A 144,179-nucleotide genomic window follows, 5' to 3' on the forward strand; every position below is an offset into this window, starting at 1 on the left:
ATATATATATATATATATATATATATAAACTAAAAACATGCTTAAAGCACTCATTGTTTAGCACATTGCTTTCGAATATTTACTGAAAAGCACTTGTAAACTTAAAAAGCACTATTAATGGTATATAAAATTTACTATAAAACATTATAGTCCTATTTATCCTGTTTTAATTTTTTTTATTTTTTTTCATATTTTTGGGAAACCTTGGCATAACAAATCCCTGACCTAGAGCACCATATGAGTCAGGACTGTCAAAAAATAAATAACCTAGAAGCCCTGGTTACAGCTTTTTTTTTTTTTTTTTGCCTTGGAAAGTTGCTCTCAGTTCCATTTCATATTTTTTAGTATTTTTAATGAACAACTAATATGGAAAACATGGCAAGCATTTGTATATTCCAAGCTAAACTTTCATGGCGAGGCTCTTTTATGCTCAGCCGTCCTATTTTACATATTTGACTTTTCTGACATAGGTCAAGACTTTGAAAAGAGAGAAACTAAAGCGGGTTAATTTAACTTGGCAACAGGTTAAATCAAGCTATTCAATAACAGCCAACTTCACGTTGGTGAGCAGGGCCAGCCAGCAGTGTCATGGAATGTTTTTAAGTGGCCAGCTTTGATGTCTGGTGTGCGGGAGAGACTGCGCCCTCTATGTGCCCTAACATTTGTGCTTCTAACTCCCTTGCTCCGAGGCCTCTGTGATAGTCATCGTATGAAAGGGAGAGCGATAAATACAAAGAGAAAGGAATAGAGAGCGAGTGAGAAGGAAAGAGAAAGGACTGTAGAGCATTGTAATTAGTTGCACCTGTTTCCTTTAACGCGGCTCCGGTTTCTCTGTACAAACGCATGTAGATTAGGCATCAAAGTGCCTCTCTTCAATACCCCCTTTGTTGGCAGTTGTCAGGGAAGCAGCCTCCAGAAATGTGTGACCCGAGCAAAGCTCTGGAACTCAAGCACAGAGAACCCGCAGCCATGTGTCCTCTCCACAGCAGGAGAGCGAGCTTCTGCTGGGTCACCGTTAGACTTCGCTCACTTCTGTAATGACATGTGGATACAGTCCTGCTTTGTTGAGGATCCGAGTGAGTGAAATTTTAATAAGTTGTCCTGCGGGCCCGAACTTACTAGTAGTTACTTTCTGGTTAAAAAAGGTCAATAAATGCTATCACTGCATGGTATTTCATGGGATGGGATGGTATATTTGCCTCACGTGGAATATTCATGCCACACAAGGCATAATGCAGTATTTGCACAATTTGTACATTAATATATGTATCTGTTCATCTATTTTTCTCTTTAATTGCTCTATTTACGAGTGAGTTCTAATTTCTTTGGAGCTTGCAGAAAGAATATGCCATTGCCAGCAATTACTTCAGCATACTGTATTGTTGTGCGCTTGATAAATAAACTTTGGATGCGTCCCAATTCATATACTATCCATCTTCTATTATGCAAGATTATAATTAGTGGGTCTCCAATTATAGCATGGTGAAAATAGTACTATAAAGATTTCCAAATGGTATACTATTTTCAGTGCATCATGCTTTTTCAACTAGAAGTGCAGATTGTGATATATATATATATATATATATATATATATATATATATATATATATATATATATATATAATATTTTTTTTTTTTTTTTTTTTTTTCCCAATAAGTTTTGTTCGAGTAGATCAAATTACTTAATCCTAACTACACTACATACTAAAAGATACTGTTACTTTTATTATATATATATATATATATATATATATGTATATTTATTTATTTATTCTGAAATTGCATTTAATTGCTTTCTTCTACCTTGCATCTTTGCCACTATTATGCAACTAAAAGGTTAAAATGAAAGCATAACAATCTGCACTTCTAGTTGAAAAAGCATGATGCACTGAAAATAGTATACCATATATATATATATATATATATATATATATATATAATTTTTAGTCCAACATCGGAAGGGTTTGGTCTGTTTAATTGCTTTACAAATGATAAACAAATAAACAAACAAGTAAATAAATAAATAAATAAAACAGTAAAGCAATAAAAAAAGACATGAATAGCCTATAGCTATTTATAAATACTGATAACTCTACACTCAATACAATATTGCGTATTTCAGTAATACGTGGGGAGAGGGGGATATCAAGTATGTACACAATTAGAAAAAACAAACACGTGAGATGTTTCGCTTTAGAAATCTTGCAGATTCAACAAGGAAGCAGTGACACCTAGCGGCTAACAAACGCAAGTACTAGAGAAGCTCATTATTCATCTTCCAAGGAGGTCATTTCATACTTTCATCTTTCAAAAGTAAGAGTGTGAGGAATTAGAGGATTTAGAGATTCAGATTTTGTCTTAATGAATATACAAAAAAAAAAAAAAAAAAAGTAGGCCTACTTGGCTTATCATGCAAGTTTAATCAGCATGATTAGGTTTAATTTCTCTTCTCCCCCACTAGTTTTCATTGATTAAGAGAAGCCATCATTTGTATGGGTCATAGTTTAGTTGATGGCTGATTGTGTTCTAACTCACACAGTGTGAACAAATCAACCTATCGTTCTTAAGAAACAAATATGTGCTCAACATAAAGTACACACTCTTAATTTAGTAATTTCACATGAAGCCATTTGCTAACTAGCCTACCGAAAACCAAGGGAAATCATCTACCTTTAGACAGGGATTTGAAATTGTCTGTTGTCTTGTGATGGTCATCATTCCTTATACTGTAGTGTGAAGTTGCAAAAGCATGAAAATATTTTGTGGCAGCTGAAGTTTTTTCTCTTGGACAGCATGAGGTTTTTGTGGAACTGAATAGTAGCAAAGGGGAATAATGGGAGTGATTCAAAGCAGCTAAATGAAATGATGCAAAAGAGGGGCTCAGGGCTACTGAAACCAATTTGCATGAAGGTTATTTACCTCTAACCGAGGCAGACTGGGGAAAAGTACTGTGCGTCCAGCAGAGATTGTAATGGCCGGCGGCGTGTAAAATAGTGACTGTTTGTCTGTGTTCGTTTCTGCTTTTTCTTCCTACTACACAGCTACACAGGTCACAGACTCCACGCTTTAGGATCCCTTCATAAATGCAATGAAATATGTTTGAAAGAACAAAGGGTCTCTCAGTACTTGTGTGGTACGCCTGTTCCATTTGACACAAAAGGGTTCATCTTTGAAATAAGCACTTTACCACCATTCAGCCTGAATGTTGCTGCTGGAACGCATATGTGGTGATTGTTTTCAAGTGTAATATTTTCTACACTAGCTACTTTTTGTCAGCATTAAGCTAACTAGCTCATTAAAACTCATATAATATATCAATATTAGTCATAGCCTATATATTATGTATATAGTCATATATTACACGTTTATGTCAATAGCTAGTCTGGAAACTTTTACCTTTTGTATAACACCTTTTTTTTTAGCTTTTGATATCATCATCCTCCGTCATAGCATGCTTGCTCCAATGTTTAGCCAAGATATCACGCTGTGGTCAACTGCGTCACCGAGGAGAATGTAAGGCTACATTCCAAAATCCTGATTTTGTAGCATCACAGTGGAAAAAGAAACCGTAGGAGCCATTCGCAAAGAATGTGTTTTTCCTCTGCACTACTTGTTTTTCTGTGTAAACACGAGCTATGAATGCGTTTGACTTTAGCATTCGTCTTTGTCAGTGCCTCGCGCATTGACACTACGTTCGAAAAATGCGACACTTAAGTTTAAAGAAATTTTCCTCTAAAATGAGCATTTTCTCAGGCTCCTGTGTTTGTTCAGTTAATTCACTTTAATGGCAATGAAAAGAACCTATTCGTTGCCATTAATGTGAAATTACACAGCCTGAGAAAAATGCTCATTTTAGAAGAAAATTTCAAACAGCACTTAGAGGCGTTTGCATTGAACTCTTCAATTATTTATTTAGGCCTATTGATTTGAATAAATGTGCCTCTCTTACATGACCTTTAACCGCAAAAGCACGTTCCGTTTGAATAGCACCCCAACAGGGTGGCAAAAAGTCTATGACACCCCGAATGAAAACCCCTCTATTAAATAGGTACTTTGTTGACAGGGTTGACATAATCTGGATACAAGTATTTTTAATAATGAAGTATGTATATCAAAATGTGCAGTTTTTTTTTTATGTCTATTAAAGTCAGCATCAGCTATTCATTGTTAAAAATGGCCTATGAGGGATCCAAATGGCATCTGTTTTGTAGACCCTTAAGAACAGAAAAGGAGATAAGAAAACAAAAGGAAAAGCCAAATACCATTTAAAAAATGCTGACAGTTGAGCAAGATCTGATGCAGGCCTTCAACCTGTAACCATACAGCTCTGCAGAGGTACACTGACAGCACTGACAACAATAAGGAGTCACAAAAGAAGAGAGAGCAGAGAGGTAAATAATTTACTCCATTATCTGCACTGCAAAGCTCATCAGTAAGCCTGAACAATAGGCACGATTGAATTGCTGATTGCATCTCTCTTTGCCTGCTAGGTCCTTTACCTCCCTGAATTCTGCATTAAAGAGAAAGAGGGGCACAGAGAAAGAATCTTTTCCAATGTCAAACAGCCATAATGTACAGGTACCAATCTAATTAGGAGTCAAAGGTCACATCCAGCGTCAGACTTCAGGCTGTTTCTGCAGTAGGCTAATGGAAGGAGATGGTTATGGACAATTTTTCTGAATGACTTTACGAGCGTTATTTCCATGTATTAGTAGAAATGACCTAAAATCTAAAAAGCAATTGGATAAAAACAAATTGGTAAGACCAAAGCCTTATAATCACAGACGTCAAACAAATTACCCATCATGATGTTTATATTGAAATGTCTCTATGCGGTTTACTTCAGTTTCTTTCCTAGTGAGCAATCAGATTTTTCCAGTACCTGTGTCATTCGCCTCAAAATTCAAACCACATCCTACATGTTTAGCTTTTCCGAATTGTCTTTCCACATCATGCGAACAACTCCCTTAATTATTATTTTTAGCTTGCATAGTCAAACAAGCCTAAATGGCCCAACATCGGAAATAATGTGCTAGTTTCCTTGGTTCTCCATTGACTTTGAACTTTTTATCCCCCCACCTTCCAATTTAGATCACCATGTTTCCATCAGATGAAGGCGTTTTCATAGCAAGCATAATAAATCCCTTTAGCCAAGTGCTCAGAGGTCCTGCCTTCTGTCCTGGAGAGTAGGGGGTCAGTGTCTCTCCTCCTCTCTGCTCTGTTTGTTTTATGGAGCACCAATTTCAAAACACCGTGGCCAGTTTTACTCCACAGCTCAGCAAACTCCTCTGATCTACCCAGAAAAAAAAACAGCCATTTTGTCAGAAGTCCAGAGGGTTATGGTTGTCAAACCCAGCCAGCCTTCATTAGTTGAATGAGGTCATTATTTTGACTCTGATTTAGAGGTTATTTCAGCACAGAGACTCACAGTACTCGACTAATGGTGGTGAGCTTTACTTTTTGACCTTAAGTAGGCCTGCATCATATCCTTCAAATATAAAGAGAGCAAACTCGTTCTTCCTATTATTAAAAATACAGCCAATCATGTCACACTCATCTCCCTGTAATTTTACAAATAGGGAAGTTAAATACACCAGTTAGTGTATTTAGACCTGTAAATCGCTCATTTTGCTAAAAGCTTCTTGAAGACATCATGACAAAAATGTCTTCCTAGAAATGCTAAACTTATTCTCTGGAAAGGCTGCATCGCTAGCCCACCATTTGCACACAGTGACTTAAAACTTAGTGTGTCATTTATGCAAGAGAACAGAGAGAGGGGCACAAATTGCTGGGTCTAAAGTAAAGAGCTTTATTTATAGCTACCACCTAAGCTGAAAGCCAGTGTAGCTCTAATAGAGCAATCTGTATTCTTAATGGTAATGCCCCATTCGTTTGGTCCATTTGGCTCAGTACAGGTGCATTAATGGGGCTTGTTGAACAGTTCCAGCTGAGCTGATTCGAGGAGAAGGACGGGTAAGTGAACACAATACTCCCTCTGGTGGAAGAAGAAAGAATTAAGCATATTCTGCATTTAATACAAGACAGTATATATTAGATCAAAAGTGAAAGCAAGCATAAAAAAATAAAAAAATAAATAAAAATTAAGGTTTCTTCATAATTCAATTAGATTATGACAGTAGTATTTTCAGGGCTTAAAGTTTATTTAAATGCCAGTATCACAATTTCAATATCACACATACAGTGCCGTGAAAAGGTTTTTGCCCCCTTCCTGTGTTTATTTTTTTAATTTTTTTTTTTTTTAGCATATTTGTCTCACTTAAAAGATTCAGATCACCAAACTAATTTTAATATTACACAAAGATAATGCAAGTAAATACAAAATGCAGTTTTTAAATGATGATTTCATTTTTTAAGGGAAAAAAGCTGTACAATCTACCTGGCCCTACGTGAAAAATTAATTGCCCCCTCCTGTTAAATCATGAAAGAACTGTGATTAACCACATTATTTTAGAAAGCGGAGTTAAATTTCACTAGCCAAACCCAGGCCTGATTACTGCCAGACCTGTTGAATCAAGAAATCACTTAAATAGAACCTGTCTGACAAAGTGAAGCATGTTTAAAGAGCAACACATCATTCCGCGATCTTAAGAAATTCAAGAACAGATGAGAAACAAAGTGATTGACATGTATCAGTCTGGAAAGGGGTATAAAGCCATTTCTAAGGCTTTGGGACTCCAGCAAGCCATGGTCAGAGCCATTATCCACAAATGGAGAAAACTTGGAACAGTGGTGAACCTTCCCAGGAGTGGCCGGCCTACCAAAATTACTCCAAGAGCGCAACGATAACTCATCCAGAAGGTCATAAAAGAACCCAGAACAACATCTAAAGAACTGCAGGCCTCACTTGCCTCAATTAAGGTAAGTGTTCAAGATTCAACAATAAGAAAGAGACTGGGCAATAACAGCATCCATGGGAGAGTTCCAAGGCAAAAGCCACTGCTGACCAAAAAGAACACAAAGGCTCGTCTCACATTTGCCAAAAATATCTTGATTATCCCCAAGACTTTTGGGCAAATATTCTGTGGACTGATGCGACAAAAGTAGAACTTTTTGGAAGGTGTGTGTGTCCTGTTACATATGGCGTAAAACCAACACAGCATTTCATAAAAAGCAACAGTCAAATATGGTGGTGGTAGTGTGATGGTCTGGAGCTGCTTTGCAGCTTCAGGACCTGGACAACTTGCCATAATTGATGGAACCATTCTGCACTCTATCAGAAAATCCTGAAGGAGAATGTCCGGCCATCAGTTTGTGACCTCAAGTTCAAGTGCACTTGGGTTATGCAGCAGGACAGTGATCCCAAACACACCAGCAAGTCCACCTCTGAAAGGCTCAAGAAAAACAAAATTAAGGTTTTGGAGTGGCCAAATCAAAGTCCGGACTTAAATCCGATTGAGATGCTGTGGCATGACCTTAAACAGTCCTTTCATGCTTGAAAACCCTCAAATGTTATCGCAAATGCTAGATTGCAGTTGTTGCTGCAAAGAGTGGCACAACCAGTTATTAGATTTAGGGGCAATTACTTTTTCATGTAGGGCCAGGCAGGTTTGGACAGCTTTTTTCCCTTAATAAATGAAATCATAATTTCAAAACTGAATTTTGTATTTACTCGGGTTATCTTTGTGTAATATTAAAATTGGTTTGATCTGAATCTTTTATGTGTGACAAATATGCAAAAAATAAAAAACAGCAAGGGGGCAAAAACCTTTTCACGGCACTGTATCTGGATCATTATATATAATGATGTCTTTTCCAGTTTCATATTGGTAAATATGGTAAGATTTTAAACATTCTTTGAAACAACTGAATTATTTAATTGAAGAGTTTATAAATTGCACTGTGTCAAGTTAAATTGATATATTTTAAAATAGTTTGGGCTGTAATTATACCTCAGGAAAGGTTGATAGTGCTTAATAACTTTCCCTGGAAGAATTTGCTTTTTGAAATATCATGATAATATTGTTATTACAAAGAATGGTGCCTGGGACAGGGCATGTTCTGTTCACTTACCTTTGTCATGGCCACAACATAGCAACTTGTGGGTATGTCATATGTATGTGTGTGTCTTAAAGCTGCACAGTCTTTGTCATTCTTAATTCAAAATAAATTAAGCAGAATGGCATCAGGGTTGATGCATAATCTGAATACAAGGACAAAGTGTTTGTCAAAACCTAGCACAATATAAAAACAAGGGCAAAATATATGTTACACTTTGATACTAACATTCTACTAATTATAAGTAACTTGACACAAATAGTTAGTAGAATGTCTAAAGTGGACTATCAAAGTAAAGTTTCCAATAGCCTATAATACACACAGACATGGAAATAAATCTAATATTTGATCTTCCTTAATATATTTTTACGTTGTATTTGCTAACACAGCAAAGGCAAGTTAGATAAAACTGACTGGGAACTAGGCCGGAAAAGGCATCTTCATGAAGAAAGAATAAGATTTACTGCAAATAGTACTATTAATGTTATTGATTTTACATTAATAACATTTATTTATTTATTTGATGTAGGGGACACAAAGGCCATTTAAATACTTAGAAAGACCCATCTGGTCACGTTTGAAAACATGCAATAATTTTAAGCTCCCAGACTGTTATATCTCCTGTGCATGATAATTTACCCCTCAGTGATCCTTCAAGAGATACTGTCATTAAACTTAAAAGTATTCTAAATAATCAATAACGATAAAATCATGTTTCGTACTAGGATACTCACTGGCATGGAAACAAACAAATGATAGCAACGCTACATCAACAGAACACAGAGAACTTCAGTGCTCCTAATTAACCTTCTCCCTTGCAAATCAATACATGGTACAGGCTCTTTTTAATTGAGGAGTAATTATCAGCTTGTATGCATCTGCCTAATGAAACAATGCTTTGTTACGCCTGCAGCTAAAAAAAAAAAAAGTTAATTGAGTTCTCTTTTGTGAAGCAGACGTTCTCTCCTGGTCATGTGACATGTCTGGTTTTGGCCTGTATAATGTCTGTCTGTCTGTGGAGATGAACGCAGATGTTTTGTTGTCCACTGATCACATTGAACGCTCTCACTCTCTCTCGTCCCACTTTAGAATGAGATTTTATTTTTCCTAGTCACCATGACACCACCCTTGTTTAATGGTGAAACTAAAACTGAGACAGAACAACTGATAAGAAATGACCCTTACCAAAAACACGCTTGCCAAGAAGTTTTTCGTAATCTTGAAGCATTTGATTAACTCATTTAGGTGTGTTTGATTAGGATTGGAGCTAAAAATCTGCTGGATAGTGACCTTCCAAGGTTGTACACCTCTGCTGTAAACCATTTTCTGTAATGTGACACATTTCTGAGTGAAATATATTATTTGACAAGAAAATAAATAATGTAGGGCGGGGCTTGATAATGGAAGATTAATAAAAACTGCGTAGTAACAATTTGGGATCAGTAAGATCAGTTGGTTGTTTTTTATTTATTTATTTTTTAAATCTATACTTTTGCTCGAGAGGGATGCATTAAGATGCACAAGTAACAGTAAATGAGTGTCATAATATTACTGGTCTGTGTATTTATGAACAAACAAATGCAGCCTTGGTGAGCATAGCACTATATGCTTTTGTACTATATATGATCAACTAATATGATCACTGATAAATTAATAAGTGAAAAAAAAAATACATATTTAATTTATGTCTTCATTTAACAAGTCAACTTTGACAGTCCTAAAAAAAACTCTCCTCTCAAAATGTACACAACTTTAAGCATATCCCCAAAGCCCAGTTTGAAGAAAAACTAAGAATACTGGAAAAAAAACATGGTCTCACAGACAGTAAAGTTTATTTGAAATGCTTTGAGAATTTATACAAAAAAAAAAAAAACAATGCAAATATAAAAGGAAAACTGGCAGTTTTAAAAACAATTTAATACACAGATATTATTTAAATGATCTGAACAACTGCTGAAACCAGGGTGGAGTGAATGATTCATGAAGGCACTATTGAGTGTAACTAATGTCGGTTTGAGCCACTTTCTTTTTTTTTTTCTTCTGGTAAAATGCAATATTACGACATATGAGAGGGTAGTAGTCTGTTGAGATCAAGTTACCTTAAGCCAATACTGCGCTACAAGATGATACTTGCAGTTATCGTTCAAGGAACCTGTTCTGGACAAATAAGGCCTCACACAGTAGCATGTATAGAAACAGGAACACGGAGGCCAGATCTAATGGTCTTTAACCTGTCCAAAACAGTCTCTGTACTGGAACAATGAAAGATGAAAGTTCGTCTTAGAGGTCAGTTTCTGTTTCATTATTTTAGAGTCTTCAGGAGATGCAATGAGGGAAAAAAAGAGAGAGGAATAGAAAAGAAAAAAAGCAAGCACCAGTGGGGTCCACAAAGAGATGTCTTTCTAAATAACTAGTTTTAAACTCTACAACTTTGAATTTCTTACAACCATTTGGTCCAATTACATAAAATATACATGTAAATACAATTTGTACAGATATGAAATCTGTTTTACCACATTCTAAACTCTGGCTACAATACCTTTTACTAAAGTCTGTAAACACTGTTCATGGCATTCTATTAAAAATGAATATACACAATGCAAGAAAGTGTTAAGAATTCACAAAACCACAGTTAGTAGTAAAATAAGGAGGTGCTATAATGTACCAAACGTCTGGTACAAAAAGCAGTACCCTTTTGACCCTGTTCAAAATTGATTTTTCACAACAGTGACTGATGGCCAAAGAGGTTCTGTCACTTTCTTTTGGAAGGCATGATGAATTATGTGAAAATGTGAAAAGTGTTTTCGCTGCTGTTTAAGTCCATAAAAAGATACCGGGCTCAAACTGGCTAGACTAGGAGCATCACGGTCAGCACTGTGTGAAGTCTCTCAAACACATTCTCAACCTTCGGCTTCTAGTCTAGGACTTTCAGGTGTTTGTGTCCACAATGTAGAAGTCCTTTTCTTCTCTTTCCAGTGAATGTGACAGAACAGTACATGAACAGGCCAAACGACACTTGGACCATGCTAATGTCAACTCTAGTTTACTTTCGGATAGATTTTCTCATAAAAGAAGTTCTGAGCCAGCAGGTAAAGCTCTCCGTCTTTTTCCCTGACGCTGTGAGCGCGCACAAACTGAAACTGTTCCAGCGCAAACTCGTAGAACTCGTTCTCCATCTTCCATATATTGGACTGCTGCAGCTTTGAGATGGACTCTTTAGTGGGAGGTTTCTTCTCGCTCGTTTTCCTCAGGTGAGACTTCTTGCCTGCAGTTCAAGTCAAAGACAAAATAAAATGCAATCACTCAGGAGGTTTCACTGGTGTGTGTAATTGAAAAATTATTCAATGCTGAATACCTGAATAAGACTGAAACACATTAGGGGATTTTTCCAAAGCTAATAAACTGAGTTTTAAATGAATTGGCTAAATAGGAGTTCAAAAATTTGTGACCCTGGACCACAAAACCAGTCATAAGGGTAAATTTTTCGAAGATTTATACATCATCTGAAAGCTGAATAAATAAGCTTTCCATTGACGCATGGTTTGTTAGGATAGGACAATATTTGGCTGAAAATGCAACTATTTGAAAATCTGCAATCTGAGGGTGTAAAAAAAAATCTAAATACTGAGAAAATCGCCTTTAAAGTCGTCCAAATGAAGTTCTTAGCAATGCATATTACTAATCAAAAATTACGTTTTGATGTATTTACAGCAGGAAATTTACAAAATATCTTCATGGAATATTCATGGATCTTTACTTGGCATAAAGGAAAAATCAATCATTTTGACCCATACAATGTATTTTTGGCTATTGCTACAAATATATCTCAGCGACTTAAGACTGGTTTTGTGGTCCAGGGTCACATTTGATGTTTTGAAGTGATTTTGCTTTAAAAAAATAGCAATTTCATATTTCTGTTTTCATTTCCAGACTAAAACAGGAAGCTTTTCATTGTTAGTACAATAAAAGAGCAATAAGTCGCTGTTGTTGTTTTTTGTTATTAAGTTTAATGAATAGACATTTATGTTACAAATTGATAATGTTTCAATTATTTCTGAAAGATCATGTGACATTGAAGACCAAAAATGGCCACAATACTAACAACAGCCAACAGAAAAAAATAATGGCTGCTGAAAATTCAGTTTTCCACTGCTTAAATACAATCAATTCTAACATGGAGGAAGCAACACTTACAGTATTGGGCCCTTATGAATATCTTTCTTCCACTGAACACAAAAGGAGAATTATGGTTTTTAATAATGTTCTAATCATTATTTTCCATGCAGTTACAATGAATAGGGGACTGGAGCTTTCAAGCTTCATAAAAGATGCAAAAGAACCATAAGTATATCATAAAGTAAGTCCATGTGACTTCTTCTGAACCTATACAATACCTTTGTGTGACAAACAGACCAAATCCAGTAGCTGCAACTGAATTATTGAATTATATCAGTCTGGTTCATGAACAAAAATATTCGAAAGATTTTCTAAATGATTTCATTTCGACCAATGAATTGAAAAGAACCGATTAAGAATCTACAAAACACACATTGTTAATGTACTTCTTCCATGGGCTGTCATAAATGTGCCATGAATTTGACCTCAAGGCTGTTTCTCACACAAAGCTATTGTATTTAGCTTTTGTGTTACACGTGGGGAAAAAAAGAAGCTTGGGTTTGGAACGATGAAGGCAAGTAGAGAGCAGAATTTTCTTTTTTTGTTGTTGTTGTTGAACTATTCCTTTAATTCTTAAATATTGACAAAGTACCTGTGCGGTAGAGCTCAGTCGCTCCTCTGAAGAAGCGTGGCAGCGCTGCCTCGAGCATCATGATAAAATCCTCCAACTCCTCAGTCACTCCCACGAGCAGATACTCATTCACCAAATTATACTTGGCCTGTTCGAGAGCCCACCTACTGCCAACATTCCTGCACAAACAGACACACAAGATCATTTCCAGCTCCTACATAGTTTCGAGAACAAATCAGCAAAGAGTAAATCAATCAATCTGTCTAATGCGAAAGAGCATTTAGTGACAAACAGAGTAACAGGCTGATCATGTTACCCACCAGCACTCGGAGTAATGGCCACAGAAGAACGGGATCTGTAACCAAAGCTTCTCAGGAGCGCAATCAGAACCTCCTGATGACACACACTCATCAAAGGTCTGAAACGCAGTTGCACATATTGCATCTTAGCATCCACACGGTGAGAAAATTAATAGTTCCTTAGAATGAATTGTTTCAAAAGATAATACCTTTTTGTCCCCCTGCTTTCTCCGTCTGAGACCTGGCCGATAATCATCTCCAAATCGGAGAAAATAGTAATAAGACACCAACCTCTCGATGGGGTCCCGTACAATGTTGATGTAAACCGGCTTCCCCTTGACTCCAAACCTATTTAGGAAAATATAGTATATTATATTATATATTATAATGTTATATCATGTTCTGTTCTATTCTATTATTATTATAGGGTACAACCAGTGGCGGTTTTAGGCATGGGCGAACCGGGCAGCATTTTTTCATGACACGTGGGGGGCGGCACAAGCACTTGAAAATAAAAAAATAAAAATAAAAATCATCTATCATATAACTGTGTGGGGAATTGGCAAATTGGCGCCCCTGCTTGCTGAGAAGGTACCGTGCACAGAAGCTGTGTGAGAAGTGGCAAGGGGAGGGGTGCGCGGCCGCGGGGGACAGTTCACCTCTCCCAAATGGAGCGGACAATAGCCGTGTGTCCACTGTCGGGCCAAAAGCGGGCGTGCTAGTGTGTGCCAGGGCCAGTTGCGTTTCCACTGTCACTTCCGGGGCTTGATCGTGCCTCGTCGGTGCTTCCTCAGGGCCAACGGCCGGGGTTTTCTGGCCCGACGAAAATCTGGCCCAACTGGGGCTAGAGGAGTGGTTATGAACAAAGGTGGAGTTTCTCCGCGACTTGAGAGCGTCAGCGCTGCAGATCATTTCATAAAGTTAACAGCTATAACACCAGCATTAAAGACTTTTAAAACAATTTTAGCTCAAAACTCTGTTTTGATTATGATAAAGAGATTTGATTTTATTTTGACTCACTTTCAGACAGCAGCCAGTGTTTGAAATAACTTGATCTGATGTGGATTATGATCACCATACAAGGCAGAAATATTTATAAGAGATGCAAAAGACTATGCATGCTAGCCATTAACATTACCATACTAAACATGGTAAATACCACCGCTTGAAGAATCAGACGTCAGCTTCTCATTCTCTATAACAATCGTGTATTTATTTAGTAATATATTTTATCTGTCATAAGTCTCGTCTGGAGACTAGCTCTGTGTGTGTCATAAAAATATATAATGGTTTTTGTTCGGGAGCTCCCTCTGCTACTCAGGTCGTATTTTTGATGGAAAAATATATAAATGATCATTCTTACTTAACGTGATGTAGCCTATACTGTGACTACAAATAAACAGAAACAGACTCTACTGAATAAGTAGGGTATAGGCCTATTTGTCCTCTTTCTTTTGTGAAATAGTGGTTCACATTGCTTTATTTCTGTGTGACTAATTTTCAATCCTGATAAATTAATTCATTATGATCAATGTATCACTTAATAGGCTATTGTAAAACATCGATGCTTTTGGATTTAAATATTAACAAAACATGAAAACAAACAGCCGCTTTTATCATGTTCGTTTTGTGATCGCGCTATATTTCCAGTGACTTATTTCTGATTAGTTTTCTGATAACTTCTCTTTGTTGATGAAATGATGGGGTTGCGTGACGTTTTCCAGAGAGGCGTGTAAAGGGCGGGTTTTAGTGAAGCACAGCGGAGCTTCTGGCCCGACGGTGGATTTTGACCCCCAGAGTAATTCAATGTAGAACCGCCACTGGGTACAACTGGGCTAAAGGCGCCCTTGATATTTTTCAACTCTAGACCACTAGATGGCACAAAAACATGGCTTAGCACTTTCCAAAACATCTGCTTTTCAAGATGCAATTGAATATTTGTCTGATCCTTAACGCAATCGTGGGCAGCAGCGCAAAGTTGATTCAGTTCTTACTTGAGCTAATATTTTATGTTTTAAAAAATGTTGTAGATTTAAGTAGCAAATGAGAATCGCTAAAAGTAATGAATATATATTTTGAGACAAAGGTATTCTAAACGATTTTCAGTTTTGTTTAAGATAATTAAAGCAACAGTTTTATGTAACGAAAGAATATGTAAAAGTATGGTATTTGGGGTAAAAAGCATCCCTGCTGTTGGGGCTAAAGGTGCACAGTAATTAACATGATAATTAATAGATGGCTGACTTTTCCATTGTTGATATGACATGGTTAGATTCAGATGGTAAATATCATATTATGTTGGGTGTCCATATTAGAATGCAACCATCATATTTAAAAACATGGTATTAATTATATCATATAATAAAATATCATTTGTTGCTACTACTGTAAATCTATATTCAATTATTATGGAATCTCCTTCAATGCTTTCAGAATATTTACTTTTTAAAATGCTTTTGTTTCTGTATTTTAAAATATATTTCCTATATTTACATATTTTAATGACAGTATATTTACTGAACAAAAATGAATTATTTTAGTTTTCAAAATAAGCAGAAAATAGTACAAACTTTGCTAAAGTGATTGTTTTAACAAGTATTAACTTAGACATTATTTTAAAAAAAATGTTATTTTAGCTGAAGTATTTGTGTCGATATCGAGTGCCTTTTACCCCGTGTGTGGGGTAACCTCATACATTTATACGATTTTTAAACAAAATAAACGACTTTTCTTTTTTTCACGCAAAATCTGTTGCTCCATTAAATGTTCAATACAAGCATATATATTTTTCTGCAATTATGTATTTTAGGTGCAGGGAATAGCACATTTTCTCTACATTTTTCTAATAAATTGTTTTAATACACATTTTCTTTGTTACAATTATTTTAACACCACAACAATCTGTGAAGAGTTAAAAATTTAATACAAATTTCAGAATTTCAATGTGATGTGTTCCTTTTGCTTTAATAACAGCAGCGTACAAGCTCCACAAATTTGTGCAAAAATGATTATGATGATCATGTTGTTGACCCAAAAAGCAGACTTCAAATCCACAGAGAAAAAAAAAAAAGAAATAATAATAAAAAACATGTTCCACTTTCAACCACTAGAGTGCAGCACTTACATGTATCTTCTCACATCAGTGAATTAAGTAGCTGGCTGATGGATGTCCCATTTGTCAGGAACAGACAACAATAAATGTACTGCTAGATAAGGTCTTGTGTGCCTTAAGTACACATATAACCAGATTAACTACAGTGAAGTGTAGTGCAATTGCTTCCAGTGATTGTTATGATGGTTTTATATTAATACAGCAAAACTCACTTGGTGAAGTCCAGATAGGCGACATGGCCGTGGTAGAAACCTGGTTTCATTTCTCGCCAGGATGTCACATTCCTTACAAACCTCATCTGTAAGCACAAGATAACACATTTGATTTGTCCCTGTACACAGTTTATAAACCTCTAAATTTATTTTACTGCATGTGTGATATGCCCCCATCATTCAAGCATCAGCGATATCCAAATCTCAAATAACAATCTCGTACAGACGCACTGCATCTGTCACGGGCTGCTAAACAAACCAGCCAAGTGACTACTTAATGCAAACACATTTCAGCAATGTTTTCTCCAAACATCCTCCCCATAGTCCCACAGCTGTACTCCGCTGGGAGGGAAAGGTTGTACCATCTGCACCGTCGAAAGGCTTTGTTGAAAGCTAGACTGGATATTACCTCTGCAAAAATCACCCACAAATAACACCTTCTCCCTCCCCCTGCTCAGAGGCATATTATTTTGCGGATGACAATGACGTGAATACAAATGTAAACATACGCTCATGATCGCAGACCAACAAAGCCTCACGCCGTGTTGAATAATGCTGACACGTGTGAGGTCAAAATGATGCGGGAATGCTTTTTTTTTTTTTTTTTAAGGAACACCTTCAGCTCTGCAAATAAAACTCGTTAAAGATTGATTTCTGTGAGCTGACATATAACAATACATATGATGAATAGAGAATTGTCTTTCTTTGCTGCTGTCAACAAGATCTGCGCTTCATTCTTTTCCCCCTTGTTCTTTTTTTTTTATCTATCGGTTCAGCTTGTTCAGTGCTGCTTGTCACACAAAGGCACATCGGCAGTGTGGATATTGACAGTAGGTTATGAATTATGGAGGTGGAGCCAGAGACGAGGCTGCTTGTTAGAGGCAGTGTGCGACAGAAACACAGGGCCGCTGCGTTTAACATCACCTGGACTGTCAGAGTGAGAATTGGGCAAAAGACCAATCACAATGTCAGCAGTACAAGCACACTACACCTCTGCACTTGGTCCGAACTGCATAAGTTGAGTGTGTTTCAAATGTATTTCAAATTGTGTTTTTTTCCAAAGATTATGTATTCATCATAAAATGTTGAAACCAATGCATCAGTTTCCAAAGGTATTAAGCAACAACCATTTTCAACTTCAATAATAAATGTTTATTGAGCACATATAAGCATAATAGAATGATTTCTGAAGGATCATGTGACACTGAAAACTTGAGTAATGGCTGCTGAAAATTCAGCTTTGCAATCATAGGATTAAATTACTTAAAAATATATTAAAATAGACAACAGTTATTTTAAATTGTAATAATATTTCAAAGTATTACTGTTTTACAGTACTTTTGATTAGATAATTGCATCCCACAATGCATTACCCCTAAGAATCTATTTCCATTGTGGCTAATAAACTGCTATATTTCAATGGCATTTAAAGTGGTTTCACATATAATACGGTTTAAATGAACAAAAACTTGCAAAAGGATATTGGCTCCTTTTAGGGTGGTCTGAGTTCATCTAAGGTGTTCAGATACAGTTATATTGACACTTGGACCATTTGGAGTGCTCAAAATCAACCAGTGTGAAAATGACCTTAATCTCTTTTGATGACACATATGAGTGAACTTGCAAAGCTTAAAGGGATAGTTCACCCAAAAATGAAAATTCTGTCATTATTTACTCACCCTCATGTCATTCCAAACCTGTAATACCTTCATTCATCTTCGGAACACAAATTAAGATCCGACAGCTTTCTGACCCTCCATAGACAGCAAGGGTCCTACCACGGTCAAGGCCCAGAAAGGTAGTTGTTAAAATGGTCCATGTGACAGTGGTTCAATTGTAATGTTATGAAGCTACGAGAAAACCTTTTGTGTGCAAAGAATACAAAAATAAAGACTTTATTTAACAATTCTTCTCCTCCGTGTCACCGTAGGTGCCATTAACGAGAGTATCACGATGCATGTGTGCATTCCTCTGCTTGTAAACAAGGCACAGCGCATGCATGTTCTACATCAGCAGCACCACAAGCATGCATCATGGTACTCTCGATAATAGACGGAAGACGGTAACTCCGGGGAGAAGAACTGTTGAATAAATTCATTATTTTTAAATGAAGTCGTTGCAATTTTCTTTGTGCACAAAAATTATTCTCGTAGCTTCAAAAAATTAAGGTTGAACCACTGAAGTCACATGGACTATTTTAATGATGTCCTTACTACCTTTCCGTGTCTTGACTGTGGTAGGACCTTTACTGTCTATAGAGGGTCGGAAAGCTCTCAGATTTCATTAAAAATATCTTCATTTTTGTGCTCTGAAGATGAACGAACTTACAGGTGTGGAACGACATGAGGGCGAGTAATTAATGACAGAATTTTCATTTTTGGGTGAACTATCCCTTTAAGAACTCTGTGCACATAATTGGACTATAATGTTAAATAATCTCATACATTAATGTATTATAAATTGAATGTAATGTAATGGACATATTACCTGGTCCTGCAGAGACATGACCGGATTATTCTTGGTGGTGTTGATGTGGAGAACATGGAAGCGGTTCTTTCCACACAGGTCATATGCAATGTTGGTAAAGGAGGTGCTGGCAGTCTTGGGCACGCGGTTATAGATTATAATCAGATCCTCAATCTCAGGCAATGCCGGAGAGTCCCGCAGGCTGTCCCGTGTCTGTCTCTGCTCCACCTCTCGCACCTCATGTCTGGCCATGGTGCGCTCTGCAGGAGAGAGGACATGATCATGTTTACATCTACAAACATGCATTGTATCTTTTATTTGCATAGACCCTAAAATTCTACAGTTAATACAATAATTCTACTGTACACTTAAAATACTCTTATAGAATTTCTACAGCTTTAAAGGGATAGATAATTCACCCAAAAATGAAAATTCTATCATCATCTACTTAATCTCATGTTGTTCGAAACCTTTAAGACTCTTGTGGTACTATGTTGCTAACTAAACAGTTGACTGTTTTGACTCTCACTGTATGGTTACCAACATTCTCAAAATCTTCTTTTATGTTCCACTGAAGAATGATGATATGAAAATGATAACAGAAACAGATTAGCCCTTTAAATAATGTTGAACTATGATGACGTACTGTATATGCATATAGATCTTGAATATGTCATGGCAGACAAAACCAAAACATTGTTTGGGTCATACTTGTATACATTTATTTAAAGTATCTCAAACATCTCATTATGCCATGTTACGCCTGACATTTAGAAATAAATTGAGTTCATCTGACCTTAGATTGTATTAAACATGGCATTATAACTGCAGAATGCATTTTCTAGTTTAAAATACTCCTATAATCATGATGATCAAAGTTTAATTGTAGGGAGAACTGTCTGCAATTCGAAAGTACATGAAGAACATAAGAAGATTATGCAAATTCATACATCCATCTTCAAATTTAATGCAAGTAGCTGGTGGGAAAAGTAGTTAGAGAGCAAAGTTTGAGTATTTTCAGAGAGTAAGAGAGAGACGCTTCAGCCAATAAATCTAAGGCATCTAAAGATCTGTAAAGGTTCCCAACAGGCCCTTCAGCCACCTGTTGATTTAGGCGACAGAAAACAGAAGCAGGATGAAAAAGCCTGAATAATGGAGCAAGAGGAGAAAACAAAGCAACCAGTTTCAGCAGCAGTGTTCTGCTTTATGTACATGCATACACACACACACACACACACACTCAACACAATAACTTCACCACCGGTAGTGAGATGTCAAGAGAATTCTGCACCATAAAATCCCCCAGTTTTCAGTTTCAATGTACTTTACTGGCATGACAAATAATTGTACATTTATATTGCCAAAGAATATGCAGCTCAGCTGCTTCCAATGAAAATAGTGCAAAGAGAGTCTAAGTAACATACACCAGTAGAGAGAAAAAAAATATCATAAAAACAAAAAAACATAGTATAAATATAGTAATACTAGTATAAATATATTAATAACCTTATATATTTTGAATAACATCAGAAAAATCTGCAACTGTGAGAAGAGAACCACTTGTCTATGAGAGAGAATGGCTTAAAAATTCCACTTTTGAGCTGATCATGTATTATTTCTTAGGTTTGATTTATATTCTGGGAACTGCAGAAATTGACAGTGGAGACAATCACAGAGACTCTTACACAGCTCAAATCAAAGTAAGATGCAAAACCTGCATATAGAATATAGTATCCATTTCAAAATCAGCTTCACAAATATATTTAAAAAAAAAAAAAAAAAAAAAGCTAATAAATAAATAAACAAACAAATTTCAATTTAAATAATTATCAGTTAATTGTACTGGCCAAAATTTACACACAGTATATCCCTAATAATAATTGAGGTATCTTCCTTTACACATATTCATAACTGAATATTTTTCACTAAAATTTATTCATATTCATATGAAATTAAATATTTAGTTTTGGCAGCTGCTTCCAATCTTCAATCAAAATCTGCCATTGAAGGTAACCACTGAATCTCAATGTGTGTTTTGAGTGAAGAACAGCGGGCGACCAATGAGATTCCATGTGCACAGTCATTCAGACCTATCAAACTGTTAGCAGATCACCCTGGTCACCCTTTACTGTCTAAAGCAAGCACTGCTCACAATTTATCAGTGTCTTCAAGGTGCTTTTAAAAGACACCAGTGTCTCATGAGGGACCAACACTCAACAAAACAAGATTTCCCTCGCGGTTCATGTGGAGCCAAGAGAGTTCAGGATGAAAACACCAAATGGTACAGATAAAATATACACAACAATAACACCAATAATTTATTTCTTTACAATACAATTTCCAAATTTAATAAACGAATATCACAATGTTACCATCTGATGCATCACTGTATAGTTATACCACAGTAGTTTTTAGTATGAAAGGACAACAACAAAAAGGAAATGAACTGTGGGCATTCCTGTGATTGTGCATTGTAGTAAATTTGCAATTTTACACAATGATAAACAATAGAATTTAATTACACAAAGCCACTTAAATTTGACTAAACTAGTATAATGTCTTCTGAAGTGTAAACAAACTAAATAACAGTGCAGAATGTTACGCTCCGTGCACTAATAATGGAAATGCATAGCAATCCTGAAAACAAAAGCCAAGCTAAAAATTAATGAAATCTCTCCCCAGTCATCATGCTGTATCATATGCTCATTTTCCACACAGCAATTACACAAAACTCAGCTTGCTAATAGACTCATCAGTCTTCAACAGTGCACGCCTACCAGTGCATAAAATAAGCCACTTAAAATATTGATCAACTTTTAACAAGCTTCCATGCATCAGCTCCACCGCAGAGGACCCTAACCACACTCAGCCTGACATCTCATCTACTCAGTCTGACATCCCATCTAACTAGAACACTATCCCAAATCAACATAGCCGTCTACACTGTGATTGACACGAAGCCCCAAAACTAGAATGCCTTTTTCCTCACCAGCAATGACACTATATTTTGTTGGTTGCTTGCTTGCTTTTTATTTCTGAGTGTTATACCACAGCTCCAGAAAGGTAGTAAGGACATTGTTAAAATAGTTAAAATGTGACATCTATGGTTATGAAGTTATAACAAAAATATTCTCGTAGCTTCGTAAAATTAAGGTTGAACCACTGATGTCACATGGGCTATTTTAATGATGTCCTTACTGCGTTTCTGGGCCTTGAATGTGTCAGTTGCGTTACTGTCTATGCAGGGTCAGAAAGCTCTCGGATTTCAGTGTTTCCCATTCATTAACTAGACTGTGGCGGTTTCGTAATAAACCGAAAATATATTTATACTCTTCATTATAACATGAAAGGTCTTTTGCAAAGTGTCCGTCAAACGAACTAAACGTAATATGGCTTTCTCTCTTCATCAAGCCTGTGTGCGCTGTGTGTTTCAAAGCCAAGCGCGCACTTTGCACACACGATTAGCTCGTGATCCGGTGTTTTCCACGTCTCAGAGCGGCTCCTTTCACAGCAAGTCTGTTTTTGAATGTGCTGTGAGTTTAGCGCGCATCTGAGAACGCAACGGGCACCAGTTACGCTTTGTTTTCATATCAGCATAATTTTCAACATTTTAATGGGCAAATGCTGACAGTATTTCGCTAGATTTGAAATGAGACTCGTTTGTAAACCTCTTTGGAGGAGTTTTTGGCCAAAATAAATCTCAACTACAGTTTCCGCCAAAATAAAAGTTCATAGGTTTATCTCTTGCAAGCAAGGACTAAAATTAACAGACGCGAACAAAGAAAATATTGTACAGGCAGAGCAAGCTCACCGTTTATTGGATGAAAATTATAAATATTGCGGTGGGTGTTTATATGAATATATTTCTGAAGGGAACTGACTTAAGAGAAGTTTCGATGGCATTTTTTCCCTCTTATCACTGCTCTTCCATAAAAATGGAAGATTAAAAATATCTCAATTTGTGTTCCAAAGATGAACAAAGTTTTTTACGGGTTTGGAACGACATGAGGGTGAGTAATTAATGACAGAATTTCCATTGTTGGGTGAACTATCCCTTTAACAACAAATACTTACTATAGGGTAAGTTGCACATTATGCATAATTTCCATTATTACTGTAGTGAGTATGTGTTATGAGTAACAAGGACACTGTAAAATAAAGTGTTACACCCCAATGACAATACTGTCTACTGGACAAAGCAACAGTTTACACAAAGTATAAAAGTATATTTAATAAGATTATAATAGAAACGTTCAGCCATTTCATAGAGCACAGAGTTCAGCCATACAACAGTGGAAAAGGCATCATAGATAAAGGTTGGGAGTGTAATATGGGAGAAGTGATGAAGCCTGAAACCCGAGCTGTGGTGTTTGTCCTCTGCAGACACTAACAGTAGGCTGAAACTGCACATAATATGGAGAGGGATGGGGATGGCTCAGTTGTGTCATTGCACTAGGCGTCCATTACAGCTCCACAGCCTTCTATCTCCCCCCAGCTTCTTTACATAATCACAACAGGAATGCATTTCTCACACTCATGCATCTTAGTATTCATCTATCTGATGGAGGGGAAATGCTCAACTCTTCCTTCAACAATAGAAGAAAGGGAGAGGCCAGCAGGCATGACTGCATTGCTCATCTTAATTAGTAAAACATCCTGCTCTTTCCTGACACACAAACGCATTTCCAGGTGATTAAGCCTTTGATGATGTTAAGAGGAGGATGCATAATTACAAGCGAAGCTGTTTGAGGTGTTTTTGCTTTTGTCTGATGGGAGCTCATTAAAGTCTACGAGCATCTCTTATTCTCTCTGGTTTCTGTTCTGCACAGTAGAGGGCAGCATCCTGCTGCCAGGTCGTCATATTGGCAGGGGTTCTGGGAGGGGTTTCCCTCATGGGAAGGCTCAGCATGGTTTCCTGGAGGTGTTTCATCCACAAATTAGATGCTACACGGAACTGATTGACTGTCAGAATTGATCAACTGCTGCCCACATCTCTATATCAGTACTTCATCTGATGGGAAGACAGAAACCAACTGGAATTTTGTATTAAATCTTGTTCTACTGAATGATCATGTGATTAGTGTAAATTATTAATGTAAACCACCGCTAGTGTAGCTTACATCTCCTTAACATAGTATGTAATGTGTGCAGAATTTTAGGAGGAAGTGTGGCCTAGAGGTTTAAGATCTAGACAAGAACCCAACCCTGCAAGCTTCAAGATACGTAAACAATCATAATGTGCTATTGTGCAACACTTAAAATGAAAGGTCACACCAAAAAAAGAATATTCTGTCATTTACTTGCTTTCATGACATGCCGTTCCATTCCTATGCAATTCTTTTTTTCTTTAGGCGTTTCATGACATGCAACATGACTGTGACTATATGATGACAGAACTTTTGGACGAACTATTCCTTATACAGTAGAAGCCTTTATGCTCTTGTAATAACTGTATAAAAATATAAATATATTTATATTATATATTTGGAAAAAATATTTCTGAAGAAAAATGAAATTATCACTTACTCTCAGGTTGTTACAAACCTATAGGAATTAGTTTTTAGAACTCAAAATTACACATTTAGAAAAATGTTCAGGCTGCTCTTTTTCTTATAAGTTCATATTTTCTCTGCCAAGTTTGAATATGCAGATATGATAAATATATATGGCAAGCCTAACAGTAAATAAAACAACTTACATTTTAGTGTGTTTTTTCACACAAAATTGTATTGATTGAGAAGGGTCAGAATATAATATTAATTATGAACATCTTCAAAATTTATATTATTGTAGTCAAAAGAAAAGACTTGAAAGGGTGTGTAAGTTAGGACAATTTTCTTTTTCAGTGTTTAAATAAACAGTCGAGCAACGATGGGACTAAAGGAGGCTTTAAGATTACTTTATTTACAAGTTCATGATCTCCAGCAGGTGGCGCTTATCTTGAATGAACCGCCAGTCAGAGATTCAATGCTATGTGGGTGTTTTTTTGTATGTACACATTTCAGATACAGAAGATACATCACTACAGCATCTAATCTTCAAGGAATGAAGAGATGTTAAGAAAGGGGTCAGGGCGGTCATGCTCTGTAAAAGACAGGAAGAGAGATCTGTCAACTTAATAATTTAATATCTACCCTTTCTCCAATATCTGTACGCCCTTTCACTCTAATAGTGGCTGAAGTTCTTTTCTATCTTCCTGCCAGCTATGCCCCATTCCATACCTTTATTTAGTATCCTAATCCAGTACCTTTCCTCTGAAGGAAAAGCTCCAGAGGAGTCATATGCTTATATGTAGTTAAAAGGTGCAGTTGAAAAGGTGCCACTATCAGGAGTTTAGCTGCTGGAATTTAAGCCTTTGTTGTTATTCTCATGAGGCAGTACCGAACCGCAGCGCTGAAGTTCATCTCAGTACCACAAGCAGCAGGAAGAGCACTCGTGTGCTTGGAATAAGAGGTATGTGATCAGCAGAGCAGATCTCTCATCTCTGAGCTATGACAGCAGTCTTTAAATGTGTATAAGCACGTCTGCACATGTGAGGATAGTCTCTCTGTCGGGTCTGAAGCTCATTCAAACATGACAAAAGACATTTACTGCTTGAAACTGGAAAACAGACCTATATTATTTTACTGTACTAAATCAGCTCTAATTAGATCGACCTAACAGAGTCAAGAAATATGGAGGATTACTATAGGAGTGTGACTTGTAGGTACTGTACGTAATATTAACAGCTAGGGGATGAAATGGGCACTACAGTCCAAATTTAAAATAATGGAGGGAGACGTTTCTACCACTCTCTCCTCCTCAGACGAAAAGTTTACATGGGATTGGAACGAGCACAACTGACAATGAAAGTCGACGAGCCTTACACTGTAAATTGATGTGTTGATTTATTTCCTTTTTAATATGCCTGTGGTCATAGAGCTTTTTAGATGGATACAATTTTAAGGTTTGCTGGCTTCCATGGCTGCAATATGCTGTGTTTTCTGCCAAGTGGCAACCTGGGGTGTCAAAATACTATTGGGTAAATTGGCAGTGGGCGGAATCACAAAGACCAAAACAAAAACAGACATTTCAACATTGGGCTCGTTCTTCGTACGTTGCTTAATACATCTGAGATTATTTGAAAGACACCGGATCTTCTAATCCTGATAACTGATCTCTGGCTAATTTGGTTCTTCAAACGAATTTGCGGATTTGATTAAAATAGCTGGATTAAGTTGGTTTAAGATTACTGTGTGTTCTCGTGTTCCTCTGAAAAGGGCAGATGTATCGATTACTCAAAACCACAATCAGCAATGCAGCGATTGGCTGGCGGCAAGAGATCATATAATTAAAAAAAAAGACACCTGATGAAAAAGTTGACAAATTTCTGGACCTGTATAAGGAATCAGCCAAGCGAATAAAACTACATAAATGTTATAATAGATGCATGAAATGTGCACTGTTTTTAATTTATTTGTAATTTTTTTTACATGATTCCCAATTATTTATATTCATGAATTATAGTATTTGTACAGGTTTTACATTTTTATTTCAAAGCTGTAATTAGCAATTCATTTAATTTTATCTTTGAAGCAGATTCGTTACGTAACAGAGGTTTCTTACGAGTCAAGATCGTTTCTGCATATCCTGCGCTCCATCAAGCCACTCCCATAATAGCTGCCACCACTCAAATTAATGCACGATTCAGATTAACTGTATAGCATGTGTGTAAGACTCCAATACAATTATAAAGTAATTATTTCATCACTAATAAATATTTCAATGAGTAAAACTGGCTGTGTCTATAGTATTATAGACTACACAACATTATTATATTATTTTCAAATCGATCTTTAAATTATTATTTATTTAAATTATTGTCCCTGGACCAGTAGGGTACTATTGTAATAAAGTAGCAGTGGCTGGGGCAGATTTTAAATATCAATTCTGCTTAAAAAGATGCAATCTAATCCTGTTTACATGAAATTAGCCTGCTCCCGAGCAGTTTTAAGCTTGTTACAGACCTGTTGCTATGACAGCAAGTCCAGGATGAGCTTTGAAGTACCAAATGATCCAAGATCAAAACCAAGATCGTCAACAATCAAATCCAGTTAACCGAGTTAGCGACAACGGGCCCATGGAACGCACATTTCAAAGTAGAATAACTGGCTGTAACATTGTTTTCTTTTATGTGTTTATTTATTTATTTATTTTGGAGAAACAAGTATGTGAACTTATATAAATATCTGCAAACATGTGGTATTTTTATGCTTTAGTACAGTCAAAAAATTACATACAGCACCTTTAAAAATAAAATTAAGAAAATGTATTTATTAATATAACCCTCATAACATATTCAGGTCCATTTTAACCCGGAAGAGATCCATAAAAAAGTAAAACCTACAAACTAAAACTTATACCATTTAAACCTAAAAACATTTTAAGACCCTCAAACAATTTAAGATTTCTTTACAAATATTTTAAGAGATATAACCATTTATAACAATGTTACACGTTTTGTGTTTGGGTCATTTTGCACTCACGCATGTACGGAGTACCATTAGGTGTTAAAAAAACATTTTGTAAAATTATCTATTAAGTAATATTAGTGTAAAAAAAAAAAAAAACCTTTTGTAAATTATATTTTAGCCCTACCTCACCCACTTTTGGGACTTAATTTTGCTGATAAACATGAATATTGACGAACCATTGCAGCATGAAAAACTGATCACTTTTTTCATCTAAAAGTGAAAGTGTTTTTAAGTAAAAATAATTGTTAGGGATGCACGATATTATCGGACCAATATCGGAATCAACCGATAATGGCTTTAAATGTACATATCGGCATCGGCCTGATATGAAAAAAATAGGCCGATATGTCTTGCCGATAAGAGTAATACATTAACTCACGTGTGCTAGCGATTAGATCACGTCAGCAGTGTGGCTCATTCTTGAAACAAAGTTTTGCCTGATTGATGATTAGATTCACTGTTTTGGATCGCTGCATTTAAACCAAACAGTATTGTTTAAACTGAGAATGCACGTACAGAATGACGCGTTCGGTGTATGATAGAGTAAACTGTAATAGCACGTGCACCTCCCCTGGGTCCTAACGCCCGTTCTCTAAGGAGTTTTAATTCCATAGGGGGCGCTGTTGGCCTACTTCTAATAAAATGAAAATACACAAATAACATTTAGACTGTGTTACTGATTAAATAAAGTAGTAATTGATGTCATAAAATCATAAATTGTCAAATTAAATAATTTTATATATACTGGTTTATTCTTTAGTGTAATGTTATATTTTTTAAACAAATTATGAGCTCTAAATTTTTCAGAATTTTTACAACTCTTTGCTTTACAACTGTTTGCTTTAGACCATATGTGTAATGTTATATATTTTTTAAACAAATTATGATCTTAAGATTTTCAGAATTTTTACAACTCTTTGCTTTAGACCAGGGGTGCCCAATCCTGCTCCTGGCGATTGACTGTCCTGCAAAGTTCAGCTCCAACTCTAATCAAACACACCTGCCTTTAATTTTCAAGCGATCCTGAAGACCTTAATTAGTTGCTTCAGGAGTGTTTGATTAGAGTTGGAGCTGAACTTTCAAGGACAGTCGATTGCACCCCTGCTTTAGACCATCTACAAATATTAAAACTTAAAATAAAATGTTTACTACTGCATCTTTTTGAAAAATAAAAATAAAAAATGCAGCGATTGATATAAAGTTAACAGTTATTTTCAAAGCTTGTACTGTCATTATAAAAGAACTTCATTATTGTTTATTTAATTCAACAAATAAGTTCTTGTTAAAAACTAACCAAAATTAAAAATAATTTGCTTATAATTTCCACACAGGAGAGACATGGTGTTGTTTCCAAACAAAAGGAAAAATATCGGTATCGGCCAAAATGAGTTGAAAAATATCGGCATATTGGATATTGGCCAAAATCCAATATCGTGCATCCCTACATACAATGATATATTTAAATAAATTATCATCGATACGGAAAAATAAATGATTTAATTAGCTAAAAAAATTGTTGAATGTAACATAAAAATAAAGTTTGCCTATGCGCAAATTATTCTTGACTGGCAAATCAATTGAAAACAAAAAAGCAACTGATAATTGAAAATGATGTAAATACTGCATTTAAAATGATCAGTATATGGTTAATGGAATACGCATTCCTGATCGATTGGAATCAATTTAGATGAAACCTCATAAACATGAAGGGAAGGGTTCTTGGAAGTTTGCTACAGAAACTGTACCAGAGACATCTATTGATATGATTTGAGTTGAGCAACAAATGATGCAACTACAAACAGGAATCTGGAAACCCTACAGTGGTGCCCACCGATGTATACCTCCACTGAAAGGTGTCACAGCAATCTAACTACCTCAAAACCTGGAGAAGCAGAGCATTTCGCAGGAAGTCAGAGTCAAACGGAACAGAAGTTTTACAGGAAACATATGTCGCAGGTGAAGCCTTCACAGGCTAATTTTTTAACCTTTTAACCAACCAAACAACAGGGTGCCAGCTGGTAGTATCTCAGTGGTAATCAAGCTGATGTAATTCAAGGCAGGCAGGAGCGTCGACATTATTGGAACATAAAACAAAGCTGAGATTAATGGCTGATAGGACGCTAGGATGGGGGCAGATGGGGAGAGGAAGGTGAGATGGATTGATCCCAATAACCTCTGCTGATTTAATTAGATACAAGCATATTTATCACCCATCTGTCATAGAGGAGGAGCATGGAGGACAGGAGCCGAGAGGCAGTACATTATCTCAGCGCACCTGGCTCCGTAAACACTCGCCTGTCTCATGGGCCAATATCATTGACAGGCGGCTCACCCTCTCCTGATTAAAGCGCCAAATTTATTGTACGACACTTCACCGTCTCAGCTCTAACACGCAGTCCTCCTTTCTCTCTTGCGCTTTCTTTGTGTTCCCTTACCTCTAACAACTTTTTAGTGAATGCTGAAAAATATAGACAAAACATTCCAATTAGTGGGTTTTTATTTAAGCAGGCAGCATTTTACAGCTGGCCTGAAAAGAATCTTCAATTTAAAAACAGCTGTCTGCTGTGATTGTTTAGTCGTAATGAAAAAGACATCTTATTTTTTTTTCAGCCCTCTAAAAGGAAACTGTTCAGTAAAAAGGCAGCTATGAGGACAATAATGCACATGGGAAAGAAATGTAAAATACTGAGTGCAAACACAATATGGATGCAGGGTGGCTTTTTGATATAAAAATTTTGACTTTGGTACAATATAAGTCTCTGGTACACTTCAGGCATCAAATAAAAGGACAAAAAAGGCCTACAATAAGCTACAGCAGTACACAACGGAAACAAGCCGCAACAACAAAATTAGCACAACACAATGGTAACAAGCCACAACGCAACGAAGTTAGCGCAATACAATGGAAACAAGCCGCAACACAGTGAAATTAGCACAACACATTAAAAAAAGACAAAAAAACAGCATAATCGGACACAAGCCACAACAAAACAAAATTATCGCAACACAACAGAAACAAGCCACAGCACAATCGGAAACAAGCAGCAACACAACAGAATTAGTACAACACACTGAAATTAGCACAACACAACAGAAACTAGCCGCAACACAACAAAAACAAGCCACAACACAACGGAAACATGTCGCAACACATTGAAAACAAGCCGCAACACAACGCAATTAGCACAACACAATGAAATTAGTCCTATGCGTTGTTGTGATTTCATTGCATTGTGAAGATTTTGTTGTGTCGTGACTATTTTGTTGTGTTTGGGCCAACGTAATGAGCAAATTCACTGCATCCTTTGTATAACATAAAAGCCAATAATACGCATAGAAAATAAATTAATATAGTTCCAATCAATAACATATTTAAATGGATAAAATACATATTTCTGGTTTGGTATTACTTATTACAGTTAATAATAATGGCATTATTTATTCATTAAAAATGTTGATAAATTACTAAAATTAATTAATTAAATAAATAAATAGTTATACGTAGTAAAAAACAATGTATGGTAACATGGTAAACAATAATAACTTCTAAATATTACAAATACATATTTCTGGAACCAAGATACTTTTTCTTTCTGCATGCTGAAAAGTCCTAAACTAAATTTGAAAGTTATTATTGGCTCTGCATGGCAGTTAAATTTCCATCACATTCAATTAGTGTAATGACCTGAAACCATGGTTTGGCTCAGACAAAGTCCTTGTCCTCTAAGTTTTGGCCTATAATCTTCAACACGCCACACACCCTTTCTCTTGTCCAAGGTGAGCTTTAACTTGCGTTTTCATGGTCCTATCCATAACTGTAACTGCAGCAGAGCTTGATGGCATCATTTAATCTTGGGACTAACTAATAATCAAGATGTGATTGAAAACCATGACAAAATTCTTTAAAATGCCCATTAAACAAGAAACGAGCACTCGCCAATCCCTCACTTTCATTACAGCCCAATGCCTTTACAACGATTCCCTAAGTACAGACGATAAACATTGCAGATGACACCCATAATGACAGCCACTGCCCGCACAGGAGACTTTACATCCACCGCAGATGACACAAAGTGAGAAACAAGGCAGTTATCTGAGGGATGAGAGAGTCTGTGAAGGTCAGAGTCAGTTGAGTGGTGTTAAACTGACTGGAGACCAGTTCTGACATCATGACAGCTCGGCTTAGCTGAAAAAAATCATAATAATAAGGTGCCTGTGGACCCTTAACCGTACAACCTTTGATTCCTTGTGGCACGAGGGCAAAACTGACTTGTGCCTCGTGGCAGTGACTCAGAGCTTTTAAAAATATAACTCTGACCTTAAACTTCACACAAGTACACGGAGCTGCAGTGATCCCAAGATTTGTGTTTCCTAAGGCAATTAGGGTATGTCTTGTACATAGAAAATATCCGCCTGTCATGTCACTTTATAGTAGTGCATAAAGCATTTCTTTGTAAAATATGTAAATATGTAAATATAATAAATATAGTAATTGATAAAATAAATGTAACTTAAATTTACAAAATCTAAGTACATTTTGATTTTGCAGTGGAAATCAATTGAATAAATGAAAATTGCAGTTCAGTAAGTCATTCAGATGTTGATTCCGTAACAGTGCTATAGTTTGTTTCCATAAACATCGGTAACCAACAAGTTCTGACATTTCCCAAGACCATAGTACCAATGAACATTCGCAAACATCACAAATTTATTAGCAAATTTGTGTAAGAAGCATATTTTCCTGTTATTACGATGTGGACCAACACATACTGTAGATTGCGCTATAAATTCTTTATCTTCCATTCTATTTAAAAATATACATTTCATATAAAATATACAATCCAAGCTATTTTTGAATAGTGCATATGAGAACCCGGAGTACAACATAAGTGGGAACTCACAAAGAAACAGACATCAAGTAAAGCAAAACAATAGGGATCAAAAAGAGTCAAGTAGACACATAGTTCATTACATTTCTGAAAAAAAATACATTGTGGAAAATTCATGACTGAACGGGACTAAGACATTTACACACATTTAAAAGAAAGAAAGAAAGAAAGAAAACTAATAATCTGACATTAATTTCAATCTTGAATTGATTTAAATAGCAAACAGTTATTATATGCGTTACGTTGGTACTGACAATCCTAGATTGTTTAATCAACTTGATTCAAACAATGGATGCATGACCATGTTTCTACAGTTTCGTGAAACAGTCACAACTAGCTAGCTAATTTCTCCAGTTACGTATATCACGGTAGTTATTCAGTGAATTAGTTGTTGAAAGATGTATTTGCTTGCCATTATTATTGCATGCTCATGATTTGGGGAAAATATAATTCTTCTCCCATGCCCCTGTATTCAGCAGCTCTGAGTGGCAGCAAACAGTGTCACTGTGACCAACAATAAAACGCTTACTGTAGAGATATGCTAGAACAACCCCAGAACTGTGGCATTTTTGCATGGACAAGTACACAATCATACAGTATATTCTTAAATACCGTTTAAGATAAGACTTGGTGTAAGCTTCCCTTTAAAACCCTGTGAAAGGTAAAAAATAGGCAAAGCTTTGTTTGAGGAGTGGGAGGTATAATAAGGTTGCATCCTCATTTCATCATTCAGTCAACAGAAGACGATTTAACAGAAAAAAGACGACATAGCGAGAAGACAGAATCCTCAAGACACCATAAAAAGAAAAAACTTAAAGCTTTCAGCAAGTGAACTGCTGTTGAACCTATTTAATGTTAATGCAATACTGTTTCTCTGTCTTTATGAAAACTGTTTATTTATTCAAGATGGAACACTGGAAAAGTTTGACCCACAACTGAAAAGCTTTTTCATTTCTGAGTGTTCCCCTGACGTTTAGCGGACAAACAAATGGCAGACATCACAAAGCAGAGCTCATCCTCTGTGAAGTTCTGCTAGCTTATAACAGGAATTTAAAGCCTCTGTCTTTGATTTTGCCTCTGGAAACAGAATGAAGCGAACAGTCATAACACTAAGAGCAGTGAATATCCTCATGATGCATGTGAAAGGTAAAGATAAGAGGCTTTATTGTGTTGGCTTAATAAAATACTGCTACTGTACAAACTCGGGTTATAATGTTTTTCAAAATCACTAACCACTATCCACTTACTGGCAAAAAAATAAAAAAAGGATACAAGGACAAATTATTACTGGATGTGTAATGCAGTAACAAATGCTTGTGTCATACATGTCATACATGCAAGCATACACTAAAATAAAAATATAATAATAACAACAACAACAACTAAGAAAAATAACATTGGTAATAATGCTGATAGATTAAATGCAAAAAATAAGAGAGATAAAGCACATGATCCTGAGCAGTGATGGGAATAACGGCGTTATAAATAAACGGCGTTACTAACAGCGTTATTTTTTTCAGTAACGATTAATCAAACAAATTACTGTTTCCCCCATTACAACGCCGTTACCGTTACTGGCAATAAAATGTGGCGTTACTATATTATATTATTAGAATTAATTTTTCAGTTCATCTGAATGGATGCGCAGTGTTGCTGTATTTGACGTACCATAAACTCTAGTGTGAAGGCGCACGACTCGCCGTCGCTTTCTCTCACATACACGCACGCAAACAAAGATACAGAGCAAGAGAGTCTTTCATAACATGCAGAATTGACGCGCTACATGTAAACGATATTCTTTGTTGTATTTTCCTGTCAAAATAATGGCGTTCCTTTGGAATTCTTCAGCTTTTAAGAACTGCCGGGTTCTCTGGTAGTGGGCGGAACTAATGCGCAAACGACAATCTCATTGGCTGGCGCTCACCTATTATCGTCCCTGTTTTAATTTCAGCAAATCAATTCGAGCGAATGCAGACAACGTGATTAATATTCATGAACCCAGCAGCTCATTAATCCTTAGTGCTTTTTATATTGATGACAAATATGCATTCATCCTTGGTTATTCTAATTACTAAAGTTCTATCATCATATAATATTAAATTATCATAATAGTATATTATAATGCTTGACTGACTGATACTAAGTGTCAGTAGATAAATAGTGTAGATTAATGTACAATGTTTTATAATAATAATTTATTCTTTTTAGTGTCCATTCCATTTTCATTTTTTAAAAAAAAGTAACGCAATAGTTACTTTCCCTGGTAATTAGTTAATTTTATAATGATGTAACTCAGTTACTAACTCAGTTACTATTTGTGAGAAGTAACTAGTAACTATAACTAATTACTTTTTTAAAGTAACGTGCCCAACACTGATCCTGAGTATTGTAAGCCATAGATAAGAATGCATTACGACCTTATTTTTAAATGTTACCACTTTCTCTATTACTGACAAAAAGAATGACAGTCTAAATGTATGGAAGCATATGGGTAGCAAAATTCATTTTGAAATCTAATATACAAAATGGCAATGCAATATGTAAAATGGCAATGTATTTCTGTATTTAAATTTACATTTCCCCATACGTGTGTGCAATATTTAGTGCAAAATAAAAATGAAAATTCAATTATATAATTTACATTTGCCATTTCCTACACTAGTTTTAATATGTAAATTAAAAACATATTTTAATGCTTTATAAATTGCAAAATTAAAATGAAATTGTATTACCCAAATTGATTAGAGATGTTTAACATGTCCAAGCAAAAACTGTAGCAAAATTATAATTTAAATGCCATTTTTCCTAAATGCATTTAGACTTAAGGGTAGGACACATGGGACTGCATTTTCATTGTGATACCGTGTGATAACTGTAGCACAATGCAGTGTGAATTTCAAAATGCATTCTGAGCCAAATATGCAGCAAAATCAAAAATGGTGATTTAAAAGTGCTGTATGTAAGTTTTTAACTCTTCTAAAGCCAAAAAATAACATAACATGTTTCCTAAATATCTACAAACATATTATGTTTACATAGCTGTTTCTCTGAAAAAAATAATGCTATAGCCAGTAATTCTATTCTGAAATGTGCATTTCGGGAGATTCCGGGCCGGAATTGCAGTACCCATTTCGACTGCTTGCTGGCAATATTACATACTGCACCTTTAATCTGTATGATCCTGCCCACTTCCAGTTGTTGGAAAACACAACATATTGCTGTCAAGGAATCATGTTATGTTTACATAGCTGTTTCTCTAAAAAATAATGCTATAGCCAAGTAATTCTACTCTGAAATGTGCGTTCCGGGGCAGAATGCCTTTGTTTTTGCAGTACCCATTTCAACCGCTAGCTGTCAATCTTACATACTGCATCTTTAAATGTCTTTTATTTTTCTTAAATGCATTGACACTTACACTTAAGACGTTTGAATTGCATTTTCATTAAATACCCTGCGATCAGAGTAGACTACTCAATGTGGATTTGAAAATGCATTCAGAGCCAATCACGCCCCCAACCTGTCAATCATTATATCAAAGCAGGGCTCGGCAACAAGACACACAATAGGTCATTATTCCCCATTAACCAAATGCTTTTCACCTGCCTCAACATCTCTCACTGTTTTACACTCCGATTGATGCACACAAGCAAACAGACAGTGCAATTCTCAACCCTCTACATTGCGACTAAATCTTCACTCTGGGCGACTAAATGATGTCAGATATTAGCCAATGGCTAATAAATTCTCAGATTTTACTCGCCAGTGTGTGAGTTGGAGACTAACTATAAGTTTAGGCGCATGACTCGCCGTCGCTTTGTCTCACACACGCAGAGAGAGAGAGAGAGACCCAGACCAGACCAGACCAGCACTGCTTCTCACCCAAACATCAAAATAAATCAAATTATCAAACAATCTAAAAATATACAGTGGGGCAAAAAAGTATTTAGTCAGCCACCAATTGTGCAAGTTCTCCCACTTAAAAAGATGAGAGAGGCCTGTAATTTTCATCATAGGTATACCTCAACTATGAGAGACAAAATGAGAAGAAAAAAATCCAGAAAATCACATTGTAGGATTTTTAAAGAATTTATTTGCAAATTATGGTGGAAAATAAGTATTTGGTCAATAACAATTTCATCTCAATACTTTGTTATATACCCTTTGTTGGCAATGACAGAGGTCAAACGTTTTCTGTAAGTCTTCACAAGGTTTTCACACACTGTTGCTGGTATTTTGGCCCATTCCTCCATGCAGATCTCCTCTAGAGCAGTAATGTTTTGGGGCTGTCGCTGGGCAACACAGACTTTCAACTCCCTCCAAAGATTTTCGATGGGGTTGAGATCTGGAGACTGGCTAGGCCACTCCAGGACCTTGAAATGCTTCTTCTGAAGCCACTCCTTCGTTGCCAGGCGGAGTGTTTGGGATCATTGTCATGCTGAAAGACCCAGCCACGTTTCATCTTCAATGCCCTTGCTGATGGAAGGAGGTTTTCATTCAAAATCTCATGATACATAGCCCCATTCATTCTTTCGTTTACACGGATCAGCCGTCCTGGTCCCTTTGCAGAAAAACAGCCCTAAAGCATGATGTTTCCACCCCCATGCTTCACAGTAGGTATGGTGTTCTTTGGATGCAACTCAGCATTCTTTCTCCTCCAAACACAAGTTGAGTTTTTACCAAAAAGTTCTATTTTGGTTTCATCTGATTCTCCCAATTCTCTTCTGGATCATCCAAATGCTCTCTAGCAAACTTCAGACGGGCCCGGACATGTACTGGCTTAAGCAGGGGGACACGTCTGGCACTGCAGGATTTGAGGCCTTTGTTACTTTGGTCCCAGCTCTCTGCAGGTCATTCACTAGGTCCCCCCGTGTGGTTCTGGGATTTTTGCTCACAGTTCTTGTGATCATTTTGACCCCACGAGGTGAGATCTTGCGTGGAGCCCCAGATCGAGGGAGATTATCAGTGGTCTTGTATGTCTTCCATTTTCTAATAATTGCTCCCACAGTTGATTTCTTCACACCAAGCTGCTTACCTATTGCAGATTCAGTCTTCCCAGCCTGGTGCAGGTCTACAATTTTGTTTCTGGTGTCCTTTGACAGCTCTTTGGTCTTGGCCATGGTGGAGTTTGGAGTTGGACTGTTTGAGGTTGTGGACAGGTGTCTTTTATACTGATAACGAGTTCAAACAGATGCCATTAATACAGGTAACGAGTGGAGGACAGAGGAGCCTCTTAAAGAAGTTGTTACAGGTCTGTGAGAGCCAGAAATCTTGCTTGTTTGTAGGTGACCAAATACTTATTTTACCGAGGGATTTACCAATTAATTATTTGAAAATCCTACAATGTGATTTTCTGGATTTTTTTTTCTCATTTTGTCTCTCATAGTTGAGGTATACCTATGATGAAAATTACAGGCCTCTCTCATCTTTTTAAGTGGGAGAACTTGCACAATTGGTGGCTGACTAAATATTTTTTTGCCCCACTGTATATCTGGAACACTGGGATCAAGAAACCAAAACACAAAGTAAATTACAACTCTATCGAACTATAAAATCAAAATATGAATTAGAAGAATATCTCCAGAGTGTCAAAGACACAAAGCAGAGACGGATCCTGACCAAGTACAGGCTCAGTGAGCACAAACTAGCCATCGAGACCGGCAGACACAAAAAGAGCTGGTTACCCAGAGAGCAAAGAGTGTGTGCTCACTGTGAGACAGGAGAGATCGAGACAGAGACACACTTCCTACTTCACTGTTACCAATTTAAATCAAACAATTCACAAACATTATAAAGAACTTTACAACCATGACTGAAGAGGAACAAATAAAGATAATACTAGGAGAGGGACAGACAGCAGCACTGGCTGCGAGATACGTGCGGACGTGCCACAGCCTGAGAGACAGCAGGTGAATGTACATAATGTGTGTAATGTGTATTATGTCTGACCTCAGTGTGTTTCCCTACTGTCTACCACAGTGACCCTCAGCCTGTGTGTGTTTATACGTTAAACACTGTGGTATGAAATGTTCACAAGTTCTTATTTGTTACACTGTTTATTTAAGTCTATATTGTAAAATGTTTTTATTCTATTATTTTGATCTTTTCATTATTATATTTCTCCACATATATTTCAAGCTTTGGCAATATTGTATTTTTTACAGTCATGCCAACAAAGCAATTTTGAATTGAATTGAATTGAATTGAATTGAGAGAGAGAGAGAGAGAGAGAGAGAGAGAATTAACACGTTACATGTAAACAATACTCTTTGCTGTATTTAGTTCCTTTGGAATTCTTCAGCTTTTAAGAACTGACGCTTTCTCCGGTAGTGGGCGGAATTAATGCGCAAACGGCAATCTCATTGGCTGACACTCATCTATTATTGTCCCTGTTTTGATTTCAGCAAATCAGTTTGAGCGAATGCACACACCCTGATTATTATTCATGAACCCAGCAGCTCGTTAATCTTTAGTGTGTTTTATACTGTTCTTATTAGTAGAATTCGTATCGTTATTACATTATCAGTATTTTTGTTAGTTCCCCTTTTTTTTTTTTTTTTAAGTCTGGCGAGCAAACTAAGAAATTTACTGGCATTATAATGGGTTCAATACTGTCGTTTGTCACGCTGCTCGTGTCTGGTGAATACATGGCGTTGCCTTCCTCTCTTCTAACCCATAATAGAGCACACGTCCTGTGGCACCCAAGCGTTGCGCATGCCTTAAAATCTCTCAGTCTCATTAACACTCCGGTTGATGCCCGTGACCAGACAGAAAACACTGCTACTCCTGCCTGCCCCAGATGACACTTCACCAGTCCGACCTAGACGCAGTTGTCACAGGACATGACACAGCCAAAGAGAGATAACTCAATATTAAAAATCACGGGCATCAATCGCGGTGTCCTGTGGCTGTAAAAAGTGAGAGCTCTTGTGGCAGGCACATGGCATTTAGGTGCCACAGAACACGCGCTATGTTACGGATTAAGGGGCAGTCGTGGCCTAATGGTTAAAGAGTCGAACTTGTAACCCGAAGGTCGCGGGTTTGAGTCTCAGGTCCGGCAGGGATTGTAGGTGGGGGGTGTGAATGTCCAACGCTCTCTCCACATCAATACCATGACCGAGGTGAGACCCTTGAGCAAGGCACCGAACCCCCAACTGCTCCCCGGGCGCCGCAGCATTGGCTGCCCACTGCTCCGGGTGTGTGTTCACAGTGTGTGTGTGTTTGTTCACTTCTCACTGCTGTGTGTGTGCACTTGGATGGGTTAAATGCAGAGCACAAATTCCAAGCATGGGACATGTCATGTCCTTTCCTTTCCTTTTCCTTCCTAAAAGAGAGGAATAAAATATAATGTAAGGTGGTAAATAAGACATCTGTAGAATTTGCTTATGTGCTCGGGGACACGCAATCCTTTATAGGAGAAGAATAAAGTATGGTAGCAAATAGGTAAAAGTGTATAATTACACTGTCTGTTTGCTTATGTGCATCAATCGGAGTGTAAAACAGTGAGAGATGTTGTGGCAGGTGAAAAGTGTTTGGTTAATGGGGAATATTGACCTATTGTGCGTCTTGTTGCCGAGCCCGTCTTGATATAATGATTGACAGGTTGGGGGCGTGATCGGCTCGAAATGCATTTTCAAATCCACATTGACTTAAACTACATTATTGCGGGGTAATGAAAATGCAATTGAAACGTCTTAAGTGTAAGTGTCAATGCATTTAAGAAAAATAAAAGACATTTAAATCACCATTTTGTTACCCCATTTTGAAATTCACACTACATTTTGCTACAATTATCACATGATATCACAATGAAATGCAATCTCAAGTGTCCTACCCGCAAGTCTAAATGCATTTAGGAAAAATGGCATTTAAATGATCATTTTGCTACAGTTTTTGCTTGGACATGTTAAACGTATCTAATCAATTTGGGTAATACAATTTCATTTTAATTTTGCAACTTATAAAGCGTTAAAATATGCTTTTAATTTACATATTACAATTAGTGTAGAAAATGGCAAATGTAAATTATATAATTGAATTTTCATTTTGCACTAAATGTTGCACATATGTATGGGAAAATGTAAATTTAAATACAGAAATACATTTTCATTTTACATATTGCATTGTCATTTTGCACATTACATTTCAAAATGAATTTTGCTACCCATATGCTTCCATATAAATGGTGCAGAAAACCTCAGAAAAGGATGCAGCACTGGCAGGTGCTACCTGTGATACAACACAACCCACCTGCTTCAGAGACCTCACAAAGCCTTTCAGACAAAACAAGCTAAAAGTGTTCTGTATGTGGTTACAGAAAAGAAAGAAACAAAAAAACTTGGAGTTTAAAACTATAACACAAACACTACATGACATTTCCGGCATTCAATTGTTTGATGCTGAACATGAAATTGTTGCTCGTCCTGACAGCCAATCAAAATACTACAGTTATATTACAGTTATGAGAAACAGGGTTGTAGACCAATGAGAGTGTACTAAGACTAGGCCTACCCGGTTTCATAGCACAGAAATAGAAACCAAGTGATCTGTTAAATGTCCCACCACAGTCACGGAAGGTTAGAAAATTTTCTAAAAATAGTTTCAAGAAATGAAACTATTTAGTTTTCCTGGTTTTACTTTGGCATCTATTTTCGGTTTTGAGCAGCATTTTGCCCTAATGTGTCAAGAATATCTGATGAAATGTGCTTATTTGTGATTGGCCTGCAGACATGCCTTAAAGCTGTTGTTAGCAATCTCTCCCATCATCCCATTCATCTTGCTAGAAGCTGGCTTCAGTAAATCCTCTTGTCCCAATTAAAGCACACTCAGTGCTTTGATGCCACTTGATCTCACTGCCCCCTTAACCCCAGGGGTTTTCAGCACTAGGGGGCGATCACTGTCTCTTCCCTTTCAAATCAGCAGATGAGACAAGCTTTGGCTAATGCTTGTTCCCAATTAGCAAGCGTTACACTTCCCAATGTATGGTGAGGGCTCACAGTTTAATGAAATTACAGCAGTCAGATGAGACTCTGCAGGGAGTGGAGTGAGACAGTGAGGCAGACCGGCCAAATCCTCAGCCCATTGTGCAGTGGCCTAGATTTTACCTCCCTCGAACCATCTTTCAGAACCCCAACCATAAAACCATTCCGATTCCTGCAATTGAATCACACCATGCATTAATGTTATCTGCCACTAACCATACAACAGCAGAGCATTATTCTGACCAAAAAACACCTACTTATGCAAAAAGAGACTGACATGTAAAGTGACCAACTGCAGTTTTTCATTTTAATATGCAGTTTAGGGGCAGGTCTAGCTGAAATACAATACCGTTCAAATGTTTGGGATCAGTATGATGTTTTTAAAGTTAAAATAGGATTTAAAACATTGAACCTGTGATACTTTTTTTCATGATTCTTAGATGAATAAAAAAAACAGGATTTATTTAAATTAGAAATCCTCTGTAACAACACTAAAGTATATTACACAAGCAAAGATATGTTTATAAGCTATTGGATACTGGTTGACCAATATATCACAAGATGTCCAGTTTTCTGTCCATTATGCATAAGATGTTCAGTGAATAGGTGGTAGGTGGTCTATGTGAGGCTGGGACTACAGAAATATCAACTTGACCTTAACTAAGCAACAGTGTTGAAGCTCCAATACCTCCTGTACTTTGAGCACACATCAGGAGTGCTGCAGGGCTTTGTACTCGGCCCGGTTTGCTTCACTCTGTCACCTTCTGCTGTCAGCGCTGGCCGTGGGCATGTGGCTAACTCAGGAGAGGACAAAAAGTGCACTACCTCCATCAGCTGCCCGTTCAGTGACACTCAGTTGCTGACAGCTACTTCAGACATGCGGACAGGTGAGCAGGAAGGACGCTCTTATAGAGTGTTTCCATCTGACTGAGCAGAGAGATGGATGAAGCTTCAGAAGAAAAAAGCAAGAGGAAAGAAAAGGATGGTGGTAGAGGTGGAAGATGAGTGTGTGTCTCTTATAATAATATATCTAATGAGTCATTTGCCAATGTTAATAACAGCTTCTGATATAAACTGCTGTTTGATGCTTTGATGCCTCTTTAAAAGCCCAAAGTGAAAATGTGACTATGAAGTACATACAGAGAAACACATTTAAATTGATTTCAACTGTCTCTGTGTTGGTTATTATTTATAAAATATTAAAATTAGCATTAATAAAATAAATTAAAATATAAATGTATACAATTAAATACAATAAAAATTCAAATTCATTGTTTTGCCTGAATTATTTAAATGACCAAAAAAAAAAACTTTGAAAATTAAGAAAGAACTTTGTTGATCTTGTATATTTTGTATATTTTATGGAAATTGTAAGGTAGTGATAAGACAGCACTCAAATGATCTGTGGTTGGCTTGAAATCATTTACTATTTTTATTCATAATGCACACCACTATTTTCTCATTAAATATCATTAAGTCCCACGATTCAGCTTCATTAGCGGCAAGCTAATTATCTGACAAGACAAATCAGCTCTAATGACTGAAATGGTCAGAGAACAAAGGCATAATGCAACAGACAGGATCTAAATGGTTTTGACATTTCAAAAATCATGGACTGCTTTGATCCGCAGAAAAAAATATGACTGTTCTGTGGAAACATGGACTCAATGTAACATTATACTGACTTGCTTAGTTAATTGCTCTCAACATTCACACAGCAACACAGCAGTCAACATCTCCAACTCACAGCCTCACTGAGCATTAGGTTTAATTAAGGTGCTTCTGTGTTTTATGAAATTAAATCACACCAGAAAATGTATTTTATGTACATATTTTATATAGGACATTTCAAATATTAAACACTATTCTTTTGCTGATATTTCCTTGGCACGCAGGTGTTACATGCTGCTACAATTTTTTTCAAAACAGATTAACTTCTATTGAACATTTCCTGAACTCTGCAGTGTAAAGACACCTAAGACAACACAAAAGAAGTGTATAATAAATGTTTTTGCAAATGCTTTCTGCACAGTGGTCGGCTCTGAGATTTCAGGCTAAGACGGCGCGGCTGCACTCCTGGCCTGGCTTACGCTGCTGACTCAGGGAACCAGAGAGTCTCTATGGGCCTCCAAACTGCTGACAGCACACTGGCCTAATTCTCTGTCTCACAGTAACAGTGTGTGTGTGTGTGAGGGCATGAAGTATTACCCTCTTCAGAGATTATCCATTCCTTTCATGAGCGTGAGGTGGGTGAAGATTATACCGCAGCTTTTGTAGCAACACATACAACAGCAACACCTAAATAATTGAAGCAGAGGTTTATATTATTGGATGCCTTTCTCTTCTTTTCTGATATATTCCAACTGTGAGCAAGAGTTACACGTCAGTCAATACCAGTGTTTTCAATCAAGGAAGGTCCTGGAATCAGTGAGTGGACAGCAACGTTGGAAATTAACAGGGGCTAGTGGCAAAAATGCCCTTGCACAATTAAACAATTGTTTACAGCTGTTGAAGAAAAGTGAAAACCAACGAATGAAAACCATCTATTCAGATTTACATTTTGATTCTCTAACACATCAGATTGCTTTTTACACTTTTATTTATTTTGCAGCTTTGAGCCTTACAACCAATCACACACATTTCTGTTGAGCTTAAGCCTGGCTCACACTACAGGAGTTTTAACCCCGATTTTCCCCTCCCGAGAATTAGAGCAATAATAATCTTAATAATATCGTGTAGTGAATGATGCGCCATGGTTTTTCAAATCCTGTGTGCATGTTTAAGATTTGAGGGAAGAAAATCTGCTAAGATTCTCTATGTGTGTGCTGCAACCATATTTCAGCACACTGAAAATCGGTTAGGATTTTCAGGGTGTATTCACACCTGTCTTGTTTGGTTTGATTGAAACAAACTCAAGTTCATTTCCCCTCTTGGTGCGGACCATTTGGGCAGGTGTGAATACAGCAATTGCACTCAGGTGTGCACCAAACAACTGCACTGAGACCCAGCTGACGTGGTCTCGGTCCGCTTCCAAACAAACTCTGGTACGGTTTGAGGTTTCAAGGTGTGAATATGAACTGGCCTCGATCCGACCCAATTGCAGAAAGCACGCTCAGAAACACACAGCTCGTGCATATAGTGCTGTTGTTTGCATTTCAATCGCTTAAATCACTTGTTTTTAAACCGCAATGCTTAAAAATGTGTGCAAAATTATGAGTTTTTGTGACCATAGCGTACAGCACAGCATGCATGCATATTATATATATATACACACATATATATACACAGGTGCTGGTCATATAATTAGAATATCATCAAAAAGTTGATTTATTTCACTAATTCCATTCAAAAAGTGAAACTTGTATATTATATTCATTCATTACACACAGACTGATATATTTCAAATGTTTATTTCTTTTAATTTTGATGATTATAACTGACAACTAAGGAAAATCCCAAATTCAGTATCTCAGAAAATTAGAATATTACTTAAGACCAATACAAAGAGAGGATTTTTAGCAATCTTGGCCAACTGAAAAGTATGAACATGAAAAGTATGAGCATGTACAGCACTCAATACTTAGTTGGGGCTCCTTTTGCCTGAATTACTGCAGCAATGCGGCGTGGCATGGAGTCGATCAGTCTGTGGCACTGCTCAGGTGTTATGAGAGCCCAGGTTGCTCTGATAGTGGCCTTCAGCTCTTCTGCATTGTTGGGTCTGGCATATCGCATCTTCCTCTTCACAATACCCCATAGATTTTCTATGGGGTTAAGGTCAGGCAAGTTTGCTGGCCAATTAAGAACAGGGATACCATGGTCCTTAAACCAGATACTGGTTGCTTTGGCACTGTGTGCAGGTGCCAAGTCCTGTTGGAAAATGAAATCTGCATCTCATTAAAGTTGGTCAGCAGCAGGAAGCATGAAGTGCTCTAAAACCTCCTGGTATATGGCTGTGTTGACCTTGGACCTCAGAAAACACAGTGGACCAACACCAGCAGATGACATGGCACTCCAAACCACCACTGACTGTGGAAACTTTACACTGGACCTCAAGCAACGTGGATTGTGTGCCTCTCCTCTCTTCCTCCAGACTCTGGGACCCTGATTTGCAAAGGAAATGCAAAATTCACTTTCATCAGAGAACATAACTTTGGACCACTCAGCAGCAGTCCAGTCCTTTTTGTCTTTAGCCCAGGCGAGACGCTTCTGACGCTGTCTGTTGTTCAAGAGTGGCTCAATGCGACAGCTGAAACCCATGTCTTGCATACGTCTGTGCGTAGTGGTTCTTGAAGCACTGACTCCAGCTGCAGTCCACTCTTTGTGAATCTCCCCCACATTTTTGAATGGCTTTTGTTTCACAATCCTCTCCAGGCTGTGGTTATCCCTATTGTTTGTACACCTTTTTCTAACACATCTTTTCCTTCCCTTCGCCTCTCTATTAATGTGCTTGGACACAGAGCTCTGTGAACAGCTAGCCTCTTTTGCAATGACCTTTTGTTTCTTGCCCTCCTTGTGCAACATGTCAATGGTCGTCTTTTGGACAACTGTCAAGTCAGCAGTCTTCCCCATGATTGTGTAGCCTACAGAACTAGACTGAGAGACCATTTAAAGGCCTTTGCAGGTGTTTTGAGTTAATTAGCTAATTAGAGTGTGGCACCAGGTGTCTTCAGTATTGAACCTTTTCACAATATTCTAATTTTCTGAGATACTGAATTTGGAATTTTCCTTAGTTGTCAGTTATAATCATCAAAATTAAAAGAAAGAAACATTTGAAATATATCAGTCTGTGTGTAATGAATGAATATAATATACAAGTTTCACTTTTTGAATGGAACTAGTGAAATAAATCAACTTTTTGATGATATTCTAATTATATGACCAGCACCTGTATACATATATACATATGTGTGTGTGTGTGTGTGTGTGTGTGTGTGTGAATTTGTTTGTAAAATAATGTATTAAAGGAATAGTTCACCAAAAAATTTACCAAAAAAGTACATTTACTCTCATGTCAAGTTTCAACAATCCCATGGTCTGTTCAGAATTAATTATGTTAATAATGTTTGCTAATGTATCACAGCTCCCTTTAAGATGAGAATCTAGATGTGGGTCCCTAGATTGTTCTGTACTAGAGGTATTTGAAACTCAGAAAGCAGAAATTAGGTAAATCAGCCATCTCAGGAAATCTCCAGAGATGCCCTTTTAATTACCAGACAGAAGCCAAATCAATGACAATTAAACATTTGATCCACTAAAGCGGGAAAAAGGGATTTCCACTGATTTCTTTAGCACTTCGACGAGAACTTTTGAGCATGCATTTCATAATAATAATAGTTGTTGTTGTCATTATGAATCTTTAAAATAATAATAATAAATTATCATTATTTTAAAGATTCATAATGTCAATAACAACTATTATTATTATCATTGATTATTTAAGTTTTAGGGTGTTTCTGCTAAAAAAAATAAATAATAATAATAATAGTAATAATTAAATAAAAAAAATACATTCACCCAAAAGGGAATTTAAAGATATCAGGGTGCCATTACTGCATACTGAAAAATGCACAACCCAATTCTCTGGTTTGGATTGTGTGCAAATTCAATTTCAAACTAGACGTTATATAAAATCCATACAACTCTATAGCTGACAAAGCCATCCTAGAAGTTCAGTGTGGTTCTTGTATGTCCTTGAAACTAACATACTTGGCCTCATGTGTTTCAACGAGATTTAGAGAACACTCAAGTGTCACTTATTGTTGGCCCATTATAGAGATCACAGAAATGCTCTAAACACTCCATTAGTCTGCTGAGTGAGGATGAGCACTGGCTCATGAAATAAAACAGGCCAGCGTGAGGGTGCTATGTGCTAATATAACAGGGCTAAAGAGGGCCAGCTCATGACTCTCTGAGATGGTTCTCATCCCAGACTGGCCCTGACACACATGATTGAGAGATCAATGAAGGGTGAAGGTGAGGAGAGTCTGTCAATGGTAAAGATGGAGACATGTATCTCTTCAGGCCAGCAGGTTGCAGGGACTACTGGGACTAATTAGGAAGGTGGAATTTAGCTCCTATGGCTGCAGCAAACCTGACATCCACCCAGTTTATCGAGTCAAAGTCATCCTTCCTTTTTATTTTCCTCAGTCTCTTGTTTATGTATTTCAATGGCATTTACACAAACAACATGACTAGAGCAGTATCACTTTATGCATTGGTCACACTGTAACTGTTATGCTCTCATGTCGAATGCTGTTCGTGTGGGTAGCAATTTCCTTGAACATCTGCATCTCAAAGCCCCGATAGCTAATAGATATGAAAAGCATCTCATTGAATATCTAGTTAATGCCATCCTCTATGAGAATGCCTGAAGCTCTTCGATTGCAGCCCTCTGCCGAGATAACAAAACTCATGCCCTGATTAATAAATAGGCACGTGAGATCGTACATCTTCAGCTCTGCCTATTTTCCATCCTTCTTTCTAAAAACTAGAGATTTCTAATACTTCCTAAATGAAGATTTCTTCATTTTCTGAAAAAATGTAATTGAAATATAATAAATATTAACAATTAAAAATGATCAGAATGTGTACACTCACACGTATTCAATGTGTAAAGGGAAAAATATATTCTATACTTCAGATGTTTTGAGCCAAAAAAGAAAATCTTGTTAAGTGGTGTTGGGAATGGTACAAACTAAAGTCGTACTCCTAAACAGAGGACTGAATGGATAATATGGTTATGTTGAACAATGCAGTCCCTTTCAAAGCATGCTCTGGTCTTTCAATATGCATTAGGCCACCAGAGATGTTCTACAGCATTTAAAGGCCAGTGTGCTTTCTAAGCTACCAGCACAGGCAATTCCAGACCTCTCAGCGAAGTAATTAAAAAGGCCAGTCTGTTATCAGACTCACGCGGGACTCACTGGAGGCAGTGGCAGTAAGAGAACTGAAGTCTATCATTAATAATTCTGCACATCTTTCCATAATACTCACCCTGGAGCAACTTCAGCCACTGGCTTATTCTTCCACTGCCCTATGAATCCTGGGGATCTATTCTTACGATCACCATCAAACAGTATCATCATGACCACATCCAATCAACACTGAAAACGTTTGTTTTGGGTTTTTTTAGGCTGAACCAATTACCAGCCATTGCACTTATTTATGCATAAATATGCGTTTTGGCAGAACTGTATTGTCTGCTGTTTAGTAGTATGTAATTAGAGTAGAGTAGAGTAAATGTGCTCTTCATAATCACGCTTGTATGGAAAAAAAAAAAGTTAAAGAATGTAATGACTCAATGACATATATTTTTCCCTAAAAACTGATTAAACTGATTATATCCTCCAATCATGCAAACAACACTGCAGAAAAATCACATTTGAGAATAACTGAACTACACATCCATCATAATACAGCATCTGTGACCTTAGACAACAAACAATCCATATCTGCACCTACAACTTTCAATCTATTGGTGTAGGCTGTAGACTTGGAGGAACCAATTCTGATAGTAAGCTGGCCCGGGATAGAGAGCAGTAGAAAGATGAGGCAAAGTGACTACAGGCATTTGATGGTGCCATCAGGCTGGACAGCTCTGTCTCTTGAGTGTTCATGCTTCTTAATGAATGCAGAAAACTCCATTTGAACTCACTGGAGACTCTCGGACAAGAACAAATTCAAGTCCTATGAGGTCTTACGGGGGGAAATAAAGGACTTCATGGTATATTTTAATTGTAGCTTTACATACCACAATTGGTGAATCACAGTCTTGCCTTTACCATATCTCTGTTATACGTCTTGATAAAGCCATTTATGATATATTCCACTCTCATTATGGTGGTAGATACTAGCAAAGGCAACAAGTAAACAATCTACACATACAGCTCTGGGAAAAAACTATAAAAAATAAAAATAATAATAATTCTTAATAAATCAGCATCTCTGTATGGCAACCTTTCCATTCGAGTGTCTGTTGAATTCCAACACAAGCAACCACATTCTGCTTAATTAAGTACTATTTAGGTGATCACCACAACTATTGACCGTGCCAAAAGATTCTGAGTGAGGAAAAGAAGGGTTCAATTCTGGCTTCACTTGCAGAGGGACACAGTGAGTGTCAGGTTGCTTCCAACCTTAAAATTTCAAAGACAGCGATTCATAAGAACAAGGTCAAGCTGCAAACAATGGGGACAACAAAGCTGCAGACCAGCACTGTGGCACACTTTCCACTGACTGGGATGAACTCATTCAAATGTCACTCAACAACCATAGGATGACATCAAGTGACCTACAACAAGAATGGCAAACAGCAGCTGGGGTGGCGTGCACAACGAGTTCGGCAAGGCTGAAGTCGTGCAAAGCTAGAAAAAAAAAAGCCTAAATCAATGAGAAGTAAAGAAAAGCCAAGCTGATGTTTACAAAAAACCATAAGGGTTGGACCATCTCTGATGAATCCAATTTCAGCTTTGCCTAACCCCTTATGTCCATGAGAGCCAAAGTGTCTCGTACCCACTGTGAAATTTGGTGGAGAATTGGTGATGATCTGGGGGTGCTTCAGCAAGGCTGGAATGAGGCACATTCATCTTTGTGAAGCACACATGAATCAAGCCACGTACAAGGTTGTGCTGGAAAAAAACATGCTTCCTTCTGCTCTGACAAAGTTTCCCAACTCTGAGGATTTTTTATTTTTTTTTCCAGCAGGACAATGCCACACAGCCAGGTCAATCAAGGCGTGGATGGAGGACCACCAGATCAAGACCCTATCATAGCCAGCCCTATCTCCAGACCTGAACCCCATTGGAAACCTCTGGAATGTGATAAAGAGGAAGATGGAAGGTCACAAGCCATCAACCAAAGCTGAGCTGCTTGAAGTTCTTGCACCAGGAGTGGCATAAAGTCACCCAACAGCAATGTGAAAGACTGGCGGAGAGCATGCCATGACGCATGAAAGCTGTGATTGAAAATCAGGGTCATTCCACCAAATACTGATTTCCAACAACTTCCTAAGTTAAACATTGTATTGTGGTGTTAAAATGAATATGAATTTGTTTTCTTTGCATTATTGGAGGTCTAAAAAGTACACTGCATCTTTTTTGTCATTTTGACCAGCTGTCATTTACTGCAAATAAATGTTCTAACTAACGTGTTTATTTATTGCTAATTTGGGAGAAATGTTGTCAGTAGATTATAGAATAAAACAAAAATGTTAATTTTACTCAAACACATAGGCTACCTATTAATAGTAAAACCAAATAAACTGATAATTTTGCAGTGGTCTATTTTATTTTATTTTTCCAGAGCACCTTATGCATATTAATAGGAACACTCTTCAAACCTTGAGATTTGAAGTTTGACAGTAATTCTAATGAAATGTATTGTTGATGGCTATAAATGTGTTGCAGATACACATATCTAGAGATGCAGCTTCTGAGAGTTTACCATGCTGACAGAACACCATAAAAACACCATTCCCAGCCAAAATCCTTTCAGAGAAGTGTCTCTTAATCAACTCCCCTTAAGCTAGTGACACTTAAAATATTTTAATATATTAAAAATTTAGATAAAATATTTTATTAAAGACTAGTCCATCAACAACAATCCTGTCCATATCTACTCCAGATTTATGTGCCGGTAGGTAACAGCTTCCCTCCCCGCCAGCTCATCTCACTTCTGTTTCTGTCTGTCAGCCAATGATAAGCATGCTTGTGGTGCCAAAAGTGTTGGAGGCATGGATTTTATGTTAATAGCATTGCACAGGATAGGTCAAGTTAATCAAGTCAGAGAAAATCACAAAATAAAATGCAACCAACTGCATCCTCACCAATTTATTTTTTCTTACTAAAAATGTAAAACACATTCAGGCAAGATTTGAACTTAGGACATCTCATACTTATAGCAGTAATGATACCCAAATTAAGAAATAATCAAAGCATTATTTATTTATTTGTTTATTTGATTGTTTATTAAATTGATAAAAAACTAACAGTGAAGACAATGGTTACAGAAAATTTCTATTTCAAATTACATGCTGTTCTTTTGAACTTTCTATTCATCAAAGAATCCTAATTAAAAATGTAGAATGGTTTGCACAAAAAAATATTTAGCAGCACAACGGTTTTCAACACTGATAATATTATTCATATTAAGATCAATAATATTAATCACTGTAATCATATTAAAATTATTTCTGAATTATTATCTGACACTGAGGACTGAAGTAACATCAACTGAAAATGAATATTCACCATGTAACATCTGCTTATGATCCTTGATGGTCGTTGGGACTTTATGTCTTAAGAGACCCTTTTAGCCTTTTGACATTTGCATATAATTCACAGGCCTGGCCCCACATTCTACCTGTATATGGGTGCTAAATTGCCAACGGCTGTCCCCCCCACTGTCAAAAATATGCTAAACAGATCGACTCCATCTGTTCTCTCCATCGGATTTCAAACACATTCCAGAGAACTAAATGACTCAGTACCAGGAACCACCAGCCTGGCTGACCAGTGGACTATCTCCATGATTACAATACACATGACACACACACACACACACACACACACACACAGAGACATTTTCTTTATTTAGACCATAATTAATCAGTTACAAATGTATCTGGTATATGCATGTGTTGTTTGTATGTTTCCTTATTATATCAGCCTAGTTACCACTCGTTATTCATATTAGTAAGCTCTAAACCCTCATATGCAGGTGTATGAATGTATCTCTGGTTTAACATCTTCTAAGCGTTTCTTTCTTGGTATCAAAATGATCTGCTCTTTATTCCTCAAACAATGATTTACACTATGTGATCGTGAAAGGCATCATACTATTTTTACTGTAGGGTGGAAAAACTACACCGATTCCTCAGACCAGTCATAATACATGCAAATGAGGTGTCAAGTGGGACAAAGATACACTTTCCTGCTGAAACTATGCACCTTGTTATTGGTCAAACTAACCAAAATGGGTGTTGCAGGGAAACCAGATAAAACTTCTCCCACACCCAAAAGGCGTAGTCTTCTCTTTACTTTCGGTGCCCTGAAGACACACTTATCTCACAGCTTCCCTTCCGGGGTGGAGTCCGAGCTTCTGGCAGTTTTAAGTTCAGTAACTTTGACGATTCACTTCGGACCAATCAACCCATGGCTGGAATGACGAAGCTTTCACCCCTAAAGGAATTCATCAAGAATCTACGCATTATACATGCACCAGGACACTTTACTCAGCACCAACAAAACCAATGCAAGTAACCGCTTGATAACTATTTAGATGTGCTTCTAGGCTTCGACCCGTTAATTAAGGTGATGTGATTATCTGATGGCTCTTAACAGGTTGTGTTAGCTGATGTGTAAATCCTGCCATTAGACTTCTACTCTCGTGCGCTCTCTCTCTCTCTCTCTCTCTCGCGTTGGCATCTATGTTTAATTGTGTGTATGTTTGTGTCTAGTTCGATGTTGCATGTTCCCCTGTAGTGTTGTTTAATAAACATTCATATGTATTCACGCTTTGTTGTCTGTGTCTGCTGCTCACAGAACGAGGTCACTTTGATGTTCCGGTTTTGTTAAATGATCTGTGAGCAATATATCAGTAAGGAAATTATTTTTCGTGGCCAGAGAAATTATTTTCCTTAGAGTCAACAGACGATTAAAACTGTCCGTACTGCGGACGAACAAATAATTTTATGGTACCATTAATGCTACAGTTAATTCCTGAAGATAAATATAATTGATAACAACCCGTTATGATTAATTATGTGCATCTCACTTTGAGCTAATATTCTACAGCCATCACAGGAATAAGTTATTTTAAAATATATTAAAATAACAGTTATTTTTAATTGTAATAATATTTCAGAATATTGTTTTTACTGTATATTTGATCAAATAAATGGAGTCATGTTTAACGCCTTATTCACGGCTTTTTGTTTTTATTAATTACATTAAATAGAAGAAAAAGGACAGCCACTTGTCTACAAGACTTTGTACAAAACAAAACAAATACCTTCTTAGTGATCACTGAAGTTCTATCAGCTAGGCTGCGGATATTTAATGTAAACAGCATCTCAATGTTACATAGCCATACACCTTTTTCTAGGCCATTACAATCAATCCTAAGTCACGTACCAGTGTCTGACCACAAAGCGCAAATCAGAATTACCCAGGACATCAGCTGATTGGAACTGTGCTTCTGTCTAGAAGGTCAATTGGACAGTAAACAGCCCAAATTAAACATCATCACCTCAGCATTAACCCCAGCGAAACACAAACGGTGCTTCAAACCCAGCCAAACTGGCAACGACCCAGTCTGGATCTGTGGAGCACAGCCCCCCTGTCTGACTAGGGCAGCACTGGCTAATTGGCCTATTGATTTCTTGACAGGCGACGAGTTTCCTGGCACTGCTGCCGGCTCATGCATCATCTGAAGTGGACAGAAAAAGGCATGATGGGACACTACAGCAGGAATCTTCAGCCCATCTCATGACAAAACATTAGCCCTATGGGAGCTAATTCACATTTTACTGAAATAAAAGACACAAAAGTTCATCCAGAAATTATACATCTGTCATCGTTTACTCACCTTCTTGTCCAAACCAGTCACTTTCCAGTTTTGTTTCTTCAATGAAACAGAAAAGAAGAAATTTAAAAGAATGTATTAGATGTGCATTTCCTTGCAATTACACTGAATGGGGACAAATGCCCAATTAAATCCTCATAAAAGTGATGCATATGACTTATGCAGGCCCCTATGAATTCAGATTTATTTTTACTATATTTTTATAAATTTCCCTGAATTTTCCATTGTGATTCCATTTTAATGGTTTTATTCCATTTTAATAATCAAAAAGGATGTCAAATCAACTGAATTCATAAAGTATCAGTTTAATAATTTAATAATAAAAATAGTGTCTCATGGAAAAAGGTGTCAAAAATTCTGAGTTGTCTGGATTTTTCTGGACTGTGTTTTATGTTTGTTTTTTGTTTTTTATCCAAAAATGGAAAAATGAATTGATAAACAATTAAATTAATATTTTAAACTTTAAATCAAATACATTTTTTGTCAAACAGTGCGTTACAATTTAAATTACAACATTAACGAAAAATTGTGATATTGTCTTAAACCATATTATTTTTGTTGTTATTACTTTGAGAAGTACATTGTGCAATAGTAATATATTTTTGTCATTATTTATTTATTTATTTTCCATGCAAACCAGATTTTTATTTTGGCAGGTAGTAGTGAACAACTTTGATTTTCTGTGTGCATCCTACAACAGTTTTATCAAATGAAATGGTGAAATGCATGTAAAGCGATCTCTCAGAGCAGTTTTGGAAATTACATATGTGGAGTATCAAATAGTGAGATTGCAGACACTGAAAACAAGGAGCGTTAGGGCACATTTCTAGAATTTCAGGGAATACCAAATTTCGTCAATTTTACAATGTAAAAAGCTGTTGTATAACAGAGTGCAAGCCGTATGGATCACTAATGACAGTTTTTAGATGTGTCTACACCCATTCTGGAACTTGAAAGCTACATTATTGTAATTATATGGAAAAATGTGTAAATGTTTCAGAATTTGTTTCACAGGTTCAAGTCGTACAGATTTGGAACAACATGAGGGTAAATCTCAGATGAACTACTAGAAGAGAGAACGAGACGAGGAAAAAAACTGACCAGAGACGTCTACTCTGTACTGACAAGATATTCTAGACTGCGAAGATGTCCAAAATGGAGTGCAATGTAAATGTTTAAAGAAATTGAGCCTCCGGAGGGTGAGAATTCACACGGGTTGAAATGGATCTCTCAATCTGACAGAATGACTGAAGGCCGTGGTCAACCATAGTGTTGATAGGCTCTGTGAAACACACTCACCCTCAAAGTCACAGAGCACTCCTGCAAATGAAATGCATGAAAGGACCGTTCATAGCACTGAATTTACATAAAGAAAACTGCAGACTTTATTTTTTTTTTTAATCCGAGACACATAACACAAACCCCTCTCAAAAAAGATTACTACATCAACCTTGCATAATTATGTTCAGCTCCAATAAAACACATTTCAGTGTCTGCAGTCAATTTTACTTTTCCTCATAAATCATGCATGAGGGTCGATTTTAATGTGCTGCACATCATCCAACTCTATTTCTGTGGAAATTGCAGTTCCAAGCATCAAAAGTTTCGGCACTTCATTGTGGGCTCCTGCGTACAATAAATGATAAATACCGAGGCAAATCCAACTGACACCTAAGATTAATCTCACCATGACAGGCGAGAAAATGTATGTGCCTCTGCCATTTCTTTCTGACTGTCCATCATGCACTATTCCCAACACACTGGGCTACTCAATTTCTCTCTCTTTCCCATCTCTTTCCTTTCCCTTAAGGAATTTTGGGAGCCAATCTCTTTTCCCTCGTCTTTTTCCATTCTCGCTCTCTTTGATTGTGACCAATGTGCAGCTTCGTGAAGGAAATCGAATGCTGCAGTTGTTAAAAAGGAAGCTACTTGCTGGACCTTTGCTTTATGATTCAGTATATCAGTGGTTAATCTGACATAACCTCACTGTGATTGCAGCAGGAAAATGGTCACATTTGTCTGAAACATTCTTCATTATGACCTACAAATCTAAAGCTTGAGTGTATCAAGTCAGTACTGGTGTGTGAAGAATCTTGGCATTAGAAGGATGCTCTTCAGAGACATTTCTGCATCACAAGCTATTTTCAGCTCTCTGTCACTCTTACTTCCTCTCTATTCACCTTTTCACTTTCTGCCTTGAGATGCCATGTTAGACGTGCCACAGGCAGTGCAAACCTGGCCATCCACAGACACATTTTAAAATACAAATCAAAGCAGGTCTGCCCAACTATTGTAACTGAAAATATCAATCAATTACACACTCTCGTGTTCATTGAAGTCTGTAACAGAGCTCCATGATTAACTGAAATACAACAAATCATGTTATGAAGCTTATAACAGTCCTATCTATATCTCTATCCATCCATAATAAATAGTGACAAATAATGACAATTTTCATTTCTGGGTTATCTCTCCCAGTTTGACCTTGGATGAACTATCCAATCTCAAAACGTATCCTTTGTTCTACATCAGAAAGTAATTTTTTTTTTTTTTTAAACAAACACTTCCATGTTATGTGAACATTAACCAGCATCAGAGAACAGTGAACACACGAATGCTTTTTTAAATGATTAATATATTAACTTAAAGGATTAGGAATGACTGAACGATCCTTTTAAACAGGGTGTCTGTGTACGACATGAGTACAGAATAATGTACTAAAATAGGACAAGTAACCCTAGGGTTCACATTAGATGAATCAGCCACCTCACACATCATTAGTGTAAAAGGGTCTTTAGGACAGCTCTCATTACACAGAAACACAAACACACTGAAAGCCGACTGTTGTCTGTCTCTCTCTCTCTCTGTCTGTCTCTCTCTCCCTCTCTCTCTCCTTTTTAAAGCTCAGAGCATAATTTAGAGCAAAACACAGACAACTCTATCTGGTTGCATTCCATACAGACATAACCTACACAATATACACACAGAAGACTAAACCAAGCTACATCTGTATAGCAACAGAGAAAAAGAACTGACTGTTGTTTTCACATTCGGGAGCTCAATGCCCCATGACAATTCTACCAAATTACTCAGCTTGAGCGTTACAGAGATCCATTCATGACTAATTCATTAACATCCCAAAAATTCCACATTCCAAGAGCCAGTAATGACCTTTGAAAGGTCTTATTTCAAACCAGTGTAGGAAAAACAATGTGCACTGATCCACATAAGATGGGATAAATATTCTTATGCAAGAGAGAAAGCTACAGCTTGTATTTATTCTTTTATTTTATTCAAAGGTGCTGTAGGCAACATCAAAAAATAACCTTATTACCTGACATATCTCACTGATAGGTTTCCTGACAGCCCAAGGCTTCGTTTAAAAGGGGGATGGGGGGTGGACATCATGGTCATATTCTTTATTTAGCCAATTAGAAGACTTGGATGCACTATCCATCATGTTTACAGGGCAGCACAGAAAACAGGACATTGAGAGTAGGTTAGTTGGAGTGGATCATTCAAGTTAAGCATCATTCAGATGTTTGTAGGGCAGGTTTTTGGAAAGAGGTACATCTTTCAGCTTCCAACTCAGTCTGTGCTTCAAATACCAACAATAACATCTAAAGTGGCATTAACACCTCTAAATGCTCCCTCCTTTTTTTGTTCAACTGTGAGGACCCTGTCAGTTCAAAGTAAATTATTTCATTATGCAGTTAAAAAACTTCAATTGTAAAAAACAAAAGCAGGCATCTCTCAAAATATCTTGATTTATGTTTCACTGAAGAGAAAAAAAAAGGAAAACAGGTTTGGAATGACAATGAAGGTGAATGAATAATGACAGAATTTATTTTTGGGTGAACTGTCCCTACAACAGGGTCTCCACAGCTGAACAGAAATAAAGGATGGAACAAAGGCAAAGAGGACGGAGGAAGAGGGAGAATGTCTATACGCAGTGAAGTGAAGAAAAGCGTTAAAAAAGTGCACAGTCATGAAGCCTGACAAAGTCACTCGGCATAATTATTCAGCAACTCTACCAGAACTGCACAACGCTGTCGGTATAGAACATAATCACAGAATAGCATAGTTTGTGTATAATATCAAAGCAAATTCATTTATATAAAAAATAAAATTTAAAAAAGTCTGTTACAGATGAAATATTCACCAATTACTTTTAATTCCGTGACATTTTTATGAATATTGGGGTTGAAACAATATGAGACCCCATACTTTCACTGTATAGTCAAAATACACTAATACAATTTTCTCAAAATGTCTTTTGTGTTCCTCAAGAAAAAAAAAAAAGGGATTTATAGAGGTTTGGAACAATATGAGGATGAGTATGGAAGAATATGAGTGTCTGAATCAGAGATCAGAAAGACATGATCTTGTGGGCACAGACGTCAAATGAAGAGGTTCACATACAGTTCAACTCTTGTAGCTAACAGTAGACTATTCAGTCACAATCACAGAGCTCAGTCCAATCAAGCTGTTCACCATTAGGGGACAATCCTGGACCACAGCAGTCGAATGAACAGAGACGAGGAACAGTTTGACCTTTTCTAATTTCTGCTGCAGCAAATAAATTCTGTTCTTTTGAAATGCATCGCAGTTGGTTCCTACAAATATTAGGCAGAACATTTTTCAACCTTGATAATAACAAGAAATATTTCTTGAGCACCAAATCAGCATATTAGAATGATTTCTGAAGATCAAGTGACACTGAAGACTGAAATAACGGCTGCTGAAAATTCAGCCTCAAAAATCACTGAAATAGAATAAGTTTTAAAATATATCAAAAAACAAAAGTTATTTTAAATAGATTACTTAATATTTTATTTAACATTACTGTTAACATTATTTTTGATCAAACAAATGCAGCATCAGTGAGCATAAGTGACTTCCTTCCAAAACCTAAAAAATACAGCATAAGAGGCAAATGGCCATGTGCCTCATTAAACATAACATCCGTAGACATTTTTTTCCCCTCGTGTCATTCAGTGCTCAAGGATCTGTGTGGGGGTAATATGTTCTGATGGATGTGATTAACAGCACAAAACTAAAGCTACTGACAGTTCCTGTGCGGCAGCAGTCCAATGGATCATTGGCACATAGGAGACTGTGGGAACAAACAACTTCAAAGAGTACTGTACATAGACTAGGTCCCTCTGTTCCGACAAAGCATGAAAAGAAAAAAGAAGAAAAAAATATATATAATTAAAAAGAAAGAGAAATTTACCTCACAAAAGAACACTATGTACTGCACAGGACAAAACATTCCCTTGAACATTTCAAATTTCCATAAAACTTATTTACTTAAATTCTCCCCCTGAAACGACACGCGCAACTCTAATTGTGAGATAATCATCCGGTAACTGCGGCAAGGGTTTTACTTCCTACATCCAAAGAGAAAAACAAATGAAGAAAATAAGTTTCAGGTAATTATTTAAGACTAAAGCCTGAAGGAAAATGTACTCTTGGGACAGGCCCACTGACACCAAAGCTCTTATACAACCTGCCAACCATGCAGATTTTCCAGCTCATGTCCATTCTTGCTCTGTGAGCAACTTTACAACCTCTATAGTTCATGAAGAACTACACCCTCTCTCTGAGGCAGCTGGGAATTTAAGGCCACCACAGTACAATACATTTTGATTACACACATTTCTATTATTGTTGTTTAAAAAAAAAAGAAAAAAAGACAACTGCATGATGGCCATTTTCTATTAATATCAGGAAAATAATAGTAATTGATTGTAAAGAGATTTGTAAAGAAGCAATGCAGCAAAACCAAGGAAAAAAATATTTGGTAATACTGCCAAATTGATAGTGATGTGAATAGAACAAAAATTTTGCCATTAATAGTTCATTTATTTAGCATAACAAATAGCAATCAATGTCACATACAAGTTTTTCATTAACAGTTGAGACTTCAATCTCAACTGAATCTCAAATCATTCACAAATGAATTCACAAAAAAACTGTTAATAAACTGTTTGCTTTACTGTGCTTAAAGTCTTAGGCCATTAGTATTAGGCCACTAGTTTTAAGACTTTTGTATATTAATTAGAAACAATTAATCTTTTAATCTAAACAGTACAATTTCCTAAGCCAAGTATTCCCTCCCTAAGTGCTGTATTAATATCAATATGAAGCTTTCATTTTTCTTTTATTAAATAAATATATAATAACTGTTTCTATTTCAGCAAAGAGATCTACTGTTATAAAGAAGATTCCAGGCACTGGAGACTTCATTTCAAGTCAAACCCATTACCCTGTATCACATTCATGCCAAAATCAATAGTACAACAAATGATTTGTCCTAATTACAAATGATGCCAGTTGAAAAACAAGGGTGCTATAACACATTTCAGTGCTTCTGAGTAAAGATGCCTTAGAAGAAATTGTGAGTGCAGGTGCACGTAGCACTGCTTTGACGTTCCTTTCATCACATCTGAATGCGGCCCACCAGCTAGTTAACTGCCCTCTCTTACCTTGACTCTGACTGTAAGTGAATACAGGGGAATGTTTATAGAGTATTAGCAGACAAGCACAGCAGGCGGGAAGATACAGAGGTCACACAAACTCTGTCAGAAACCATAAATCACAGAAGAGCCATCACATTTCACAATTCTGGTTTGCAAGAGCCTCCTTCCTACTTACCTGCTCTAAAGCAAGCAGGGCCCTTAGATCTACCTACACAGCACTGCAGTCTCTCAATGAGCTTTCAAAAGGCTCAAATCTGTGGACAAAGCTCAGGTTAAGAATTGGTGGCTGAACCTACTTTTCAGAACACTTAAACTAAAGATTGTTGGCATGGAAACCACTTAAAGTTCATCTTTATTGGCGCAATAACTCTGCACTTGAGTCAAGGTCTACAAAATAACATTACTTTTTGCAACAAACTATTTGCAAGGCAGATGTTTTGATTTTCCTAATTTTGGTGAAGGTCTTTTTCCTCTGAGCTCTTAAAGGGTTAGTTCACCTAAATATTGTCAATCAATCACCCCCATATTGTTCAAAACGATTTCCACCATGTTTGAAAAATAAATTAAGATTTTTTAAACGAAACCTTAGAGATTTTGGTCCATCAATTGAAAGTCCATTCCACCAAAATGTCCATGCTTTAAAAAGTTCGTAAAGAGCTTGTTCTAAAGACTTTATATGATGAACAGATTTAATTTAGGCTCAGACATGCTCACTCGACGCATGAGAACCAATAGGTTTGCAACAAGCACATGCAGATGAGCTTCCGTTTACCCATTAATGTTAATGTGTGAATTAAGCCTGTTCATCACGCAAACGATCTTCAGAAGATTTGGATTAAACCGCTTGATTCATATGATTTACTTTTACAGTGTTGGTGGAGGAGGGCAGAAATATCTTAGATTTAATTAAAAATACCTTAATTTGTGTTTCAAACAAACAAAAGTGGTGAACTATGCCTTTAAGTAATAGACTTCTGGATTTCTGGCTCCAATCAAACTTTGCTTTGATCATTTAAAGTTGTGCTAGCTATTTTGATTTTGTCAATTTTATACTTAAGATTAAGAATAAACAATTTGCTCAACTGACTCACACTGACAAGATTCAAAAGGTCACAGATCATTCATATTACAATAAAACTGGTGAAGTGATATTTAGACATTTGCCCTTTGTTTAAAGAGAGAGAGAGAGCAAGAAATAGGACAAGAACTGATGAGAAGGAGAGTAGGGGAGCAGGATCAAGAAATGTCACAAGCCGGACTCATACTCATTAACAGCATGAGCATCTGTTGAAGCTCTGGCACGTGTCACACATTTGGTGACATCAAAGTATTGAAAAGTAAGGCTTGGCTATATCAATAAGTCACTAGAGCAAAAGTATAACTGAGAGGGTTAAAGACCCTAATGCTAGAGCTTGTGTCAAACTTCGCTCCTAGGGAAACTGTCCTGCAAAGAACAGCTCCAACCAGCTTTAAAACACCTGCCCGTAAGTTTCTAGTAATCCTGAAGACCTTGATTAGCTGCTTGAGGTGTGTTTCATTAGGGTTGGGCTAAACTCTGCAGGACACTGGTCCACCAGGACCAAAGTTTGACACTCCCAGTGCCTTGTTGATAAAATAAACTTGTCTCAAATGCTTATAGATGGATGAGATGATCAAAACAAACAAACGAGGCAGCAGTGTTGGGTAGGTTACTTTCAAAAAGTAATTAATTACAGTTACTAATTACATCATCAATATTGTATTTAAATTACTTTACTGATTACTCTGTCTGAAAAGTAACTTAGTTACTCAATAAGCAACTTAATTATTCAAATCGCTAATTAGGCTACATCTTGAAATCCCTATAAACCTTAATAGAAATTAAACTGTTTATTCTTTCAATTTGAGTCAAACATAGAATAGTTTAGCCTTTTAGATTTAACACAACTTTAATACTTAAACATTTTTATAAAAAATGTTAACCTTCTTTGGTTAACAAATAGAAATTGTAGTTAAACAATACATTTCAGTTTGGTAAGATGTTCATGAAAAGCCCAACTAGTAAAATCCATACAGGTTTATGTAAAAATAACACGTTAACTAATGTAGGTAAGAATAAATTACAGAAATGATATTCTTTTTTTTCATTAAGTTAATTTAGAAAACCGTTTGGAGTATTTTTGTTCGTTAAATATAAGTTTTATATAATGTATAACGATCAAGCGGCCAGCAGCATACAGTGAGCTGATCATAGCCTATGTTTGATCAATTTAGCCTTCTCAAATCATCTCGACTTGCCTAAAATAAAATCTATAGATATACTAAAACAGTTCAAGCATATAATAATGTTTAAACGTTAAACCTGCACTATAATAAGAATGTACGCTAACCTATATCCAAGTTTGTGCGGAGAGTGGAAGCTAAAGCGCGCTCTGCAGGACATGGAGGCACCAGGGAAATCACTTGCATTTTTTCAGTGGAAACTACTTAAAATAGCCTACGCCGTCTTTTTTTTTTTTTTTTTTTTTTCTGATAAAAGGTAAGAGTAATACATCATTCGGAACTGTAAAGGGTCTACTTTTATTTGTGTGCACTCACAATATCAACAAAAGGTTGTGCTTTTATTAAACAAAGAAAACAAACATGATGCGTTTTCTGCCGTCTTGTCTTGAACAGGAGCGCTTCACAAAAACGAACCGAAGCTGCGCGAATACATGCCTCACAGACATGATAAATATATCTATAGAAAGCTTTAAATTATCACGTAACGAAAAAAAAAAATCGAAAACAGTTTTATTATAATCTTAATCATAATCAATAAAGATGCATTTCTCTCTAAAGGCTCGTCTAACGAGGCGAGTCAGGATCTATGGAGTCAATTTAATGCCGCATATATATGCAAAAGAAAATAAAGTTTTGCAAAAGAAAATAAGTTTTGCAAAGAAAAATAAAGAATTGCAAAAGAAAATGAAGTATTGCAAAAAGAAAATAAGTTTTCCAAATAAAAATAAAGAATTGCAAAATAGATAAATAAAACAGAGCAAAAGCAATGATTTTGCAATACATATTTTCCATGGCCATATCTACTAATTTATTTGCAATGCAGCTTTTATTTTGCGTTTCAGTCAAGTTTGAGTTTGCGATACCGTTTTCCCTTTGCGCTTCACGTTTCTGCGCGTCTCACTTTGTGGCGCTGTTTTGACATGGGGTGGAGTCAGGGACGGGGCGTGTCCAACAGGCCTGGGCATGCCTCCCTGGAAGTGACGTCATCGGCCCGAGACGCAGATCACAGCTGATCCAGGCACCATCATTGAGCAGAGGCATGCGGGTGGATCGGTTCCTTTTATTCACTAGCTTTAAAACATGCATGTTTTCATTTTATTAACAAATGTATATGTGTATTAGCAGCGTTTGCTCAAGTTAAAGAAGTTGTTAATATGAACATCTGCTGTTTATTTCTCTCAATGTGTGCACACTTTTATAGCATTAAAATGTGTATTGTTTCATCTGGTTAACTAAATGTGCATTAATAGTGCTTGTTTAAAATCTCTTAACCTGTGCACAGCGCTCTTTGTTTACATTAGTTCAGAGTTACTGCTAGTTTTAATGTAAAAGAATGCAATTAACTTCACAAACTGTACATCATTAAAAAGGTCTAAGACTCAAGCTTCATATCCATCTCGACTTCGTTTTTCATTTACATAACTCCTGGCATAAATTAAGAAATGACTGGCACTGGAAGTTTAAAAAAGATTAAAAAGTCTTTTTGGTTTAGTTTTGTCGTGGCCACGAGATATTAAGTCGTGGGAACGTGATAATACTGTATGTCATGGCCATGAGTTTAATCATGCATAAACAAACCGCGTGACCATAGCAACCTGGGATTATCAGAGACTGATCAAATATATTTATCCATCCCACAGTCCGTTGATCGTGTCTTTTTATGTACAGTAATATATGTGTATATTAGGCTATTATTATTATTATTATTATTATTATTATACAGCCCTGAATGTTAAGAGATCGAAATGATCGGGTCAAATTTACCCATGCCATGACTACTGTTTTGATATGGCTAAACATGTCACTGTATTATGCCACTGTCTTCACAATGTCTAGAGTCATAAAATTATTATTTTTGGTCATCAGCTATGTTTTTGTCCTGTTGTTTTAAGTTCACAGCTATTTTTAAGCAGGTTACACATCACTTTTCTTAATGATGAATATAAACCAGCCTGCAATGACAACGAGAATTATGAGGAAATAAATACATATTTGGGTGTTGTAATAATATAGCTAATAAAATGTTTCAAAATAACCCATGTTATTTAAATGACTAAAACACCCTAAATAGACTATTATAAGCAATACTAATTCACCACATTGCAAAGGATGTACAATGACAAATTCAAGTGCACAGTTTCACCTAATTAATTAATTTGTTTAGTTATATAATTTATCATTTGAATAAGAGAACAACACCAATCAACTTGGGGTAATCATAAAAATTGTTTTATTCATTACATCATAATTCAGATTTTTTCAGGAATAAATAAGCAACACAGTAGCGAACCATAAACGATAAAAATTGCAAACACAAATTAATATTTAATCCAAAGTTTGAACATTTATGAGTAGAGGAATAAACATTTAAAACATCTTCATTTGAACGTGATGACAGGAATTATGCGTAAATTTGTCCTGATGGCGCTTATAGGTATAAATGCCCCATTTTTGTTCTGGTTTTATCTAAACAATTTTTTAACAATAAACAGGGATTGTAAATTACACAATTTTAGTAAAAGTCAATGACTGTAAGACTTGGATATTTTAATTGAAAATATATTATGTAGCCTATTTGAAAAACAGCCATGGGTAAAATTACCCGTGGTGGTGTTAATATAATAATTTAATAAATGTATTTTTTTAAATAAAATATTAATAAATACATCTCTGATAATCCCAGGTTGCTATGGTCAAGCTGGTTTGTTTGCCCATTAATATCTCGTGGCCACGAGAAATTTGAACCAAAAAGACTCAAGCTTCATTTTTTTTTTTTAAACTTCCAGTGCCAGTCATTTCTTAATTTATGCCAGGAGTTATGTAAATGAAAACGAAGTCGAGATGGATATGAAGCTTGAGTCTTAGACCTTTTTAATGATGTATAGTTTGTGAAGTTAATTGCATTCTTTTACATTAAAACTAGCAGTAACTCTGAACTAATGTAAACAAAGAGCGCTGTGCACAGGTTAAGAGATTTTAAACAAGCACTATTAATGCACATTTAGTTAACCAGATGAAACAATACACATTTTAATGCTATAAAAGTGTGCACACATTGAGAGAAATAAACAGCAGATGTTCATATTAACAACTTCTTTAACTTGAGCAAACGCTGCTAATACACATATACATTTGTTAATAAAATGAAAACATGCATGTTTTAAAGCTAGTGAATAAAAGGAACCGATCCACCCGCATGCCTCTGCTCAATGACGGTGCCTGGATCAGCTGTGATCTGCGTCTCGGGCCGATGATGTCACTTCCAGGGAGGCATGCCCAGGCCTGTTGGACACGCCCCCATCCCCTGACTCCACCCCCATGTCAAAACAGCGCCACAAAGTGAGACGCGCAGAAACGTGAAGCGCAAAGGGAAAACGGTATCGCAAACTCAAACTTGACTGAAACGCAAAATAAAAGCTGCATTGCAAATAAATTAGTAGATATGGCCATGGAAAATATGTATTGCAAAATCATTGCTTTTGCTCTGTTTTATTTATCTATTTTGCAATTCTTTATTTTTCTTTGCAAAACTTATTTTCTTTTTGCAATACTTCATTTTCTTTTGCAAAACTTTATTTTCTTTTGGATATATATGCGGCATTAAATTGACTCCATACAGGATCAGCAACTTCATCCTTGCGACACGGACTCAGAAAACATAGTTTATTAAATAATTCAAATATGTCCTTACTATTTCCCGCGGACACATTCATGGTCATGTTTGCTGGGGCTTTGCGGCAAGCTTCAGCCTATTGCGTGCATTTGAACGCAGAACTCTTCAGCTGTGCTGAAGTCACTTGCTCTCGCTGCTGCTGCTGCGGGACACTAAACACCGTCGAGCCGCTCTCAGTCGCGGCAGCACGGTCTCGGCTAATACGGGACGTTGGCAACCCTACTTATATGTATCTGAGTATTTAAGGTTTCTCTGTGAATAAGGGAAATCTGAAAGTGAACGAACCGGCGGGCGGAGGGTTACTTAGTAACGCATTACACCCAACACTGCGAGGCAGCATGCATGTTCTTCTAACAGAGGCTTATTTGAGGAACAGCACAACCTGAGCTGGTTATTTCTATCGGTTATCAGACTCTGACATAAACGTGTGAGTGAGTCCCTTCATGCGTTTTCTCTGTGCCATGCTAATAGATGCTTTTCAGTGTGACACCTAGGCAGTGTTGCACACCTCATAGAGGCTGTGTGAAAAACTAATTGCACGGGTCTCTCATAAAGGAAGACACGGCAGGTTTTAGACTTTGCAGGAACACTTTCCAGTCTGACACCAACGGATTGACTCATTATTTCCAGTTTGGTCTCCAACCCTGCTTCTGGAGGGTTATCATCCTGCAGGGTTCAGCTGCAACCCAAATCAAACTCACCTGAACCATCTAATCAAGGTCTTCAGGGTTTCTTAAAAATAATTGACAGATGTATATTGAAGCAGGGTAGGAACTGAAGTCTGCAGGAAGTTAGCACTCCAGGAGCAGGGTCAGAGACCCCTGGTCTAGTTTCTAGATATTAGAAGGGTAGTATCATCTCTCGAATGCACAGAGTTTTTATTAAGAGGAACTATATGCCGTTTCAGTCAAAGTTCATGTAATTTGATAACGCTAGCTTTAGTAAAATAGCCAGAAACTGAACCGAAATTAATTTTTACATCTTACAATTTTATCTTACAGGTTACTGAATCTTTTTTTGTCCTACAAAACTTCAGTCCCATTAGACAGGCAAATTTTGTTTGTAAAGTTTCTAAATTTAATTGGTTGTATAATTCGAGTGGTTGTATAAAACATCTCCAGAAACTTCTAAATTTGAAAATAACATGCATTTTTAAATTTTCAACATTTAAAACCAGCTTCAAAGCTCAGAAAACAATTTTGGATAATATCAAAAGCAGGCTGTAAAAAAGCCACAGATTGAGGGGGCTGGATCATCTGCATAAAAATGAAACCTTGCATTACCAACATTAAAATCATGACAGTTTATATACTGAATAATAATAATAATAATAATAATAATAATAATAATAATAATAATAATGGCCCCAACACAGATCCTTGTGGAACTCCCCCAACAACCTCCAGAGCATCTGACTGCACACATCTGTATAAATTGGGTTCTTCCCTCTAAATAAAGCAATGAACCACAAAATAACACTTTCTGATAGACCTACCTATTTCAGCCAATTAACTGTCATAACCAATGGAGTTTAAGCAATTTGTATGAAAAAGTATATGAATAAGATAAATAAATTTATACAAACTAGCCAACAATTCAGCAAAATTAAAAATTGTATACGAACTGCCAAGAGATTGTGTTAGAACACACTATACATCCATACATACATACAGGTGTAGAATAGGTATGCACTAGACAAAGCCAAAATTTCTAAAAAAAAAATAATAAAAAAATAATAATAATAGTATTCATAAAGTTTAGGTAGAAATAAGTAATTAGGGGTCTCTAAGACTTTGTGAACTACACACATGCCATACACTACATGGTGTTTCACAACACAAAAACAATATGCCACCAATGATACATCACTCCAATTAATTTAATCTTTTCTTGTGTCTCACCTCTAATTGGTGAGAAAAACAGGTTTACGCTAAAAGTGTAGCAAAACCAACTCGCCTGGACCAATTATCTGCGTGGTGTGCCACAGAAACAGCAGTTGTGACTAGCTAGATAAAAATACATTCTTACATATACAACAGAATTATGCTGCAATTCATGCATCTGAACTACATGGGTTTGTTTTTATCATTACTTTAGTCAATTACTGAATTTCAATCATGAGTTGTCCAGCAGTCAATCCTGATTCACAAGTGTCACCTTGACCAATGTGTGGCCTTGATATTAAGCAGAAAAGTGAAAATATGGATTTAAAAGTGTTATTCATAGGGCAGAGTTTAAAATGAAGAGCATGGGGCTCTCACTTTGATCTCAGCAGGTAGAGATGAAGCCATCCACATAAGCTGGAAGAGACAAAAGTCACATCAAAGTCACAAGACTCCTCATCAGGTTTCCCTAATGCAATCCTTCAGAATATGAGCCTTTCACAGTTACCATTGAAAGATAAAAAAACAAAAAAATACTGTCAAAAAGCCATCCATAGGTTTACTTGGATTACACAAACACTTGAGAAGAGTGAAGATAGTGGCCAGACTTTCCTTTCTGTGCCAAGGCACATTCAGGTGTGAGAGTCTGATGAATAATTTATGACAATCCTACTGCCGTAATGATTCAGCACAACAACTTTCACCCTCTCGTCGCTGTGTGTAGACATTACAGCAAGCTGCACCAGCCAAAGTGAGAAATTCTTCACAGACTGGCTCTGGGAAAGAGTTTGTTATCTATAGGATCTCTGTTCAGTCTTTATCTTTGAGATCATCTCTCTCACCGCCAGATCAATACCTTCACAGCATGCAACGCCGCTTCTCACAACAGACAGTTGTTACACGGTGGCTGTCGTATCGGCTTTTCTGTGGGATTGTGAATATGATATGTTTGTTAAAATGGCTGAGCTTTATATTCAAGTCCTGGCAGTGTTTAAAAGTAAGAAGTCTGAATTGAGCACCACTATCAAAATCACAAAAGTGGCTTCTTTTTGCAGCCACTCTAGTTGTTCACTGCTGCTTGTACATGCAAATAACCATATAACTGACCAGTGTTAGGTAAGCAAAATTAACAGGCCTATCAGCTTTAAAAAGAGAGGAGAGACACGTTCATATCAACACAAATGTTTCCGCACAAAGATTTGAGACAATCTATAAATACTTGATTTTCTGAAATATTGTTAATCTTCATCGCTCAAAATTTGAAGGGATATTATACCACTGTTCTACTAACATGTTTGACAAAATATCCAAGGCATTTCAACAAAAACCTTTATTTTGTGGAAAACGCAGTGATCATAATTCGAGAACAGTATCCACTGTAGCACGAAAGAAGAAATTTTGGAGGGTTACAGCTGTCAAAAATTAGGAGGAAGTTTAGAGGCCCCTGCTTTGAATGACTTCAGCACATCTGCAGCCACAGTTTCACTAGTCTCTCACACTGCTTTGGTGTGATCTTGGTCCACTCTTCTTCCAGTCGATTCCATAGTTTGGTAACTGTAGTGGGTCTCTTAGCCAGTTTGACACTGAACCAACTTCTAAAGGGATGACCCTCGCAAGAGTGTTCATCTGGAACGCCTCCTGTGACAGGGTTTCAACCACCTTAGGTTACGTCGACATTAATCCAGATACATTTGAAAACAGTGTTTATGTTTTAAACCGCTCTCCGTCTACACTAGCGTTTTCCAAAAGTTTCTCATCCACACTAAAACGTCAGAAAAATGTTACATTCGCTTTACTGCGCATGAGTAAAGCCTCAAAAGAGCTCACTGAGACAGTAATCGCGCATAAATTTTGTGTCATCTTTGCAGGACTGTGATACGAAGAGTGTACAAAAGTAACATCGGTAGCAATAGTGTGAAAGTGAATAGCACATAACAGACAGTATAAAAATAGATATCTATTGGTAGAAAATGTGTCACATGACAAACATGCGTCATCGTTTTCAAAAGCCTTCGTTTTCACAGTCCACACTACAATGAGAAAACAGCATTTTCAAATTTAGCCACTTTGGAGGCAGTTTTCAAAAAACTCAATTTTCCTCAACAAAAATGCTGTTGATGGAAGGCCTAAACGGAGAGAAAAAGTTGGAAACAAAAACATATAAGTGTGGACAAGGCCTTGGAGCTGCCCGCCAGCAATTTCAGTGAAAATTGGAGGAATGCTTCCAGTTAAATAGGATGTGTCATATGTGACCTTGGACCACAAAATCAGTCATAAGGGTCAATTTTGTGAAATTGAGATGTCTACATCAACTGGAAGCTGAATAAATAATTGATGTATGTTTTTTTTTAGGATAGGACATTATTTGGCAGAGATACAACTATTTCAAAATCCGGAATCTGAGGGTGCACGTACATGGAAAATACATGCAAAAAAATTTAAAGTTGTCCAAACAAAGTCCTTAGCAATGCATATTACTAGTCAAAAATGAAGTTTTGATATATTTACGGCAGTAAATTTACAAAACATCATGGAACATGATCTTTACTTAATATCCTAATGATTTTTGGCATAAATGAAAGCAATAATTTTGCCCCATATAATGTATTTTTGGCTATTGCTATAAATATACCCGTGCACTTATGACTGGTTTTGTGTTCCAGGGTCACATATAATTAGGGAAATTAACACCAGGTGCCAGATTAACACCAATAACTTGGATGTATTGGTAAGTGTTCTCTAATTTTGATTAGAGTTCATTTTCAAATATCTGATTTAAGTTTTTATAGCGGAGTGCATTCAGATCGTTTAATGCACAGCTAGCCGTTGATTATCCCGTTTATGCCATGGTTATTTGTCAGCATTCACATATTTAAGATGTTAATATTTGCGCTGCAATATTTGACCGGAACGATAAAAATGACGGTTATTTTCGTCTGTATTACTATTCAACTGTGACTGTATGTTACTATGGTTACCAATGTTTATAGGAAGCGCATTAATATAGAGCGTGATTAAACTGACCTGGAACTACCTGTGCAATTCAACGAATTTAATCAACACCTGCCAGCCAATCAGAACAGAGTATTCAGACAGATCATGGCGCATAAACATACACACATATTGTGACGGATCGGTGGCCCTCCCCCTCATCATCATCACCACCCCGTCCCTTATTCGCCGCCCTTCACCAGGCTCCCGACTGGAGTGGGTGGATGAGAGGAGGGGCGTGGGATCAACGCGGGCTGGCGGCGTGTGATGAGGCACAGCTGGACTGAATGAAGCCTCATCACCGCCGCTGTTAAATGCCCAGCGCGCCTCTCCTCGAGAGACTGGTCTCTTCCCCCCGTGCATGCACGCTGGTGTCCTCGTGGGTCCAGGAAGGGTGCGTGAGGGACATCGCGCCACCGGAGATGTGAGCTGCAGAACCCGCGGTCCGGGAGAACGCCGCACCAGATACGGCCGCCGGGCCAGGATGCCGGGCCGATCAAGTACCGCCAAAGGCCGAGGAAGAAGAGGAAGAGCCGCCGCTCAGAAGAAGCCGCCGCCTCAGAACCGGACCAGAGCGGGAGCGCGTGCGGCCACCGGACTCCGCCCCTTACCTGGACCCTTCCCCTTTTGAACACTGCCCTCCTTCACGAGCCCCGCAGCACAACGAGGACACCAGATCCCCCCGTTTTGTTGGACACTTCTTCCCCTGGACACTTTATTTTATCAATTTTGTTTAATAAAAGCCTCTCCGAGGCCTGACACCACACTCACTGTGTCTGTCGTTGGCTCCTCCCGTCACAATATATACATACAAATATATATATATAGTGGTGTGAAAAAGTGTTGCCCCCCCCCTCCTGATTTGTTAAATTTTTTTGCATGCTTGTCACACTTTAATGTTTCAGATCAAACAAATTTAAATATTAATCAAAGATAACAAGTAAACACAACATGCAGTTTTTAAATGACGTTTTTTATTATGAAGGGAAAACAAAATCCAAACCCACATGGCCCTGTGTGAAAAAGTGCTTGCCCCCTAAACCTAATAACTGGTTGTGCCACCATTTGCAGCAACAACTGCAATCAAGCGTTTGCGATAACTGGCAATGAGTCTGTTACAGCGCTGTGGAGGAATTTTGGCCCACTCTTCTTTGCAGAATTGTTTTAATTCAGCCACATTGGAGGGTTTGAGTGTTTAAGGTCATGCCACAGCATTTCAATTGGATTTAAGTCCAGACTTTGATTTGGCCACTCCAAAACCTTAATTTTGTTTTTCTTGAGACATTCAGAGGTGAACTTGCTGCTGTGTTTGGAATCATTGTCCTGCTGCATAACCCAAGTGCACTTGAGCTTGAGGTCACAAACTGATGGCCGGACATTCTCCTTCAGGATTTTCTGATAGAATGCAAAATTCATGGTTCCATCAATTATGGCAAGTCATGCAAAGCAGCCTCAGACCATCACACTACCACCACCATGTTTGACTGTTGCTATGATGTTTTTTATGAAATGCTGTGTTGGTTTTACGCCAGATGTAACAGGACACACACACCTTCCAAAAAGTTCACCTCTTGTCGCATCAGTCCACAGAATATTTGCCCAAAAGTCTTGGGGATAATCAAGATATTTTTGGCAAATGTGAGACGAGCCTTTGTGTTGTTTTTGGTCAGCAGTGGCTTTTGCCTTGGAACTCTCCCATGGATGCTGTTATTGCCCAGTCTCTTTCTTATTGTTGAATCATGAACACTGACCTTAATTGAGGCAAGTGAGGCCTGCAGTTCTTTAGATGTTGTTCTGGGTTCTTTTATGACCTCCTGGATGAGTCGTCTTTGTGCTCTTGGAGTAATTTTGGTAGGCCGGCCACTCCTGGGAAGGTTCACCACTGTTCCAAGTTTTCTCCATTTGTGGATAATGGCTCCAACCGTGGTTCGCTGGAGTCCCAAAGCCTTAGAAATGGCTTTATAACCCTTTCCAGACTGATACATGTCAACTATTTTGTTTCTCATCTGTTTATGAATTTCTTAAAGGTCCCATGACATGCTGCTTTTTGGATGCTTTTATATAGGCCTAAGTGGTCCCTAATACTGTATTCTGAAGTCTGTTTCCCGAAATTCAGCCTTGGTGCAGAATTTCAGCCACTATGAGCCAGTCCCACGATGAGCTTTTCTTAGGACGTGCCATTCCTGGTTGAGGAGAGACCCCCCACATGATTGTAAAGCGCTTTGGGTGTATTGCAATACACAATAAAGCGCTATATAAATACGTAAATATAATATATATAAATAATAAGCTAACGTTGACAGTGGATGTATCGCAATGGCTCGTAGACAAAAAGTAATTCAAGCTTTTCAGTTTGACCCAGAATCTGATCTGGATGGAGAAGCACCGGATGAAGTTGCAGCAACTCAGTGGCTACAGCAGGACGTCTCTGAATGGATAGTTTAAAATATTGTGTCTGGATACAGTACTTTAGTTGGTTTATGTATGCTGTTACAGTTATCATCATGTAGCTAATGCTAGCCATAGGCTCGGATGAAGGAACTAAAAAAAATACTTCGGTGTTCATTTGTACATCCAAACACTGAGCAACTGTCATGCTTTGCTCGTTTGCAAGCCATGATGTATCTTGAGGAAAAAAAAAAATATTGTGCTCGCCTCGCACGGTAGTAGCTCATTTTCTCATGGGCAGGCGAAGCAGAGAAACGGGAGGTAACCTTTCCCCGTATGACGACATAAAGGGAAGATTCCAGATTGGGCCATCTGAGCTTTCATTTTCTCAAAGGCGAAGCAGGATACCCAGGGCTCGGTTTACACCTATCGCCATTTCTAGCCACTGGGGGACCATAGGCAGGCTAGGGGAACTCATATTATTATTAAAAAACCTCAAAGTTAAATTTTCATGCCATGGGACCTTTAAGATCGCGGAATGATGTGTTGCTCTTTAAACATGCTTCACTTTGTCAGAAAGGTTCTATTTAAGTGATTTCTTGATTCAACAGGTCTGGCAGTAATCAGGCCTGGGTTTGGCTGAAATTCAACTCCGCTTTCTAAAATAATGTGGTTAATCACAGTTCTTTCATGATTTAATAGGAGGGGGCAATTCATTTTTCACGTAGGGCCAGGTAGGTTTGGTCAGCTTTTTTCCCTTAATAAATGAAATCATTTAAAAACTGCATTTTGTATTTACTTGCATTATCTGTGTGTAATATTAACATTTGTTTGATGATCTGAATCTTTTAAGTGGGTTTTGAATTTTTGAGTGTCACCCATTCATGTTTTATGGCAGCAACTCTGGACATGTGATCAAAAGGGCTAATCTCACTGCCTGGCCAATTTTATTCACAGGGCGAAAAGATTAGAATATCCAATGCATTGATAACATGCAAACGTTCAGACAGCTGTTCAAATTAAAGGGATCAAGTCATGAGAAATCAAATTTACATGAACACACCATAAACCCCACCCACTGGCATTGAGTCGTGTAATGGCTGACACTTGTCTACATTGAACGCTAGCATTGTATCACGTCTAAAGCAAATAAAACCCATTATATTCACTTTGACGCATCCAGTTTATACAGTGACAACAACAAGCTGTTAAGATTTCAGAAGGACCCCAGTGTCAGGAACAAGCAGATGATTTATTTTGAATGGCGTCTCAGGTCAGAGATGTATGTGTTTGTTCAGAGCTTCTGACTACATACTGTTTTGTAAATGAGGGCGAGTTTTAGGAATAAGCAAACCATAAACAAATTTCATAATGCTTTGCCTGTAAATTATGATTTTATATGGATGTTTTCAAAAAAATATTCTGTGTAACAGCGAGGTCTGTTAATACTTTGTTTTTATATAATAAATAAAATTCTATGAAATGTTTACCAAGACACATTTGTGTACTGAACAGCCCTTAAAACAGCAAATTCTTCCATCACTTAACAAGCTGTACGCCCATTTAAGTTTAATTTACATTAAAAAAAAATATATATATTATATATATATATATATATATATATATATCAGACTGTCTCAAAAAACTATTTGCCAAAAATCCCTAAATATGTTCAAAACAACAAAATCAGGACTTCTTGGAAAACCAGCACAAAATGGAAATGGAAGGTGTAGCCACTGGCGATGCAATTGTGGCTCTTATATTAATGTAATAAATTACTCGTGGTTTAGAGCATGCAAACAAAACGCTCTGATGAGCTTCATTTTTGCTAGCAATCGGCAGCAGATGCCTTCTGTCTGGGAGCAAAGCATCTGAGAGTTCTGGAAGGTAACAATCAATCATCTGAGTAAATTATTCAGGTCACATGATTCTTTGATGTGCTTCATAGATTTAGCAAAAAAAGCAAGAAAATAATTATATAAATATTTATACATGCGTATAAATGCTGGTGGAAAGACTAAGATTTATAAAAACTGCATCTTGGTCTTTCCATCAAGCATTTAAACAACATATACAAAATATTGGCATAAAAAGCTTGTGAATGATTCAAGCTTCAAGAAAGATCTTTTCAGTCAAGTTCTTCTCTGATGAAACTTTTTGGTCAAGTTATTGAAAATAAATTGTTTATTTATTCCACTAAGTTCCGAAATCAATCAACTTACAAATTATCATTTAAAATATGTTTAAGATACAAACCGACAATTTTCCTATTCAGCCCATGTCATGTTAATAATTTTACATTATGTTGGGCTTAAAGACCACCATCCTGACGCAAACCCAATTGAGAGGTTTAGTGTTGCAATTAAAAACCTGCAATTGTCCATTACTACCAGTGTGTATGGTCCACTTGCTCTCCCTCGAACAGAAGTGTGATCAGTGGACCGTGTGAGGCTGCAGACGTGAGAGGCCGGCTGGAGTGGAGGCTGGGGTGATGTGTGGGTAGTGATGGAGAAGTGGATGTTTGCAAGAACATACTCACACATTAGAAAATCCTCTGGCACGGGGCACCAGGATGGCTGAGCGAGATGAGAATGGAAATGAATGATCTCAGACAAGCGCTATTCTTGGGTCAGCACTGCTGCTATTAATATTCAGCTATTCTCATTTAGCGATATTAAGGATAATTAATTTCAGCCCTGAAAGAGACTCAGAATTTCCTTATGGGAGCCACTGATAAGTGGACTGCAGCTGTGAAAAGGTTTAAAAGATTGAATTAATGAAATCGTGTGCAGCAGGAAAACATACGCAGTGCAAGAATGAAAAAAAATAAATCTTTAGGTTGCAGGTGAAACCCCTGGTGTTGTGGAGCAGTGCTCTGGTGGGCTATGATTCTACATCCAGGCAGGCTGGATTATTTGTCACATGATTAATCTAAAGGCAAGACTTCTAGGGAAAGATTAATTGAAAAACACAGGGGGAGGGACAATTAAACAGAGGAATACAAATACACAAAGGGAGTGAATATATAAGTCATTAGGAAGACAATACTTGAATAATACCAGGAATACAAATGCAAACAATAGGGCATGAACAATACATATTTCTATACATTTATTATTTTTTTCAGGCCCTATTTTGTATTTGTAATCATGGTATTATTTGGATGGCTCTAATGATTTTTAAAAATGGGGCACTCAAGTTTTCTGAAAGTCTGGATAAATGCAATGCAAAACAAGCAGCTAACAAAAGTATTGTTTCAGCAGTGTTCATTTTGACAGCAAATTTTGATTTAGTTTTAGTCATAGTCTTTTGACTAAAATGTCATTTAGTTTGTCATATTTTAGTCATCTGAATGGTTTTGGTCTTGTTTTAGTTGACTAAAATACAAGATTTTAATCGACTAAATCTACAGTAGATTTACTCGACTGAAATCTAATGGGTTTAGTTAAATTGTAATCCATTAAGTATATCTCTAAAATTTCCAAACTCAATATATATTCCTGGAGAAATATGAATGATACTATGATATTATGCAATATAGACACATTTAACTGCTGTGACACACAACACTTTATCTTAAAATGAAATAAAACCACTTCTTAAAAAGAAACAAGAACATGGTCTTCTTTTCAAGGACTGACCAATGATTGTATAGGCCTATCCATTCATCAACAACTTGCATTATAAGATTCTTATTCAAGTAGACTCATTTATTTATATAAATTACATTAAGACTCAATCAAAAGCAGTGATTGATTTTCTCTTTGTCTTTTGTTGTTTGATTAACATTAAATGACACAGACAACAGTAAGTAAAGTGGGCTGCTGTCCCTTTAAGATAGAACGTACGGATCCACTATACTGATACACATTTGATATTTAAACAAATGTTAAATGCATTCACGTGCGATAAGACGCAAGAGAACTGAATTCAGTACTTGTGCAATGTCTGAGAGGCGCTTTGTGCATTCACTCAAAATACCAGACAAAGTTGACTTCTCTTTCACGTTGTCACACTTTTCTATATATCTGCTCAGTGCAATCAGCTGAAGCTTGGCAAAATGAATAACAGAACATTACTGAAAGCTTAAAAGCAGCTTATTGTCTTTCGTGTTCGAATTACAGATGTTCATCTGGATCTCATTACATTTATCAAAGGCATTTTTCGATATGGATTCAATTTAACCAGACAATTGCATCTTTACGGATGATAAATGTTAGTCAACAGAGTAGAGATTCATATCATCATCACAATCAATTTTCACGAATTTACCATTTAAAAAAAAAAAAAAAGAAAAAAAGATGCATTTGTTTCACTAATAATATGTTAAAGCACTTTGAAGAACCATATAAATAACATGGTAGACATGGGCCTACCTGTATAAAGCACAATACTGATAAAAATTTGACAGCAAGCAGAAATATATAGTCAGAAATGTGCACTTCCAGTGTAGACAGCTGAGTTGAATATAATGAGAGCCATTAAGTTCTGAAGAGCCTAGTGAAAACACATTGTGACTGTAAGTAGTTTACAGTTGCCAAGCAACTTCATAATTTGATGCATTATTAAAGAATTCAACATCTTTTGGTTTTACCCCGTTTAATAATGTAAAACATCTGTTTTTGCACATGCCAATAAAAAGAAACAAGAAAAAAGAAAAAAAATCTCATTGCTGTACTCAAATATGAAAAATCAAGTAGATTGGAAGAATAACACCCATTCCAACACCCTCCATGTTCCCTTGGAATGGCCCAGACAAGTTTTTCCTCAGAGCTGCGGTCTTTGTGATAAGGCTGAGGGGAAGTCGCTGTGGAACAATAGAGTAGAGTTCACAGTAAAATGAGAGGCAGCTGTCAATCATCCATTCCCCTTTTAGCTCTCTAGCCTCAGTAAACACAGCTTTGCCAAGGAGACCCGCAGGTTGTGCACGGAATCCACTACAACAAGAGGCATTCCGCTCTTCGGATAAAGGGGAGGAGCAGAGAGGGAAGCGAGTTGGAAAATCTATTCAGCTGTTCCCACACTAGGCTCTATGGGTTTCCTGCTTTCAGATTTGGTCTCTGAGTGGCTACAACCCACTTCTTTCAAAAGGGATTTCTATTCAGAAAGAGGTGGGGGGGGGGGGTGCTGTGGCAGCCACATATTGGCAGACAGCAAAATACGAAAATTAGAAAGTGACCTTTTATTTTACGTTCCATCCATACCAACAAATACAAAACTGAATAATCATTCTACGCGACCTACTCTTCACAAGGCCTCAGAAGAGACTGCCTTTTAATGTATGCCTGTGACCACTGTTAGTTCCCCCAAAAATCCAATTACTCAGCCTTAATATTGTTCCAAACCCATAAGACCTTCATTCATCTTTGAAACACAAATTAATATATTTTTTAATTAAACCTGAGAGATTTCTGTCCCTCCAATGCAAGTCTAAACAACCAAAATTGATGCTTCAAAAAGTACAAAAAATAGATACTGATTCTTGTAGAAACGATAAAATTTTTTTTTTTAAATGCAAATCAGCCATCCACATTTAGTTTTCCACATGAGGTTTAGCAGTGGGTAAATATGAAATTGATACCACAATAAAAGACTGCAGTGCAATAAAGCGATCCTTCAAACAACAGGAACTAAATGGAACAAAGTTGTTCTCAAGAATCTTGCTTAATTTCTACTAATTGCCTCAAACAAAGGATGCACCAATATAATACTGACAAGTCAATAATTATGTTGTGGTAGATCCCAATAACTGGCTAATAAAAATTATATACTACTGTCTCTAAATAAATTTAAAAAACAGGCATTAATTTGTGTTATTTTAATGTTATGTTTCAGATGTCACTCCCATTCAGATGTCCATACACAAATATGAACATGTCCACGTTCAAGCATTTCATACAGTGGGCTTAAACTGCCCTTTTACAGCAGCTTTAGTTCACAAACAATTGACAATCATGACCTAAATATCACGTCTCATAGTGCATGACTATTTCTCCAGATCAAAATATTTTTATTAAATGTAGTGGAGTAAAAAGTACAATATTGGGCTTTGGAATGTAGTAAAATAAAAGTAAAAGTTTCCCAAAATAAAAATATTCCAGTAAAGTACAGATACTTAGAAATTGTACTTGAATAACAAAGTAAAAATACTTAGTAACTGTCCACCACTGTCCATCATATTTGTCATATCAGCTATAACATCAAAATAATAATGGTATTTGCCAAAACATACAGGCCTAAAAGACAGAAAAACTAAACTTGTATAAGACAGAAATGTGCAAAGGAAACTAGGAAAGTAGGTCATAACAAAAGGCAGAATCAATAACAAACTAAAACTTCAGTCTATAAACTACAAGATGTTATTCCATCATAAACACATTTTTCAGTGTAACAAGTTCTAGATCCAGAGATGCATTAAAAAGAAGGGAAAAAGTCTTACTTGCAATTTTGCAATACTGCTCAGTTTCTACATAATATATTCAGAGTACACATTTAGAGTATACATTCTTAAAGGGATACTCCACCCCAAAATGAAAATTGTGTCATTAATCACTTACCCCCCATGTCGTTTCAAACCTGTAAAAGCTTTGTTATTTTGGATGAAAACCGGGAGGTTTGTAACTGTCCCATTAACTGCCAAGTCATCTGCCATCAGTGGTTCAATCTGAATTTTAAGAAGCGACAAGAACACTTTTTGTACACAAAGAAAATAAAATTGTGTTTGGTTGAAGTGGGTCAATTCTCAGCATGGTGACTGTAAAGACAAACTGCATCCCAACAGAGGAATACACTAAGAAACTAATGCGAGAGATATACACCCTCTCACTGGCAGGATCTCGGATTCATTATAAGTGATATCAGGTTCAGGTAGGCACTTACAGAAACATAATTGCTTGTGTGCAGGTGAACAAAGTGCAGGTAACTTCTCAACCAATTTAGCAGTTCCCATGGCAATGGAGTGCCAGCGGGTTGCAGGATAATCTCTAGGAAATGGAGTTGACCCCTGTATGTATTATATTTCTTGGAAGATCCCTGTAAGCAATATGTGAAAAGCTGTATATAACAGATTTCCTGTGCTAGAACACACAAACCTTACATCAAGACTGCTGTATATAGATCCTGCCATGGGGTAATTGGACATTGTATAAAGAGAAATAGGCCTTTTTACAATGCAAAAAAAAAAACTATCAAAAAGAAGAATCAACAAATGGTATATTTACACCAAGAGCAAAATGAACATGTGATGGGCTATGGGAAAACAAAGTAAGGTTTTTACAGATAATAGCATAATAAAAGACTACATAATTTAACTTTTAATTAAGAAGCAATGGCAACTAATGCATCGTTTCCCATAAAATCACATAGAATCAGATCTCTTGAATCCAAAGCCAAAGGCATTGCAAGTCTGTACACACGAAAGAAAAGCAAGCCAGACAAAAAAAAAATAAAAAAATAATAATAATAAAAAAAATCTTCCCTTAGACCTGTTCTGCATCTAGTCAGACAACACAGGGGCCATTTTCAATTCTCAGAGCATGACATGAACACTAGGAAAACAGCTGAGAGGTGCTGCCACGATGACAAACAGAATAAATCACTCCATTTAAAAGTCATCAGAGCAAGGTCTCCAATTTAGAGAGCTCTGCTACCAGCCACTGACCCCTGGGCACATGGACAGCAAGTTTGTCCATCTCAGTCCTGAAAGAGATTCCAGTAGCTGACATGGGAACGAATCACCTGCTAACAAGGACATCCAATCTTTGTGTCTGTTAAAAGTTAACTACCCTCACTGCAGAAAGAGACCTTTTGATAAAATGCCAGTTGTGATAAGTGAAAAGGACTTTCTATCAGCAATACAATATACTGTATAATTAAAGTGGCTTGATAAAAGGAATAAAGAAAATATTCTTAAAAGGTCAAGTGAGCATATTCTGCACCACCACCATCACCAAACATAACTGCAAAAGTAAGGTAAAAGAACTCATTACCCATCATAACTCTGCATTTAATAAAGGGATAGTTCACCCAAAAATGTTTTACTCGCCCTCAAGCCGTCCTACATCATCCACTGTAACGGCACTCTCTCGTGAACATTTGCAAAGTTTTAAATATGGATATTTTTCTTACACAAACGCATCAATTCACTTCAGAAGGCCTTTATTAACTCTCGGCAACCGTGTGGAGTACTTTTTGCCTGCGATTGTATTTGTCTGAATAAATCATATATGATATATATGATTTTGTATAAATCATGGGGTAATTTAACATTTTTGGGTGAACTAGCCTATGCCTTTAAAGCAAATCAGCTCATAATAATGTATGTTGTTTTGTGTTTTGAAAGCAACCAGTAAAGACAACACATTATCTTGCACTGCAAATTCAACAATAGGGGAATTTTTTTAAATATTTTAAATTACACACTTGACCTTTAGCAGTATTTAAGAAAAACTTTAGCTGTTAATTAAGCAGTAAAACGTTTATCAACAAACTTTTTTTTTTTTTTCCTTCTTCATTTGAAAAGTTGGGCTCTCTTCCCATTAACAATACCTTTCAAAAATATGCAGTCAGTAAGTTTTTTAATACTTTTAATGGAATTCTGTTATGCTCACCAAGGCTTTATCTGATCAAATGGACAGAAAAAAAACCCGGCAATATTGTAAAATAACTTTTCTATTTTAACATATTTTCAAATTTAATTTATTCATGTCTTCAAAATCTTCAGTGTCACATGATCATTCAGAAATCATTCTAATATGCTGATTTGGTACTCAATAAGCATTTCTTACTATTATCAATATTGAAAACAGTTGTGCTGCTTAATTTTGTCAAACCGATACCAACAGTTGTTTTTTTTTTTTATATATATATATATATATATATATATATATATATATATATATATATATATATATATATATATATATATATATATATATATATATATATATATATATATATATATATATATATATATATATATATAGAAAGTTGAAAAGAACAGTATTTATTATGCAGTATCTTTTGATCAATTGGCTTTGATCAATTTAATGCAGTCTTACTGAATAAAATTATTAATTTCTTTCAATAGCATCTATATTATAAAACATGCCTGCTGCTCTACACCTCCAAATGCATTTTTAACAATCTGGTGAACTATTTGCTCAGCATATCCAAGTGATTATCCTCCATATCACTGGCATCAAATTGATTTCAGATATTCAGTCTTTCGGCTCTTTCATCTCTTTGCCAATAGGACAACATTAGGAGAATTTTACAACGGGCAACGTGGGCTCTTTAAAGCAGAGCTATTCTTGTCACACTGCATGCAGGCTTCTGCTTATTTCTCTTTGTGAGCTGCACAGCTGGTAGTGGAATGAGAATAAACTGATGTTGTATAATCTATGGCATAAGAAAAAAAAAACAATAAGAGGCCTGTTGGCAGTGGCTGAACACCAGATTTATAGCTTGACAGTGATGCTTGTAACTTAGTGGAGTGGGAGGCAAAGCTAAGGGTTTTCCATCTTCTAATGAACCATGTCATGTGAGACAACCTAATAAGCATAGTGCAGAGTCTATAAATTCAAAGCCAGCACAGGGCAAATCAGATTTCACTCCTCTGTCAGCCCTGGCATCCTAAGCCTCAACAAACGTCCATCACAGGGTTAGAACGGCAGTGTTGCTTTCAATTTAATTAACTCTCCACTTCATGGATTTATGATTAATATTTTCTCATCCATAATGCAAAAACTGGGCTCAATGCTAAATATGACAGCATCATTTGCACTGGTAACGGAGAGTGGCATCTTTATTCATTTATTTTAAAGGTGCCACTATATGTAAATGCTATTTGCTTTGATGGGATTCCATTAGGCCTATATATTTGTGTATTGTTTATTTTGAGTGCAAGTGATCAGATTATTCCATAACAAAAGCAACATCCAGATATGTATCCGTTTATCATTTCACAAGTACTTTTTATATATTTCTGGAAAAATATACAGCATAAACCAGGAGCAGATTAACATAATATACTTGATTAAAATATTCACAATACCGGTCATGAACAATAACATTTAAATTCATCAACAGCAGAAGCCATTTAGGCTTATGAACTGCATACATTTGTAGGTTGCAGCAGCTGTGATTTCCCCCCCCCCCCACTTTAAGAAAAGTCCAAATTATAAGTCCTTCAATAATTTCCACAGACCTGTAGCTCGACTTCTACCCATCTTTTTAGTGTCAGACTAAATAAATGGACTCATTTCAGCTGTTCTGCTGCACGAATGTGTGGATGCACCTGGGCTGCAGAAAACGGTCATGGATCACTGGAGGCTGTGTGTGAAAACACACCAGCTTCATCCAGTTCACTAGGAGCATCAGCTGCAGGTGTGTGGCTTATACAGTAGATAAATTACTTTTGCACCATTTAGGACACAAACAGAAAGTTTTGAACATTAAAACAATCTATGCAAGAAATAGTGGTACAGTGAAATAGAAATAGAAATAGTGGTATGATCCACACATTTAGGACCACTGAATGAATGGTATAGCTTCCTAAAGTTTTCATCTTGGTCCACTACTTCTACTATATATTTTAAGCTACAAAGCATGCTTTCACTTGTCTATTTTATAATAGTCAACAGTCACACCAAAAGAATGGCAAATGTGGGTCATCATCTCAGGTGCGAACTAAACATAAATTTGCTTTGCAAAGTTAATGCATAAGGTTGATGGAACTCCGACTGCATGGTCATGATGCAAATCATGTAGACTCCATATTGAGCAGTTCAAAAACTAACTTTGGAATCAGGACCAACTAGAGGCAATCTTTAGGATGCTATAGCATTCATAAACTCAAGACAAGAAAGACAAAACGGAGCACCAATCAGCATTCATAGATTTCACTTGAGCTAAAGTCTGTTATTTGTCTAATAATCTCTTACCTGCCTTACACACCAAGCATTATGGCGAGTATAAATGTGTAAGCTGATTATAAATAAAAGCAGATTGGTGAGTGAAATCGGATCAGTGTAAGAGTTTGATCAAATGTACTAAATACCCTGCTGACTTACTGTATCTCTTCATTCAATAGTGTATCTCTGCCAATAAAATAAATTTGCTCGTTTTTGTTATAAATAAAGTGACAGTTCACCCAAAAATAAAAATTATGTAATTACTTATCCTCACGTCGTCATACATTTTGAAGAATGTATTTTCTGATCAATAACAATGAAAACTTTCCTCAAGATGTCAAGCCTCAACAGAACGCATTAAAAAGTATAAAAGTTCCCCTCAAGACTCTACACTATATTCCAAGTCTCCTGGAGACAAAACAAAATGACTCACTGAAAATCTAGCCATCCACCATTGCTCCAGTAGCGATGTCCAATTCGTGAACAAATCACTGAAACAGATGTTCCTAATCAACTGAATAGCAGGGTAAAAAATGAATTTTAAAATAAACATAAAATATATTGTCTATACATCATCAACATCTTTAAAACAATAGCTTCATACTTTCAAATATTTTTTTTTTTTTTGCTTTATAGTAAATCAAAGTTTGTAATATTGTGATTCACCTTGCAGCTATTTGGTATGGTTCACGGTACATATAACTGTTTAACAAAGACTTTTATTTAAAAAAAAAAAAAACAATTCCAATGAGAATAATACTTTCAGAGCCAATGATGCTGAAACAGTGGGCAGGCACTGTTGCACTCTATTATGGAATCTGTCCCACACAAATCAGATAGCTTCAAATGACAAGTAGAATAACAGAGGACTTTTTTTAATTATATTTAATTGGTGATTCCGCATCCATTTGAGGTTTGACATCTTCACTTAGTATTCAGTGTCAATGCACTGCAAAAGCATTCTTCAAAATCTCTCTTTTGTTGTGTTTTGCAGAAGAGACATATATGGAGTCAAACAAGTCTGAAAAAACATGAAGGCGACTACAGCATCTAATTTTTATTTGTGGGTGAACAGTTACTTTAAATAAGTTAATGAGGCAATGCAAATTAGGTTGTCTTAATGCACTCCAATTGCTAATTTTGTGTAGTGTTGTAAAGAAGACAACAGCAGCAGACTGTCTTAAACCCTATGAGTTGCCCACCTAAACAGCATTTCTGTCCACAGGCGCGTTCCAATCGATTCTATTAAGAATCGAACGTGCTTGAGGTCCAAAAAGGCTTTCTAGGGTAGGTAGGCAGCTCACTGATGTTTGAGACAGAACCGCAGTCTTACCCAGCTTTGCCCGAGACTCTTCCAGCTTCTGAATCTGGTTCTCAATAAACAGCATCGCCACTCCAAACGCCATAACAGCCAGCAGCTGGAACTTGGGTGGCATCATGATCCTCAGGAGCCCCATCAAAGTATCGGATGATTATCTACATGTCATGCCGTAAAATGTGAATGAGAAGCTCGGATCAATCCGTTACTGGAGCAGTAATATCGACTCCGGACAGATGATCTCGATTATGCGCAGAGAACACAGTAAAGTTACGGATGTAGTAACTGAATACATCAGTGCAAGCAAGGGCATTTCAGACGCTCATCTGCTTGCAGAAGGTGGTATTCTGTTAAAACCGGGGACGCTTGACTCTTGGTCTTATTTGTTGCACACCAGTGCAGCTCCAACCGTCCACTGCTCTCCTGCGTCACTCAACACTGGGATTTTATTCCTCCGCGGACTCAAGTGAAGCGAGTGGAACGGGACGCCGCTTAAAGCGCCATCTATCGGTTTGGAGATTGACATGAGCCAAGTCTTTGACATTGCTCGGCTCAGTCTCTCTATGGCTCTGGGCTCAGTGAAAGACTTGGCTCATGAATATTAATAAGCTTACGTTACTGAATCTCCTTGGGATTGTCACAGGTACACCTTGCCTTATTAATATTCATGAGCTAAATACTGGGACAAGTCTCTGGCTGAGTCTTAATGTAAAAAAAACAATGCATCAGATACCTTTTTTTCCACCGTACACAGGCAAAAAAATCAAATGATAATTTACAGTGAAAAACTGTAAATGGATATTCCCAGAATTCCCTGAGGGACACTTTACAATTTAAAGTATTTTGTTTGAATAATTATGTTTCTTCATAGTTCAGTTATAGGCTAACATAGGCCTACATATTTGGGTTTTATCAGAATCAGAATCAGAAAGGGCTTTATTGCCATGTAGGCCTATGTTCGAGCACACAAGGAATATATTTTGGAGACAGAAGAAGTTTTCAGACATAAGAAGCTTCCAGTTTATGTACATCTTATGTTGTTTAATGAATCTTTGTTGTATTATTTTAGTGTCATGTGTGTTACCATGATGGTGTTTTGTGTTTGTGTGAATCACTGCACCTTCCGAAAGCTTTTTCGTGATTCTTGATTCGTGATTCTTCATTCAGCTTCCTTTTTACCACCTGCATTATTATGGTAAAGGAATGAAGAAGTAGATTTTAGTAGTAGTTTAGTAGTCAGTGTGTGTTGTTGGATTTACTGGTTTACGGTTTTATATTGGAGGCCTATAATTTGCAGGTTTTTTTATAGTATTATTTACAAAATTATTTTGGCAACCACAGATTTTTGTAGCGTTATTTCAAGCTTTTGGGGCATATAAGTTCCTGTGAAACTCATAGAAGATTTATTTATTTACATAAATATTTTCACAAATTATAAAACAAAGATTATGCAATACAAAAGTATCCAATGAATTGTTTCTTCTGTTTATTAGTTGTTCTTACCTAGGGATTTATGCTTGACATTTCAAATTACATGGCTTGTGTCTTATACCTTTTGAGATTTCTAAGTCAGTGATTTTTGCCTGGACAAGTAAAAATATATTTACATTAAATGCAATTTGGCAGTGGGCTCTCTTGAACCTATAAACAATTATCAGTCATTAAATCAATCAATCAATAGAAGCACTCTAACAGCCATTTTGTAGTTGATTCAAATGTCTGTGTATTGTTCAATGCTGCCAGGCTGATTGATTGATTGATTGATTGATTGATTGATTGATTGATCATTTCCCCCCCTAGATTTTATATACACTCTCAAAACTGCATGCTCTGCAAGTAGCCTGCATACAGAACATCTGAAACAAAAATAGGTCTGTATGAGTACTTTCTGCAGTTAAATTCAAACTGAAAATCAGAGTGAGAGCTTTGAGAGAAAACAAAACAACATTCATAAAATATGTAGAATGAAATACACTTGCTAAATAAAACCCTGTATCATACCCAACTAAAAACTGTAATTATAAAACTGCATAATATGGTGAGAAGGCCGATTCTGGAGATCTCAGCCAATTATTTTAAGCATCTGACTCATATTTGCAATTGTAATTGCAGAGTCCACAATGGAAATTAGATGTATATAAGACCACCTGTATTTTGCATTATCTGTGCCAAGTGTTGCCAACACACAGCACATATAGAGGCGTGGAGGAATCCAACTGTGCATGAAATTGCCACCAGTCAAATCATCTGGATTTGGCTTCGGCTTAAAATAACTCCTCTTACCGTCTGTCAGACAGCAGGTGTAGCCGTATCATCATGTAATGTATGCATGACTCTCATCTTCCTGTGGCCATAGAAATAGTATATACTGCACAAACTGCAGTATATGATGCATTCTGGAGGTACATATTGAAGCAGCCAATAGACTGCTGCACCTATATGTCCAGACTGTGATAAAAAATATAAATGCATATAAGGGTGGGTAGGCCTATATAAGCTATGATTCTCAAAAGTAACTTACAGTTAAACAGAGTTCAGTGAATCTATCAAGTTCATTGGACCATGCTTTCATAAAATGAAGGCGCATTCAATGCATCATTCAAGTGCTCTGCATCCTTTGTGTCTTAGATCAATGTTAGAAGATAACAAAGAGAGCCAGTATGTCTCACACAGATCGGCCAGTCGACACAAAGAAGTGTTTGTCACAGCTTCAGACTTTCCAATGACGCAAGCAGATGAATATAGATTTTTTCCCCCCATGTGGCATCATTCAGGGGTAAATGATCAGTCTCTGTTGCAAGAAGCACATTTTTGAGCATTACTTATTTACTGTGTGAAACTATGAAAAGCATGCAGCTCCTTGAACCTCTCTTAATCCACCACAACCCGCTGTTTCCAAAAAATCAATACCGCTTCCCTCAGTGCTCAGAGCTGATAAGAACAGCTTCTGAATGACTGAAAGTTTTCTTTTTTCCTGCTTACAGTTTAACTGAAAAGTCTCAGAGTCTCTTGGCCTTCGTGACAACAGAGTATACAAAATGTTTTAAAATTGCATTTGTTGCACTTCAATCAGTGATTTATTTGCATATGCAATTATTATATAAAAACAGATTTACTTAATTAAAAAAATGGCCAAATTACTATCTTTGAGCATTTATTGTATTCTTATAATTTGGCTAATTTATTTTCTGATCATGTTAAATGTGTGTGTGTGTGTGTGTGTGTTTTTTTAGATTAAAATAAAGTTTCAACAAATTGTTAATAATGCAGACACTTTGAGGCTAGTATTTAGCACAGTCTATACATCGCTTGATAAAAAATGTTAAAGCAATAGATGGATATAAAACAAGGTTTGCTTTGCACTTTTTTACCAACCAACGTAGACTGTATTCAGTTTTTTGCTAATTGTTTTATTTGTTTTTAAATATAGTTTTAGCGCATTCAAATGTCTCATTATAAAGAATTACTTCTACAGCAGTGGAGAAAAATCCTATTTAAATTTTAAAGGTTTAATTAACTTCACAACACATACAAAAATAACCAGTGAAGGGTGAAACCTCCTTTCCTCCAGGTAATGTCTTATGAAAGTAAATGAATAGAAAAAAGCATGAAATGCTTATTTGAATTTGTGAATTAATTGCTTTTGATAAAGAAGACACTGCACACTGAGTGTGGGGTGTTTTAGACGACCATATTCTGTACATTCAAGGGTTTCTTCAATAGTCTTTAACTGTGCAGTGGAAGTATCAGCCAATACAATACAAGGTCAATACATTCTCATGAGATTATTTGTGATCCATGGCTCGCTGTCATGTTGTATTGTTAAGCTGCTGCGTAACTAATTTATAGTATTATGTGCTATTTTTTTATATTTTCTTCTCTTGTGAGTTAAATTATATTGTCTCTCATTCACATATCTGCAGTAAAATTAGCAGTTAAAAGGTATTACTCACGGAAGAAAGAACTAAAACTATAAGGCATAAAGGAGGCAACCTTAAAAGGATTACAACACTAATCAGCAGTAAGGCATCTGTTAAGGGAGTGAGAATATTCGTATTAGCAGCTAATTAACAATGCATTAATCATGCCCAGACATCCATTATTAACCTCTTGTACTATAACTCAAAACTAGTAATTAATAATAAATGCTTTGGCCTAAATTCTGATTTATTAATAGCAGAGAAAAAAAAAAAAGTCTGAAGTTCAGTATGGCCTTTTCTATTAAAAGTGTTTTACATAACTAAGAGAGAGCCTGTAGGAAATATGGAGTTTATTTTATATCATTTCCATAAGTGATGGAATAACAATGACTTCAAGTTCATACAAATGTAAGCAGGATGCATGATGTATTATAAGTCTTTTTTAATGCAGCTTTTTTAATTCCATCTTTTATATGTGCTCAGTCATTTGGTTAAAATACCAGTTGGTCAAATATTTTTTACTCAACAGCTATTACATAAACATCTGATTCTTTGTTTTGGGGATAGAATTCACAAGCACTTAATGTGACAGTCATTGCCGGAGAAAACAATTAAGCATTCATGCATTGGACTTAAAACTTATAACAAGTAACTGATAAAAAGCACCTTGACAGCTGCACCATGTGACAGCTACCCCTTTCTACCCTATGTATGTATGGGTTCCCCAGTATATTTAACTCTGTGGTAATAGAAAATAGAATCCCAGACTGATGGATTGTTGTGAAAAGGAGGCACTACTGACAGTGAAGCTGTTAGGACTGTGAGAGAACAGAGCTGGAGAGAGTTACTTCAGGCAAGTCAAGCACCTCATTAAACAGACAGTGAAGGATGAACTTGCTCCTCAGAAGTGGCCGAAGCAGTCAGGCAGAGAGCATGAATGAGATTTAAACATCCCTTAAAGAGAATCTGTAAAATGCACAGAAATTCATTGATGATTGGCAAGATAAAATGATCTAGAAGACCTATATAGCAATGTTTTCCTTTGTCCATTCTTGCACATTCATAAATTGCTTTGTGTTTATAACTGTTTTGCTGCTAGCCTATTGTTTGAAAACCATTACATTTACAGTATTATACAGTATTTTAAATACCAGTTGATTGCATATTGTAAGCATGCTAAGACTTGAAATGTAGAGTTCTTGCATTTGTAATATATATATATATATATATATATATATATATATATATATATATATATATATGTGTGTGTGTGTGTGTGTGTGTGTGTGTGTGTGTGTGTGTGTGTGTGTGTGTATATTTAATTATTTATTTGCTTGCTTGCTTTCTTGTTTAGTTGGTCGGTCACGGTCAATGAGGGGAAAATATTCAGGCATTTCGCTAATTACCCCCCCCCCAAACACACACCTTATAATTATGTTTTTTTTTTAATTAATAAAAAAAGAGTATTTTAGTATGTTATACTACTGCAATTTGTTTATAGTTTATTTTTTCCCTTCTTTTTCAACATAGAAATTTAAGGTTAAAATTACAGTCCCAGACGTGTACTAGGCTAAATTGTGGCGCCATCATGTGTTCAGTTGCATTGTTGCATGGTTTCCGTATTGTTTCTTAAATTCAAGTTTACAATTTAATCTCTATTCGTTTTTAATTTAATTTAATTTAATGTAATTAAATAGGCTACACACACAATCCACAATTTTTCTGAAAACTGCCTCTTCTCTCTTATCTTTAGCTTTGGCACCTGAGGTCATGACTCAGTAGTCACCATGGCAACAAAAAACGCTTCTCTCTTAGCCCCGCCCATCAGCAACAGTTGCCAGCTGTTAACTTCTCCTTTCAGTTTGTAGCTTGAAGCTTTGAACTTATTATTATAATTATTATTTAACTTTTATAATCAAGGCAAAGGTAAGTGTCTGAAATCTCTTTTATATTAACTATTAAGTAGGCTAGACGTTACTTTTGTGTACAGTGTATCGGTGTTGTCAACCGTTGATCGCAGAAATACCTGTTTATATAGGTTACTTTTTAATGTAACGTTAACAGTTAGTTATATTGGTATCGTTTTTATACCGCTGTACTGTTATTAACAAGGCTACAGATGGGGCAATGACGACATTAGATTTTATAAATGGGAGCAATCTTTTAAAAATCAGGTTTAAATCATATCTCAGGTTAACTTTTAAACCATTATAGATTTATTAACTCTAACGTTAAATATGTTAAGTGAAGTAAAAAGTGCTAATATACTTTGTTTCACATTATTCTCCAAAATTATTTCAAACTTTCATGGTGATTATTTTTGTTTGTTTGTTTTTTTCATTAATATCATGAATTTTAAACCATGAACATCTTGACGAAGTTTTCTTGGGTTGTATTTGACCTGAACAAAACATTATTTTTTATCAAAAAGGTCAAAATATATGATTATTTTCATTAATGTCATTAATGTTTAAAGCGGTCCTCTATGTTTTTGTTTATTTGTTTATTTTAATCACATGACAATAAACTGCATCTTGCATCTTGGTTATACACACTGAGGTTGAACTGATTATTTTCTAACCAAAATACTTTATTGCTCATTCATAGGCCTACATACACACATACATAATAGTAAGACACACTTACTATTATGTATTATGTACTATACACTTAAAGTATACTTTAATTCCTAATATTAAGAGAGGTGGATGCTGATTCTGTTGGGATTTAATTCAGTTAGTCAATTAGTTGGTCAATCAGTCATTAAGACCCTGAGAAAATGTATATTACTGATGCACTCAATTTGCCCGGTAAACTGTTGAGATCGTGCAGTCAGAATTACAGGTGTGGCTGGTTGTCTAGAAACATGGGAAGTGAAATTAGGTAGTGTGACGGGTTTAGTTTGAGTCGCAGAGAGACGGTTTACTGTTGATATGCAAACTAAAAGGCATTAAACTCAGTTCAGACCCGATAGCATGGATTCATATCAGAACAAGGTGAACCCTTACCAAGTGCATTTTCAGGTAAAAATATTTGTATTTGACTGTTATTAAGAAAATTGGTCTTTAAGAAATATGAGATCTCTTTCATATACAAGACTCACATAACAGATGTTATACAGATTATATTTGGTTCTGTTCTTATGGATGATGTACTTACCATGCGTGCATGCTAATGTATATTATAGTCTATGTACTACTGCACAGAAAATAAGATAAGATTGTATTGTTGACAATTTGGAAAGCTTTTCATTGAAATGACAATAGTGCAAGAGTGGCCGCTGACAATGGCTTTTAGTTGTTGTCATAGAGATGGACTCTTTGACTTTCACAATATGTTGTCTGCCATCTAATCTACTGAAATATATTTCCTTCACTTAGCAATTACATTAGAAAAGGGAATAATAATAATAATAATAATGCATAAAAATATATAACTATTTATTTTTATATATATAACACACACTATAATAAATAATAATACAAAATGTAAAAAATAAAACTAAATTGTCTGCTTTTAGCTTTAAAAATGTATACATTGCTATGCATTGTTGGTAGGATATTTTTACTGTTTTTGAAAAAAGTATTTTATGCTGACCGAGGCTGCATTTATTTAATCAAAAACACAGTAAAACAGTAATATTGTGAAATAATTTGACAATTTTAAATACATTTTTCTGGTTTAACATATTTTAAAATGTAATTAATTCCTGGATGGCAATGCTGAATTTTCAGAAACCAATACTCAAGTCTTTAGTGTCTCATGATCATTTAGATATGCTGATTTGAATGCTAAACTAAAAATATTGTGTTTTCTCTCCCCACTCAGCCATTGTTTAGGAATCACCACATCTATTCACCTCTCTATCTCAAACATTTCACTATGTTGGGCCAGTTCTCCCCTGGTGAGCCCTTCAGTGCTCTGTCCACCACACCGCCCTGGAATCCAGCACACCTGCTTCAGCCCTTCCGCTTCCGCTCACGTACTGAGCCCATAGACTGGAGACGTCTCTCCTCTCTTGATGTGGAACGTGTTGAGCGAGACATGGATGTTGATATGCTTCAGAATTTCATTACGACCGTAACGTTTTGTGCCGTGGAGGGCGAGAGGTGCCCAAACTGTCAAGGAGCTGCAGACCCTTCTTTGATCAAACTGCTTCGTATGTCTCAGCTGAGCACTGAGTACCTGCTGCACTGCCAGGACTTGCTGAGCTCTCAGCTGTCAGGACTGGAGGAGCGTCTGCAGGCGGCGCTCTCTCTGGTCCAGCGAGGAGAAGAGCAACGAGCAGAACTTGAAAAAAATTTGCAGGAAGCCAAACAGGAGAATCGAAGGAGAAAAAAAATGATCGCCACTCAACAGCTCCTCCTGCAGGCCAGTGCTAATAATTATCACAAGGTGTTTTTTTTTTTTTAAATGTTGAACTTTTGAAACTCTTTTAAAGGGATACTCCACCCCAAAATGAAAATTTTGTCATTAATCACTTACCCCCATGTTGTTCCAAACCCGTAAAAGCTTTGTTCGTCTTCCGAACACAATTTAAGATATTTTGGATGAAAACCGGAAGGTTTGTGACTGTCCCATTTACTGCCAAGTAAATTACACTGTCAAGGCACAGAAAAGTATAAAAAACATTGCCAAAATAGTCCATCTGCCATCAGTGGTTCAATCTGAATTTTATGAAGCGACGAGAATACTTTTTGTAGGCAAATACAAACGAAGCTTTTACGGGTTTGGAACGACATGGGGGTAAGTGATTAATGACAACATTTTCATTTTGGGGTGGAGTATCCCTTTAAAACCTTACACTCACAGTCAAACATACTGTTCAAACATTTGGGGTCTGTATGGTTTTTGTGTGTTTTTGAAGCCTCTTATGCTCACCAAGGCTGCATTTATTGGATCAAATTTATATTAAAAACAGGAATATTGCAAAAAATATTACAATTTAAAATAACTGTTTTCTATTTTTAATGTATTTTAAAATGTCATTTATTCCTGTGATGGCAAAGCTAAATTACTCTAGTCTTCAGTGTCACGTGATATTATCAATGTAAAAAAAAAAAAAAAAACAATATTGGAAACCGACTTTTGAAAGAGTTCAATAGAACAGCATTTATTTGAAATATAAATATTTTAACATTGTACATTTTCTTTTACTGTCACTTTTCATCAATGTAATGTGTCTGTGCATAATGAAAGCATTAATCTTTAAAAAAATAAAATAAATGAAAAATCTTACCAACCCCAACCTTTTGAATGGTAGCGTTTTGAACCTGTAGGCTAATAAAGTTTTTTTTTTTTTTTTTGCTAGTTTCAATTCCTCCCACAGAATCTTATTCCCTCCATCAATACCTTAAATATAGTGTAAAATATAGTGTGATATCTTGTTCTAGATAATAAAAATAACTTTTCTTATTGAGCTATCATTATGCTAAGCTAGTAGGCTAAGCTGGTATTTTGCTAACCAAGGCTAACTGAAAAGATAAAGAATGGGAAATGTGTAATGTGAGCATTTTCAGTCTGGTAACATAATGTGATATGTAATATGCAACTTAAGAAACATTAATATGCTTTCATGATTGAGTAGATATTGTAAAATTGGCACATAATGAACTACTGGCTGCTCGGTGACCTTTAGTTATCATAAAACCAGTTCTAATATTTTGATGCCTTTTTGTTCATGACAGTGCCAGTTCTGTGAAAAATCATTTGTCAACTACTCTTACTTACAAGCACATGTTCAGCGACGACATCCTGAAGTTACAGATTCAGGTTGGTGGAAAAAAAATTGTGTCTGTTATTTTTTGAACTCAGTTTGAGGTGAGCTTGCAATTCACTTGAATTTCATTAATGATGTGGTTGAAAAGAATTGTTCAATAACTCAATATCACTGCTTGTGCATGTGTATGTCTCAGAGAGACAAAAGAAGCGGAAGGTAGAAGAGATGGAAGATAGGATAGAAGATCTGAAGGAGAAACTAAGACTGACAGAAATGCAGCTCCAGGCAGAGAGAGAAACAGAAAGTTTGAGGCGTCAGCAGGTGAGTTTGTTTAAATCAAGGTCCAGCATCCCATACAGCTCTAAAATTCTTAAATAACCCTATTTCCTTCTGTGTCTATTTCCAGTATTTGATACTTACTGAACTTGTCGTGTGTTCGATTGTTTATTATCAGTTCAATAGGCCTTATACTTAAAGGTATAGCTTTCATTTACACGCCCTTACTATTATTATGCACCCTTACTATTATCAAGCAGAATTTCCAAGCTGCTCTTGAAATCTATATTGAAACCGTATGGAGACTATAAATTATTTACATTTATTGGGGGAACACAAAAGTTTCATGGGTGAAACCAAAAGCATTGAAATAGAATTTTTCCTGCGGTCTAATTTTTCCATCACCATCTTTATTATATCTAAGCCCCTACATGTTAATGGGAAAATTAGATAAGTGGGAAAATAGTATTCCAGTGCTTTTGTGTTCCCTTGAACTTGCATTCCTGCTTTGCTTGCAAAACTTTTAAATGCAATCACAAAACTGATGATCAAAATAATTTGAAATGGGAAAAAACTATATTTCAGTGCTTTTACAAGCAAACATATGGTTTCTTGCAGGAATACAGTACTTTTATGAGAGGACACAAATGCAAAGTTTCTAGGGGAATGCAAAAGTTGTGTGATCAAGTGTAAAAGCATTGAAAGATCTCATTTTTACATGACCTTTTCGACTTTTATGTGACCCTGGACCACAAAACCAGTCTTAATTCGCTGGGGTATATTTGTAGCAATAGCCAAAAATACATTGTACGGGTCAAAATGATAGATTTTTCTTTTATGCCAAAAATCATTGGTATATTAAGTAAAGATCATATTCCATGAAGATATTTTGTAAATTCACTACTTTAAATATATCAAAACGTTGTTTTTGATTAGTAATATGCATTGCTAAGAATTCATTTGGACAACATTAAAGCCAATTTTCTCAATATTTAGATGTTTTTGCACACTCAGATTTTCAAAGTTGTATCTCAGCCAAATATTGTCCTATCCTAACAAACCATACATCAATGGAAAGCTTATTTATTCAGCTTTTAGATCATGTATAAATCTCAATTTCAAAAAATGGACCCTTATGACTGATTTTGTGGTCCAGGGTCACATATATCAATTAATTCAGATGTGTTCCAGGAACAAGAGGAGCAGCGAAGGAGAGAACAGTCAGAGAAGGAAGCACTGGAGAGATGGAAAGAGGAGGAGAGAAGAAAATCTCAGCAGGACATTGGAGAGCTCAGACAGCTATTTCTTCAGGAGTCAAAAGACATGGCAAGCAAGAGCTCATCCATAGAGGCTGTGAGTACACATTGGTTTAAAATGATTATTTTAAACTGTCACCAGTAGATGGAGATAGATCCTCTGGTATGTACATCTGCCAGGCAGCCAATAGATGAGCTACTGGGGGTATGTTTTTGTATGTCATTGTAATAATATTCTATGTTTTTTGTCATCGTTCCATCTATAGAAACTGCTAGTGTTGCAGAACAAAGAGGTGGGTGTAGCTAATAATGTCACTTTACAAGAAGAGAGTGACCCTGAGAAAGAACTGAGAGAAAACAGAGCGAGAGAGCTGAAAGAGAAAATGGCCAGGAAGGTGAGAGTTCTTTGCTTGTTCACTGAGTCATGCATGTGTCATTAATACAATGCCCTTTTAAAATGAATGGTTATTATTTTACAAGTTGCCAAAAAAAAGGATTATTCATCAGCAAACACTGAACAACTCTTAGGCAAGTTTACGAATGCCCAGTAAAGAATTTGAGTCTAAATAAATTACTTACGACACTCAGTGAGTCTCAAGTATGAATTTTTAAGGTATATTTTCTCACGTTCAAATATAATATCATGGTCTTACTGGCTAGGTGCACAAGATGGCGTCTGTGATCTTTGGTGACACGAGTGTGGGCATGCTTACGGTCTTTGCAATGTTCACATTTACTGTATGGGGAAACTTGGCTAGATATAATAAATGTTTTTCAAATTAAATAGGGGGTTGTGGTATATCAAAGACAAGATAAAACATCCTCCTTACATTATTGCTTACCTCTGTGTGGTAAATCATCAAAATACAGCACAGATTCCTTCATTCTTTCTTCTGTTGATTATTTGGTTCAGCGTCCATCCAGGGAACTCTTTATTCATACACAAAACAAATAAGTGTGCAATATACATTTTTGGAGAGTTGATTTTGTTCTGACTGCAGGGGGATATCAGCTGTTCATTCTCTTTCTGTGTAGAACAGCTCTATAAAGATCATAATGTTTGCGACTGTTAAACAAGATTTTAACATCCATTATGGACTCAGTGTATGTTTTAGTAACTACATTTGGTTAACATCCCTCTACAATGCGAGTAAATCATTCACTATGTGACTAAATGTCCATAATTTTCCTGTCAAAATAGTGGATTTCATTTCAAACAACAAAATGTACAGTTTTCAGGCTACAAAATAGATCATTCTGAATCAAAATCCTCCTTTACACAGCTTTGTAATAAACATGAAATATGTTCTGAATTGTGCCACATCACGCTGAATTTTCTGTTGGCACTGCTTGTCACTGAAAACTGATGCAAGGTCAAACTACATTATAATTTTTGGTTGTAAATTTGGTTCTGGGTTCTTTAATTTATAAAAAAAATATAATATATGAAATATATATAAATATGCATTTATATATATATATGTATGTGTGTGTGCATATATGAGACTTTTTAGTTTATAGAGTGCTTGCATTTTTTTGCTGTTTACCTACTTTCTGCAGTTTTACCAGTTTCTCAATATATTATTCATGTCCATTTTTGTCATTTAGAAAAGTGAATGGAAGAGGAAATTTCAGGAAGCACAGAACAGACACCGACAGGAGAAAGAAGAGGCAAGTCTTTCTAGTATTGTACTGTCTAGGCATTATGAGTGTATTTAACATTCCCCCAGTTTCAAAGACAAGGCTTAAGACTAGTCCCAGACTAAAATGTAATTCTGAGTTTGAACTGAAATAAACTTGACTGATCATAAAACATATCAGTGCCTTTGTTTTGTCTCAAGATGCACGCCAGTAATGTTTTTTTCTAAGGCATGTTAATAAAAATTACTTAAATGTCTTAATTGAACTATGGCCTAATCCTGGCTTAGTCTAAGCCCTGTCTGTGAAACCGGCCATTAAGTTTTTGTTTAAGTTAAAAGATGTTTAAAAATTTTTTTGAATTCTAATAAAAAAAAATATAATTTTATGAGTTATACAGAGCTTATTTGTTTAATAAGAACTATGAAGGGAACAGAATTACATTTAAAACGGACTTACCATGTAATTTGACAGACCTCTGATTTAAGACCCGATGATTTCCTGAATTTATTCGAATGCAGATATAAATAATTTTAAGATAGCTACAGATACAGATATTGGCTCCGCTGCACACCCCTAATGGGCAACATATTGGAACACTCTTATCATGTCTGTGATTTGTATGTGTGTGTTACAGCTGAAGAGTGAGAATGCCAGACTTGTGAAGGCCTTGTCTGTGGAGAAGAACTCGGGCTCCAGTCTGCAGAAACTACAGCAGCAGGTTGTCTCTCTCTCTTCTCAGCTGAGCCAGAAGGACAGACTCATCAAATCTCAGGAGGAGAAGGTTGGTTATTTACTTCACAATTGCAAACAGTGGATGAAAGTCAGCTATAAAACTATGCTCTTGTCAGAAAGTGTTACCCTGATAGTGAAGTGCCACTAGAGGCACTGATCATAATCGCAAAAATAATGTATACAGAGTCCCCAAACAGTCCTACTACCCCTTCACCTCACATACCATCTGCTTTGTTTGGATAACCAAGTCAGTTACATGCTAAGAAGTTTATTGCAAGCCATCCTGTAAAAAGAAGCACAAGTGTTTTCACTCTTTGGAGAACCCATAAACCTATAGTTGTCTTTTATTAAGATGTGATGTTATTTTTAAATTATTTAAAAAAATGGTACACTTCACCTTTAATTCATATATCAACACATAGTTAGATTGTAGTTATTGCAAAATGATCTGCTGATGTCTTGATGCTTGAACACTAATCATCTTTCTAACTGATGCTTCATCACAGATTAAAAAGCTGTCAGTCTCAGGTAATGAATTATAGCTGCCATTTATGGACTTATACTCATTGCTTGATCACATAAAACATTGTTGCTTTGAATAGAGTTGAATGTGGTTTGACCCATTTTTGTCTCTCATTTGGTAGCTCCAGTGGTTTTGCAAAAAGCCCAAGATTCTCCTAAGGAACCAGAGGAGGAAGATGAAGAGAGTGTGTGGTTCAGTAGTTTTTAACCACAGTACATACATACACACACCAATCATGCCATGATGTACATTATTCAAACAAAATTTGCATGCACCTTCAGGCATGGAGGATTCAGATGAACCCCAGTGGAAGGTTCTAAAGTTACATAAAGGAAAGTCAGAGCTGATGAAAGCGTCTAGACCCATTCTAGAAGAATCACTGGAGGAGAAACTGGAGAATATGGGACTGCGGAAGGTACAGATTGACTCAAACAAGCATCAGTATTAACTTTTAAGGCATAAAATACTAAATTAAACGGTGAGTATTTTAGGAAACAGGATTAAGTTAAACTGTAGGAATCATAGTCTGATAATTGACATACTGTACAACCCAACTACTAAACTAAAGAACACATCTGTCCGAAACAACAGTCGCAACAACAATATATTTTTTTTAAAGTGACGTGACATGTGGCCAAGTATGGTGACACATACTCGGAATTTGTGCTCTGCAATTAACCCATCCAAAGTACACACACACAGCAGTGAACACACACCCGGAGCAGTGGGCAGCCAATGCTGCGGCGCCCGGGGAGCAGTTGGGGGTTCGGTGCCTTGCTCAAGGGCACCTCAGTCGTGGTATTGAGGGTGGAGCGCTGTACATTCACTCCCCCCACCTACAATCCCTGCCGGCCCGAGACTCGAACTCGCAACCTTTGGATTACGAGTCCGACTCTCTAACCATAAAGTATGCAGCAAAAAAAACAATTGGTCCCACTTTATATTAGGTGGCCTTAACTACTGTGTACTTACATTTAAATGAATCATTTGGTACAATGCACTTATACATGTTTTTACATTGTACTTATATTTTTTAAAAATACCTATACAGTATGTAATTACATCTGTAATTAGGTTGGCTTGAGAGAGCTTGAGATGCTAGTCACTTGCTAATCATGCTAGCAACATGCTAGTAACATGCTAATCATGTTAGAAACATGCTGGCGACATGCTAGAAACATGCTAGCAACATGCTAGTCACTTGCTAATCATGCTAGTAACATGCTAATCATGCTAGTAACATGCTAATCATGCTATTAACCTTTTTCTGTTTTTTACCTTTTAAAAACCAGTAAATGAATACTTAACTAGCCTATTTGAAACTGAAAACATTTAAACTTCAAGCTTTCACAACTGCTTTAAACATTCAGGCTAGGCTTTCTCAAGCCAACCTAAAGTTTGTCTCGACGAACTTTTTAATCTAGTTACATTTATAATTACACTGTTAACCCATCCCTTACACCTTAGCCCACCCTTAAACCTACCCATACCAACCTCACCTGTATCCCAACTCAATAGCAGCAAAAGTTTTGCAATACAATATGACCACAGTAAGTACATTGTACTTATTTTTTGATGCAAGTACATAGTAGTTAAGGCCACTTAATATAAAGTGGGACCAAATAATTAGTTAATTTTGGACAGTGGATGCATGAATATATGATGTCATCCAACAGCATTGCTCAGTGGTTGAAGTGATGATGTTTTGGCAGGGTACCAAGGGTATCTCTAAGCAAACTTTTAAGAGTCTGAGTGCTCTGTTGACTGGTCAGCGGCTGCAGAGGTACAGACAGCAGCCAGACCTTCAGAACCAAAGAGACATCCTGGCACGTGAGGTCATTAGGCGAGTGAAAAGCCTGGGGAAATTAACACCCAGCACTTTAAAACAGGGTAAGCAAATGAGTTATTTATCATGCCACCACACTACCCATACTCACACGTCTATCTTATCTGCTTTCAAGTCAGTTCCATTTGGTTGCCACTATTCTGAACCAAGATCAGACATTCTTATATATTTGTTTTAGGGGGAATGAAAAATTCAACCCTAGTGAAGGAAAAAAGCCTCCGATCCAGGGAGGACTCAAAGTCGTCCATTCGGAGGGCCAAGAGCCAGCAGCCACAAGCACTTATTCCAACACCCACCCCACGCTCCAATGCACCTCAGAATCAGACTCCAAAAACACAGCAAAAAAAGAGCGGGTATACTTTCTTTTAAAATTGGTAAATATTCAGAGACATATGAAAATTAAAACATGAAATAGAAAGTTGAGATGTTTAGCTGCTTTTAACTATACTTAATATTACCTTAACAGTATGTTTTTTCTTGTTAGCACACCACCTTTCAGTTCAGATGAGGATGAGTCAGTTGAGGACAGTACCTATATCACCAGCTCACGGGGCAAGCCTTCCCCTTCTGTGCGCCTTGTCCAATCAGGATCACTGCTGAACCCAACAGCTGAGCCTGATTGGACAGACAGTGAACTGTCAGAGGCTTCTGACACACACAAACTTCACAAAAGTCCCAATTCACATGGTAAGCAAATGCCAAAGGCCTTGTAGGTGAACCCGGAAGTTAGCATCACCCTGGTTCTCTATACAAAAACTCCAATGAATTATTGCAGATTATTGCAGACAATAAGCTCTGTGACTAACAAAAGTTTATGATTCTTTCATTATTTGTTTATCATAATGATCTTCACAAATTAACATAATTTTTATTCAATTTGAACCCTAAATACAATCATAAAAAGCTAAACTTAGACTATAAACAGACTACGGCTGCTTGACTTCAACAGCTATTAAGTCAACTCTTCTGGGTTTCTGGGTTTCGGCCTACAAAGGTACACCTTCCCTGCAGCATAGAATAAAAAACTTAATAGTCAGATATTTCTGAAACTATAAAACTTCCAACTTCCTGTGGGATGTAGACATTTAAATTTTTAAATTGTTAAGTCTTATATTATTAATCAGTTAACACGAATGCTTTTTGATTGCAGGTTCTGTTGTCCAAACATTGACAAGAAGTTTGGAAAGACAGCTAAGCACACCAATCAAAAAGCCTGTGGGCGGGACTAGAGTTATGCCCCCATCCAGCCCGTCCCCTCGGCCTGCCATTGTAAAACAGAGAGCGGTAAAAAAACAACAACAAAAAAACGCATTCTCACATATCTCATATATTCTCAAGTAATTTCCATTGCTGTTAAAATCTTGCAGCAGAAATATAATTTGTTTTTGAACATTGCCTTCAGCATTAGACTGAAAAGCTTTGTAATATACCTGTCTTCTAGCTGTCTGATGAAGACAGTGACTTGGAGCTGTCCTCCATAGAAGAGCTAACGGCCAACCGTGCAGGAGTACACAAAAGTTCAGAGGTCGGCAGGACCTCAGGGACCAGTGCATGGAGTTCTGTGGCCAGTAGACCAGGAGCGTGGTGAAGTGTGATGTGCCTGTGTCAAATAAAGGCATGTGTTCATTTCAAACCCAAATTCTCAAAGAGAATTTACAAACGCATTTATAAAGGAATCATTATTAAAAGCCTTTTCTATGCTTTAGGAAATTAGTGAACCCCTAAATTTTACCCAAAAGAATCAGCCATTACTTGTTTGTGTGCTGTAATAATATATAGTAACCTTCAGGTGCTTTGTTTTTGTAAGTAGTGCCAAACATAGTCCAGGATACATTTGATTTTTAGCAGCAGTAAGTTTTTTATATACACTAAGTAATCATTGGCTTTCAAAAAAAAAAAATGTTTGTGATATTTAGAATAAAATTGATATTTGAAATAAATCTGATTCTGATATTGAAGACTATCAATTAATCATGAACATATGAGAGAAATTTTGGGAAATAAATATATATAGTAATAATGTGCTAGAAATGTGAACAGAATAGCGACTACACAGATTTTTGGTCAGATTTATAATGTGTACTTTCATTTTTCTTTGCCTGATCATGGACAGAGCTTTATCATCTTTTTTTCAGAATTAACAGTTGTAAATATAAATTTGACAATTCATTTTCATGAGTGCAGATGCATTCCATGTTCGTTTCAGCTAGTAATAGCGCCATCAAGCATTATTACTAGCTGAAACGAGCATGTACTGATTCTGCACTCGTGAAAATGATTAGTCAAGTCATTTCATATTTCTGATACATTTTCCTTGTTTTGTTTTTTCCCCCTCAACATAATGTTCCAAAATATTTCATATCTTTAGTTGTTTAGGAAGCACTATGTGATGTTTTATTAACAAATTTCGGGAGGAGCACGCGCAGATAATTAACACAGCCAATTCATCATCAGCAATCACATGGTCTATCCTATCAGCCGAGAGAGAACTTCTATAAATAGCCCAAGCCATTTTACTTTCATCCTCTCTACAGTCTTTCAGCATCCCTCCTCCACCCTTAGTCCTCACCATCAGCCCACTCCTACCCCAGCACGGGGAGGAGCACTTGGGGGGAGCACTCTGGGTCCGGGCTAAATGCCTAGCTCGGACCCCTCTCCCCGGACAGGGGGAGTACCCCGGGTTCGGGAGTAATTACCGAGCTCGGAGCCCTCTCCCTGGACAGCACGCCAAATACGCATAACCTTTATTCTGTTCATTATATGCAAGTGTGAACTAGTGAAATGAATGGAGTAAGCAATGTTAGACATTCACACCAAGAACGATAACTATAATGATAACTATATTAGCATCCACACCAATAGACAATAATGTTCTGTTTAATGTTAATATTCTCAAGCTCTTTAAATTCAGATGGATTCTGATTGGTTGTGATGTTTTTATTGTTCATCAGCTGGGAAAAAAATAGAGTTCTGAGAGTGATTTCAACAATGTCAGTGTCATTATCATTATAGTTTTGGCGTGTGCTTCCCTATTCTCATATAAGTTGAACGATTATTAAAACTATAGTTTGTAGTAGTAATCTTTATAGATTTCATTTGCTTTAAAGCAAGGCATGATCATGCTTATTAGCAGTGGTTGAAATAATTTCAGTAAATTCAAACAGTTGCTACTGAGAAAATATTGTGAAATAATGTTTCATACTGTAAATAAAACAGATTATTGGAGTACATTTTACAAGAAAACACTATTTTGTTTTTCTACTTTAATTGTTCACGCTAATTGCCATTTCTGTAACTGCTTGTGAAATTCACGAGTAAATTCTAAGTGTAAATTGTTTCAAAGTAAGCCACCATTTTTTCCCCAGCGCATGTGTGACAAAGATGGAAAACTACACAGTAGTTTGCAACAAGTGAGGTAGCTGAAAGTTCTGACCAAAAATAAAAAGCGACCACGCAGGCTACAGTCCCCACAATAGCCTGGCTGCATGTTCTTATCTCTCGGTCAACAGAGTTGGGTTCCTTGCCATTCTTATCAGCACACATTCATCTCAGAATGAGATTAAATGTTGAATCACACCCTTCTCCGTTTCTCACCCAGCAACGCACAACCTGCCTTCCTACAGCTCTTTCAGCAGCGGCCTGATGATTGTTTGTCCTATTTTACACCGTGACCTAGAATGGCTTGCATCCTCATAAAGAGACATAAAGGTTCCTGGCCTTTAAATTCTGTCTGTGCCTCTGAGCTCTGATAGCCTGAGCAGCTGCAATCATTGTGGACCCTCCATTAGTGAAGTCTCGGAGAAAAGAACCTGAGCCGTGCAGTGTTGGCCAAGATGAAAGACTCTCCAGGGAAAATGGTGACAAATAGGGTGCCATTTACAGCCTTTTACCCATGGTTACCTGGCTTACTTCCTCTGTAACTCTTCCTCACTAACCACTAGATTGATGCCTAATTGCTATTACAGCTCAGCTGCCACTAGAGGGCGCAGTGTGTACAGAATAAGCCGCTTGTATCACAGCAGGAAACAAATTTGCAGAGCACTTGATAAGAGTGTTTCTTTTCATTCTCTTTTCATTCTCCGAAGCCCCAAGCGGAAACAGTTTGTTTGTACTTCTCAACAGGCCTTGAGGATTTAGCACTGAATGTGGGCCAGTCAAGAAGAGGACAATTAGGATTTTTACCCACATTTCACACTCGAAATAAGTGTTGAAACAGTCAATCCATAGTTCCTCACAATCTTCTGTGTCCTTGTTCTTTATCTTCTGTCCATCCCGAAGCTCCATAATGCCAGCGCTGCCGCTTTCAGCCGTCAGACAGAGGATTTCAAATCCTCCAAGATGAACGCCTGGGGGCCCCGGCTTCAATGAGCAGCATCCACTAATACGCAACACCAAGCAGACGATACAACATCCAGCGCGACTCTCGCAGAAAGACCAGCGAATTCAAGTGACATTGAAATAGTTTTTTGTTCTAACACAGAGGAAACACAGATGCTAGAAACTGACATGGTCCCATCGGTACTGGATACGGCAGGCTCAAGTTCTCCGCAAAAGGCTTCAGGATGCTGGATGAAAATAAAGACCTTTTCTCTATTACCGATAGCTGGACTTAATGCATTGACCCCCCGGACAGAGCCTCGTGGACAGTGAGGTTACAGGGTGAATTTATTTAAGACGTGTAGCTCTTCGTCCTTACCGGGAAACGTAAACTCACTCCAGAGATCAGCATCATTGTATCGTCAAAATAACTCGCAAGCACAGTCATGAGTAGGTCTGAAGCTGCTTTCCATTACGCAGGAATGAAGAATCACTTGACAAGTGAGCTGAGGGTGGAGATTCCTCCAGGAAGGCCGAGGTCCCCTGCAATTGAAGGATGGGCCCAAACTTTGCAGAGTCCAGAGCCATTAACCAATCAGGTCTGGCAATATGGTGTGACAGAGTGAGCACATCATGGGCCGCTGCGACTCACATCCGTTATGCATTGAGACTGGCCAGATCTAAATTAGAGAGCCAATTAACTCTGCTAATAGCCCTCTCCAATTTAATCTGGGAGACAATGGGGGATTGAAGACGATGCTTTATTAAAGACGGGAGCTCACACAATATCCTCTTTCTGCTACGATTCGGAGGGCCTCCACTCGCTGCCTTGTTTTTGCTTCAATTAGCCCACCGCCTCCCATGATTAAGTGCCTATAATTATTTTTCAATTAAGGCTTTGATCTGCAGTGTACTGTATACAGCTTCTTGGCACGACAGAAAGAATGAGGATGAGACAGTGAATTTGTTCCCTTTCTGTTTGGCGTTGATGGGGGTGCGGGAGAGATTATGTTTGCAGCGAGGACCCTCTGGGACGGACACTTCCTCTGTGCAAAAGCTGATGAAAGCGCAGCTCGGATTTAGTACGGGCTTTAAAGTTGGCATTTCCTGAAATTTCCAGGTTTGAGTTTGTTCGGGAATATGAATCATGCTAATAAGAGGATCTAGCTCGGTGGTCGTATAGCACACATGCCTCGTAAATTGCAGGTCCTGATTCAGTCCCTGGCATCTCCATGACAATACTCACGACTTGCAGTAAATTGGACTATCCCGATTAGCAACTAATCCTGAATACACAGCACTTGCAAACTGCAGCAGTGGAGGTGATGTAACTCACTGGAAAGGTTGATGCTTTGAACTGTAAATCGCTTTGGATAAAATGTGTTACATGACAAGCAGCATCCACATGACAAGTGACCAATAAAAGTGTGCAGATTTTTAGCCAAGGAAAAATAGCTTCAGGTCTCTGAAGGCTTAAGGAAAATATTTTTTATATGATTTATATGTTAATTGCATAAATGGATACATTACACATAGTGCATGTAAAAAAGAAATAACCAAAATCTCAACAACAGACAACACACATAACATGTCCATGGACAGTTTTTTTCAACAATCAATCACCATCAATATTTTAGATTTAAAAAAGTTATATTGTATGTTAATGTATAAGGGAAAGTGCAATTTAGAGTTTTTCATAATTTTAAACAGGTTCTGCCTTTAGTTGATTTTAAATAGCCCTTTTAAGTTGATTAAAAACTACAAGTTAGTTTCTAATGCCTAATGAGAACTATTATATTGTTTTCAAATACGCCAAAGAAAATTTAGCACAAGAACCCAAGACAATTTGTAGAGTTGAGTTGATGCATGTATATTAAAACCACTGCACAGAGGTAGATTTATACAACAGTGCTCTTTCCTTCTTTCCTCGTCACACCAAAAATACAAAAATATCCATACCACAATGAAATGCAAACATGTACTGAACGCCATACAAATCTGCAATAATCTTTCAATTTTAAAACACACACCTTCCCCACACTTCAGTGATTTAATCTTAGCAATTTATCAAGATGTTTTTGTCACTGCCTACCTCAACAGTTTTTCAATGAATTCTCTTCAGGTTTCTACAAACTGCTGTGTGTTTCACTAGTGGTTATGTGGGTGAGATTTACAGGGTGGAACTGAAGGGGTACTTAGTGTAAGCTTTTGTGGGACCACGTACTACAAAAAGTTGGGAAACACTGAGTGTGTGTCCTCTACTACCTCCACAATGAATCAGCCTTCCTCTGCTGCGTTACCTGTGCTGGAGGTGATCAAAGAGAAGCGGCTGTGCCGAGCTGGATGACAGGCCGGGCTAATTATCAGTATAGCTGCGGGGATTAGAAGCGATCAGTGAGGAGGGATGGCATTCATGGGGCGGTGTGGTAGTGACAGCTTCCTTTGTGTGATAAGCTTTAACTACTAGGCCTCACCACACCCTCCAGGCCCATTCTGACATCATGGTGCAGAGTCATGAAGAAGAGCAGAAGGGAAATACTGGCCATTGACAGGGGACGGTTTCAACATCGCCAATGGATCTGTGAGTGAGTGAGTGAACAGCCATATATTAAAGTTAGAGAGAGATAAGTAGTGATACAATGGGTGGGGTTTAGCTAGAGTAGTTATGTGGTTACAGATATGGGAGTTAAGACCTCAGGTAACAGTGAAGAAAAGAAAAGGAGAGATTAAAAAAAAAAGCCTCTGGTTTTAACACAAAGCCAGAAACAGGGTGCGTCAGCATTCCAATACCTGCCTTCATTCAGAAAATAATTGCTGTTGCCTGCAGAGGTGAACAGGTTTCTGGTTCACACAGAGGTTGATGATGGTTGATATTTATAAGGCCCAACACCCCAAATCCTCTTGTCAGTGTGCTATTGAGAACTTTGTTTCTTTAAAGAACTGAATTTTTCCTCAAGGCATTGCAAAGAAACCCTGAGCGGGTGTTTCAGCTAGAGATTTAGTCAAATCCAAACGATTAGATGAAGGCCATCTTTAGGAACTATGTAATATTTTAATAAAAAGGTATACACACAATACTGATTTTGAAGACAGGTTCTATCAAGAGAAGCTATTATATATAATGAGAGAATAATAATTATAATCATAATAATAAATCTTCTGCTGAATAGAATACTATTAGACATTTAATATATACATTTTAGATGACATGTGACAAAAGATGTTTATTTAAAATAACTTTCCATTAAGCAAAAAATCCTGAAAAAGAATGAAAAGAAATATTTCTTGGGCACCAAATCAGCATATTAAAATGATTTCTGAAGGATCACGTGACACTGAAGATTGGAGTAATGGCTGCTGACATTTTTGGCTGAAAAATATATCACATTATTTTTTATTTTAATTATTCTTCGCAATATTACTGTTTTTATTGTATTTTTGATCAAATCAATGCAGCCTTTCTAAGCATAAGACACTTCTTTCCAATAAATAAATCTTGCTGACCTCAAACTTCTAAACAGTTGTATATATGTCATGATTATGAATAAATTTAAGGCTGTGCTATATCTACATCATCACAGAATCTTTGGTGAGCGTAAGAAACTTTGGTAACACTTATTATGGACCAATTCTCATTATTAACTAGTTGCTTATTAGCATGCATATTACTAGCATATTGGCCTTTTGAATTAGTACTTATAAAGCACATATTAATGCCTCATTCTGCATGACCATATTTTATATCCCTTAATCCTATCCCACACCTAAACTTAACAATTACCTACTATTAATAAGCAGCAAATTAGGAGTTTATTGAGGCAAGTTAAGTTAATAGTCAGTTAGTGAGAACTGGTCCCCAAACCAAAGTGTGATCAAAACGTCTTTCAAAAAGATAAAAAAACCATACCACCCACAAAATTTTTATTGTATTTATATTTTAAATGGTATACGTATACAATATATTAAAAAAAAAACATTTTATGTTTTTGAAGACAAATCATGGAAGCCCGTTTCCACCACTGAATAAAAAATAAAAAAGGTAATTGCGACTTTTTATCTGACAATTCTGACATTTTTTCTCAGAATTGCATGATATAGACTCGCAATTGAGAGTTGAAAAGTCTTGTGAGATATAAACTCGCAATTCTCAGAAATAATGTCAGAACTGTGAGATATAAACTCACACTTCTGACTTTATAACACGCAATTGCAAGTTATAGGAAAGTCAGTATTGGGAAATAAAAACAATTCTGAGAACATATCAGCCCCCCCCCAAATTAGACTTTAATTTATAGTTTATATCACGCGAGTTTATATCACGCAATTCTGACTTTATAACTCGCAATTGCGAATTTATACCTCACAATTCTGTGGAAAAAAAGTCGCAATAACCTTTTGTAAATTTTTTATTCAGTGGCAGAAACGGCCTTCCATACTTGCCAGGTTACTAAGGAATATCAGACATCTTTTCAAGCGATAGCTGAATTTATGTAGGTTAGACAAATACAAATCACGGTAACACTTTAGAATAGGGAACACGTATTCACTATTAACTACGACTTTTCCCTCAATAAATTCCTAATTTGCTGCTTATTAATAGTTAGTAAGGCAGTTGTTAAGTTTAGGTATTGGGTATGATTAGGGATGTAGAATATGGTCATGTAGAAGAAGGCATTAATATGTGCTTAATTACTACAAATAAATGGCTAATATTTTAGTAATATGTATGCTAATAAGCAACTAGTTATGAGACCTTAAAATAAAGTGTTACCCGAATCACCTAACTCTGTACATTCCCTTTCATGTCTTAAAATGAAATAGCTTTGATGTTATCAATTGCACTCCTTAGCACAAGGATATAAGCATCTAGCCATGCATCTAATGTGCTATTTTATACACACATAAAGACATCTAAACTAAGAGAGAACATGAAATATGATGAAATATATATCAACAGCACCCCTATTATGCCCTTTAGAAATGACAGCATAAATCCTTATCTATAACATCTGGAAACTGAATGAAGAGAGAATTTCTCACCAACCAGCCTTTTCTATGGAACTGATGAAACGAAGCCACTTAACACCATCAGTTAATTGCCAAATGCAGGCAACCTTACTGATGCTTTAACGGCATGGAATCATCTAACATGAATATAGCCAATGTACTACACACTGCGGTTTATTTATATCGCAACCATATTGTGACATCAAGGCCTTGAGGTATTATTTTAAACAAAAGCTGGAATAGAAAAAACAAGCATAAGGAAGTAGTAGTGGATCCAAGTGAAGTAAAGTAAGAGGAATTGAGGGAGAACGAGAGATCGGAGAGCAATAATGTAATATCAGGCAAAGAAGAGAGGCTCTTTAAGGGAGAAGTAGGGATATTGGCGGCGCTTGTGCGGAGGTGAGGGGAGGGGAACGGGGTTTGGATTGTGTCTGAAACATTTTGTATGACCTCCTCTCTCGGCCATCCATCAGAACGGCTGGCTCATTATTCTAACTAGCCGGCTCTTTTCTTCTGTTGCAGGACGCCATCAGTAGCAATCTGCATGCCAATTATCGGCCAGACCCCCTGATACCCCCGTATGAAAATGATCTGTCAAAGAAAAAAAAGAAGGGGAAAAAGGAAAGCGAAAAGGCTTTTGCACCATAGCCCCAATCTCTCCCCTCCCCTCATTTTCTGCTCTCTCTTTCTCCTTCTCTCTAACTCTCTCTCTCTTTCCCTCACCCTCCCTGTATGGGCAGTGACAGGACTTCCTGGAAAATTAATCTATGGAGAGTGAAGAGAGAGAGGGAGTAAAAAAATTATAAATGTAGCTATTCTTCGTCTTCAGCCGGCTCAGCTCTCGGGCTCCGCAGGGCAGGGGGAAGTGGAGAGGGTGATAATTGCAAGAGAGAGAAGGATGATAACAAAGGGATACTCTTCTCCCCTTGAATGTTAGACTAAGGGCAAGGGCAAGTGGGCCAGCTACAGCCATCTTTAAACGCTTTGTGCCCTTCCAGGTATACTCCTTTCATTCGGCTATCAAATTACAGATGGGAATCCAACATTATGTCAATGTTCTGACTGAGCTTCAGTAAAACTTCCTCCCGACCTGCATGCGCTGAAATGTGGAGGGCCAAAATACATAATGAAGATGATGATCTCTGTACTAAATCAGCAATAAAGATCACAAGGAAAAAGTTATGGACAATGGAAAGACCAGTTTAGCTACTTTAACAGGGATGATAGACAAAATGACCAACTTTAATGTTCACAGCAGGGGTATTCAAATGAAGTTCCAAAAAGTCAAATATTATTTTTCAAAAACAATCATGACTCACATCGTTTTAGCAGAGATTTATGAAAAGAGGGTCCAAAATAGCCTGTGATTCGTTGTAAATTTTAGGTTGGCACCAACAATACCACAGTGTAAAAACCAATGGTAACACTTTAGATTAGAGAACAGTATTCACTATTGCCTTGTTGCTTGTTAGCATACATATTACTAAAATATTGGCTGTTTATGTAAGGGATAAACAGCCAATATTATAAACAGCCTCTGCTGCGCGTCGGGCGGTTCTTCGCCTCCACGTCATGCATTCAAATCGTTTAATGCACAGCTAAATCCGTTTATGCCATGGTCATTTGCCAGCATTCACATATTAAAGATGTTAATAATATTTGCGCTGCAATATTTGACCGGAACGATAAAAATGACGGTTATTTTCGTCTGTATTACTATTTAACTGTAACTGTATGTTACTATGGTTACCAATGTTTATAGGAAGCGCATTAATATAGAACATGATTAAACTGACCTGGAACTACCTGTGCGGTTCAACAAATTTAATCAACACCTGCCAGCCAATCAGAATCGAGTATTCAGACAGACCATGGCATAATAGTATTTATAAAGCCCATATTATTGCCTTATTCTGCATGACCATATTCTAGATCCCTTAACCCTACTCCATACCTAAACTACCTACTATTAATAAGCAACAAATTAGTTTATTGAGGGAAAATCGTCAAGAAAAATAGCTATTTTTGTATTAATAGAATTTAAAAGCAGCGATTCAGTTAAGCAAGGTTAGTATGTGGATGGGAGACCACCTTACCATGGTGCTGGAAGCATATGTTTCATGTTTTCTAGTTTTATTTTGCATTTGGTGGTTGCTTCAATCCAAAGTCATTTAGATTTAGTGCATTTGTGATATACAGATTATTAATTCATGTATTTCCTGTGAATAAAAAAACAACAAAACAATGACCTTGGCGTTGCTGATGTAATTATACTACTATACTGCTTGGCAACAGGAATGTTTTCCAAGCCAGTTCCTGGAGACACACTAACAGTACAATTGTTTAAACTCTTTCTAATCAAACCCACCTGAATCAAACTCATTAGATTGTTAGCAGAGAATCAAAGAAATGGATGGGTCAGAAAAGACTGCTGTAAGCCAAGGGTGTTTCCCTGTCTATGGCTTAAGACACTGGGATAGGTTCCCCACAATCCTAGATAGGACACATGATATGGAGAATGGATGGATTCATGGTCCAAATGAAACTAATATGGGTTTGGATCTGCTAACTGGTGATCTCTGCATTACAACTTAGTGTTTCTGTAGCTCAAAAATAGCGCTTTGAGCTAGCAGTGGCATGACGGGTTTATTTCTCAGAGACTGTATGCAATGATAAAATGTATGCTTTGAATGCTAAGTAAATTGCTCTGGATGAATGTGGCTGCTAAATGTACATAAAAAAAAAAAAAAACCTTTAAGTGTTTAATCACTGCAATACTCAACAGGTTTCAGCACATATACCATTTTTGTCACAATATAACCATGTTTATTTGGCCTAAAGTAGTGGGTATGATGTTTGTTTTTTTATTGAGATTACTTGTACCACTTCTAAGCAGATCTCCTAATTCATCAGCAGTCCAGCGATACACCTGCTAAGATCAGACATTTTGCTCCAGACTCCATGTAGAGTGAACGGTCAGAGTCTTTCAGTGGTTAAGAGAGTTTAAAAGTGAATGAGGCCATTGAAATCCTGTGTGTCAACTCATTTTCAGCATATGGGGGACAGCCAGTGATGCTAAGCCAGAGAACAGAGGCTACGGAGCTCCAGCGGAGAATCACGTTTTCTCTGTTTCCCTTTGTGCTGCATGTGTGTGTGCTTTGATTAAAGAAAGAAGAGGCTCTAAGCTTGTTAAGGCCATTTTGTCCGATTGTTTTCACACCCCCGTCCATATCCTCCCGCAAAGAAAGCTTGATATAGATGCCACAGTGGAGCAAAAGCAGTGTCTCTCTAACCAGGCTGATCTACCCAATCTCACAGAACAGAGCCAACACAAGTTAACCAGACAAAGCCGGAAGGGGTTTTGTAAAAAATCTATTTCATCATGGTGTTGCTGTGTTTTGTAGGAGATGAACAAAATGCTGTAGGTGTCTTGAAGCAATTGTGAAGTAGGTAGCGCACCTGCTCGAGATACATGACAGTTGTTAGCTTATGGGGACCAGGGTTTGAATCAGACTTGGCTTATGACCCATTCCCCCGCTTTCTTGTCTGCTTCTGCTGTCCTGTAAATAAGGGCTAAATAGAAGTCTTCAGACAGACCTTGCAAATGTATCTTTCAGACAAGCCTCTGAGGTTCTTTTGTCACATTAGTCTGTCTGACTGACCCAGCATGCTGTGCTATTGCCGTCAGTTTGCACTCTTTTAGATACAAAGCACTGCTCTGGACAAACACTGCACTCACAAATTCACATGATCACTTGAGTTGGAGATACTGTGTAGATCAGCAACTCTGGCCCTCGAGATCCACAGAGTTTACTGTAGCTCTAACTCTGAACAATCACCTGAAAAAGCTAATCCATGTCTTCAAAATCACCAGAAAGCTACATTTGATCAGAGTTGGAACAAAATTCTGCAGGAAAATGAATGTCAATGGCTAGAGTAGCACACTCTCTGTAGGTACTGTACATCTTTTGCACAAGTAATTACTTTGCAATCATTAAAACGTCTGTTCTTTATGAATGAGGGCCGTAACCACCATAGCCATTGCAGAGGACAATAATTAGAAATGGCCAAACTGTCACCACAATATTTGAAATTCTTTTGCTGATTTGCTGCACTCTATTACACAGTGCTCTTGAATCTTTAAAAGTTACATTTTCAGCCTGGTCTGTCTTAGTGGTCTAACAGTGCTCGTCAATGTCAAAATAGTTGAGATGGCCAATCAAATCAAAGTTGGCAGGGTGTACTGTTCACACAAGCAGAACACAAAGTTGAAAGAGAGTTGAAAGTTGCAAATAATTTAATATTTGTCAACTGTTTTATGATAGAAATGTTAAATGGCTGACAACTATATCCAGTGATGTAAACTGCTCAACTTTTTTCTCAAATATGGACATTTTGAGAGAGAGACAGAGTTGGTCTCACTGAAGTTGGTCCCCACAATTTTTAAGACATGGTTACGGTCTTGGTATGAAAGTGTGCCTGTGGCCTCATATGATAGTAAAGTCTACACTGGATGTGCACTTCAGAATCTATAGTAGGTCATAGGGGACTGTTTTATGAATATTGAGAATCTGGACATATTTCGTATGCAGCCCTGGTGTATGGATTCATCCACTCATTCTCCAAATGGCTTGTCCTCTGTAGGGTCACAGGGATGATAGAGCCTATCACTTGGGCTGCAGGCAGAGGGAAACATGGGGGAAACCAGAGCACCCAAAGGAAACCAATACAGAAAACATGCTCAGCTGGGAGTTAAACCAGGACCTTCTTCAGAATCAGAATCAGAATTAGCTTTATTTCCAGGTATGTTTACACATATGAGGAATTTGTTTTTGTGACAGAAGCATCCACAGTGCAACAGAATGACAGTGACAAGACAAAACAGATAAGGAATAACAATTATTTTCTTTGATGCAGCAGTGCTAACCACGTTTGACACCATTTAAGTGACTCAACTTACCATTTTAATATGGCGGATAGAAAATTAGTTATAAAGAGTTGAATATATACAGTAGTGGCCAAAATTATTAGAACACTAGTATTTTCACCAGCTAAAAATGGTTTTAAGTCAGTTATTTATTTATTTTTTATTTTAATTTTCCCATTAGTCTGTCTGTAGGAAATATCAGTTTACATTTCCAAATATAGTTTCATTTTGCCATTAATTGTAATAATCCAGTTTGTTTGCACAAGGAGTGCTCCACACAGAGATCTGATCTGATCATCATCCAGTCTGGAATGACATGAAAAAACAGAACAAACTGAGACAGACCAAATCCAGAAGAACTGTGGCAACATCTCCAAGATGCTTTAAGAGACCTACCTGCAAAGCTACCTGAAAAACAATGCGCAAGTGCACCTAGGGCAAAAGCAGATTTAAACACAAAGGATGGTCACACCAAATGTTGATAAAAGTTAATAAGTTAAATAAAATAAGTTAATAATTTAGTTTAGTTAATAAGTTAATTGATAAAAAAAAAAAAAAAAAGTATATATATATATATATATATATTTATGACATTGTTTTTGACAGCATTCTCATTTTACAGCAATTTTACACAAGTGCCTAAAACTTTTAACAGTACTGTAGCTTTGCAGATAGGTCTCTTGAAGCATCTTGGAGATGTTGCCACAGTTCTTCTGGATTTAGTCTGTTTCAGTTTGTTCTGTTTCTTCATGTCATTCCAGACAGAGTGGATGATGATGAGATCAGATCTCTGTGTGGAGCACTGGCTGTTGACAGACTCCTTGTACAAACAAAAATCTCATTGGATTATTACAATTAATGGCAAAATGAATGTTTGGAAATGTAAACTAATATTTCCTACTGACACACTACAGCAAAATATAGAAATAACTGACTTAAACCCATTTTTAGCTGGTGAAAATACTAGTGTTCTAATAATTCTGGCCACCACTGAATGCTAAACATATGCAGTAAGATTTTTTCACTTGGAACAGTAAGCAACCATTTAGTAATGCCCTAGCAACTGCCGAGCAACCACCCAAAACACACTAAAACCCCCCTTCCAACAAACTAGCAATGATCCAGAACAATGTAGCACCAGAATATTGACTTTTGACTTGCGCCAGTGTACTGATACAAAGTTCAGTATCTTACTGTAGCAGCATATTAGCAAGTGCCACCCACATTTTCTTTAGGAAATTGGCAATACCTATTTAGTGCTTTTTGCAATTATGTTTGATGAGGCTAGTGCTACAGAGATTACACACTTCAGCTTTGAAAAACAGTTTAACAAAGTATAGTATAGTATCCTACATTACAGGAAAAATTAAATAAGAGTAGTTGTGTAGCTCGGTAGTTTAGGGAGTTGTCAGTCAAAGATTGTGAAATTAAATGAGCAGTTAATCATATTATATAATTATTATTCCATTAGCATGGTTCATTATTTTATCAGCTAGCGTCTGCTCTGACTGGATTGGACTTTATCATTAGCAGCTTGTCACAAATACTTGGTGATTCCAAACTGAAAGACTAAGTAGTCATTCTTCATCTGGACAATATTGCATTGTACTTTCACTCCATATTTCTGAAGCTTCTCTTTCTCTATCACAGTGAGAGGTTTGACACCAGACAGCACAGAGCGGGATGCATTTGAATATGGTAAGTGCAGTAGTCACGGCTGTTTAAGTGCTCTGAGTGGAAGAGCTGAACTCTCCCCCGGTCGCTGTTCCCTGAGGTAATAATTAACAATCCTGTCGCCAAGTCGTCAGCAGTCAATTACACCTCCTGCTCCCGCGATACATACGCAATGACTGCAAGCAAACACCACAGAGTGAGAGAGAGGGAGACAAATGCTGGAAATTGAGATTATTGCAAACGGGGGGATTTTTGTATGGAGCTGAAGAGCCCAATGTCAGGAGGTGAACGGTGAACACGGGCAACCCGCCGTCCCCCAAAACATGGAGCTATTATAGTGGATTACACAGAACAGGGGACTTTTGGCGGGAGCGTTAATTGGAGCTCTGGATGGCGTCAGTTTCCAATTACTTTTAAGCTAGCCTACGGTTAATACAGTGACAATGGGCAATGGGTATGACATTCGGAGGAATTGAGCGATGAGGAGAGGGAGCGGAGGAAGTGGAGCTGTTCTCATTGATTTGCTGAGAGGAAGATGACAATGGTGGCTAACGCTTTGGTGACAGGATGCATCTCATACTTACGTACTGCAGAGAAAAAAGTAAACAAGAAGAATAATAGGTGAAATGTATAAGATAGGACTGGTTGCCAGCAAGCTTATTTTCTGCACACAGTGTTCCACGGAAATACAATGACAATTTGCTTGCTTTCTCACAAACAGATAGAACTGCTGTAAAAGGCTGGCACAGATATATGAAGTGGAATCAGATGACACAATCTGATTTTCCTGGCAAACAACAAAAGAATCAGATTTAAATGGGAACACTGAAGGCTATTTTAAAGCATTAATAATATCATTACATGCATATTGCACATTACTGATTATATTATTATTCAAATCTATTACGTCATGATTGTAGGACTGGTGTGTATGTAATTTATAATGTAAAAATGACAATAAACATGTTATTTACATGGAATACATTTTATTCTCCACATTTCTTGTATTATAAAAAAACTAACTATATAGCAAACATAATCAATGGGTGAAAATAAAATCTTTTAAAACACACTTTGTACACTAGTTGAATTTGTCTACTAACAATGTCCACTAACAATTTACATTAAAATATTTGTTTTTAATTTTTCTTTTCTAAAAGTAATGAAAATTCACATCAGAGTGTAAGATCAACCACATCTTGCATTATGTATTGAATTTAACAGGACATAAAACATTATATTTGAAACATTTTAGGCATATTTTTCTCTTTTGCCTTGGACACGTTAGCATTTATGTATCCTAGATACACATATTTTTAGATTTTCCTAAATGATGAACAATAAAACATTATCTTCACATTTGATTTAAATCAAAAAACATATTTGTGGCAGAATAGTTAAAATAATGCCAGTATTGAAAACTGATATAAACTTAAAATATAAACCATTTTTACGCAATAAATATGTAATAAATAAATGATTTATTTCTGATTGGTTTGGTTTTCATAGTTTTAAACAATACGTTGTGATGGATTTTCATGAGATTGAAAGTCTGGTACAAGTGTAAAACTTCTAGAATATGTATACATAAAATGCATTTGAAGACATTAAACAGTTTCTAAATTTGCTTTAATGTGATCTTAAAAAGAAAAAAAAACGTAGTGTAGGTGTCAAGTTGCTTATTAGCAGACATATATGAAATCTTCACACTTTTCGGGATTTTATGTGCTGACTTTGTTAGAAAATTTGCTGAATGATATATGTAAATTGTCATTCTTCATTTAAATCTGCTTATATGGTTTTTGTTTGGTTTTTAATCTGCTAATTTTATACAACATTATAGCATGCAAAAACATCAGATCACGCAAGATTTTACCTTAACTTGGAGAATCGTCAAAGCTTTGCCACTTAACCTCTTATTAAAGACTACTTCCTCTACTGATTTATGTACTTCTATTAGCAGAATCTTCAGTAATATGCCAAAAATACAGTTCTGACTGTAGATTACCTCCTCATCTAGATCTCCAGTTAAACTGCATAACATGTTTGATTAACTCACTAATTAGCCATGTGACATGAGTTAGCGAAGGGGGAGACAGTGAAACAGAACAGAGCTAAAGAGCTGGAATCACACAACCCTCCTCTCTCTCTCGCTCTGTTCTCTTTTCCTCTTCCTCAGAGCTCCAGCATCAGTCATCCACTCCAGTCATCCCTCATCCCTTATTAGCCCACTCTGTATGAAGGGCCTTGCTCAGGTTCTCACTTGAGTTTAAGTAGCTATTAGATTTGAATTATGAGCAGCATTGATGCACTCAAGCATATGGTCCTATCACATCAGCTCATTCGGCCTGTATAAATTACAGCTGTATGTGGGAGATGAATGGCAGCAGGCCAATGCCAGCTAATCCACACTGTGCTAACAGCTAGATGTACATACGCTAACTTTCTCACAGCTCAGCCATGTATCGCTTTGGCATGGAAGTTTGTAGTTGATCGCCTAGTATTGTATTTGTAAAAGGGACATTAAACTTGATAGATGCATATTTCCTGAACTTTTTTAAAAGTGCTATTTAAGTCTAATTAAATTATTAGTAAAGTTTTGTGCCACAACAGAACCATTTTTTTCTCTCTTTTTGATTATTTTGTTTCTAGTCAATACAGTCGTTTACAAATCATGCACTACCGTAAAAGTGTTTTAAAGGCATGTAAATATATGTGCCCTACAAGTGGAGTCAGAAATATTGTAATTATAAGATGTGAAAGTCGTATTTACTGTTAGGAAACTTATGAAAGGTGAATCTAGGATGAAACTCTAGCAATTCTATATGAATTCTAGATGATACATTGTTGAGTTTAAATATGGCAGAACTGATCTGTAATGAAGGTTATGTCATATAATGCATCCATGATCTATATAGAGAGAGATAAGTAAACAGAAAGCAAGTTTGTAGGGAATGGCATAAAAAGGGAATAATTTCACAGTTTTCTTTATGTAAGAAAAACATGATAACATGTCGTGATACCATGTATAAAAAGTGAATGAATAATGAACAATTTTCATTATTTTGAATTCAGATGTAATCATTTGGTTGTAACTCATTTAGTACACTACTGTTCAAAAGTTTGGGATCAGTAAGATTTTTAAAGAATATTACAATTAAAATATTATAGAAATATTATCGTTTATATTTAAAATAATGGTTTTCTACTTTAATACACTTTCAAATAGAATTTATTCCAATGCTGCAAAGCTGAATTTGAATTCACTGACGTTTTGGGACTGGGGAGGAAGTTTTTTTTGAATGTTATAAGTTTTAGTACAATGAACACTTTTAACACCCTCATTTATCATCAAATATTGTAGCAAGTACACGAGATGCACCTTATAGCATATAAATGAAGGTAAGACCATCAACTTTTGGCTTCGTTTTGATGATACGCTTTCATTTAATCTTGATGAAAAAATGTCATTCTCCCCTACCTGATGAACATCATAAACTCTAGAGACTCACAGAGGTGACTAATTTGTTTCTATTCTCTATTTTAGTAAAACTGTGTAATCATTCAATACAACTCCTTTACAGAGAGCAGTATAATGGAGTCGTTTTTGGCAAAGGATTGCAGAGTCTCTCGGTTTCCTAGGTATCACGTCAGCCTGCTTTTTGATCCAGCCTACGCCTATTGAGCACTACAGAGAGAGTAATTACTGCCTCCATTGAGTGTCTCATTTCATCCGCTATAATCTTTTTCTCCATTAATGTATTATTAGTTGGATTTGGTACAAACAGATTAAGCAGGGGGCGAGAAAGGCAGAAGTCATTTGTTAATTGCACAGGCACCTTTTATTTGGCTTCTTTCCCCACTCAAAGTAAGTAAGGCGTGAAGAATTCCACCGCTGAGTTTGTACTGTAGATTAGGGCATGAGGTTAGGCGAGAAGAAATGAAAGAGAGAGCGACTAGCTGAATGGCAGAATATTGCTCCAGTCTACCATGTCTTAGTTTCATTGACATTCAGATTTTTATCAAATAATGAATTAAACCTTGATTTTCTGTCTACTCAGCAAAGAGAAACCCAGCAGTCTGTGGCATCATTATTTTTATGATATTTCAAGGTCTGCTGGAAAATTTCTAAAGGTATTCAAATATATATGCCGGAGTACATGCATGTACCTTTTTCCATTCTTTATTTATTTAATTTCACGAGGGCCCGAAATTGGCTATAGAACGCGTTTGACATCAGTGTGCATTCCTTTAATAATTCATTTCCGACCCCTCCTCTTAAGATCATACGTGTTTAGACATGGTCTCTGTGGATACCTGGCTATCAAAGAGAGGGAGAGAGCAGGAAATAGCAAATTAAACTCCATCAGCTAATGTGTTGTCAGGTAATGAAATAACAATCTGACACCCACTCATATTGAAATGCAAAAGAGGGGTCTCACCATTACCCTGGCAATTTATCATAAACGGCGGTGAATTTCTACTTAATATACATGAGGTCTGCGAGTTATTATGGAACTCCACAGTCTAACAAACTTCTCAAAGTGTGCCCACAAAAGGGTCAAGCATATTATTTTCACTTGCATCATATGTGGACGACAAAATGGCTTTCTGGAGAACTGAAAATCGAGTGTCACTTTGAACATGCTACAGTCTATTCTTCCTCCATACAATGCTCTCTCTCTCCTTCTCTGTCTTTTTGTGGATGTTTGGAATGAGAAGCAAGAGAGATAGATGTGTGTGCGAGTGCGTGTTAACTGGCGGTATCAGTGGGAAGGTGGAAAAGGCTATTTCCAGTGCTCTAATTCATCTCTGCCAACAAAGTCTCCAGGCTTTGCCTCTCTCAGCTCTCCACCTTTCTCAAATGTGGCTTAGTACTTGTTGTACCCTGTTCACCTTGTTTTTCTGCTCCTTGGGGTATTGGGTCATTTCCCTGTGCCATTCTACATTTCTCTCTCTTTTTTGCTTTTTTTGTGTGTGTGTATACTGCTCTCTGAAGCAGAGGAGAAATGCCCTCAACCATTAATGTCAATTGGATAAGTAGCACTATTACAGATGGAAAGAAAGTTTCACCATCTATGGACAAAACAACCTTAATAATAACTTTTCACTTTTGGAGTGACACAAGGGAAGAAGGATATGTAGGGTAACATGTTCTATGACACATTTATGTGGCCCTGTAATATATAGGACATATTGTGGAAAAAATTAGGATAATCTACAACCTTTCAAATATCCCCTGATTTTAATATATGGGTGTCTTCAGTCACAACTATGTTCATTGCATATTATTTTTATATTAACAATATTATTATAATACTATTATAACACTTTTGTAAAAAATATTTAAGATATATATTAATATGTTCAGATTAATCCAGAAATACGTTCACATTTACCTGACTTAGTGGGGTCACACTCAGGGTTGAGTGTCTAAAAGAAAAATGGTGGACAAAGCAAATGCAACATAATACAGCTTAAGCTGTTCTTAATGTCTTTCTGTGCCCATCACAGTAGGAGGGTGTTTAGTCCTGCATTGTTTACCATCAAACAACCTCTAATGAAACAACCCACTTCAGTATTACTGAAAGCCGCTATATGAGGCCTTAAGGGAGGGAGGGGGGATTTTTCGTTTTCATAGTCCAGACTGAATTTCACTGTAGACTGAGAGCTGTCATATCAATCTGTGGGGCATACCGCTCTATGCTAATGTATAATTTATATGACACATTTTTACTGCAGCTGGCCATAATGCCATTATATTATTTGAATGTCTTGGGCTTCCCTCTGGAGACCCCCTATACAAATCAGGCCTGTCTCTCACCAAGCAGGGCCAAAGATTAATGACAAACGTGGCAAGGACAAATGAGAGCGCCTGACAATATCTTGCAAAGTTTTGCATATGAACTGCCTCAGCAAATATCCCGAAGCCCAGAAACAAAGGCACATGTTCTTGAATGGCCAAGGATGACCCCCATTCCAAAAAAAAAAAAAAAAAAAAAAATTCACAAGGATAACACGCTTCTTCAGTGTTATTTTTCTTTCAGTGCTCTCCTCTGTGCCTTTGTCTTATGTGCATGAAATTCCCCAATTCCCCCAAAATTCCCCAGGTCTATAATACCTGGAGAGAGTGATACACATTCTCATTCCTCTCCACAGTTGCTTGGCAGTCACAGGAAGTATGCTATTTGGAATCTACTATCTTTGTATACTCTGCAGCCAGTTTAACTAATCACTCTGGAACCACAGGTAGCAGAATAAATCATGCACTAATAAAATTAGATCAACAATAACATAACATATTTGGAATTTAAATTTTGCCAAATTCAATTGCAGTATATCTAGTAATTTGAATGGCCGTCCACAAACAAAGATGCTTTTTGCAGCCAAATGGTATAGTTACAGCCAGAGATGTTCTCTTTAACTTGGAGTTCGAGTCGAGTCTGAAGTCTTTATCGATGGAGTCTGAGTCAAGTCTCGAGTCTTTGGTCACGAGTCCGAGTCGAGTCTCAAGTCATTTAATGGCTCACTAAAAAATCCCATTCAGAATCCTCATGTATTGAAATCTTCCTATTTACGAAGCTGTTTTATATATAACATATATGATCTATGATCTGCTTTGTAAAAAAAATGAGGTGTTAAGATGTAAGGTCAATGTACATCCAGCCTGTTACAAGCTAAGTTTTAAACCATTACCATGTTCAAAACAGATCTCTGCAATCAAATTCTATAATATGAGTTCGATGCAAATTTGACATGAATATCATCACAATCTTGTTTTAACAGCAAGAACTAGCTGATTAGCAATTGGCTCTTTTTCTGTTGTTGTTGTTTTTTAAAGCAGGATTTCCTGTACTAGAGCTGCCATATGGGGTGTTCCAGTTTCTCCTGTTCATAGTAATACAAGTGGCCTGTCAGTGTTTAGACTGGTCAACAGTAACAGCTTTAGTGCTTGTGGCAAGTGGCATGTGTCCTTTTTAACAACAGGGAAATATGTGGAAGGGGTGTGTTGATGACAGAGGAATGACAACAAGAGCAATGATTGTCACCTACAGCCAGTGGCTCTTTAAGATGGATGGCTGCGCCGCTGTGCTGGCAAGAAGCTGTTCACTTCCATTTCCATCCTGCTGAAGAGTCACAGCTGATTAAAATATCCACGCTGCTCATTCCCATTAACCATCCACTCATTTCCCACCCAACCTCAGCCCTGCTCTCTCAATTAAAGAACCCCTGCCTATATTAATGGACCCAGCAAAACGACAGCACATGGAATTACAAACTCCACCGCTTTTATTCCTGACAGCCAAGAAGCAATTTGTTTCATGTTTACAGGTCTAGGCTGAGACCCGGCTATAGCTGCCTTCAACGACAGCTCTTCACAACAGTTTTGTTACACATCTTTACTCACACAGGAACTAAAACCGTCAAACATATGTGTAGGCTATATTAGCAGCCTGTGTCATTAGTTTGACATAAAAGACAGGCCTTGGTCGTCTGCTCTCCTTAGAAAAAAAAATTTATAAATAAAAAACCCTGAAACCGAGTTGCTGCCCATGACAGATTAAACACTGTTAGGTGATGATACAATAACACAATCTTCTCCTGAGTCATAAGACACCAAGATAAACTGCTGTCCTTATGTTATCCATACGGTAAATATAAGAGCATTTTGCATATACAACAGACCCTTTCCTGTGCTACAGAATGGCTATAAACAGAAAAGGCCTTTCAAAGAGACGATGTCCTCTTCTATATGCTGAGCTCAAGCATATCTGGAGCGAAACCGCTAAACTCGTATGGTGTATTCTATTGTGCTTTGAAAAAAGCCCTTTGAAATGCATTAGCATTAGACACTATCTAAAGAAAGACCAAGTACGGATTTGAGACATAGCAAAGAAGCACAAAAAAATGGGACACTGAGAAACTTTTTTATTTTTTTAAAAACCCAGATCCTCCCAACCCTATTGGAGGCTTTTCTTTATTGTTTGGTAACAATTTGATACCTCAAAGTTCTATCGGTATTTTTTTAGCTCCCAAATCACTTTTTTCTCTTCTCCTCTCAACCGCGGCAAATTTGTTTTCAGTCTCCATAAAATAGCCTTTTCTTATTTCTGAGCAGTGCTGTATACTGTGGAAAATCTTTCACATAATGTATCCTTAAAAGCACATTACTCTGTCTCATACACCGTTACGAGTTAAGAACGTGGTTAATATTTACAGTCGTGAAGACAGAGCGAGCGAGAAGGAGGAAAAAAAGAAAAGAAAAAATGGGGAGGAAAAAGAGAGAGGATTTTGCCGTGGAATAAAATTCCCCCACCCACGTATACACACTCGCTCTCTCTTTGCAGCAGTCAAACAATTGCTATTCACAATCCTACCCTTAATGCCTAAGACCCGCATAAAAGCGGAGAGTTTAAGAATATAGGGATAAGCTCTTTCAGCTTTTCTAAGTCTTAAGGCTGGTTTATGCTCTGTGAATACTGAGCATCAGCCGCCACTGCTGTTGCCACTCTAAATAGATATTACAATGATTTGGGAACAATGGATTCTTCCAGACACAAAAATACATATATGTGTATATATACTGAATAGGAGGCAAACATTAGCAGTGCTCTGACAATGCGAGCTCATGAGAGATGGAGAAGAAGAGAGAAAGATTACTGTCTGTGAGAGAGAAAAGGCGCGATGGCAGTCGGGGTGTTTGTGGGGAAAGCTGGGGCTGGGAGATGCTTTGAGAAGCTAAATCTCCCCCAGAGCACAATGCTGCTCCGTTGATACAAGCAGCAGACATGGGGTCACCTCCCCTCCGGGAGACAAAGGAGCCGCGCCGCTTGCAGACGAGAGATGAGCTCCGGCACCTCTGCACCACCGGCTCAGCGATGGAAACTTTTGCTTTATTCGCTCGTATTGTTGCGTTTGTTTTGCAATCACTGCTGTTGGTAATTGGCTGTTTCTGTGAGCACTTTCAGCCCTGAGGACTTTCAGTAAATAAACTCCCAATAGTTTATTTAATTTTGCTACTAACAATGACTTTATTTAACAGTTTTGTTATTTTATCTGAAAGTCGTGATCTTTTCTTCCACATTTTATATTATTTATCGTTTCTTACCAGATTTTTTTGTTTGTTTGTTTTTTTTCGCAAACATACATTGTTTTTTGTTTTGGAAAACAATGCAGGACTTCTTGTTCTTTGGGTATTGTTCTGTCTTGCTAAAGCTAATGTCATGGTTAACATTTTATTCATTGTGGATAATTAAACAATATTTTCAGCCCTTTTGCAAAATTTGTGAAAATGATAGCTTTGGAACTGACACACCATAACAACATCCTGCTTGCAAGCAATATTTACTGTACCAAGATAATTGTTAATTTCTTCTGACATCACATCATATTTCACGTTTCAAGTTTGCTCTTCACTTACACTCTCTAGTCTCGTTAACCAAGTACACTAAGAAAATAAAAAATAAAAAACATATTCGTTGTAAAATTATTGAATGTGATGAAAATGATGCCACAACTGATGAAATGTGTCTTAATTTGTGTAAAAAGTGTGTAATAAGCTTTTTCACCCATATTGTAATGGTTTATTTTTTTATTCCTCTTGTTGTAGTAAAATGTAATACATTTATGAAAGATTTTCAGATTTTAAGAATACATTTTGATTTGATTTGATTTATCCATTGAAGACATTGGAAATATCAGGAGAAAAAAAGAGATCAGTTTTAAAGCATGAACTAGAAACATCATGCCCCCAACCACTCTAAATGATCTTTTGTGAACAACCCTACATTTTCTTTCTTTTCTTTTTTTCTTTTTTTAATGGTAATCTGTTTCTCTTGGATGCATGTCACAGAAAAAAAGATCTGTCGCTACCATGTCTTTAATAAAAATCAAATTGCAGTTGGCACTGGTTTGACTGTGGACTGGGCAGGTGCAGGTAATCTTTATATTTATATTCAAGCTTGTGGTATTGATGTCAACAGTAAGGTTTGGTGGCACTGCAGGAAATATACCCTTGGGGACGTTATTCTTCCTTCTCATTCAAAAGGCCTGAGGGGCAGTAGCTAACAACTCTCTCTCTCTCTCTCTCCTTGTCTTAATCCAGTGCAATCACCGCTCTCGGACTTTGCCACCTCTCACAATTATAGCAGTCCATAATCCGAGAGGCTTCCATTTTTCCTGTGAGGTTTAAGAGAAGCAGAGATCAGGGGGGATCACTGACCACCCACACGCAGTCCTCTCCATAGCTCCCCGTCAACCCTGTCACCACAAATCATATGGCGATGGCTCTGATAGATTCTAATGCTGCCTTCTGCTCATGGTCAGTGCTTAAATACAGTTTAGTGGCTTAGGGGGGATTTGCTTGTATCAGAGGTGCTTGGTGTTTAGGAGAAGCTTTCTCAAGCGTATTGCGCTTGTTCACATGTGTTATGTTGCCAGGATGGCCTTTTGAAGGGGCTCAAGAATTCACCAAGTTTGAAGTGTGGTCAATGAGATACTTGACTTAGAGGCAAAGTCTCTCTCGCTAGCACTGCTCATGGAGTTTAAGCTGTTTTTAAGGGAGACATTCCTAATTCAACTCAAACAGATATGACTACCATGTCCATTTGGATGGTGATCCACTTTGTAACCTCTCAGTGGCACTATGTGAGCCGCAACCAAGCCGAAAAAAAGCAATCTACTTTTTAAGCAAGCGCTTCAGGAAGAGTTTTTAGCACTTTTGTATTTATTTGAAAGAAAATAGACTTGACTGTGCATGGAAGTGTGATTAAATTACTAATTTCCTTGTATACCTTATATAACAGTGTCAATAAACTAGTAAAGGTGCATTCAGTAGTGCTGTAGTGATGACATTTTTTGTAGGCAAACTCCTAAGTTAGCATCACCCTGATTTCCATTGATTCCATTGATTTTCCATTGGGTTTGCATTATTGCAGAAGAAAAGTTCTGTGTCCAACAAATGTTTATTGTTCATCGTCATAATCTTCACAAATGAACATAACTTTCATATGGGGTATAAAATGTCCAAGATCCAAAAAGGACATATTCCAAGTCTTGTATCACTTTATATAATGAAGAGATTCAAATTTAAGCCTTTATGGACACGTGACTACATCAAATATGGTAACACAAACCTCAAAAGTCAACTTCATATAACCTCATTAGCTTGATGTAAGCTGGCGGTGACCCTATACCTTCATCTTTGATGGAGCTTGAAAGTTTTGGACCACTCTGACTATCATAATATGGCAAGAGCAGCAGAAAGATCTTATTTTGTGTTCTAGGAGAAGAAAGAAAGCCATATGAGCAAATGACGATGTTATATCTTTAATACACTGCGTACGAATAAGACACCTTTGAAGAAATAGACTGGAATTGTCTTAGTGATGTTTGAATGTATACAGCAGGAAGAAAAAAAAAAAGAAACATTGTACTGTCTGTCAAGTGCATCTTTCCGGAGCTTTCTGAGCTTTGTGCAGAAGGCTGGATTCACTATTCAGTTGCAAGAAGAGTGCTTCAAAGTCATACTTGAAGGAAAGAAGCAGGGAGATTGAAAGTGAGACAGAATGAGAGAGAGTCTTTAGCAACTGCAGAAATACACATAGTGCTTAAGGAGATGATAGAAGCGGTTAAATGAATCATCCAGTTGGCTTTAACTGAGCTTGGCTGCTTCTGTCCTCCCAGCATCTTTAATGTGTTTGTTTGCCTGCAGGGCCCGTGATTTTTTCCCCCTTCTTGTCTCTGTATCCCTCTCAAAATGGGAAGATACAGATTTATTTCAAAACCTTTAAATGGACTTGAATCGATCAATACCTTTTTGTGTGTGTGACGAAAGCCATACAGGAGGGGGAAGAACACCCCAATGCGGCAGATGTTACAATTCCGATTTGCCTTTCATTCTTTTTCAAACGTGCACAATAGCATAACGAAAGGAATTTCAAAGGCCGATTTAAATTGATTTAAGTTTGAGCTCTTGTCATAAAAGTGTGTGTTTGCAAGTATCACAAAGATGACTAGAATGAGGAGAGAGACGGCAATAAAAGCAACCCAAGGCATTGTACTTTCTTTGCAAACGCCTTTAGATTCTTTTTAAAAATATCCAGGCTTGGAATGATTTGCTCCAAAGTGTTTTCAGATTTTGTATATACATTTCTACAGTGCAAGAGATAGTTATCAAGAAGAATAAACAACTTGAATATGCCAGAAGAACAGGATATGAAAGGAAATGCTGGTAAAGAACACCCCGCTGCCAAGAAAAATTGCCAATGGAAATGGAAGGCTTCCTTTACTTTCTGAGCAGCCGTTTCTTAGAAATAACACAAAATTTTGTGAACAAAGAGATATTAGTGCTTAAAAAATGTTACAGGCAGTTTTTATAAGATCGAGGAGACCGGGGCTAGTTGTCTCATTTTTTACTGAAGCGAATATTTCTCAGGATAGTCAATCCTGTGCACATATTTGGAATGAGTAATAATGTGTTGTCTATCCTTCAGAAATCATTCTAATAAACTGATTTGGTGCCAAAGTAGCATAATATTCTGCTTAAAACATTTTTGAAAACAGTGATACTTTTTTTCCGGGAAGTTAATGAACTGATATTTCTGAAAGGAAAAAAAAAAAAAAGCTCTTGTACTGTGAACACAAGTCATTTTTTATACTTTTTATAGCTGACACTTGTCTTAACATATGCCAGTGTGGTTGTACATTTACATGCAATAGCTATAGCAAAAATATGAACTGTAGAATTTGCAAAGAATTATTCTAATTTAACACAATTGTGAACTAACCAACACACAAAACCACTGGAAGAGAAACACATATTTGTGTAATTGGACTTTTGACTTTATAGTTCCAGATATGGCATTTGTGACTACTTCTGACCCTGTGTGACAACTATCACTGTTTCACCACATATGCAAATAAAATTATACCCTAAAAACCTTTAGGTGATATTTTATTTTGACAATATACTGGCTAGGTGTCTAAAGATATACAATTGAATGATAGTTTGCAACCCAGTGGCTGCATCCTGAAATCTGTTTCCACAGCTTGGGTCTTCTTTTAGTTACTTTTGATGGATTTGTGGCATCATCCTAGCAAATGGGTTCAATTAAGACTGGGCAACCATATTGGCAAAGTCCCTAAAAATGTATATCGGCACTAAATCAAGCTGCTAAGGAGAGACAAAGATAATGCGAATGATGATGAAGAGAGTGAGGGAACAGCCACAGTTTGTCTGAACTCTCAACAAAATGTGTTACTGGTACTAATGAGTGCACTATCTAGGCCCAGGTTTAAGCGCCTGCTAACGAGGGCTTGTTCATCATGGCCAAACACAAGTCACAACATAATCTTATCTCCTGTGCTCTCCTCAACAGGAGAAGCCTCATGGAGCCTTGCTTGAACAAAACCAAGAGAAACCCAGTCACTCATTCACTGACACACTCACACGCAATTGCTAGTGTATCATGGTGGGGTCTTTCCATTAAATTCTGAGCTACTTCTATCCATACCCCTTAAATGTAACCCTCACAGAAACCTTTTTGCTCTTTAGGTTTTAATTTAGACAGTAAATGTAGATATTTTCTATCCCTGCAAGGATTTTAAACCTACAGGGACGCACGCTGTTCATAAGCACATTTTTTATGCAAAGGACTTTTACCTTTGATAACATTATGATTATGTGAAGGGAAGAAATAGTACTACCTCGTCTGGCATCAGATGGACATCCACCACTAGAGGGCAGTGCAGCCCAGTCCTTGTACACAGTCAACAGACCTTATACATGGAAATACAGCCAAACGACTGATAAAGACAAGTAACCTGATGGTTTATACTGATTGTGCGAGGGGAACGTAGTCCATAGGGTGCGCAGATTCCAAAACATTTATTATCTCCTTTGATTCATTCCTGATCAGCGAATATTTTCATCTGCAAATCCTCCCACCGGGCCCACAGACTATTGGCTCTCCGTAGTATTTGTTTTTCTTGTGTTTCTTTTTTACTGTTGCTGAAAAGGCCGGAGAAGCGAGGGAAGAGAAGAAAACGTTTAGTGACACTACTTAACATGAATTAGCAATGAACAATACTTTTACAGCATTTATTAGGCTAATCTTGATTAATGTTAAAGATGGGGGAGTGGCAGAAGTGTATGTGGAATAAAGAAGTTTTAATGCGATCAAATAAAACTTTTTTGTCAACAATCATTTGTTTGCTATGAGGGACTTTGTCACTGTGATAATAAATTGTTTCAAAATCGAATTTAATAATTTGTGAGGGTATGCTGTTTTCAGTAGCTACCTTTGCCTTTATGTGTTACACATAAAAGATACACACACACATATATATATATACACACACACACACACACACACACACACATGTAATACAATACTATATATACTGTAAGTAAATATATGTGTGTGTATATAATAAATAATGTTGTTTTGATACATTTACATTAAGAAATACACTCAAGGCTGACAGTACAATGTTTTATGATAACAAATCCACCAAAATCTTTACAAATTTTAACGATTTCAATTGTAGATGTTTCATTATAAACTAATATGAAACATAACCAACACTAACACTGAGCACTAGTATACTAATGACTAACCTAAATTAATAAATGCTATACAAATATTGTTTATTGTTAGTTTATGTTACCTAAAGCATTAAAAAATGTTTGGTTTTAAAACCATATTGTTACCTAAACCATAACCTATAACTTTTTTTAATGCCCCATAGAGAAGAACAATATGTGACAGATGTTCACATTCAGTGCATTTTTAAAAACAAAACATCAGAGCTGGTTTAAAAAGTAAAATGTTTTAGAGTTGAGTGACATACAGAATGGGGAAGAAAGGAAAGATGGAAAGAATAGAAAGAGAAGAGTTTGGATTTAACTCTCTTTATCCGTTGGCTTGTTTTTCTTCACAGGGCAAAGCTCTGGCAGTCACAATTGGATGAACAAGTTTTTCTTTCCTATTTACGTGTCTCTCACAGCTATGACTCATTTCATACCCTGCAATTATGTGTCTTTGAAAAAGTAAATCTTCTTTTAATGCACTGTAATTGTGTGTGAGTGTGTGAGTGTGAAATGAGGTTTGGATGGAAAGTCTGATGGAATTTAATCCTGTCAGTATGAATTTATCTGATTGCTTCAAACCTGTTGAGCTAAAACTCTTTAAACATGTACAGGAAATTATTTTAAACACATTTACTACTATGTGAATAACAAAATGTTAAAATGTACATGTAACCAAATTTCACAATATACACAGAATAAAGCATGTATTATTGTAGTAAACAAATCGTTTTATTCAATCTAATTTTAAATGTGATTTTTCTCTGTTTTTCCCTCTTCCTTTTAAAATCAAGCAATCTCTGAACACCTAGGCCATCCATTTGGTGTGCATATACGTGTGAAAGAGATTCAGAAAAAGAAAAAAAAAATCGGAAAGTGGAGATTATTTCAAGTTCGTGTGTGTGTGTGTGTTTGTAAATGTGAACACTTCCTCTTCTCACAGACCTGTGCTTGGCCTCAAGGCATCAATAAACGACTGTGAGGGATCCAACAAATCACACACTGCACTTATTTTACACAGATATGCCAACCAAAGTACCTTCCTTGGGCAGGGAAAAGAGCCAAGAGCAGCACCCTGATGTGTCGATCCGTAATATCAAGTCAATTCTGCTAGTGAAACAACAACCAAAGAGAAGGAATTACAGGATTCACCTCAGGGAGATAATAATTGAATGAGATGAGACCACAGAAGAGGATGTTTCCTGTTTTTACTTGCCTTAAATGATCAAAAGGGAGTTGACTAAAGCTTAACAGCCGAAAGTTTAAAAGGCCATGGAGCGCACAAATAGCTCTGTGTGTTCTCACTGCAAACTGCAACAACATTACGCAATTATTTTCAACACCGTTGATTCTCAGGCGTGAAAACCTGTTGTCAAGTGGCATTGTCAGAATGTAATGAACCAAATTAAACCACATTATAATCATTTTTCACTAAAAGTGTATATTATACAACTGGAGAATTGTCTCTCTCAGAATGTCAGCTAAAGAAAAGTGTTTGTTGTACAGTTACACAGACTCATTAAGCTTGTCTTTGAGTCCCAGTTCATGAGCGAAGGTTGTTCCTCCAGCTATGGAAGGCTCCTGTGCTAGCATGTGGCCCCTGAGGGTGCTCACGAGGAAGAAAAGAGATGAGTGTGTAAGATAAAGCCTGTTTAGAGTATGACATGCTTTCAGGCTTGAAAGAAGACACCCGAGTATATACTTAGGTCTAGACATGTTTGATCAACACCTCTATCAGACAATAATCTTTCTCCATAAAGTCTAGTGAAAGCTTACAAGAGCACACAAAGACACACACGGATAGTTTGTGAAATGTGAACAATGAAAAATAACGGGTTTTAAAATAGTTGTCGCGAGTGCTACTTCTGCTTCATATCAGGGTTAATTTAGTTAACACTGTTTTATTTCATTTAGATGGTATCAGATGGAAATACCATGGTACTTAACATAGTACTGAACGGTTAGCTTACCGTATTCATGAACCATAGCATTAAAATGGTACATCCAAAACAAACACAAACACACACACACATGTTGTGTTTCCATGTTTTATAGCGACATTCCATAGGCGTAATGGTTTTTATACTGTACAAACTGTAGTTTCAAGTCCAAAATAATGAATTAAAATGATTAGTCAACATTATATTCCATAAAGAACATTTTTATGATTTCACAAAATGTCCTTTCCATTATAATATCAAAATGGTGTTTAATGTTTTGGCTTGAATTAAAGTGAATCCAATAGTAATTTTATCAAGATAGCGTTTAGTTTTTGTATGTTTGAAATGTACCCAAATTATAGAATGTGCCATTTCTTAATGCCAGTCTTCAAGAATGGTTTGTGTACGACTCACTTCAACACTTTTTCGGGCATCATATCAATACTAAAACCAGACAGAGCACTTCCAACACTTCTAAACAGACAGAAAAAGTTTTAACAGAAGGAAAGACTACAAATTCAAATTGGTTTATATTGCATTTCAATATTTACTTTTTTTAAATAAAATGTATAAAACTATTACAAAACTTCTACATTTTATTATTGTGGTGTATGGGTGTTTTTCGACGCTCCTGTCATAGGAAACTTGAAAGCAGTAGTCAAGAGATTGATTGAGGTCTCATGTGTAATTTGATATTACTATGAAAATCCAGTATATGCTGCTAAATGTTTAAGTGTAAAGTGTTGACAGTGGTTTGAATGTGGTACTTAGACTGAAAAGTCTGGGAACCACAAATCTAGGAAACTACTGGACATCTGAGACTAAGCATGGAAATGTTATACATCTAAACGTGGCATTTGTGCCACATTCTGTTCAATTATTTTTGTATTTTGTGCATTTTACTAAACATTTTCTCCCATCAAACTGACTAGAAAATCACCTTTTGGCCCATTCCAGCACATTCGACCATTCAAATAACACAACCTACATAGTGTCCTTCTTCGTTTTTGATCTCTCATCAATTATAGATTCCGTCCTCTGGAGCTCTAGGACGGCTGTGTTTTTCGGGGTGACTGACGCAGAGGGACATCTCCAACTCATACGGCAAGATAGCTGTCTTTGACCACACCGTTTCTCCATTATTAATCAGAGCCTCTCCAGATCCTAACAGAGGGCTCGGAGAGGTCAGCTCACATTAGTGCCAGCGCAGAGACGGGCCTGAGATCCTCAGATTGGGCATTTCGCGCTACGCTGCTCCCACTCCTCAAGTCCTGATTTGATATTAATATCCATTTAAGGTTTCTTCTCTCATCTCATTGAGATTATCAGATTTTCTTTGGCCTCTGACACTCATTAAAATCTCTTGTGCTTTGTTTGAACTGTTGTGAAACGGTTAAGCAGTTTCAGCTTTAAATTACTCATAATGCTAGATGAGGATCTATCTGCGTGAACTTGAACGGTCATAATTTGATTCTTGCATACTCGAGAACGGAAGCCTCAAACGGGAAACGCACACACACACTCACACACACATAGGCAATCTGGTCTATGACATACTTCATCCAGCAATCATTTTCAGGATGGCGATGAGATCTGATATTGGAGGCATGTTTTTATTTGCCGAACAATGTCTGTTGGTCTTTCCAATAAGCGAGGAGCACAAACCACTCTAACGTGACAGTTCCAACAAAGATGGTGGTGACATCTCGTTGGTGGTGGAGAATGATTTCTCCACCCACTTCTGCACTTCCAGCAGTTATCTGATGGTATCAGATCTTGTTAGTAGCACAGGCAGGAGATTGAGGTTTTGGAGAAGGAGGGGGGCAGGAGACACAGCTGAGTGATTTGGATTTACCCCTTAAGGTGATGGGTGGGAGGGGGTTGGCGGATGGTGTCTGCGCCCGAAGGCCAACAAACTGCCGCCGCGTTCCAGGCCTGCCGTCTTCCTCCTATTGTCCCGCGTGACAACTGCAGCCCAACCAAACACATAAGGGGTCGGGTGTCAGGTCAAAGGTGATGGGGCGGACAGCACTTCAGACACTCCAACAAGGCTTTAGCGCATCTGATCTGCACAGCCTGAAGAGTTTGTTATTGGTAGACTGTGGGAGTCATAACAAACATAACAGACCGTGTGGGTTAACCTACCAGACGCTACCAGAAACATTACTTGTGACTAGAAAAGAAAGGCTTGTTTCACGCCAGTTTATTTTAGCACCACTGCCCACATTAGCTGTACAGTACTGCGCAGCAAAAGTGTAGCTGCGAGCAAAGTTTCAGCGCTGAGCCTGTTTGCTGCACGTCATATGCTGCTCAGCTGAAAAATATGGATAATGTGCATATTTTTTTGCAATCTAGGCTCTAAAACAATGTTCACCCATTGTTTGACGATGATGAATGTCAGGCTGATGAGAGTTATATAAGCAGTGACGAGTGAAGACTGTAAATCTGTAAATTCAGTAAATGTGATAGAATGCAGACAATTTTTTTATAGTACTTCCTAGAATACAAATAGAAAATATAAATAAATGTCTTTTGATGTAAAATTTTACTGTGAATTATAAAAAAAAATATATAAATATGTGTCAAATATTATCTAGAAAATGTATAGTTTTTTTTTTTTAATCTATCAGTATAATATAATTAAATGATTTCCAACCAGTGTGTAGAAAGCAGAATGAAACAATGTCAAATTATTTATTAATAATAATAATAATAATAATAATAGAGAGAGATAATAAATGCATTATTAAAGGGGAAAAGAATAACAAATAAACTAAAACAATAAATAAATGACAGATGATAATAATAATAATAATAATAGAGAGATAATAAATGCATTATTAAAGGGGAAAAGAATAACAAAAACAATAAATAAATGACAGATAATAATAATAATAATAATAATAATAATAAAGAAGAATAACAAAAACACACAATGAATGAATGAATGAATAGCGAAAAATTTTATTAACCTATTCAAACTATGATATTAATGAAAATTCAGTGTATGCTGCTAAATGTTTATGTTGTTAAGTGTTGATGATAGTTTGAAGCTGGTAGTTTCAGAAGAAAGAAAGAAAGAAAGAAAGAAAGAAAGAAAGAAAGAAAATAATAAATTTGAATAATATTAATAATAATTAAATATTTACAAACTTATTTATCTGTTTGTTTTCTACAGTTTGTAGCTATATTCTTTTCCATGCAGATTAATTTAAATTTGGATATAAATAAATTAAAGAAAAACATTCAATCTAATAACCCATTTTATTTTCTATATAAAGCCACAGCGCTCACATGCTGCTTATGTAAACATTATGAAGCAGGCCTAATGCTAACACTCCAAACTTTCCTCCCTTCTCTGAAATTCATCCTGTTAATCTGTCCTCTCTCCATGTGCGGAAGGGGTGGAGATACATTAATTAGCGTTGTGGTTTACAGAACCGTGGCCCGGCTCAAACCCTGACTGCTTCTGTGACTGAGGTTCAGAGACTGTGGGAGGGAGAGCTTTCTGCCTGGGCCTCTTTTCACACAGTCCTGTCTTCTCATATTTAACATGCCTAATGGAAGAGCCTGTCTACAGCCTGCAGCCATTCCTACTCCTACAAGAGCTTTTCATCATCCAGTACCGAGAGGGGGCGGAGGGGCAAGAGAGAGAGAGAGAGATGCTGTTTTACTGAAGAGAATTTAGAGAGAATTCACAAAGAAGAGAATTAATTATGTGGAAACATATTACATTGAGAAGTGGATGGGCTTCATTTCCAGGAGCTGAAGACAGAGGCATAAGAGTAGACCAAACAAATTATGTCACAGACAGAGGTTTCCCATAAATCTGATCTACATCTTTACATTTATATCTTCCAGTCCTTTTGCGTGTGACAGAACAGAGGGTGTGTGTGTACCTGAGGTCACCTTGAGCTCAAAAAATGTACCCTTGGTGTCTCCTCTCTCCTGCGTGCTTCACTGAACACTCCTCCAAGCACAAAACCTCCTCCCTTGCAGGGCTTTCTATGCTTTAGCCATTTACCAGGGATTAGTGAGAAAAGAGAGAGAGGCAGAAAGAAAGAGAGACAGGACTTGGGAAATATTACAGTAGCACAGACATATTGTGAGATGATGACAAGGTTGCTGATTTTTTTCTTCACTCAACAGAATGATAGTTTGTAAGTCCTGCAATGCAAGTCCTGCAGCACTGTGGCATCAGTGCATTTACAAAGAAACTGTAGAATTAATGCTTTGAAGTTAATGCTTTAAATATGATACTAAAATTATAAATACATTTTAAATATTTTTTTGTATTTATTTAGTTATTTTATTAGAAATAACATGTATGAAATTATAAAATATACACTATTGTTTGAAAGTTTGGAGCTAGTGATATATTTTAAAATAAATTTGTACTTTAAATACAATTAAATACAATTAAATAAAATTATACTTTTATTCAGGAAGGATGCATTAAATTTATCAAAAGTGAAAGACTTATAATGTTACAAAAATAATATTTCAAGTAAATGCTGTTATTTTGAACCACTTATTCATCAAAGAATGCTGAAAAATATCATGGTTTCCACAAAAACATTAAGCAGCACAACTATTTTCAACTGTGATAATCGCAAGAAATTTTACCTGATCACAAAATCAGCATACTATGAATGATCATGTGACACTAAAGAATGAAAAATGGCTGCTGAAAAAATTCAGCTTTGCCATCACAAGGATTTATTACAGTTTAAACAGTTGTCTGAACAATCTTATTTTGAACAATGTGTTGATTTGTATATATACAGGTAAAATAAGTATTGAAGACGTCACCATTTTTCTCAGTAAATATATTTCTAAAGGTGCTGTTGACTTAAAATGTTCACCAGGGCTGCGTTCAGCCCCGAAAAAACGGTGCAAAACGTGTATTAAACGGAAACGGTGGTGCGTTGGACACCTTGTTTCTATGACGCAAGTGTTGCAACTATGGCAGCTGAGAAGGCCATTCTTTGTGTTCTTTTTGAAGAATTTTCAGAGCCTGATGAAATTGGTATAAATACGTGTTTAATAGGCTACTGCAAAATATGCTCGATGTTACAGTCACTGCCCTTGCTGTCCAGAATAAAAGAGAACATCCCAATCGAGTGAAGGGATTTGTGGAAACTGTGGTTCCTAATTATTGTGATCCAAAATTTGCCTCACATTTCAGGATGAAAAGACAAACATTTCAGATGAAGGATAATCCACTTGTTACCTCCCAGACAGTGTTATCTATATGACCTTATTATTTTTATTGTGAGTATTAGGCTTATCATTATTGCTGATCACTGTTGTTGTGCTATGATATTGTAATATTTACCATTATATAATCAGAGGAGCATAGAAACGTTTATGAAAGTGTCACCCACAATACAATAGCAAAATATATAAATATATAGTATTTTTATGTTACATTAATCAGTGTCTAGCACACCTTCCTAAGGAAGGGATATGGACCAGAAGACATTGCAATCACTACATGATATTTAGACAGACTTAAAGAAGTTCCAGATCTATACTTGTGCTCTTATTATTTCAGTTATTTTGCCTTTAATGTAAATAAACATGTGCAAACAGTATACTTGCTCTTGTGAATTTATTTTGATGTTAATTGCATTTACTTACAAATTCATCATCATCATGTAACATATGCTATGTTACTATAAACCTCTTACGACAAACATGTCTTCTAATATCTTCAATTGTTGTGTATACCGAGCTGCAACAGACACATATTAAATGACTTCACTTGGACCCATTGTGCGAGCTGTCTCCTTAATACCGTGTGGTTTACAGGTGCTGGTCATATAATTAGAATATCATCAAAAAGTTGATTTATTTCACTAATTCCATTCAAAAACTTGTTTATTATATTCATTCATTACACACAGACTGATATATTTCAAATGTTTATTTCTTATAATTTTGATGATTATAACTGACAAATAAGGAAAATCCCAAATTCAGTATCTCAGAAAATTTGAATATTACTTAAGACCAATACAAAGAAAGGATTTTTAGAAATCTTGGCCAACTGAAAAGTATGAAAATGAAAAGTATGAGCATGTACAGCACTCAATACTTAGTTGGGGCTCCTTTTGCCTGAATTACTGCAGCAATGCGGCGTGGCGTGGAGTCGATCAGTCTGTGGCACTGCTCAGGTGTTATGAGAGCCCAGGTTGCTCTGATAGTGGCCTTCAGCTCATCTGCATTGTTGGGTCTGGAGTCTCTCATCTTCCTCTTGACAATACCCCATAGATTCTCTATGGGGTTCAGGTCAGGCGAGTTTGCTGGCCAATCAAGCACAGTAACACTATGGTCATTGAACCAGCTTTTGGTACCTTTGGCAGTGTGGGCAGGTGCCAAGTCCTGCTGGAAAATGAAATCAGCATCTCCATAAAGCTTGTCAACAGAAGGAAGCATGAAGTGCTCTAAAATTTCCTGGTAGATGGCTGCGTTGACTGTGGACTTCAGAAAACACAGTGGACCAACACCAGCAGATGACATGGCAGCCCAAATCATCACTGACTGTGGAAACTTCACACTGGACTTCAAGCAACATGGATTCTGTGCCTCTCACTCTTCCTTCAGACTCTGGGACCTTGATTTCCAAATGAAATGTAAAATTTACTTTCATCTGAAAAGAGGACTTTGGACCACTGAGCAACAGTCCAGTTCTTTTCTCCACAGCCCAGGTAAGATGCTTCTGACGTTGTCTCTGGTTCAGAAGTGGCTTGGTAGCCCTTTTCCTGAAGGCGTCTGAGCGTGGTGACTCTTGATGCACTGACTCCAGCTTCAGTTCTCTCCTTGTGAAGCTCTCACAAGTGTTTGAATCGGCTTTGCTTGACTGTATTCTCAAGCTTGCGGTCATCCCTGTTGCTTGTGCACCTTTTCCTACCCAAATTCTTCCTTCCAGTCAACTTTGCATTTAATATGCTTTGATACAGCACTCTGTAAACAGCCACACCTTTCAGTAATGACCTTCTGTGACTTACCCTCTTTGTGGAGGTGTCAATGTTCGTCTTCTGGATCATTGCCAAGTCAGCAGTCTTCCCCATTATTGTGGTTTCAAAGAACAAGAGATACCCAGAATTTATACTGTAGGGATGGTCATTTATTCAAACTCAAATGTAAATATTCTAATATTTTGAGATACTGATTTTTGACTTTCATGAGCTGTAAGCTCTAATCATCAAAATTAAAAGAAATAAACATTTGAAATATATCAGTCTGTGTGTAATGAATGAATATAATATACAAGTTTCACTTTTTGAATGGAATTAGTGAAATAAATCAACTTTTGATGATATTCTAATTATATGACCAGCACCTGTATATATATATATATGTATATATATATATATATATATATATTATGTTTTTTTTTTTTTTTTCTACTAACTGCTTCTGCTGTTGTTGGTCTGTCATAATTTATTTACCCTCTTGTTGTTCATTGTATGGACACACACACACACACACACACACACACAACCCCCCATTAAAAGCATATAAAATTTCACAATGTAATTTAATTTTATTGAACAAAAAGACAAGAATTTATTGGTTTAGTAAAATGTTGGCTAAACAATAAAAAAACTAAAAAATTACCGTCAACAATAATTAAGATTGCTAAAACTGGTTAAAAATCTTTGCCCAAATATTTTGCATCATGCTGCCCTTTTTAATGTTTCTCAACAGTTCCTTTTTACAGTGGATAGTGTGCACAGATCATGCTAAAATTTGCAGTCATTTCAGTAATTTGTCCTGCTGTGCGATTTTTTAGAGCACAATAATATCCAGCAGCACTCCTGTCACCTGTAGGACTGCATTTGAGGAGTACCAACATTCCAGCACAACATACCTTCCAATGGGAAGCCAGAGCATCAATGCCAGTGGATCAGTCAGACACACAATGGCTCCGTGGGTGGGTAAGGCCATTCCTCCTTCTTCTACACTGGCACAGACTGTCCTCACACTGGCATCGCTGAACGCCAGAATCTCTGACACAGTTGGCAGATGAGCAGAGAAGACCTGGTGAATGCCAGGAGTAAAACTGGCAGTGCAAAACCCTTCTGGACCACAGTAAATAATCGCTTAACTTGTTTTTAGAAGATGTTCTCTTTCAGAGTTTTGTATTCACAATACCTTTGTTCGCTTCTTTCTTTTATGCATTGTGTTGTGACCAAGACAGTTCTTTCAAAGTAATAAAAGATCCAATTCATCTTCTGTTTTCTTTTGTGCCACAGAAGCATGATTTAAAAGTAAACATAAGTTTCAGATATTATATTTAAAGAAATTCCCATAGTGCAGAATCACAATACAACACAAAAAGGAAAAAAGCGGAGGGGGGAAAATATTGTTCTATTTCTAAGTCTGCTGGATAGTGAGAAGCCAGTGTTGACATTCCAGTCTGTCAATTCACAAAACAGAGTTTGACATTCAGATCATTGAAGGAAAAAAGAAAACAATGTCTCCTTATTCTACTCACTCATTACCTGTCAAACAGCAAGTGGATAATGCACTCCCCTCTGTCATCAAAACAGAACAATTAAAACACTTCAAATACAGAAGCCGTCTATTTTACGTTGCCGCTCGCTCGAGTGGGTGTCATGTCACAACAAGAAACAGGTTTCACCATTTCTAATGTTTTTTTTGTTTCATGTCGGTGTACCTGCCAGTACTTTGACACATTAATTGCCTTCGAGTCAAGTAACCTCAAACAGAATTTGATCATTTCACTTGATCTCACGTTTGCGGAAAGCAGTTCATTTTAAAGACAGCATTGTGGGGGGTTTAAACTGGCAGTGTCTTACAGGTCACCTTATGAGCTCCACGTGTTTTCCCAGGGCAGTGGCATGAGTCAGTCCCCCTCCACCCGCAGATCCGCCAGGCTATTGAAACTCAAGCAACGTAATCCAAATGCATGGGTCACCACTCCTCGTCGAGACAAAGACCAGGTTTTGGCAGCTGGGTTACACATAGAGAATAGAGAAGAAAGGAATTGGCCCAGCAGGTAAATAGGTAGTTATTGTGCAATAACAAAGACATTGGGTTAACCTGCTGACCCCATGCCTCCATTTCTATACCCTGCCCTGAGCGAAAGTGTAAAAGAGAGATTTGCTAAGGTTTACAGCAGGAAGGTTTTAAGGACATGAGCTGCAACTGTGGCAGAAACGTTCGCGGTTCAAACTACAGCTCACCCTCATTTCAATGCAATTACCAACAGGTCACCTTCTGTGAACTCCCTTAGAAACATTACATTCTGAAAAACAAAAAAATAGCATTTTAGCCGATAGAATGTGGTTTTGTGTGTTTTCCGTGGCAGTTTACCACATCACTGTACTTCACCTTCACCTCATCAGTCTTTCCAGCAGGAAGACGCATGGAGGCAGAACAGTCAATGACAAGACCTACAAGGTCTGGGAGCGAGTGCCGAAACATCTTGGATAAACAAATATATAAATAATTCACAATGAAAGAGCAAGTGAATAGGTTTTGTTCTATGATGAAATATGAATGCGGTGCACACTCTTCAAACACACCAACACACACTCACTAAAGAGAGCCATGACTCTGTTCTGATCTCAATTATTTCTCTCTCTTTCATCTAAAGATGAGCAGTAATTCAGATGCCACTACATTCTAGATTACTTTTCTTATTTTGCAAAATAAAAGAAATATAACATTTTAAAAAAAGATTGCATTTTGGTTTAAAAAGAAGTGAATAGTCCGGCTTTCTTTCTGCTTATAAATGGTCTATTTGGTTCTTTTACTAGTTCTATTCATTCTTTTGAATGGCATTTGGGCCTGTGTACACAGAGTCACAGATCAGCTGAGAACAAAACCATCCAATCATATTTCTTCTATGAAGCGCATCAAACCAACACAGAGACAAATAGATTGCATTTATCTTCATTTTACTATGGCTTAATAAGGTTAATTAATGAAAAAAGATTATTTTCATCTTAAACGTGCTGGGTAACTTTATAGAGTCATCCGATAAAAAAGATTATAGCAATTTTTATCAGTTTAAATTCAATCTTAAAGGAAAAAAAAAACACAGATA

At 36.9% G+C, this 144,179-nt stretch overlaps 2 protein-coding genes across 5 annotated transcripts; one reads left to right on the top strand and one right to left on the bottom strand.

Moving 5' to 3' along the window:
- Nucleotides 1-9,831: 9,831 nt before the first annotated feature.
- Nucleotides 9,832-86,171, bottom strand: hs2st1b (heparan sulfate 2-O-sulfotransferase 1b). Of its 3 annotated transcripts, XM_058779127.1 has the most exons (8): nt 85,743-86,171; nt 18,874-19,112; nt 16,387-16,472; nt 13,272-13,410; nt 13,084-13,181; nt 12,785-12,942; nt 12,211-12,242; nt 11,163-11,281 (listed from the first exon to the last, which is right to left on the bottom strand). In XM_058779127.1, exons 1-7 carry the CDS (start codon nt 85,864-85,866, stop codon nt 12,223-12,225), a joined length of 864 nt encoding a protein of 287 aa, XP_058635110.1. In that variant the 5' UTR covers nt 85,867-86,171; the 3' UTR covers nt 11,163-11,281; nt 12,211-12,222. The 3 variants fall into 3 exon arrangements, with proteins under 3 accessions (XP_058635107.1, XP_058635109.1, XP_058635110.1); XM_058779124.1 differs by lacking the exon at nt 12,211-12,242 and having other exon boundaries at nt 9,832-11,281; XM_058779126.1 differs by lacking the exons at nt 12,211-12,242; nt 85,743-86,171 and adding an exon at nt 33,923-34,211 and having other exon boundaries at nt 9,832-11,281.
- A 5,293-nt stretch (nt 86,172-91,464) lies between these two features.
- Nucleotides 91,465-103,534, top strand: dzip1l (DAZ interacting zinc finger protein 1-like). Of its 2 annotated transcripts, XM_058779378.1 has the most exons (16): nt 91,465-91,573; nt 93,476-94,042; nt 95,335-95,419; nt 95,563-95,687; nt 96,834-96,995; nt 97,165-97,293; nt 98,507-98,569; nt 99,174-99,320; nt 99,778-99,799; nt 99,916-99,978; nt 100,076-100,209; nt 101,507-101,684; nt 101,819-101,993; nt 102,125-102,327; nt 102,791-102,924; nt 103,082-103,534. In XM_058779378.1, exons 2-16 carry the CDS (start codon nt 93,530-93,532, stop codon nt 103,226-103,228), a joined length of 2,280 nt encoding a protein of 759 aa, XP_058635361.1. In that variant the 5' UTR covers nt 91,465-91,573; nt 93,476-93,529; the 3' UTR covers nt 103,229-103,534. The 2 variants fall into 2 exon arrangements, with proteins under 2 accessions (XP_058635361.1, XP_058635362.1); XM_058779379.1 differs by lacking the exons at nt 102,791-102,924; nt 103,082-103,534 and having other exon boundaries at nt 101,819-102,014; nt 102,125-102,258.
- The last annotated feature ends 40,645 nt before the right edge of the window (nt 103,535-144,179 follow it).

Source organism: Onychostoma macrolepis, chromosome 06, assembly GCF_012432095.1.
Source record: "Onychostoma macrolepis isolate SWU-2019 chromosome 06, ASM1243209v1, whole genome shotgun sequence".
NCBI classification, from domain to species: domain Eukaryota; kingdom Metazoa; phylum Chordata; class Actinopteri; order Cypriniformes; family Cyprinidae; genus Onychostoma; species Onychostoma macrolepis.

What these genes read in the sequence shown, in the direction of transcription:
- dzip1l (XM_058779378.1), top strand. Translation starts at nt 93,530, where the DNA reads ATGTTGGGCCAGTTCTCCCCTGGTGAGCCCTTCAGTGCTCTGTCCACC. An exon ending in TAAAAAGCTGTCAGTCTCAG is followed by an intron (nt 99,800 to 99,915) that starts GTAATGAATTAT and finishes CTCATTTGGTAG; the next exon opens with CTCCAGTGGTTTTGCAAAAA. An exon ending in ACCCAGCACTTTAAAACAGG is followed by an intron (nt 101,685 to 101,818) that starts GTAAGCAAATGA and finishes TATTTGTTTTAG; the next exon opens with GGGGAATGAAAAATTCAACC.
- hs2st1b (XM_058779124.1), bottom strand. Translation starts at nt 85,866, where the DNA reads ATGGGGCTCCTGAGGATCATGATGCCACCCAAGTTCCAGCTGCTGGCT. An exon ending in GAAAGCAGGGGGACAAAAAG is followed by an intron (nt 13,182 to 13,271) that starts GTATTATCTTTT and finishes ACTGCGTTTCAG; the next exon opens with ACCTTTGATGAGTGTGTGTC. An exon ending in GACTGAGCTCTACCGCACAG is followed by an intron (nt 11,282 to 12,784) that starts GTACTTTGTCAA and finishes CTTGAACTGCAG; the next exon opens with GCAAGAAGTCTCACCTGAGG.